At 49.1% G+C, this 144,179-nt stretch overlaps 2 protein-coding genes across 2 annotated transcripts in view; both read right to left on the minus strand.

Moving 5' to 3' along the window:
* The window catches only part of LOC138303496 (zinc finger protein 84-like), a 21,701-nt gene extending 5,975 nt beyond the window's left edge, over window positions 1-15,726 (minus strand). Inside the window, exons 1-2 of the mRNA XM_069242675.1 lie at window positions 15,616-15,726; window positions 1-225 (exon numbers count right to left, since the gene is read on the minus strand). The exon at window positions 1-225 is cut by the window's left edge and continues 5,975 nt beyond it. The gene's annotated coding sequence lies outside the window, so the exon portion shown is untranslated. The remainder of the gene's footprint in view (window positions 226-15,615) is intronic.
* Window positions 15,727-49,440: 33,714 nt separating this feature from the next.
* On the minus strand, window positions 49,441-90,840 carry LOC138303495 (zinc finger protein 398-like). The gene is made up of 8 exons (XM_069242674.1): window positions 90,705-90,840; window positions 88,923-89,049; window positions 72,972-73,082; window positions 71,556-71,672; window positions 71,268-71,378; window positions 62,874-62,987; window positions 61,574-61,684; window positions 49,441-50,736 (listed from the first exon to the last, which is right to left on the minus strand). Exons 1-8 carry the CDS (start codon window positions 90,726-90,728, stop codon window positions 50,051-50,053), a joined length of 1,401 nt encoding a protein of 466 aa, XP_069098775.1. The 5' UTR covers window positions 90,729-90,840; the 3' UTR covers window positions 49,441-50,050.
* Between the last annotated feature and the right edge of the window lie 53,339 nt (window positions 90,841-144,179).

Here is a 144,179-nt window from a genome sequence, read left to right on the forward strand (position 1 = left end):
CTACACACTCACTCGGGGGTTGAACTGTTATAACACGGAATGTGCTGCAATACAAACTTCTTTTACATTCGGTAAGGGTATCCCACTTGTATTTCACAGTCAAATACTCCTCAGAGATTTGGTGACTCAGAGTTCCGGTGGCACTTTGCATTGTCTTACAAATGCAAAAATGTAAATTTAACAGACTCCTTTTAGGGACAATTCTGCTCCTGCAACAATCACCTACTGGATTAAAAGGAGAGAAACACCGTTAGAACTTTACTCAGTACACAAAAGGTACAGAAGACACATTTTCTCTGAGCGAGTGCAGCGCGAGACAGAAGGCTCTGTCACTGAAGTACTATTGAGATTGGTTTCCTTTCCAGTAGCTCTTATTTGTGGACCCTAAACCCAAACATTTACCACAGCACCCTCCTTTCGATCAATCAGTGGGATCGTAATCCTGTAGTAAGCACAATAATAAAATCAAAGGAAATCTAGCAACATATTTATATAATTTCAATATCAGTTATAATATTGCACTGACCTACACTCCAAAAATTTGAACCAAACAAAACAATGAACATTGTTGGAACCCAAACCAAAAATAAATGTTAAATTTTGCACTGCTGAACTCATAGCTCATTAACATTTGGAGACAAGAAACAGTGCGGTGTGCAAGAACTGAGAAACCCATGGCGCTGCCACAAGAAGATGTACGTGGTTCAAATATGATGGGCTTTAGGACTTCACTGTGAATATGAAGATTCAAAGTACATTGTGGGCACCTCTACACGTTTGGAGGAGAAAAACAAAATAACAATCAGTTAATTAGTACAAAACAAAACAGAAAACTATTAATTTAGAATCTTCACCCAGCTGGTGCCTCAGCGTATTAAATAAAGAAAGTTTATCCATTGAAGGAAAGCAGATACATTTACTAGCCCTGCGAGCATTTGAAAACATGTTTATGTGAACAGATCAAAGTAAAGATGTGGTACTCACTTGTTTGTGATCCCAACTCTCAGTGATGAACCCACAGCCGAACCAATGGATACTCAATAACTTTTTCAAAATTATTTTTATTGAGTTTTATCAAACATTTAAACAAATGCAACCATGTATCTGGAATAAAACAATTCATCCACAGTTATCAAAGTCAATGCAACGTCAATTTAACAATCTCCCAACACCTGCGATTGGTTCATCATTTCATTAGTAAACCTTTCTAGTTAGCAGAACTTTTAAACTCATTTTTTCATTATTCCTTATACTTTGAAATCTGGGTTTTCTCCCTATTCACTGTTTCATCCTCTTCATACATATTCACGTGTTCAAGTCTTTATAGTGGTCTATTGACCAGTAGACTGGTCAGTCATACCAAAGTTTCTGCCCACGGTGTTAGGTCTCCTCTTAGTTTGTCATCTTCCATACGAGCGCCATATATTCTTTACTGGCCAGGACCCACTTTAACAAGTTCACTTTCCATTTATCATACTTGGGCGCTGATGGTATGACCAAGAGGAAGGAGATTTTTTTATTTTTGCTAGAATGGAACCTAGAGCAGCATGCTGGTTTTTCACACGCACTGTTCCTTATAGCCATTAATTTATACCTTTATCCGGTATTGATCCCATTGCTGTTTAAGTTCCTCTACAATGGTGCCCCAGAACACCAAGCTAAATGGACACATCCGTACCATGGGTAGAAAGTCAGCCACCAATGTTCCACATCAACTACATCCCAGGGATCTTCCTGGGTATGAACTTGCCAAAGTTTGTGGCATGATACAAGTTGGTAAAACGGAATTCTATCTAAACTTGCAGTGGCTGAAAGCTTTTTGACATGCTTTCTTCCAGTCTGTGTGCATCAATGGGTCGGAGCAGTCCAGTGACCAGCTCTTGTGTCCTGCCATCCTATCTCCCCTGAATCTTGTAGGAGTGCTGTATATAAATGTGTTACCAATTTTCTGTCAGATTTAGTATTATTGGGATTGTGGTATTCGTGGTAGGTGTATCTGAAAATTATGTCCTTATTTCTCTAGTTGTGTGTGCTTATTTTACGTATTGGAAGAATCATCCCAGGCCCACCTGAACACTTCTTGTGCCTCCGCCAAGGTAAGGTATCTGCTGTTCTGGTCTAAAACCTCCTATCACATATCCTGCCTCCTAACAGTGTAGTACTGACAAATCCTGCTTTCTATTTTTGAGTGGTCTTATGGACCACAGTGGAATGTCAGCAGCCAAGGCTGGTCACTTCAGTACCCTCTAAACTGCTTTTTCCTGGACAGTATCCCGACTTACCACATTTGGGTTTAGTATTTGCTATGCTTTGTCCCATCATAAATGCTGCTGGAAATGTTCTCAATCGGTATGTTACAATTCACAGGTTTTTTATGGCTTCTGTCAAACCAGCCCACTGAGGGTTGTAATTGTGTCAGTACATAATATAAAAAAAATAAGTTAGGAAGTCCCAGACAACCATGTTTAATCTACTACGAGCTTCAGTGTGGCCACTTAACCTAACTGCATTTGCCCGACCACACTAAAGTACTTGAGGCCATTGATTTCCTTAAAGACTCTAAATGACATCAGGCACAAACAATTCTATAGCATACAGAGGCAGCTAAATAGAAAAAACATTTTGGCCACTTCTATTCCCACACATGATTCATAAGGACAGAGTTTTCCAAAACTCAACCATGTGCCTGAGCCCTGTCAAGGTTTCCCATATTTAGAGTGTGTTGGATCTGTCATGTGTGACCTGCTTGTCAAGGTTCTGAAGACTTCTCGTCTCCCGTTCTGTACCTAAATTTGGTAATTCATGCTCCTCCATTTCCTGTAGGGAATAGTCTGGAGAAGGTGAGAAACCAAGCGCGCAAGTCTTGCAGATATGCTAATGCATCATCTGCGTATGGTGGCACAAAATATGTTCTACTGGCCGCTGCTCTGCCCCACTGCGCCACGCCTGTGAATAATCTACCTGTGAGTGGCCTCCCTATCCTACCTATCCAGGTAGACACTAGGCAACTTTGCTAGGAACCCCCTTTCTAGTTTTAAACATGCAAGATCCAGTATCTGTTTTAAAACGTTTATACCGCCCGGTATAAAAACTGAACCCGCATTAAAAAGTGTCCAAAACCCAGCCAGTCCTTCACTGTCCATGTGTAACCCCAACCCACTGCAACAATGCATGTTTAATGCACAGCTGTCCATGTATAACCCCAATCCACTGCCACAATGCATGTTTAATGCACAGCTGTCCATGTGTAACCCCAATCCACTGCCACAATGCATGTTTAATGCACAGCTGTCCATGTGTAACCCCAATCCACTGCCACAATGTATGTTTAATGCACAGCTGTCCATGTGTAACCCCAATCCACTGCCACAATGCATGTTTAATGCACAGCCGTCCATGTGTAACCCCAACCCATTGCCACAATGCATGTTTAACCCCTTCCCCGCCACGGACGTAATGGTTACGTCCATGGCAGCGCCCGTGTGGCGCCATGGACGTAACCATTACGTCCTGAATGCTTCCCTCGGGAGAAGCGCTAGCGCTCCTCCGGAGGGCCGCCCCCCCACCCCCCTAGGTCAGGGCTGACCGGGGAATCCCTTCCCCTTCCACCCCCGACCCCCCCCACCCCCCCCTGTGACGTCAGCACGCGAGCGCGCGCTGATTTGTCACAGGGGCCTCCCTAGTCGCGCTGGAAGCTCTGCTTCCAGCGCGATTGAAAAAGAAATGCAAAAGCATTTCTTTTTCAATCACTTGGGAGGCCCGGAGGGGCTTCAAAGGGAAGGAAAAGTATTTCCTTCCCTTTGAAGTCCCTCCGAGGGTTTCAAAAGCCGGATTGCTTGCAATCCGGCTTTTGAAACCCCACTAGACACCAGGTATTTTTTTTTTTTTCATTGAAATTGACCAAAGGGAGCGACCCCTTGGGCAAGGGTCGCTCCCAGGGGGGGCATTTTTTTGAAAAGGCCTTTTCTGCCCCCCCTGGGGGCAGATCGGCCTTACTAGGCCGATCTGCCCCCAGGGGGGGCAGAAACCTCTAGGCACCAGGGATCATTTTTTTTTTTTTGTTTCATTTTTTTTTTATTGAGGTGGGGAGCGACTCCTTAGGCAAGGGTCGCTCCCCTTGGGGGAAAATTATATTTTGGCCATTTCTGCCCCCCTTGGGGGCAGATTGGCCTATTTTGATGAGGCCAATCTGCCCCCAAGGGGGGTAGAAACCACTAGACACCAGGGAGTTTTTTCTTTGCGTGAATTTCACGCAAAGGGAGCGACCCCTTAGGCAAGGGTCGCTCCCTGGGGGGGAGGGCAATTTATTTTAGGCCATTTCTGCCCCCCCTGGGGGCAGATCGGCCTATTATTAGGCCGATCTGCCCCCAGGGGGGGAAGAAACCTCTAGGCGCCAGGGCAAATTTTTTTTTTGTGTTTTTTTTTTTTGTTCTTTCTTTTTTTTTAGAGATGGTGAGCGACCCATCAGGCAAGGGTCGCTCCCCTGGGGGGCAAATTGTATTTAGACCATTTCTGCCCCCCTGGGGGCAGATTGGCCGATTTTAGGTCAATCTGCCCCCAAGGGGGCAGAAACCACTAGGCACCGGGGATTTGTTTTTTGGCGCCAATGTCACGCAGGGGGAGCGACCCTGTAGGCAAGGGTCGCTCCCGGGGGGCGGGGGGTGGGGGTTGGGGGGGCAAATTTATTTTAGGCCATTTCTGCCCCCCCGGGGGACAGATCGGCCTATTATTAGGCCGAACTGCCCCCGGGGGGGGGGGGGCAGAACACTCTAGGCGCCAGGGCAATTTTTTTTTTGTGTGTTTTTTTTTTGTTGTTTCTTTTTTTAGAGATGGGGAGCGACCCATCAGGCAAGGGTCGCTCCCCTGGGGGGGCAAATTGTATTTAGACCACTAGGCACCGGGGATTTGTTTTTTGGCGCCAATGTCACGCAGGGGGAGCGACCCCGTAGGCAAGGGTCGCTCCCGGGGGGGGCAATTTTTTTTTAGGCCATTTCTGCCCCCCCGGGGGACAGATCGGCCTATTATTAGGCCGATCTGCCCCCGGGGGGGGGGGGCAGAAACCTCTAGGCGCCAGGGGAATTTTTCTTTTTTTTCTTTGTTTTTTTTTTTTAGAGATGGGGAGCGACCCATCAGGCAAAAGTCGCTCCCCTGGGGGACAAATTGTATTTAGGCCATTTCTGCCCCCCTTGGGGGCAGATTGGCTGAGTTTAGGTCAACCTGCCCCCAAGGGGGCAGAAACCACTAGGCACCGGGGATTTGTTTTTTGGTGCCAATGTCACGCAGGGGGAGCGACCCCGTAGGCAAGGGTCGCTCCCGGCGGGGGAGGGTGGGGGTTGGGGGGGCAAATTTATTTTAGGGCATTTCTGCCCCCCCCCCCCCCCCCTGGGGCCGGCTGAGCTACAGGCCAAACACCACAGGTAGGCACCTTGCAAAAAACACCTCTGTTTTCTGTGAAAAAATATGTTGTGTCCACGTTGTGTTTTGGGCCATTTCCTTTTGTGGGCGCTAGGCCTACCCACAGAAGTGATGTACCATTTTTATCGAGAGACTTAGGGGAACGCTGGGTGGAAGGAAATTTGTGGCTCCTCTCAGATTCCAGAACTTTCTGTCACCGAAATGAGAGGAAAAAGTGTTTTTTGGGCCAAATTTTGATGTTTGCAAAGGATTCTGGGTAACATAACCTGGTCAGAGCCCCGCAAGTCACCCCATCTTGGATTCCCCTGGGTTTCTAGTTTTCAAAAATGCACTGGTTTGCTAGGTTTCCTCAGGTGTCGGCTGAGCTACAGGCCAAAATCCACAGGTAGGCACTGCTTTTTATAAAAAAATGTGATGTGTCCACGTTGTGTTTTGGGTCCTTTCCTTTCGTGGGCGCTAGCCCTACCCACACAAGTGATGTATCATTTTTATCGGGAGACTTGGGGGAACGCTGGGTAGAAGGAAATTTGTGGCTCCTCTCAGATTCCAGAACTTTCTGCCACAGAAATGTGAGTAACATGTGTATTTTTAGCCAAATTTTGAGGTTTGCAAAGGATTCTGGGTAACAGAACCTGGTCCGAGCCCCGCAAGTCACCCCTCCTTGGATTCCCCTAGGTCTCTAGTTTTCAGAAATGCACAGGTTTGGTAGGTTTCCCTAGGTGCCGGCTGAGCTAGAGGCCAAAATCTACAGGTAGGCACTTCGCAAAAAACACCTCTGTTTTTTTCCAAAATGTAGGATGTGTCCACGTTGCGCTTTGGGGTGTTTCCTGTCGCCGGCGCTAGGCCTACCCACGCAAGTGAGGTATCATTTTTATCGGGAGACTTGGGGGAACGCTGGGTGGAAGGAAATATGTAGCTCCTCTCAGATTCCAGAACTTTCTGCCACAGAAATGTGAGGGACATGTGTTTTTTTAGCCAAATTTTGAGGTTTGCAAAGGATTCTGGGTAACAGAACCTGGTCCGAGCCACACAAGTCACCCCTCCTTGGATTCCCCTAGGTCTCTAGTTTTCAGAAATGCATAGGTTTGGTAGGTTTCCCTAGGTGGCGGCTGAGCTAGAGGCCAAAATCTACAGGTAGTCACTTTGCTAAAAACAGCTCTGTTTTCTGTGATATGTCCACGTTGTGTTTTGGGGCATATCCTGTCGCGGGCGCTAGGCCTACCCACACAAGTGAGGTATCATTTTTATCGGGAGACGTGGGGGAACGCTGGGTGGAAGGAAATTTGTGGCTCCTCTCAGATTCCAGAACTTTCTGCCACAGAAATGTGAGGAACATGTGTTTTTTTAGCCAAATTTTGAGGTTTGCAAAGGATTCTGGGTAACAGAACCTGGTCCGAGCCACACAAGTCACCCCTCCTTGGATTCCCCTAGGTCTCTAGTTTTCAGAAATGCATAGGTTTGGTAGGTTTCCCTAGGTGGCGGCTGAGCTAGAGGCCAAAATCTACAGGTAGTCACTTTGCTAAAAACAGCTCTGTTTTCTGTGATATGTCCACGTTGTGTTTTGGGGCATATCCTGTCGCGGGCGCTAGGCCTACCCACACAAGTGAGGTATCATTTTTATCGGGAGACGTGGGGGAACGCTGGGTGGAAGGAAATTTGTGGCTCCTCTCAGATTCCAGAACTTTCTGCCACAGAAATGTGAGGAACATGTGTTTTTTTAGCCAAATTTTGAGGTTTGCAAAGGATTCTGGGTAACCGAACCTGGTCCGAGCCACACAAGTCACCCCTCCTTGGATTCCCCTAGGTCTCTAGTTTTCAGAAATGCACAGGTTTGGTAGGTTTCCCTAGGTGGCGGCTGAGCTACAGGCCAAAATCTACAGGTAGTCACTTTGCTAAAAACAGCTCTGTTTTCTGTGATGTGTCCAGGTTGTGTTTTGGGGCATATCCTGTCGCGGGCGCTAGGCCTACCCACACAAGTGAGGTATCATTTTTATCGGGAGACGTGGGGGAACGCTGGGTGGAAGGAAATTTGTCGCTCCTCTCAGATTCCAGAACTTTCTGCCACAGAAATGTGAGGAACATGTGTTTTTTTAGCCAAATTTTGAGGTTTGCAAAGGATTCTGGGTAACAGAACCTGGTCCGAGCCACACAAGTCACCCCTCCTTGGATTCCCCTAGGTCTCTAGTTTTCAGAAATGCACAGGTTTGGTAGGTTTCCCTAGGTGGCGGCTGAGCTAGAGGCCAAAATCTACAGGTAGTCACTTTGCTAAAAACAGCTCTGTTTTCTGTGATGTGTCCACGTTGTGTTTTGGGGCATATCCTGTCGCGGGCGCTAGGCCTACCCAAACAAGTGAGGTATCATTTTTATCGGGAGACTTGGGGGAACATAGAATAGCAAAACAAGTGTTATTGCCCCTTGTCTTTCTCTACATTTATTCCTTCCAAATATAGGGGTGTGTGTAAAAAAGATATCTATTTGAGAAATTCCATGTAATTCACGTGCTACTATGGTCACCCCGGAATTCAGAGATGTGCAAATAACCACTGCTCCTCAACACCTTATCTTGTGCCCTTTTTGGAAATGCAAAGGTTTTCTTGATAGCTATTTTTTACTCCTTATATTTCAGCAAATGAATTACTGTATACCCGGTATAGAATGAAAACGCACTGCAGGGTGCAGCTCATTTATTGGCTCTGGGTTCCTCGGGTTCTTGATGAACCTACAAACCCTATATATCCCCGCAACCAGAGGAGTCCAGCAGACGTAACGGTATATTGCTTTCGATAATCTGACATTGCAGGGAAAAGTTACAGAGTAAAAAGTAGAGAAAAATTTATGTTTTTTTCACCTCAATTTCAATATTTTTCTTTTTCAGCTGTTATTTTCTGTAGGAAACCCTTGTAGGATCTACACAAATGACCCCTTGCTGAATTCAGAATGTTGTCTACTTTTCAGAAATGTTTAGGTTTCTGGGATCCAGCATTGGTTTCATGACCATTCCTGTCACTGACTGGAAGGAGGCTGAAAGCACAAAAAATTGCACAAATGGGGTATGCCCCAGTAAAATGCCAAAATTGTGTTGAAAAATTGGGTTTTCGGATTCAAGTCTGCCTGTTCCTGAAAGCTGGGAAGCTGCTGAGTTTAGCACCGCAAACCCTTTGTTGATGCCATTTTCAGGGGAAAAACCACAAGCCTTCTTCTGCAGCCACTTTTTCCAATTTTTTTGAAAAAAACAAAATTTTCCCTGTATTTTGGCCAATTGATTGGCCTCTTTCAGGGGAACCCACAAAGTCTGGGTACCTCCAGAATCCCTAGGATGTTGGAAAAAAAGGACGCAAATTTGGCTTGGTTAGCTCATGTGGACAAAAAGTTATGCGGGCCTAAGCGCGAACTGCCCCAAATAGGCAAAAAAAGGCCTGGCACAGGAGGGGGAAAAGGCCTGGCAGCGAAGTGGTTAATGCACAGATGTCCATGTGTAACCCCAATCCACTGCAACAATGCATGTTTAATGCACAGCCGTCCATGTGTAACCCTAACTCATTGCCACAATGCATGTTTAATGCACAGATGTCCATGTGTATCCCCAACCCACTGCCACAATGCATGTTTAATGCACAGCCGTCCACGTGTAACCCCAACCCACTGCCACAATGCATGTTTAATGCACAGCTGTCCACGTGGAACCCCAACCCACTGCCACAATGCATGTTTAATGCACAGCTGTCCACGTGGAACCCCAACCCACTGCCACAATGCATGTTTAATGCACAGCTGTCCACGTGGAACCCCAACCCACTGCAACAATACATGTTTAATGCACAGCTGTCCACGTGAAACATGCATGTTTAATGCACAGCTGTCCACGTGGAACCCCAACCCACTGCCACAATGCATGTTTAATGCACAGCTGTCCACGTGGAACCCCAACCCACTGCACAATGCATGTTTAATGCACAGCTGTCCATGTGTAACCCCAATCCACTGCCACAATGCATGTTTAATGCACAGCCGTCCATGTGTAACCCCAACCCATTGCCACAATGCATGTTTAATGCACAGATGTCCATGTGTAACCCCAATCCACTGCAACAATGCATGTTTAATGCACAGCCGTCCATGTGTAACCCTAACCCATTGCCACAATGCATGTTTAATGCACAGATGTCCATGTGTATCCCCAACCCACTGCCACAATGCATGTTTAATGCACAGCCGTCCACGTGTAACCCCAACCCACTGCCACAATGCATGTTTAATGCACAGCTGTCCACGTGGAACCCCAACCCACTGCCACAATGCATGTTTAATGCACAGCTGTCCACGTGGAACTCCAACCCACTGCCACAATGCATGTTTAATGCACAGCTGTCCACGTGGAACCCCAACCCACTGCCACAATGCATGTTTAATGCACAGCTGTCCACGTGGAACATGCATGTTTAATGCACAGCTGTCCACGTGGAACCCCAACCCACTGCCACAATGCATGTTTAATGCACAGCTGTCCATGTGTATCCCCAACCCACTGCCACAATGCATGTTTAATGCACAGCTGTCCACGTGGAACCCCAACCCACTGCCACAATGCATGTTTAATGCACACCTGTCCACGTGGAACCCCAACCCACTGCCACAATGCATGTTTAATGCACAGCTGTCCACATGGAACCCCAACCCACTGCCACAATGCATGTTTAATGCACAGCTGTCCACGTGGAACCCCAACCCACTGCCACAATGCATGTTTAATGCACAGATGTCCATGTGTAACCCCAATCCACTGCAACAATGCATGTTTAATGCACAGCTGTCCACGTGGAACCCCAACCCACTGCCACAATGCATATTTAATGCACAGCTGTCCATGTGTAACCCCAACCCACTGCAACAGTGCATGTTTAATGCACAGCTGTCCACGTGGAACATGCATGTTTAATGCACAGCTGTCCACGTGTATCCCCAACCCACTGCCACAATGCATGTTTAATGCACAGCTGTCCACGTGGAACCCCAACCCACTGCCACAATGCATGTTTAATGCACAGCTGTCCACGTGGAACCCCAACCCACTGCCACAATGCATGTTTAATGCACATATGTCCACGTGGAACCCCAACCCACTGCCACAATGCATGTTTAATGCACAGATGTCCATGTGTAACCCCAATCCACTGCAACAATGCATGTTTAATGCACAGCTGTCCACGTGGAACCCCAACCCACTGCCACAATGCATGTTTAATGCACAGCCGTCCATGTGTAACCCCAACCCATTGCCACAATGCATGTTTAATGCACAGATGTCCATGTGTAACCCCAATCCACTGCAACAATGCATGTTTAATGCACAGCCGTCCATGTGTAACCCTAACCCATTGCCACAATGCATGTTTAATGCACAGATGTCCATGTGTAACCCCAATCCACTGCAACAATGCATGTTTAATGCACAGCTGTCCACGTGTAACCCCAACCCACTGCATCAATGCATGTTTAATGCACAGCTGTCCACGTGGAATCCCAACCCACTGCAACAGTGCATGTTTAATGCACAGCTGTCCACGTGGAACCCCAACCCACTGCAACAGTGCATGTTTAATGCACAGCTGTCCACGTGGAACCCCAACCCACTGCCACAATGCATGTTTAATGCACACCTGTCCACGTGGAACCCCAACCCACTGCCACAATGCATGTTTAATGCACAGATGTCCACGTGGAACCCCAACCCACTGCCACAATGCATGTTTAATGCACAGATGTCCACGTGTAACCCCAACCCACTGCAACAATGCATGTTTAATGCACAGCTGTCCACGTGGAACCCCAACCCACTGCCACAATGCATGTTTAATGCACAGCTGTCCATGTGTAACCCCAACCCACTGCAACAGTGCATGTTTAATGCACAGCTGTCCACGTGGAACATGCATGTTTAATGCACAGCTGTCCACGTGTATCCCCAACCCACTGCCACAATGCATGTTTAATGCACAGCTGTCCACGTGGAACCCCAACCCACTGCCACAATGCATGTTTAATGCACAGCTGTCCACGTGGAACCCCAACCCACTGCCACAATGCATGTTTAATGCACAGCTGTCCACGTGGAACCCCAACCCACTGCCACAATGCATGTTTAATGCACAGATGTCCATGTGTAACCCCAATCCACTGCAACAATGCATGTTTAATGCACAGCTGTCCACGTGGAACCCCAACCCACTGCCACAATGCATGTTTAATGCACAGCCGTCCATGTGTAACCCCAACCCATTGCCACAATGCATGTTTAATGCACAGATGTCCATGTGTAACCCCAATCCACTGCAACAATGCATGTTTAATGCACAGCCGTCCATGTGTAACCCTAACCCATTGCCACAATGCATGTTTAATGCACAGATGTCCATGTGTAACCCCAATCCACTGCAACAATGCATGTTTAATGCACAGCTGTCCACGTGTAACCCCAACCCACTGCATCAATGCATGTTTAATGCACAGCTGTCCACGTGGAATCCCAACCCACTGCAACAGTGCATGTTTAATGCACAGCTGTCCACGTGGAACCCCAACCCACTGCAACAGTGCATGTTTAATGCACAGCTGTCCACGTGGAACCCCAACCCACTGCCACAATGCATGTTTAATGCACACCTGTCCACGTGGAACTCCAACCCACTGCCACAATGCATGTTTAATGCACACCTGTCCACGTGGAACCCCAACCCACTGCCACAATGCATGTTTAATGCACAGATGTCCACGTGGAACCCCAACCCACTGCCACAATGCATGTTTAATGCACAGATGTCCACGTGTAACCCCAACCCACTGCAACAATGCATGTTTAATGCACAGCTGTCCACGTGGAACCCCAACCCACTGCCACAATGCATGTTTAATGCACAGCTGTCCATGTGTAACCCCAACCCACTGCAACAGTGCATGTTTAATGCACAGCTGTCCACGTGGAACATGCATGTTTAATGCACAGCTGTCCACGTGTATCCCCAACCCACTGCCACAATGCATGTTTAATGCACAGCTGTCCACGTGGAACCCCAACCCACTGCCACAATGCATGTTTAATGCACAGCTGTCCACGTGGAACCCCAACCCACTGCCACAATGCATGTTTAATGCACAGATGTCCACGTGGAACCCCAACCCACTGCCACAATGCATGTTTAATGCACAGATGTCCATGTGTAACCCCAATCCACTGCAACAATGCATGTTTAATGCACAGCTGTCCACGTGGAACCCCAACCCACTGCCACAATGCATGTTTAATGCACAGCCGTCCATGTGTAACCCCAACCCATTGCCACAATGCATGTTTAATGCACAGATGTCCATGTGTAACCCCAATCCACTGCAACAATGCATGTTTAATGCACAGCCGTCCATGTGTAACCCTAACCCATTGCCACAATGCATGTTTAATGCACAGATGTCCATGTGTAACCCCAATCCACTGCAACAATGCATGTTTAATGCACAGCTGTCCACGTGTAACCCCAACCCACTGCATCAATGCATGTTTAATGCACAGCTGTCCACGTGGAACCCCAACCCACTGCAACAGTGCATGTTTAATGCACAGCTGTCCACGTGGAACCCCAACCCACTGCCACAATGCTTGTTTAATGCACAGCTGTCCATGTGTAACCCCAATCCACTGCAACAATGCATGTTTAATGCACAGCCGTCCATGTGTAACCCTAACCCATTGCCACAATGCATGTTTAATGCACAGATGTCCATGTGTAACCCCAATCCACTGCAACAATGCATGTTTAATGCACAGCCGTCCATGTGTAACCCTAACCCATTGCCACAATGCATGTTTAATGCACAGATGTCCATGTGTAACCCCAATCCACTGCAACAATGCATGTTTAATGCACAGCTGTCCACGTGTAACCCCAACCCACTGCAACAATGCATGTTTAATGCACAGCTGTCCACGTGTAACCCCAACCCACTGCCACAATGCATGTTTAATGCACAGATGTCCACGTGGAACCCCAACCCACTGCCACAATGCATGTTTAATGCACAGATGTCCACGTGGAACCCCAACCCACTGCCACAATGCATGTTTAATGCACAGATGTCCACGTGGAACCCCAACCCACTGCCACAATGCATGTTTAATGCACAGATGTCCACGTGGAACCCCAACCCACTGCCACAATGCATGTTTAATGCACAGATGTCCACGTGGAACCCCAACCCACTGCCACAATGCATGTTTAATGCACAGATGTCCACGTGGAACCCCAACCCACTGCCACAATGCATGTTTAATGCACAGATGTCCACGTGTAACCCCAACCCACTGCCACAATGCATGTTTAATGCACAGATGTCCACGTGTAACCCTAACCCACTGCCACAATGCATGTTTAATGCACAGATGTCCACGTGTAACCCCAACCCACTGCCACAATGCATGTTTAATGCACAGATGTCCACGTGTAACCCTAACCCATTGCCACAATGCATGCTTAATGCACAGCTGTCCACGTGGAACATGCATGTTTAATGCACAGCTGTCCACGTGGAACCCCAACCCACTGCCACAATGCATGTTTAATGCACAGCTGTCCACGTGGAACCCCAACCCACTGCCACAATGCATGTTTAATGCACACCTGTCCACGTGGAACCCCAACCCACTGCCACAATGCATGTTTAATGCACAGCTGTCCACGTGGAACCCCAACCCACTGCCACAATGCATGTTTAATGCACAGATGTCCACGTGGAACCCCAACCCACTGCCACAATGCATGTTTAATGCACAGATGTCCACGTGGAACCCCAACCCACTGCCACAATGCATGTTTAATGCACAGCTGTCCACGTGGAACATGCATGTTTAATGCACAGCTGTCCACGTGTAACCCCAACCCACTGCAACAATGCATGTTTAATGCACAGCTGTCCACGTGTATCCCCAACCCACTGCAACAGTGCATGTTTAATGCACAGCTGTCCACGTGGAACCCCAACCCACTGCAACAGTGCATGTTTAATGCACAGCTGTCCACGTGTATCCCCAACCCACTGCAACAGTGCATGTTTAATGCACAGCTGTCCACGTGGAACCCCAACCCACTGCAACAGTGCATGTTTAATGCACAGCTGTCCACGTGTAACCCCAATCCACTGCAACAATGCATGTTTAATGCACAGATGTCCACGTGTAACCCTAACCCACTGCCATAATGCATGTTTAATGCACAGCTGTCCACGTGTAACCCCAACCCACTGCCACAATGCATGTTTAATGCACAGATGTCCACGTGGAACCCCAACCCACTGCCACAATGCATGTTTAATGCACAGATGTCCACGTGTAACCCCAACCCACTGCCACAATGCATGTTTAATGCACAGATGTCCATGTGTAACCCTAACCCATTGCCACAATGCATGTTTAATGCACAGATGTCCACGTGGAACCCCAACTCACTGCCACAATGCATGTTTAATGCACAGATGTCCACGTGTAACCCCAACCCACTGCCACAATGCATGTTTAATGCACAGATGTCCACGTGTAACCCAAACCCACTGCAACAATGCATGTTTAATGCACAGATGTCCACGTGTAACCCAAACCCACTGCAACAATGCATGTTTAATGCACAGATGTCCACGTGTAACCCAAACCCACTGCAACAATGCATGTTTAATGCACAGATGTCCACGTGTAACCCAAACCCACTGCAACAATGCATGTTTAATGCACAGATGTCCACGTGTAACCCTAACCCACTGCCACAATGCATGTTTAATGCAAGCTTCTCTGATGCAATCTTTAATGAATGATGCTCCAAGTGCTTGCACCGTTCTTCTTAGCTTGGTTTTTATTATTGTGTCCAAATTCTCCAGGTGTTGCCCATTACCTACCCGAGACTGTTCGTATTCTGTTAATCTTACTCCCGAAACAATTCCGTTCCCGCTAGCGCGCCCGGCACGGGCAGGCACCGGTGCAGCACCTGGGGGTCTGGGGCTACATGAACACTACAGCGGGGCGGCCAAGAAACGGCCCCATGTGCCGACGCCTCCAGCGGAGAGAGGCCTCGTGAAACGATCGCACCGCTCGGCAGCGCACCCGCAGCCCCGCACACGACCCCGCCGGGAGGGGACAACCCACCAGTGTCAGCGGGCGGGACCTACCGGCAGCGCTCGGGGCTCCGGGGAGCGTCGGGCCTCCAGGCGCTCAGCAGCGGGGAGAACGAGAACTGAAATACCGGGCACCGGCGCGTGGGCGGGGCCTCGGCAACCCGGCTGCGCATGCCCAGTCCCTGCGACACTGTCTGACGTGCCCTAGCGCGCTCGTGCTGCGCATGCCCAGTCCCTGCGGCACTGTCTGACGTGCGCTAGCGCGCTCGTGCTGCGCATGCCCAGTCCCTGCGGCACTGTCTGACGTGCCCTAGCGCGCTCGTGCTGCGCATGCCCAGTCCCTGCGACACTGTCTGACGTGCCCTAGCGCGCTCGTGCTGCGCATGCCCAGTCCCTGCGACACTGTCTGACGTGCCCTAGCGCGCTCGTGCTGCGCATGCCCAGTCCCTGCGACACTGTCTGACGTGCCCTAGCGCGCTCGTGCTGCGCATGCCCAGTCCCTGCGGCACTGTCTGACGTGCGCTTGCGCGCTCGTGCTGCGCATGCCCAGTCCCTGCGGCACTGTCTGACGTGCGCTTGCGCGCTCGTGCTGCGCATGCCCAGTCCCTGCGACACTGTCTGACGTGCCCTAGCGCGCTCGTGCTGCGCATGCCCAGTCCCTGCGACACTGTCTGACGTGCCCTAGCGCGCTCGTGCTGCGCATGCCCAGTCCCTGCGACACTGTCTGACGTGCCCTAGCGCGCTCGTGCTGCGCATGCCCAGTCCCTGCGACACTGTCTGACGTGCCCTAGCGCGCTCGTGCTGCGCATGCCCACTCCCTAAGACACTGTCTGACGTGCCCTAGCACGCTCGTGCTGCGCATGCCCACTCCCTAAGACACGGGCGTGCCCTAGCGCGATCGTGCTGCGCATGCGCTGCTGCTCTCTCCGGTACACGGCACTCTCTGACATGCGCAGACACCACTGTGGCGTCCACAACCACGCGCTGCGCAAGCGCTCTTGCGAGATACACTGCACTGCCTAACGCGCGCAGAGGCAGTTCAACGCGGACAGCTGAAAAACACATCCCGGGTCTTACTAAATGTAGCCCGGCTGACCCTGCCCCGACCCTCCAGTGACTCCCTCCCGGACTGCTGCAGGAGAGCTCCTTCTAACGAACCTTCACCAGCCGCGCTCTGGCACAGCTTTTGCACCGCCACCTGAGCTCACTGCACTGCACCCCCTTCTCTCTCAGCAGAAAACACCACTTCTAATATTTTATTTCCTCTTCTGCCCTCAGTTCCTTCTTATTTTCACACAGCGTGGAATAAAACCTTGTACGGTTCTCTTCTTTCTCGCTGCATTTTCTTTTTCTTAGTTGTTACAAATGGAGTCTTTGGTTGACAGTCAGGTTACCCCCTGTCCAAGCAAGGACCCTCACTCTAGTCAGGGTAAAAGAGAATCACCCTCAGCTAACCCCTGCTTGTCCCCTTGGTAGCTTGGCAGAGCAGTAGGCTTAACTTCAGAGTGCTAGGTGTAAAGTATTTGTACCAACACACACAGTAACTTAATGAAAACACTACAAAATGACACAACACCAGTTTAGAACAATAGGAAATATTTATCTAAACAAAACAAGACCAAAACGACAAAAATCCACCATACACAACTCAAGTGATCAATAAAAATACAAAAAGAGTCTTTAAGTAGTTTTAAACACACACTAGCGCTGCTAGAGTGAAAATGTACCTGGTGTGCGTCAAAAACAACCCCATATGGGCGGGTGTGCATCAAAAATAACCCTGCACGGCAGTACTTGAGTCAAAAATCAAGCCACACGATGATCCGAAAATCCCGCAGAGCAGGTTGTGATCTCCCAGCCTCCATCAGCGATGCTGTGCGTCGTTTCTCCTGCTCCGTGCGTCAATTCTTTGGTCGCGTTTCCTGCGAGCGTCGTTTCTCAGCTGCGGAGCTGGCAGCGCGTCGTTTTTCTCAGCCGCAGATCGGATTTGCATCAATCTTTTCCCCGCAAGGCACTCTGTGCGTGGTTTTTCTTGTCTTTAGGCTGCCAGCTTCTCCTTTCAGGGTCCCATGAACTGGATGGGCACCACAGCGCAGAGTAGGAGTCTCTCCAGAGACTCCAGGTGCAGGCAGAGAGAAGTCTTTGCTGTCCCTGACACTTCAAACAATAGGAGGCAAGCTCTAGATCAAGCCCTTGGAGATTTCTTCTCAAGATGGAAGGCACACAAAGTCCAATCTTTGCCCTCTTACTCTGGCAGAAGCAGCAACTGTAGGATAGCTCCACAAAGCACAGTCACAGACAGGGCAGCTCTTCTTCCTCAGCTATTCAGCTCTTCTCCAGGCAGAGGTTCCTCTTGGTTACAGAAGTGTTTCTCAAGTCTGTGGTTTTGGGTGTCCTTTTTATAACTTCTCTGTAGGCCGACTTCAAAGTAAAGTCTCTTTGGAATGTGAAATCCTGCCTTGCCCAGGCCAGGCCCCAGACACTCACCGGGGGTTGGAGACTGCATTGTGTGAGGGCAGGCACAGCCCTTTCAGGTGAGTGACCACTCCTCTCCTCCCTCCTAGCACAGATGGCTCATCAGGATATGCAGGCAATACCCCAGCTCCCTTTGTGTCACTGTCTAGTGTGAGGTGCAACCAGCCCAACTGTCAAACTGACCCAGACAGGGAATCCACAAACAGGCAGAGTCACAGAAATGGTATAAGCAAGAAAATGCTCACTTTCTAAAAGTGGCATTTTCAAACACACAATCTTAAAATCAACTTTACTAAAAGATGTATTTTTAAATTGTGAGCTCAGAGACCCCAAACTCCACATGTCCATCCGCTCCCAAAGGGAATCTACACTTTAATCAGATTTAAAGGGAGTCTCCATGTTAACCTATTAGAGGGACAGGCCTTGCAACAGTGAAAAACAAATTTAGCAATATTTCACTGTCAGGACATATAAAACACATTACTATATGTCCCACCTTAAACATACACTGCACCCTGCCCTTGGGGCTACCTAGGGCCTACCTTAGGGGGTGCCTTACATGTAAGAAAAGGGAAGGTTTAGGCCTGGCAAGTGGGTACACTTGCCAAGTCGAATTTACAGTTAAAACTGCACACACAGACATTGCAGTGGCAGGTCTGAGACATGATTACAGAGCTACTTATGTAGGTGGCACAACCAGTGCTGCAGGCCCACTAGTAGCATTTGATTTATAGGCCCTGGCACCTCTAGTGCACCTTACTAGGGACTTACTAGCAAATCAAATATGCCAATCATGGATAAACCAATCAACCATACAATTTACACAGAGAGCATATGCACTTTTAGCACTGGTTAGCAGTGGTAAAGTGCTCAGAGTTCAAAAACCAACAGCAACAGGTCAGAAAAAATAGGAGGCAGGAGGCAAAAAGATTGGGGATGACCCTGCATAAGCAAAAAAGTCCAACAATAGTTTAGTGCAGGATTACCCGTACTCCTCCTGTGTTGTCTCCTCCACGTCACATTCTCTTCTTTGCCCCTGTTCCTTGTAGCAGACGTGTGGCTGTGACCCTGCTGGGAGCTTCCTCGGACGTGACATGAGTCTCCCAAGTCATATCATAACATCATAGCTAACAACTCATCCTATCACGACATCATACTTGCCAAGTCATTATATCACATCAGCATAGCTGCCAAGTCATCTAAGCACCACATCATAGATGCCACGTCATTATATCATGACATCATAGCTACCAAGTAATACTATCACATCATAGCTCCTAAGTCATCATATCACCACACCATACCTGCCAAGTCAACTTATCAATACATTAGGGCTGCCAAGTCATCATATCACTACACACGAACTGCCAAGTCATCATATCACTACACAGAAGCTGCCAAGTCATCATATCAGCACATCATATCTGCCAAGTCATCTCATCATGATATCACAGCTGCCAAGTCATGTAATCACAACGTCATAGCTGCCAAGTCAATGTATCACGACATTATAGCTGCCAAGTCATCTTATCATATCATAGCTGCCAAGTTTTCTGTTTCCTTATGTGTGACGTTTCCATGGTTTCAATACACTTATAAGTGACACTCAACTGCCAAATGTGTGACACTTAGTGTGACATTTTCTCGCAAGTAAAATTAAGCAATGAAGTGCACGGGAAGAGATAAATATTAGAAATTACACACTTTTGATCAACTAGAAGCCATATAATATCTTGAAGCTGCTTCTAACCTCTTGAAATGGAAGGTTTAGATACCGATAGAAAACAATGCATGTGTCCAGAAGACATAAAAGTGAATACATCATCATAATGCGCCTCACCCGCGATGCCATCACACTCTGCACATGCTGCAGAGATCAAATGAACACATGGCACGTGTTTTTGTTCCAGCAGCTACAAAAACAAGCAAATCACCTAAAGTTGGCTAATATGTTTCGCCTTTATCTGTACATACTTCAAAGAACAAATATAAACAGAAATCATTTTTAAATGTGGTTCGGAGTTGATCCATGACTTATACTTAAACAAATAAAGTAAACAGATACAAACATGCCATTTTACAAATGAATAAATACATCAGTTCTATTTGGTATCATGTCCAGGCATTGGCAGACTCTTGAACCAACAAATAAACTTCTCTTGGAAAGGTGTCAACCCTGGCATGCTTAGAGCACACAGAGAGTGCCTTGCCAATTAGCTGCCACGTGGACCAGAAACCTCATACTCTCCCTCTCTCTGTGGCATGTGCCCTTACAAGTAAAAAGAAAGTTTCATTTATTCACTGTCGCCACTCACTGATGGGCCATAATCCCAACAAAGCAGACAGTGCAAGGATGGCACCTCTTTCCGGAAAACCAGTATAGTATAACGCCTGATGCGTGGTACTTGGCAAGGCTGATACATTGTGGGCTCCACACCCACATACTAACAGATAACATCACCAGTGGTATACCAGTGACACTAGTGGTATATGTATGAAACTGACCTCACTCTGGGGTACAGGGGCCTTTTTATTAACACACTCACATGACTGGTGACACTTGTGATGGGTGGGTGTGAGATAGGTGTATCTGTAGCCCCCACTGAGGGGCTCCCTCGTGATGTGTCCAGCAAGACACCACATTCCTGCCAAAGAAAAGACAAACACGTTCAAATGGTGGAAAACAAAGCAAAAGACGAGACACCACTCAGTCTATAGGTCTCTAGAGTCACTCAGTTGGATAGCGGGGGACACACTGACAAAATGCAGCCGGCTGCCGCAGGACCTCATCGCTTAGGTTCATATTTTCATATGAGATGGGTCGGGGCACAAACAAAGAAGCAAAAGAAGGCCGGGGTCTTCTGATAGCACACCGGCTGGGGTCGAGCACAAAGAGCACAGAGTTTGTCCTTTGTGCTGATGCTCGGGATGGTTGGCGGTCGGTGTCAACAGTTAAAGGGGAGCATCAGGAGCGTTGCTTGAGTCCGTTGCAAAGCTTACACCTGATGTAGTGCTTGTCTCTGAAGACAGTCTTTTGACTGGGACGTCATCAATGACCTTCTGAGGTCTTCCTCTCAGGTTCCTCTACTTGGAATCCGTTAGTAAAGCAGCGTCAAGTCCATATCTTGTTTGGGGGGGGCCGGGTCGCCTCAAGACCGCATGTGGTCTGCACCGGAGCTGACGTGTGCTGCTTCTGGGCTGCTGCACGACTGCAATGGAGCTGCTGGGCCATCGCTGGTGTAACACTTTGGGTGGATGGTCATGGTTAAGACGTGCAACAGACAACCGATGAGGACGCAGATCAGAAGCAGCTAGTCGCTGGCTCATTGGTGCTTCAAAGTGTCCAGAGCTCTTGACTTATGGTGTAAGTATGGCGTCAGACTCTGCTCTAGTTGTAAGATGCTTCACAGACAGTAGCGGTGAGGCACTTAAGAGGGACTGGCATGAAGATGTGTCCAGTAGAGCCAACCGGTACTACACGTGCCAATGATTTGCCTTCATGGTTGCGGGATGCGTCCTTCGTTCATCAACAGTTGCAGTGATGGTGACCCGATGGTCTTCATAGCCGAGTGACTCCGTGAGACAGTGTTGTTCTTCATCTTCTACTTGTGCGAGGCACCTGTATCTCTTGGTCTGCATGCCATGGCATGTCACGCAGCCAGTGACTGGGTAGATGTTTGCGCTGGGAAGTCTGGCGTGGAGACTTGGTTCACATGTACATGTGGCTTACACTTGGTTCTCCTCTTTGGCTGTTGCCACATCATCGTTGCTTCACATCGGTGGCTTGCTTGTGCAAAGAGATGCAGTCTGTCAGAGGCACGAGCCTTTTTGAGCATGTGCTTCAGGCCAGGTCACTTGGTCTTCTCTCCTTTTGCCCATAAGCTGTCATAAGGTTCACCTATATAAACCGGCTGGTCAAATCCCTTTCCCTTCTATCTTCTTGGTTTCCGGCATGCACCTTCTTGACTACACTGGTGGGACTCTCTTTCTTCTGTGTGCATTGGTGTGCACCATCTTCTGGACTGACCAACAGGGCCTCTCTGTGGTCGACATTGTTTTTAGTTAGGCCAACATGCCTTGGGGTACTTGGCTCAGGATTTGTGGTGAACAGGGCAGGTGCTGTTCCACTCACCTTCACTTCTCTAGTGCTGTATGGCGCCAGGCCATGTGTCACCTGTTACATACCCACAGACCTTTTGAGGCTCCAGTCCTGAGGGTAGGAATGTGCAGCTGGCCCTCTGCTTTGAGGGTCTTCCCACTGTCTGGCTCTCTTCTTCTCTGGGTAGGTGTGGCACCAGGCCACGTCGCATGTTCCCTCATCAGGCAACTTCTCGGCGCTTGTGCTCCATGAATAGAAATGTGCAGCTGTGGGGAGCTGTGGTTAGGCCTCACCTTCTCATGATGGCCCATGCTTGCACCGTAAGACAAGAGATCCCTATGTTACCAGCGCTCTGACGTATGCTTGGCTCTTCAGGAACCCTGAAAGGCATTCACTCAGACCAAGAGACAGTTCATGACACCATGGCATGGGCCATGCTTGATACCACCAGACAGATTACTTATATATGGAAAACGTGTATCTCATTACAAATCACAAAGTAGACATGGAGATTCTGCGATTCGTCCTTGGGTTGTACAGAACCCACCCAGACACTCGGAACACAAACAGAACGATGACACAAACCCTTCAGTTGAAGTCTCTTCAGCAATAGATTTCTAAAACTGTTATCTGGTTGGTTTCGCATTTATTCCCCTCACCAATTTGACCTCAGCTGGCATGTTCTCTTCTTGACGGGCAGTAGTTGGGTACTTGCCGCATATATGGAAACCACCGCTCTTGTTTTCTTTCTCAGATGTTATCTGCCTGATGTGGGTCCTTGGGTGGGTGAAGACTCGCACCATTGTTGGAGTCGTGGGTGGAGAGAAGCCGTAAAACTATCTCAGGACAAGATATTACACACAGTTGTTCTGGCTTGCAGACAGCTCTTCATTAATCACAGTGATGTGACCAATACCGCTGTGAGTCCACTCTGCTGGCTGGTTGCACGGGCTATGGAGCTGCCTCCTTGCAATGCGAGCGAACATGTTTCCTAATAATACTAGGAATATTAATCCTTGTTTCTACCAAATGTCTATAGTTCTGATGCAATGAATACATCTTACACGTGCTGGAGCCCAGCTGTGCTGTGGCCTGGTGGCCTCAGCGTCACGTGTCCTCTTGTTTCTCGTACTCCTGTGGTCTGGTGATCTTCATGCGCACATCTGTAGAGCTGGCGTAGTTTGGATGGAAGGTACTTTGTAATAGTTGTCTGTGGACCAGCTCAGCATTGTGGTTCATGTTATCCTATCATCGAAACCCCTGCTTTTCACACGCAAGATTCAACTGATGTCGTGAATATAGAAACACGTGAATACCTCAGGGGTGAGAGAAAACTCTGCATACCTTCTCTTTCCTGACACTAAATTGTGAAATGGAACACTCTTGATGTGCTTGCTGGGTAATCCTACATGGCCACAGATTACACGTGTGTAAACTTCTGTATGCAAGTCTCTCTGGTCCTCTGCAGCGTAGACGCGGAGCCCTGGGGTCTCCTTCCATCCAACACATACTTCAAGACACCATGGTCAAAGGACACGTAAAGAGCGGCCTCTATCTCTGAGGAGGGAGAGGTCGCCCACCTGGGTTCGCGTCTGTGCGGTAGTAATGCCCCCACCATCACAACACCACTGTACCCGGATAACTGGATTCTATAACTCCACCGGGGAAGAAAACAGGAAGAGAAATATGAAAAGGGCCTTTCCATGGAGGGATAATGACCTTAAGGAACACAAAAGTGGATGTGCAAATTAGAAACTGGAGGCACACGAGAGCATGAAGGTAATAAACTGATGAAATGAGTCTTGGCCTGAAATTACTCCAAAACTGGGGGCAGAGAAATCTACCAAGAGTAAAATTGATTACGTACATGTAGAACAGTCTGGATTCTCTCTGGGGGTGTCTTGCAGAGTTACACGTGATGCCTACACTGATTACGAGAGTAACCTAAGGAGTGATCATGTTACACATCCTTTAAGTACATAGGTGATCACGCCACTGTACCCGTGTTTAGATTGTCAGAAGATTTCCAAAGGGCCCAGGATCTATTAGACACCAGAGGATCCACTCAGGAGAGCATCTGTACCACTGCGTGGATTGTGCACAGAGCCTCAGTCGCCGACACCATCTTAAGGACACCAGAGAACTCACCCAGGAGAGAGACCACTCCACTGCCCCGACCGTGAGAAAAGCTCCAGTTAGAACCACCTCCGGAAGCAGCAGCGGAGCCCTGACACCCGGCCATGGTCGCTGTGAGGAAAAGAGCTTTCAGATGCACTCATTAGTGTTTCTTGTCAGAAAGAGTCAGAGTCTCTGGTTCTGCAAGATTTTACTGTCATACACAAACATAACCCGATCCGGAGATAATAAAGTCGAGAGAAACACGTTCAACTATGTGACATCTGAGGAACTCCATGAGAAGCATTACCGTGAAGGATGGCACTGCTTGACAGGACACAAACAAGCAATGCCCCTCCAAGGCAGTGACCCTGGGCTGAGACTCTGATGCAAGGAGAACGCAGGATGGGCCCATCCGACGGGGGTCAGACTGTCCTTGCCTGAACATGTGCTGAGAGCAGGTGGGCGCCCCCAGAAGATACCCCACTCTTAAGCGCTGTGGGCATTTCTGTGCTGAAATCTTGTCTCTAGTGGAGATTCTACCATGAGGGTTACCGCCACCCTAGGGATAGTTTACAGAGGTAATTCTGCGGTGGAGTCTCACATTCTTGAAACGGGCCATAGTACTTTATAAGGCATAAAACGGTGCCTTCTGGATTTACCTGTTTCAAAATACGCCAGAATAAACATGGGATTTCCACTTCTCTTCTGCCAGACCCCTCTGGTGTCCCACCGATTTACTTTTCATTTCTCCTGGATCTCCCTTGCTGTCTTTGGCCCTGCAGTAGTCCCAGGCTGGTGGCCCTGGGGCGAGAGGCGAGTGTGGGACAGCCACTGCTTGCCCTGGATTGAAGCAGTGATATGAAGGCTCCTCAGATGTGACTACGCTGCTCCTCAGACGCGACTGTGCTGCTCGTGAGACGCGACTGCGCTGCTCCTGAGACGCAAGCAGCCGGATGATAACCCATCTGTGCAGCGCTGACCAATGGGTTGAGGGGCACCATAGCAGGTTCTTGGCCTGAGATCACACGGTAGGGAACCCAGTTTTTACATTAGCTTCTGGTGCATGTTACTCTTGGTATCTCTACTCCCGAGTCGTAAATCAGAGCAGTGCATTAAAAAGATTCCCTCCATTAGGCGATACTTGAGTACTGTTACTGCTTGGTCAACCATCAACACATTGCTTTAGCCTGTAAATTGCGCTTTCAAAGGATTAATAGAGTACACTATACCGCTTCCGCAGTCCTTGCGCAAGTGTGTCTGTGTTTGTGCAATCTGACCTGAGGACCTCCCGATCACAGCAGGAACTGGGCCCTCATTAAACACTAATGATGTAAAAAGACCACACCTTCCTTCTCATTAATGAACTGGGGACCACTGATAAGGGGTCTCACCCCGACCTACAACCTACTGATCAACCTTTGGCCCCATAATTCAAATGCATTAAGGGCACAAAAGAGAAAAACAGATTTGTTCGTAGATGCATCAATAAAATGGACTTTTTACAAAGGAGGGCGAATGATCACTGGAGACAAACCGCAAACTTTGGCGAGGTGGATCGGCTCCACCATGAAAGCGCACAAGAGATTGTGAACATGCTTGGCGTCATGATAAAGACATGGACGGGATCAGTGGGATGGTGGGGCTGAACGTCTTGGAGGTCTCTATCAGAGGTTAGAATGTTAGAAGTGCACAGGTGATGAATGGTGCTTCAAAGTGTCCCATGATCAGAAATTCTTCTTTGGGCTAGGGGAACCCTAAGGCAATTTTAAATTGCAAGATCCCTAACCATGAAGATCCCGCTCCGCTGTAAATCAGATGTCGTAGCACACCCAAATGCATTAGGCGTCTCGGGTGGGAGCCCGATGATGAAGCATGCCACTAACTGAAGTTAGTGGGTGAGGGATCTTCAAAAAACACAAAACAGGAGTTCCCCTGTCACCAGACTAATGGTGGTTGCAGGATAGAGGTAGCAGGCTTGCGTTCGGTGATTGTTTGCTTATCTAGGGGAGGTGAAGTGAGCTCCCTTTCCTCTCACCCTCTTGATGTTGATAGTTGACTATTCTTTACGACCATGGCCTCTCAGTCCACACCTTCTGGTTCCCCCCACATCTCGTTCTATTTGGGCCTCTCTTGTAAATGTCCTTCTTGTTTCCTAATCTGTACTCTCTTGATTTATTAACTTCTATTTTTCTAGTTGTGGCCCGTGGCACTGGCCGCCTTAATATGCTGGGTCACCTTCGTGGAGGTGCTGCAAACTCAAGCATACATAAAAATGAAATGTACAATAATCTCAGTATCATTTGGTAAATGAAGAGTGGCCCGCCATGAACATCTGAAACTCAAGTGGATTTTGATACCAAGCTCCCATGTCAGAACCAAATGTAAAGCATATCTTAGGCGTACGACTAATGTCGAAATGTGTGAACTCTGACATGAACACGACTTTCTCTAAAACATCTGAATGAAAACAACGGCAGAGGTCTGAATGTACAGGCGGAAGTTTCAATGTACACAATTAATGAAGGGAACTCAATATGTCTGACTGAACAGAACTGAGGCGCTTATGTACAAAACCATTTTACAGTTTGTAAGGCTCCGAATCAGAAAATCAGAGCCTTTGCGACCACTAATTGGCCCTTTTATATCCATGAAACCCAAATAGTGCTTCAGTAACATGTTATTGAACCATACCAAATCGCTAATTGGGTTTGGAAATAAATACAGATTCGGTATTTACAAGGGGTGTGCTAAGGCTGTTTACAAGGGGTGAGCTAAGGGTGTTTACAAGGGGCGTGCTAAGGGTGTTTACAAGGGGCGTGCTAAGGGTGTTTACAAGAGGTGTGCTAAGGGTGTTTACAAGGGGCGTGCTAAGGGTGTTTACAAGGGGCGTGCTAAGGGTGTTTACAAGAGGTGTGCTAAGGGTGTTTACAAGGGGCGTGCTAAGGGTGTTTACAAGAGGCGAGCTAAGGGTGTTTACAAGGGGCGTGCTAAGGGTGTTTACAAGAGGTGTGCTAAGGGTGTTTACAAGGGGCGTGCTAAGGGTATTTACAAGGGGTGTGCTAAGGGTGTTTACAAGGTGCGTTCTAAGGGTATTTAGGGTATTTACAAGGGGCGTGCGAAGGGTGTCCCTTCCAGAAACAGAATCTTTAAGCTATGTATTAATGTTTTAAAACATTGATGTTTTACCACCTCAAAAGAGGTGGTAAGCCGTTCACAAAGGGAAAGGGGTCTCCTTCCCCTTTGTGAATGTTCACAAAAACATTTTTTATGAGCAAGCAGTGGTCTACGAGACCACTACCTGCTCAGAAGATAAAGGTTTGTGCCATTTCCTATTTCCAAATGCGTCCCAGTTTCCTTTAAAGAAAATGGGATGCATTTAAAGAAAATGATTTATTTAAAAGCCATCACAGACATGATGCTTTGTGGACCCCAGCAGGCCACCGTGCCTGTCACTGTAGCCAATCCTAGTGGGTGTCAATTTACGTCTTACCTCATGCATATTGATGAAGTAGTTTGAATTACTACCCACGCCAAATCTGTATTTTGAGAATCAAATTAATACAGATGCAGGTTCTCAAAAAACAATGGGTTTGTTAGAAGTCGGTGCGCAAACTGCACCCACTTCTAACAAAGTTGTTTTGGTACATTCCATTTAAGGAACTGTAAATTGTGAATTACTTGTCACACTTTACGATTCCTGAAATGGAATCTTTGTACATGAGGGCCTGAATCTCTTGATGTACGATACTAAATATGTCTGAATGCAGAGACCTGAAGAAATCTGAACGTACAGACCTGAAAGAAGAGGACTGAAGAAGTCTGAATGTATAGAACTGAATGTCAACGTAGAATACTAAGTGTGCCTCAATTTAGAGTCTGAATGCAGATAACTGAGAACGTCTGAATGTACAGAACTGAATATAGCTGAATGTAGAAAACTAAATATGTCTGAATGTAAAGCTCTGAAGGCCAGAGGCATAGCTTTAGGGCGGTGTTTGGGGTGTTACACCCCCGTAATAAATGTATTTTCTTATACATAGTTGGGTACAGGAGCTTTCAGTCGGGTATTGTGACTGCAGTCGGATTTTAGCAGGGATATTTACACGACAGGCAGACAAAAACACACTCACACACTCTCTCTCCATTTTAAACGTCCTTAGAAATATTGGTTATTTTACAAAATATTTTTCTCTTAGTCCTGCTACCAGCACGCTTTCACTCCTTTCCCACTGTCCCTTGGCCCCTCTTATGCGCCCTGCTTGCCGTTTAATGCATTTAAACATTACATGCCAGCCTGACTGTCAGAAAATCTGAAGCTCACCACCATCCGATCTTACTGACCAAGCTATGCCCCTGCCGAAGGCATAGAAAAAAAGTTTGAATGTACAGAAGTGAATATGTCTGACTGGAGAGAAGAGGACTGGAGAAGTCTGAATGTATAGAAGTGAAAGTAGAGAACTGAAGAAGTCTGAATGTACAGAACTGAATGTCTAAATGTAAAGAACTCAATATGTCTGAATGTAAAGATCTGAAAGCAGAGAACTGAAAAGGTTTGCATGTACAGAAGTGAATCTGTCTGAGTGTAGAGTACTGAAGAAGTCGGAATGCAGATAACAGAATGCGGAGCTGAAAAAGGCTGAATGCGCAGAAGTGAAAGTAGAGGGCCAGGGAAATCTGAATGTATAGAACTGAATATGGGCCTCATGTAGAGTTTGGCAGATGGAGTTACTCCGTCACAAACATGGCCGATATCCCATACACAAAACTCTAAATCAGGCCCTATGTCTAAATGTACAGAATTACATATATCTGAATTTAAAGATCTGAGGGCAGAGAACTGAAAATGTTTGAATGTACAGAACTGAATATGTCTGAATGTAGTGGACTGAATACGTCGGAATATAAAGAAAATGAATATGTCTGAATGCAGAGAACTGAAGAAGTCTTAACATAGAGAACTGAAGACATGAATATAAAAAACTGAAAGTAGAGAAATTAAGATGTCTGATTATATAGACTTGAATGCATAGAACTGAAGAAGTCTGAATGTAGAGAACTGGAAATACAGAACTGAAGAAATCTGAATGTATAGAACTGAAGAAGTATGAATGTATAGAACTGAAGAAGTCCGCATGTACAGAACTGGACGTACAGAACTGAAGATGGGTGAATGTACAGAACTGAAAGCAGAGAACAGAAGAAGTCTGAATGTATAGAACTGAATGTATAGAACTGAAGAAGTCTGAATGTATAGAATGTATAGAACTGAAGAAGTCTGCATGTACAGAACTGAATGTACAGAACTGAAGAAGTCTGAATGTACAGAACTGAAAGTAGAGAACTGAAGAAGTGTGAATGTATGGGCTAGAATGTATAGAACTGAAGACGTCTGAATGTACAGAACTGGAAGCAGAGAAATTAAGACGTCTGAATGTTTAGAATTAAAGTAGACTGAATGTACAGAACTGGAAATAGAGAACTGAAGAAGTACGAATGTATAGAATTGAATGTATAAAACTGAAGAAGTCTGCATGTACAGAACTGAAGATGTGTGAAGGTATTAAACCGAAAGTAGAGACGAGGAGAAGTGTGAATGTATAGGCTAAAATGTATAGAACTGAAGATGTCTGAATGTACAGAACTGGAAGTAGAGAACCGAAGACGTCTGAATGTATAGAACTGAATTTATAGAACTGAAGATGTGCGAATGTATAGAGCTGAATGTATAGAACTGAAGAAGTCTGAATTTATAGAACTGAATGTTTAGAACTGAAGAAGACTGAATGTATAGATCTGAAGAAGTATGAATGTAGTGAACTGAAGACATCTGAATGTATAGAATTGAATGTAAAGAACTGAAGAAGTCTGAATGTACAGACCTGGAAGTAGAGAATTGAAGAAGTCTGAATGTATAGAATTGAATGTATAGAACTGAAGAAGTCTGCATGTACAGAACTGAATGGACAGAAGTGAAGACGTATGAATGTACAGAACTGAAAGTAGAGAACAGAAGAAGTGTGAATGTATGGGCTAGAATGAATAGAACTGAAGACGTCTGAATGTACAGAACTGGAAGTAGAGAACTGAAGACGTATGAATGTATAGAATTGAAGTAGACTGGATGTACAGAACTGGAAGTAGAGAACTGAAGAAGTCCGAATGTATAGAACTGAAGAAGTCTGCATGTACAGAACTGAAGACTTGTGAATGAACAGTACTGAAAGTAGAGAAGAGAAGTGTGAATGTATAGGCTAGAATGTATAGAACTGAAGTCGTCTGAATGTACAGAACTGGAAGTAGAGAAATGAAGACGACTGAATGTATAGAATTGAATGGATAGAACTGAAAAAGTCTGAACGTAAAGAACTAGAAGTAGAGAACTGAAGAAATCTGAATGTATAGAATTGAATGTACAGAACTGAAGATGTGTGAATGTGTAGAACTGAATGTATAAACCTGAAGACGTCTGAATTTATAGAATTGAATGTATAGAACTGAAGAAGTCTGAATGTACAGACCTGGAAGTAGAGAAATGAAGAAGTCTGGATTTATAGAATTTAATGTATAGCACTGAAGGAGTCTGAATGTATAGAATTCAATGTACAGAACTGAATAATTCTGAATGTACAGACCTGGAAATAGAGAACTGAAGAAGTCTGAATGTATATAATTGAATGTATAGAACTGAAGATGTCTGAATATATAGAATTCAATGTATAGAAGTAAAGAAGTCTGAATGTACAGACCTGGAAGTAGAGAACAGAAGAAGTCTGAAGTTATAGAATCAAATGTATAGAACTGAAGAAATCTGAATGTACAGAACTGGAAGTAGAGAACTGAAGAAGTCTGAATGTATAGAATTGAATGTATAGAACAGAAGAAGTCTGAATTTATAGAACTGAATGTATAGAAATGAAGATGTGTGAATGTGCAGAACTGAAAGTAGAGAACAGAAGAAGTCTGAATGTACAGAACTAAGTACGCCTGAAGATAAAGATCTGAATGGACCAAACTGAATATAGAAAGTGAGCCCACATGACGTGTAAGTGAAGATTCAGATAGACAATGACAAGAGCACAACTGTACCTACCCCATGCGACACAAGTGCACCAACTTCACACATACAGTAACTGTGGGGAGGAAGGAACCCACACGCCTAAATGACTTATGTCACATAGTATGTACTATAAGGACAAACTATATACAGGAAGGGTGAGTTACAAAATGACAGCTTCCTTGCATCGCTAGCCGCTATCACCACCTCCAACCGAACACACAGCTCAAGAGGGTACAAAAATGGACACCAATGAGATATTGAGACAGAAATGCAAATGCAGGGGAGGATAAGATGAGAGATTGTGCCTGTGTTTTTCCGCTGCTTGCCCTTGTCTTTTGAGTCCTTGTTGGTTCCGCAGTACCCCATCCTACGTGACACATACACATATACAGCTAGTGACAGGCTCTGACCCACAGTCCTCACCAGCGCCTCTCCCGCCCAGCATACACTGCAACAAAGCGCGCAGAGCGACATCCAGGGTCTGTAGCTCATACCCAGGTGGTCGCTAATGGGGTCTGTGATGTGCCAGTTACTGTGAGTGAAAAGGGTAGCAGGATGGCGGGGCAATGTGATGGGGCACATTGTAGCGCATCGCCATCTAGGCCACAGAAGCAGCTCCTCACTGCTGTGAAGCTGCCTGGCCAGATACTGCTAATGAAGGGGAAGGAGTCTGTTCGAGAAGTCCATGGGAGGGACGTGCCTCCGGTACCAACCATTCTTCAAGAATTACCCGTGTACCCAGCGGTAGGGTAGAGATATGTACATGTACATAGTGGTGTCAACCCTTAGGGACACAAAAATGCACACATGCCATCATTCAATGCACCTTGTTCTGTCGGGACTACCCCTCACCAACACACACGTGGAATCATCCAGTGTACCCTGTTCTATAAGGCTCACACACACCACCATACCATGCACCCTGTCCTATCTCTGTCCACCCACACGTGTGTGCCATTGTGTGATACATCTTGTCTTGCTGATAACACACACAATCATGCCATGTACCTTGAGCTACCAGTACTGCACCACATACACATGTACGTTGTCCTATCATGACCACACACACACATGCTATCATGTCTTACATGTTGTCTTACTGGTACCCTAAGCCCACACTCACGCAACGCAGTGTGTAGCACAGAAGCATGGCGTGTGCAGCAAGTGTGCTATTAATGTCTTAAAGAGGAATCGATGGGGTACTGCAACAGTTCCACATTGTAGTCCTGCTGGTGGCCGTCTTCTTTCAGTTGGACCTTCCTTAGCCACAGTCAGATGGAGACGCTGCTTCTCTCCAACGTCAAATTCTAATGATCACAGAATCTACAACACCCACAGATCCACCAACCTAGTGTTTTTGTGTAAAACTGTACCAAGGTGGTATACTTATAGCCAAGCATAAATCACAGAGTGCTCTTGTAGTGCCCATGGGAGTTAGGTCATCACGTGGCACACACTCAGCTCTCACTAGCTGCTGCTGGTGGGTCCACGCTGAGGGTGATGTGCACTTGGTGGGTTCTGAAGAGACCATTGTCCACCAGCGCACTTGGTCACGTTGCTGTAGAGCAATACAATGGGGAATGGGACCTTGTGTTTTTATCATGAGAGATAAGATGGGCATTTGTGTCCCCAGAAGGTCCCCGCAGGCTCAGAGATCCCCTCTGCTTATTGCCACAGGGTGTCATCAGGCCAGGGGTCTTATAAGCTCAACAGGGAGAGTTGGGGCTGTTTGTGGTTGGCATTCCTGCGGGCAGCGATAGTTGTATGGTTGGGGCGTGATCAAGAGGTGAGGTTATGGTCTAGCACGAACAACCAATCACTGCTTTAAAGGGGGATGAGGGGGCTGTGGTTCAGCAGGGTAGGGTCACTCGTAAACAGACGGGAGGGAGCAGAGATGGAGAGAGGGCCACTGGCCTCCTCGAGATGAGCCGGGTGCATCTTCCTCTTCGCTTGTCGTGATCAGAAACAAAGGTCCTAAAGACCCTGTTTTTTCAAATGTCTTTATAGGATTTTCATTAGAGAAAAACACCATTAAATTGCAGCCGTGGGCAATAGTACAGCAGCATTACAAGGAAACTCCATATTTACTTGGAAAAAGCACTTGCTATGCAAGTATTTGGTACCAGTGCGTCTACGCATCTGTCCCTACCGTATCATCAGACAGTCCCTTTCAAAGACACTAAACCTTGTTCTTAGTCCCATGCCCACCCTGTGTGAAGAAAGCGAGATGAACATGTTTAACAACTGTATGACACTGGAGGAAATAACATAGTGCTTCGTGAGGTGGGGGTCCTGTGTTCGCATTCCATTTTTGTAGTATATGGTTTGTGCTCCCCCTAGGGTCACTATTATCTATTTGCATTTGCACTGTTTTCTATCACTTTTTATGCCTATTTCTGATAACTAGTGTACATATTTAGTATATTTACTTACCTCCTATTGGTGGGTTGCCTATATAGTACTTTGGTATTGTATTACTGTAATAAGGACCCCTTTATTTTTGTACAACTGAGTGTCTTCTTTCATGTGTGTAAGTGCTGTAGGACTACAGTGGTATTGCGTGAGCTTTGCATGTCTCCTAGTTAGGCCTTGGCTGCTCATCCACAGCTACCTCTAGAGAGCCTGGCTTCTAGACGCTGCCTACACTTCAATGAGAGGGGATACCTGGACCTCGTATACAGTGTAAGTACCTCAGGTACCCACCACACACCAGGCCAGCTCCCTATACCCATCACCAATCTTTTTCTCTAGCTGCCTTTTACACAAGCTAAGGAGGCATAGCTCCGCTGTATAGCATTGCTGTTGATCAAAGGTGCACTCATGGTCTGTTACTATCTGCGCCGAAAAACATTCTATCACTGGGCAGTCCCATACCATAAGTAAAAAGCTTGCATCCACACCGATGGCAGCTCCTGTCAGTACCTTGTACATAATGTTCAGTCTATGTGGCGTTAGGTACGTACAACGCAGGTAACTGCATTCGGTACATTTAAACCTTGTGCTGTGGGTGAACAAATATGAGAGCTCTAGAGTCCGGTCCCATTGCTTCTTCACAAAGGCCCTACGAAGCAGGTTCTCTCATTTATCCCTCAGAGACGGTAAATCATCTACCCACATGGTAACTACCATTTTATACAGCCAGGAGAGCAGGTGACGTCCCCTGCCAACCGTCAGCAAAGTCTGCAGCAACTCCTGGGTCGGAGCTTCAGGGTCCAGAGCCGGGTGCAATCGCTGCACCGGGGCAGCCAGTGCGCCATATGACAGATACTGAGAGCCTGGGAGGCCGCCCTCAGCCTCTAGTTATTACAGAGTTTAAAATAAGCTTTCAGAGTGACAGTCCGCAAGAGTCTGCACACGGACCACAGTCCACCCCCCAGCCCACAATCGCCGGGCTGTAAAGTATCCTCCTCTGGCCTCCGGGAACCCCGCCGGAGGTATCACCAGTGCATAGAGAGGAGCCGAACCAACTTGTCGACAAACCTCTCTCCAGCATCTAAGCACAAACCTAGAGACAGAGCTGAGTGCTGTGGGTCAATCTGGTCCCCAGCAGCATTCCCAGCAGCTCCTTTCCAGCAGCTCCCCTTCATTGAGGAGCTGCTCCAAAATCTCCCAGCTCAGCTGTATTAAGCCCTGCTATCCAGCAACAACCCACTGTAGCTGCGACGCATAGTCATAAAGTTTGGGTCCCCCAGCTCCCCTCTAGTAGCAGGCCTCTGAAGCATGCAGGGGGACACCCGGTTACACTGTCCGTTCCAGATCAGTTCCAGAAGTAAGCCATCAATGGCTTTGAACCATGCCCTAGGCAACCAAATGGGTGGATTCGTAAAGTAATAGAGAGCTCTGGGTAACATGAGCATTCTGGTTGGGGCCACTGAGCCATGATGGGACGTTTCAGCCTCCTCCAGAATGCTACAGTACCTCAGAGAGCACAGAGGGCTCTCCCACGGTTGCTATCTTCATGTGGTAAATCCGCACCCCCAGACAGCTTTGAGTTTGCAGCTCCCACTTGAACCCAACATTTAACACTGCCTTAAGGGGCTCCATCAACCCAGGGGCCACAGGCAATTTTGTTCAGTTTGGTTGAAGACCAGAGATGCTACCAAACTCCTCCAATAGTCACACCCCACAGAACACCCATGTGTGCGTCCCTCAAGCAGAGGAGCATATCGCCCCCATGAAGAGACACCACATGTGCCCCATCATGTAATGGGGCCCCCATCTCCCACACCAAGCAGTCAAACAGCTCAAAGGTGTGACACAGAGAAATGTGTGTTCAGGATGCAGGCATGGTGTGACACGTGCAGAACATACCCAAGCTCCGTGAGAGGACAGGACTTGAATGCTAGCCTCAGAAGGACGTCATCTCTCAGGTCCATGCCTACCTCTACCAACGGGTGCTGACCCTGTGGTATCTGAAGGCAGTAGATCAAAGGGCAGGAAGTAACATGTCCTTGTTTTTAACTCTGATCAGTAGGACCACTTAGTTTGAAGATATAGGGTCCCTTCGAGCGAGTATGACTGTGCAGTTATTTTCAGTTTATCTTCCTTCAGCTCCTTCCCATGGTCTCTGAAATAGGTACATGATGTTTTTGACTGTTTTCTGTACAGTACATGTTTTCCTTACAGCGGTCTTGTATAATGGTTACCTTCTGCTCATGACGGCTCATGCTGTGTGTGGGTGTGTCGAGGTTGCCTTGCTGGCGCATCGTACCTCCAAGCTTATGGAATTCATTCAAGGACACGGTTCTCCTTTGATGTTTGTTACATGCGGCTGAGGTAAAGAGGGTGAAACCTCAGTTTGTACTAGACTATTTGGTAAAGGAGAAGTTCGATGACGCTGAGCTGATGATGCAACCACATGTCATTCCTTGGTTCATGAAGTCATCTTTTGCAACCTCTGTTTGTCTCCCCTCCCCGCTCGGATCTCATCGAGGACTAGTGTTTTGTTCTTCGATGGTGATTAAAATCACTTTTATATCTAAAACTGCGCTGACACTCCAGACATGCGTACGGTCGTTCTCCAGTATGTATTCGCATATGAACAGTCAGGTGGTTCTTTACACTGTATCTTTTGCAACAGACAGAGCACGCATGTGGTTTATCACCCGTATGTGTTCTGTAATGATCGACAAGTTTTGTCTTAGAGGCAAAGCTTTTGTCACAGTCGGTACAGGCGTAAGGCTTTGCTGGTGGAGGTTTCTCCAATGGATTCACAGACTCACTCTGTGGACGGCTGCTCTCATTACGTTGATTACGTTTCTGTGATGCTTGAGTGTTTTGCAATCTCAGCAGACTATTGATGAACTCTGAATTCTCCAGATCAGTCTTTGGTTCATTAACCTTCCATGACATCTTCAGTTTGCCACCTTCTCGATATGCTCGTAAATATTCAATGTGGCTTCGAACACTTTCACACTGAGTAACTTTCTCTCCACTTGTTGCCAGACAACTTCCTGACCAGAGCGTTGTTCTGGAGCTTGGATTCTCAAAGGATCTCTGGAGCAAATCCGGGAGCTTCTTGTCTATGGGGTCTTCTGTTCTGCTGCACGCCATGGCCTCACCAACATTCTTCAGGCTCTTCATTCTTCTATCACCTGTTAAGTTTAAAAGTGTGTTATTTCTAAAAAAAACAGCAACAACACTTTCTAGAATGCGGATCTTCTGAGGGATTCACAACTGGTATACGCGAAACATTTATTTGACAGCATTTTAGCACTTTTGTAAATTTCTCACTTTGTGAAAATAGAAATAACATACATGAGCAATAGAAGCTACTAATTTCTTAAATCTAGAAAACCGTTCTAATTTAGGTTGAGGTCCGTGGTCCACAGGCCGTATCCAGAGTCTTTAACTCATTTTGTGTCGTATAATGAGAATCCTTTTTTTGTTTTGGAGAAAAATACAAAATAACTATTTTTATCAGTGAACACAATAAACATGTTTTAGAAAATAAGACAGATTATAGGTTTAGCTGCGGCGACACATCCGAGAGACTCCTGCACCATTGGTTCTTAACCCCCTTGTCGCCTGACCCACAGGATATACATACTTCATGTAGGAGAACAAGCAACACTTTTGTCCTCATAAAATGAGTAAAGTGTTGAGGCTCTGTCTAAGCACAGGCTTCTTACAGTGCATGCCCACCTGGGCCCTCCATGTGCCTTCCTCAGACTTGTGGAATACAGAGAAAGGCAAGAGGGGTGGAAGGTAGCCTGTGTAGTGGAGGGTGGAGTGAGAGCATGTATAATTATCACTACGGTGAGTGACAGCCCGCATAATCAACTTACGGATCAGAAACAAGCACAGAGCTTTTGGAGCAGTAGGGGGCGCTATTAAACAGTACATACCAATGAAGGTAAAAATCAATATGCTGCAAATCTGTGGGCTAAAAACGTATTCACAAGTCTCAGCGTCGGCTCAACATCCTGTGATTCTGGGCAAATCACTTAATCTCCCTGTGCTTGATCAACGCCTTGAAACCCTCAAGGGTGGTGTGCAGTGCTTTACAAATTCTGGATTTATTAATATTCTAGATTTAGCTCTAGGCACGTAGCCTGTGCCATCTTCAACATATTCACATTTTATTTGTTTATTCGTTTTATTATATTTTAGCCTGCTTGCTTTTCAGCTTGGTTGTTTATATATTCGATTCGGCTGTCTTTCTGAGACAGCATTGTTATTTGTGTTTTACATTCATCGGTCCTTGGCATGACATCTCACTCTGTGCCCTGCGCAAGGCCATCATGTTTGTACACAATAGTTTTACCCAGTATTGCCGTCCAAGAGTTAGGGAGTCAAATCTCAAATCCCTAGACATATCATCATGTCAGGCATGTTCGAAGAACATGACATGTTTTGTTATATAAACACCGCACTGGCCGAAAGAGGGTAGATGGCATTTCGGTCATGGTTGTTTGGGAACGTACATCTTTCCATCGACAGCTCCGATGATCCTGGCCTTCTCTTTCCAGCCAACCAAGAGGACTGCCAGCAGAACAACAGGCAGACCCTTGCCCACCTTTCAAGTACGGGTTCGGGGCTCCTTCCATGGACTGGGATGGGCAGAAGGGCTAACACTACTATGCTTTCAGGTTTAGACATTATTGTGTAGGTAGAAATCACAAGGGGGGTCATTACAACATTGGCGGTAAAAGCCGCTTACCGCCGTGCAGAAGACCGCCAACATACCGCCGCGGAATTCGGCCACGGTCATTATGACCAAAAGCTCGGAATCTGCCAAAATCTAGACACCCACACAAGTCCGCCACACCAAAGGTCAGTGATAAACTGGCGATAACAAAACCTCCACCATCACGCCAACAGGAATACGCCCACACTATCACGACCCACAAATCCACGCGTTGGTCTTTCAAAAGCGGTATTCCATTGGCGGTACACACCGCTGCGCTCAAAATACACACACATTTACAAAACACTACCACATTGGACAATTCGAAATACACACACCTGATACACATACACACACCACTTCCACACACCCAATACAATATAAAACACACACCCACAAACCCCTATGACCAAAATCCCGAAAGAAGGCCAGAGAGAGACACTACAATCTACAAACAAGCATCCACAGGCACACAACACCATCACCCACATAACATCCACGCACCCCACACAACACAGCACTAAATATCACTCCACATATCACAACACACTTTCCCCACACATCACCCACACCACCCCATGGCACGACAAAGACACCCCAGGTTCTCTGAGGAGGAGCTCAGGGTCATGGTGGAGGAAATCGTCCGGGTAGAGCCACAGCTATTCGGATCACAGGTGCAGCACACCTCCATTGCAAGGAAGATGGAGCTATGGCGCAGAATAGTGGACAGGGTCAACGCAGTGGGACAGCACCCAAGGACACGGGATGACATCAGGAAGAGGTGGAACGACCTACGGGGGAAGGTGCGTTCCGTGGTCTCAAGACACCACCTAGCGGTTCAGCAGACTGGCGGCGGACCCCCACCTCCTCCCCCACAACTAACAACATGGGAGGAGCAGGTCTTGGCAATTCTGCATCCTGAGGGCCTCGCAGGAGTAGCTGGAGGAATGGACTCTGGTAAGTCAAACCTTAACTACCTTATCCCCCCACCCTACCTGCATGCTAGCACATACCCCTCACCCTCACCCCCAGCACTCCAACTCCTCACACATGTCCCACTATCACAAACCACACATCCCAACACCAAGCCCTGCATCCAACACCAAAGCATAAACACCCATCACCAATGCATGCCCACTGCACATACCCATACACCCCCCTAAACCATCATCACACAAGGTCCCACACAGGAATGCAAGCACTGGGGTACACGGTCACCCACCCATTGCACACCATGGTAAACACAGATGCAATAATCATGCTTTTACACCCCTGCAGGACCCCTACCCAACGTCACTGGACAGGAGGGTCCACACATGTCCACACCACCAACAGAAGAGGCCCACAGTGATGACAGCAGCTCTGTCCAACTGGATCTAGATGACCAGCCCGGCCCATCTGGGACCTCGGGACAGTCGGTTCCCCTCACACAGTCACAGGCCACCACAGAGCTTCCCCCCTCTGGAAACACCAGCACAACACCCACCCAGCTGGCCCATACCTCTGTCCCCAGGACACATCAATCAGCAGTGTGTCCACCACTACAGGGCACCCAGGCAAACCCACCACCCCAAGAAAATCAGGGACCTGGGGGCAGAGGCAGTGGGCACACGGTTCAGGGGACAGAGGCACAGGAAAACAGGGGAACTGGGAGGACTGCTGTGCGACAGGGGGAGGACAGACCCAGGGAACCCACTCTCCACAAGGCCCTCTCCAACATCATGGGAGCATACCATCATTTCCAGGAGACGATGGCAACGGTACTGGTCAAGTTTCAGGAGACCCAGCGGCTGCAGGAGGAACAGTATTTGAGCTTCAGGGAGGAACTCAGATCCATCAATTCCACCCTGGGCACCATCATAGGGGTGCTGAAGGAAGTCCTCAACACCAGGAGGGACACTGTGGCACAACAATGGGCCCCTCCTGACACTAGCCTGGACGATGAACTGCCCACCACCTCTGCCGGCGCTAGTGGACAGGAGGCACCGCCACAGGACCACCACACCAGCACCCCACCCCCTGCAGGTGGAGAACCATCCCGCAAATGGTCTCTGAGATCCAGGACAAAGACAGAGAACAATGCCAAGACCCCCGCCAAGAAATGAGACCGCCCTGAATGTCATCCTTTTGTCCCACCTTGTCACCCTGTCCATTCTCAAACTGCCCCAGCTCCACTTCCTATGACCCTTTGGACAATGCACCTGTGAAACAAATAGACTGGACTCTGCCATGGACATTCCTCCACCATCACCCCTCACCATTTTACAGCATTCTCCAATATTGAGCACCAAAATAAACACCCTTAAAGCACAAAGTAATCTGGAGTCTGTCTGTGATTTCGAAATAGTGTATTAGCAATTACAGTGACAAAATGCTCTTTCAATTGTAATGTCAACATACCTATGTCACACAGCTCTAGTTCATGAGGAAACAAAGCAGATGTCACACAGTGGGACCTACATCTGTGAAATCGTAAGGGAAAGTGATAACTCAGTGACCATACACTGGGTGAAAAGGACAGACAGAAAAGAGGTAGTAGTGTTAAATTACATGTAGTAGGCAGGTTTGTCTTCTTACCTGTGTCTCACTGGAAGTAATGCAGGATAACCGAGTTCCTGTTGTCGATGTCCTCTTCTGCTTCCTCGTCTTCACTGTCCACAGGCCCCATAGCTGCCACAACACCTCCATCTGGACCATCCTTCTGCAGAAAAGGCACCTATTGTCGCAAAGCTAAGTTGTGAAGCATACAGCAGGCCACAATGATCTGGCATACCTTCTTTGGTGAGTAGAATAGGGAACCACCTGTCATATGGAGGCACCTGAACCTGGCCTTCAGGAGGCCGAAGGTCCTCTCTATAATCCTCCTAGTTCGCCCATGGGCCTCATTGTAGCGTTCCTCTGCCCTTGTCCTGGGATTCCTCACTGGGGTCAGTAGCCATGACAGGTTGGGGTACCAAGAGTCACCTGCAAATGTCGAGGGACAACTGTTAGACACACACTAACCTGTAGGGATATCCCCAGACCCAGACAACTATTCCCACTGATTTTGTTTCAGGTGCTCACCTAATAGCCACACGCGGTGCCTCTGGAGTTGCCCCATCACATAAGGGATGCTGCTATTCCGCAGGATGTAAGCGTCATGCACTGAGCCAGGGAATTTGGCATTAACATGGGAGATGTACTGGTCTGCAAAACACACCATCTGCACATTAATTGAATGGTAACTCTTCCGGTTTCTGTACACCTGTTCACTCCTGCAGGGGGGGGACCAAGGCCACATGTGTCCCATCAATGGCACGTATGATGTTGGGGATATGTCCCAGGGCATAGAAATTCACCTTTCACTGTAGGCAAATCCTCCACCTGAGGGAAAACGATGTAGCTGCGCATGTGTTTCAGCAGGGCAGACAACACTCTGGACAACACGTTGGAAAACATAGGCTGGGACATCCCTGATGCTATGGCCACTGTAGTTTGTAAAGACCCACTTGCTAGGAAATGGAATACCGACAGCACCTGCACTTGAGGGGGGATTCCTGTGGGATGGCGGATGGCTGACATCAGGTCTGGCTCCAACTGGGCACACAGTTCCAGGATTGTGGCACGATCAAGCCTGTAGGTGATGATTACATGTCTTTTCTCCATTGTCGACAAGTCCACCAGCGGTCTGTACACCGGAGGATGCCGCCATCTCCTCACATGTCCCAGTGGACGGTGCCTATGAAGGACAACAGCGAGCACAACAGTCAACCAACTCAGAGGTACGTACACACAGCTTACACAGAACACGATACATAATCCGAAATTAGCATGTATGAGTGTTGAGGCAAGGCCTAGGTATGTGTGATGCAGTTAAAAATAGAACCATGTGGGCCCCTGAAATGGCAGCTGCTTGACCTGTAAAGTGGGACAATGGAATATGAGGTAACTGCGCTGGCGTTGTACACCGTCGCGGTAGGCGGTCGAAGACCGCAGTGCAATTCTGCATTGGTTAACATTGGACCCTATGGGTCCCAGGAGCCAATGACGATGTACGCCGGTGGTGACGGTACGCACCGCCGCGGACGTGACCGCCATTTTCTATCTGTTCAATCACTCGATACCTGATCTTCGACAGGAGAGGACCTACACTGCAAGTGCTGCTGTGACCTCAGTCTGGAAGCGACAATGGCTCGTGCGTCTGGGGAAAGGGCCCCTGCCTTCACATCGGAGGAGTTGGAGAAACTCGTAGATGGGGTCCTCCCCCAGTACACGCTACTCTACGGTCCTCCAGACAAACAGGTAAGTACACTGGGAGCATGCTGTATAGGCTATGCCTGTGTGGAGTGTGGTGGATGAAAGATAGGGGGGGAGAATGAGGTGTGCATGAAACGACGGTGAGTGCATGTGCCACATGGCAAGGGTAGGGATGCGGGCCAATCACTGTGACGGTGCAGTTGGTAATAACTTCTCTTTTTCCCCTGTACAATTCCTGTAGGTCAGCGCCCACCAGAAGAAGGATATTTGGCCTGCCATCGCCAAGGACGTCCGGACCCTGGGGGTCTATCACAGACGGAGCACCCACTGCCGTAAGAGATGGGAGGACATTCGCCGCTGAAGCAAGAAGACAGTGGAGGCCCAGCTGGGGATGGCCTCCCAACTTGGGAGGGGTGCCCGTCGCACCATGACCCCCCTGATGTTCAGGATCCTGGCGAGGGCGTACTCGGAGTTGGATGGGCGCTTGAGGGCATCATAGTAGCAACAAGGGGGTGAGTACACTCTCATTCTGCTGATTCAGCACGCAGTGGAGGTGTCTGGGTGGGGGAGGTGGGCTGTGGGTTCCCCTAGGCCAGGGCGAGTGTGCTAGTTAGGTCCCTTTTTCAGGCAGGCCCTGTGGCACCCCACCCCACCTGGGTACAGTGCCACCTACACCTAGTCAGGCTCCTGTGACATCCATGTGTGCAGATGTCAGCCATAGCCTTGTAGTCCATGTCCCAGGGATTGCATAGTGAACCCCAAGTGCGCGGCGTAGTGCAGGGGGCTTCTGTGTCTGTCGTGTCCGCCAACAGTTGCATGCACTCAACATGTCTTTCTTCTGTCGTCCACCCCCTTTTTGTGGTCTTCCTGTTCTTGTGTGCATTAGCATCATCAGGCTGAGGAGCAGTGGCACCGGAGCAGGAGGGAGCTGCATCCCACATGGCCCTGGAGGGCGACACTACGGAGTTGGATTTCACCAGTGGGACGGAGGGAAAGGGGAGCTCCACGGCGGGGACAGGGGCTGACACCAGTGATACGGATTCATCCTCTGATGGGTGATCCCTTGTGGTGGCGGGCCCATCTGTGCCCCCCCCCCCATCTACAGGTACAGCCGCCACCCCCCCTTCCAGCACCGCCCTCCCAGCAGCCCCTCAGCCTTTGCCCCGTACCCAGGAGGGTGGGCATCTCCTTCACCCCAGGCACCTCAGGCCCTGCCCCAGTCACCCCTGCTGCCCTCAGTGAGGAGGCCATTGACCTCCTCAGGTCCCTCACTGTTGGGCAGTCTACCATTCTGAATGCCATCCAGGGTGTAGAGAGGCAGTTGCAACAAACCAATGCATTTCTGGAGGGCATTCATTCTGGTCAGGCAGCCCTTCAGACTCTGGCCTCAGCACTGATGGCAGCCATTGTCCCTGTCTCTAGCCTCCCCCCTCCAACTTCCTCCACCCAGACCCACACCCCTGTACCTCAGCCTAAACCAAGCACACCATCAGACCAGCATGCACACACCCCAACACATAAAGGAAGCTCAGGCAAACATAAGCACCACACATCCCACAGGCACTCACGCAAACATCACACGCATGCAGACATAGCAACATCCACTGCCTCCACTGTGTCCTCCTCCTCCTCATCTCCCTCCTACCTCCCAGTCTCGTCTCCACTCACACCTGCATGCACTACATCTACAGCCACTACTTCCATCACCAGCAAACACACCACCACACCCCGCTCACGTACAGTCACCACCCCCACTACCATTCACACATCCCCTGTGTCATCTCCCAGTGTGTCTGTGACGCCACCTCCCAAGGTTCACAAATGCAGGCACACACCCACCCAACAGCCATCCACCTCACGACAGCCTCCAGCGCATGCACCTTCACCCAAAGTCACCAAACGTACACCTCCTACAACCACAACCTCTTCCTCCACTCCCGAACCCCCTCCAGCTACCCGTCCCAGTGATCCCAAAAAACATTTCCTGTCCACCCTTGACCTCTTTCCCTCACCTCCCCCACCCCATCAGTCTCCTAGGGCCTGACTCTTCAGGTCCCAACCTAGCACCTCAGCCACGACATCGGCAGAATCAGTGGTGCCAGTAGTCACTGGATTCTGGAGTGCACCAGGCAGCAGGGCAGCCAGTGTGCAAGGAGCCACAGCACGGACAGTCCCCCACCTGTCAAGCATCAAAAGTTGGCCAGTGCCCGGCGGGAGAGGGGGAAGACACCAGCCACCAAAGCCGCTCCCAGGGGTACAGGTGAGTGTGTGGAGTCAGCTGCGACACCTTCCAAGGTGGGGAAGGGGCACAAGAAACCCGGCAAGTCTGGGAAGATCGGCACGGCGGAGAAGACCGCCATCAGCCCCGCTGCCCAGGAGGCGACCGCCATCAGCCCCGCTGCCCAGAAGGCGACAGCCAGCAGCCCCGCTGCCCAGGAGGCGACAGCCACCAGCCTCGCTGGCACAGACAGGACCACCAGCACCAGCCCTGCTTGCCCAGACAGGACCGCCAGCACCAGTCCCGCTGGCCCAGACAGGACCACCAGCACCAGCCCCGCTGGCCCAGACAGGACCACCAGCCCCGCTGGCCAGGAGGCAACCGCCAGCAGCAGGCCCGCAGGCCCAAACAGGACCGCCAGCACCAGACCCGCAGGCCCAGACAGGACCGCCACCACCAGCCCCGCTGGCCAGTAGGCGACCACCAGAAGCAGGCTCGCAGGCCCAGACAGGACCTCCAGCATCAGCCCCGCAGGCCCAGACAGGACCGCCACCACCAGCCCCGCTGGCCCAGACAGGACCGCCAGCACCAGCCCCACTGGCCAGGAGGCGACCGTCAGCACCAGCCCCGCAGGCCCAGACAGGACCGCCAGCAGCTGAGTCGCTGCCAAGGACACCGCCGCCACAAGCACCGCTGCAAAGGACACCGCCGCCACAAGCACCGCTGCAAAGGACACCGCCGCCACAAGCACTGCTGCCAAGGACACCACCGCCACAAGCACCGCTGAACAGGACACCGCCGCCACAAGCACCGCTGGGCCATGAGCGCCAAGAGCACTGACGCTACTGAGTCCACCACGAGCAGGATGAAGCACTCCTGGCACCAAGTCCCCTCCAGAACCAGTGGAGATTTACATCCACTACCTCAGTCCTTGGCAGGATAAAGCACTCTGGGCACAAAGCCCCCTCTAGAACCAATGGAGAAAGGCATCCACTACCTCAGTCCTTGGCAGGATGAAGCACTCTGGGCACAAAGCCCCCTCCAGAACCAGTGTAGAAAGGCATCCACTACCTCAGTCCTTGGCAGGATGAAGCACTCTGGGCACAAAGCCCCCTCCTGAACCAGTGGAGAAAGGCATCCACAACCTCAGTCCTTGGCAGGATGAAGCACTCTGGGCACAAAGCCCCCTCCAGAACCAGTGGAGAAAGGCATCCACTACCTCAGTCCTTGGCAGGATGAAGCACTCTGGGCACAAAGCCCCCTCCTGAACCAGTGGAGAAAGGCATCCACAACCTCAGTCCTTGGCAGGATGAAGCACTCTGGGCACAAAGCCCCCTCCAGAACCAGTGGAGAAAGGCATCCACTACCTCAGTCCTTGGCAGGATGAAGCACTCTGGGCACAAAGCCCCCTCCAGAACCAGTGGAGAAAGGCATCCACAACCTCAGTCCTTGGCAGGATGAATCACTCTTGGCACAAAGCCCCCTCCAGAACCAGTGGAGAAAGGCATCCACTACCTCAGTCCTTGGAAGGATGAAGCACTCTGGGCACAAAGCCCCCTCCAGAACCAGTGGAGACTGTTATCCACTTTAGAGACTGTGGCTTTGCACTCCCCAGGATTGAACAGTGGGCAAACCACCCACTGTAGAGACTTGAGACTGTGGCTTTGCACTCCCCAGGATTGAACAGTGGGCAAACCACCCACTGTAGAGACTTGAGAGACTGTGGCTTTGCACTCCCCAGGATTGAACAGTGAACATGTGGCCCCCTCGTGGATTTGGCGTCGTGCACTCAACCGGCTGAGGTGCCCCAACTTTCCCTTCCCCCTGAGGTGCCTGTTTTATTTGTATCTGATGCCCCTGCAGTGTTCTCTCCGTCATGTTCGGGTACCTTGTGTGGGCCTCAACCATGCAGTGTGGGCCCAGTGTTCCACTGACTTAAATGGAGCAATACCTGGACTTCTATTCTTGGTGTATATATTTGTTAATAGTGTATATATATTTTTGCATTCTGGATTTTAATAGATTACCATGGTTACACTAATTTCCTTTTGTCTTTGCATTCTTCCGGGGGGTTTAGGGGGTGTAACTGTAATGTATCATGCTGTATTAGTGTGTGTGTTGTAGTGGGTGAGGGTGTTGCGTATTGCGTGTGTGTGTCCCTGTTTTCTCCCTCCCCCCTCCCCTGTGTCGTAGGTGCAGTACTCACCGTGGTCTTCGCTGCCGGCGTTCGTGCTCCTGGTAGAGGAGCAAGAAGATAAAGGCTGGGAAAATGTGAAGCTCTGGTTCCATGGCGTCCTGGTTCCTCGTGGGGTGTGTGTTCCATGGCGTCCTGGTTCCTCGTGGGGTGTGTAGAGGTGAGCGTTTTCCCTTCGAAGTCCAGTTTCCGCCGTGTTTTTGTTTGCAGTAAATCTGCCCCGGAAAAGGTGGCGGATTGGTATGTTGTGATACTGTGGGCGGTACATTGTCCTCCGCCTGTCTGTTGGTGGTGACCGCCGCGCTGTTTGTACCGCCGTGGCAGTTGGAGTGTTAAAATGGCTGTCTTTGTTGTCGGTTTCTGCCACGGTCGTAATTCCAATTTTTTTACTGCCGGCCTGTTGACGGTTTTAGCGCCACTTTAACACCGACCGCCAGGGTTGTAATGACCACCTAGGTCTTATGATTAGATCAGGATGGTGGGACTATTTATATCTTTTACTTTAATGATCACAATCATCACTGTGTTATGTTTCATCTGTGTAACAATCGAAGCTCATGCTTTTTACCATCTAATGCAATTGCTTCTCTATTGAACCTTACTATGCATCTCTTTGCCTGCCTCAGCATAGGCGAGACTTTGTGTAACTGAGAGAAAGGGGTATGACCTGTTCCACCACGACTTCCCTGAGGAGTCAGAGTGTCATGCTTCTAGGCTGCTACAAATCACCTATACTTTCTAGGTTTGGGTGAGGTGCTGCTAGCTAGTGGAGTGAGTCAAGCTGGCAGCTTCCAGTCAATGTGGGACTGACTCACTCACCTACACTCAGTAGTGCTGCTGTCTTAAACTTAGCAGTCTTGCTCCCATGGTAAGGGTCATACAACACTGATGGGTGGTGCCATGCGAGTCTACACTGATGCTGGTCCGCCCCAGAAATGACGAGCGGGGTCTATAAAGTTGCCACTCATGCGTGCTGACATCAGTTTCATTCAAGGCTGTCGGCGCCCCAAAAGCAAATTGGCTTTGGTCCATGTTCAGATTTCTAGATTTGGGATCACAATAATAGGTGCAGCCCAGTTCATAGAAAGGGCAGGATGGAAGGGTCAGTGAGGACTCTGCAGTTAGATAGAGTCTCTATTAGAAAGATGGCAAGTAACTTCATTTTCTGATAAAGACTTCTAACTGCAGATTCCTCAGGTTTTGAATAGGTACCAGAAGAGTACCTAGTACGATTTCAGGTGCAGAATGGTGTCAGTGTGGAGCTAGATGGCGCCACCCAGAGGTGTGCACAGGTACTGCTGAAAAAGTTTCCTCATCCAGTCTAATGCCTGGGGAAAATTCAAGTCTCTTATCAAAATGAGGGATGCATATCTAATGTTCAAGTCTTTCTAGAAGCGTTGGGTGGCCAAGCCTAAGACATCTGCTAGTATGTCAGCAATGCTAACACACATTTCAGTAATTTCTAATATTTCAGATAATTCAGTTCCTCAATGACTGACAGTGCATCCTTGAGGTGCGTGTATTGTGTGCATCCTTGAGGTGTGTGTATTGTGTGCATCCTTGAGGTGCGTGTATGGTGTGCATCCTTGAGGTGCGTGTATTGGGTGCATCCTTGAGGTGCGTGTATTGTGTGCATCTGTGAGGTGCGTGTATTGTGTGCATCCGTGAGGTGCATGTATTGTGTGCATCCTTGAGCTGTGTGTATTGTGTGCATCCTTGAGGTGCGTGTATTGTGTGCATCCTTGAGGTGCGTGTATTGTGTACATCCTTGAGGTGCGTGTACTGCGTCCATATACTGCATGTGTGTTTGTTTGATCGCCACTATGGGGACCAGGTTAACATGGTGAATTTAGTCAAAAAAAAGTTCTGTGAAGACCCTCCTCACTGGGCTTTTGCAGATTTCCCCAATTAAAAGTCTGCTTTTTTTTACAATGCTTTAGTGCAAGAATGTTCACTTTGTTTTAATTGTATTTCTTTGTGATCGAAGAAGACTTGGAGTTAGAAGAGCAAATGAACCCTTCATGGGAGTCACGCATCACTGTGTACATAGATTGGTAGAGGGCTGGGGCATCTGTCTGTGTGCATTTATATACATTTTCGTGTGTCTGTGTGTGGAGACAGAGGAACAGGTGAAAAGGGGTCATTATCAGCTGGCTCTTTCACTGTATGTGCTGTTTGATAAACTTTCTGGAAGATTTCTCAGTGTTTCTGTGACTTCAATACAACATGTCAGTTTATCAGGAATAGGATCAAACTACAGAGTGTAAATGATGATTAATTAACACACTACATTCAAAACCCTGAAAAACACAACTTTCAAAATGTAATAACAGTTTAAATAATAACAAAAAACACAACTTCCAAATTTTAATATCAGTTTAAATAACAGCAAACCGGATATGCACAACTAAATTCTTTACCAAAGAGTACAGGGTCTAAAATGTATTTATTAAAAGCTGATGTTATATGTTATTTTTTGTTGAGTTTCTCTTCAAGTTGCTTCATAGCTGTTTCTGTGCCTTGCGTGATTTACTGTAGCGATGCATTAAGACGGGAGGTTACCGCTATGCGTCAGGGTGCAGGCGCTGCAGTACTCACTGAGATGCACAGCAGCACAAGACGCAACATGAATGCGGAGGAGAGAGAACGGAGCAAAGAGTGCTTCTGTTTAAACTATACATGCACACTGAGTATTAGGTAATATTCTAAAGAGGATACACTAGTTGGTGCTGAGAAGGCAGAAAGGGGGTCCTTTGTTCAATAGCAGCCAGATGTTTTAGGTTTCTGTTTCCTGCTTCCATCCATACAGCTTTCTCTGGTGCACCAGGCGTGGCTTCCCCCTTGCTTTCAATCAGGTGCAGTTGTGGTACATAATGTGATACCTACGCTAGTAATGGGCTAGTTAAAGGGTACCACTGCATCCTGTTTGTGGAATTATCACCAATGCTTGTCTTCTCCTCTCCTCAGTTAGCATCCCAGAGATAGTGTTTCTTCTTTCTTCGATGGGAATTAAAATGACTTTTATATGTGAAGGTTTGCTGACACACCAGGCACATGTGGGGTCTCTCTCCGGTATGTGTTCGTATATGATCTTTCAGATGATAGCTCCTGTTGTATGTTTTGTCACAGAAGGAACATGCATATGGTCTTTCACCTGTATGCGTCCTATAATGTTGGACAAGTTGTGGCATTTTAAAGAAACTTTTCTCACAGTCCGAACAGGGAAAAGCTCTCACTGGTGGGAGTTTTGCTAAATTACTTGCACACTTACTCTGGGGACTGTTGTTTTGATTATATTCAGACGGGTTGTGTAATGCTTTTTTTTTTGTCAGGTACAACAGGCCATTGATGATCTTTGAATTCCACCGATCACACTCATTTTCATTTTCTTTAGGTGACATCAGCACTTTCGCAATTTCTTGATCTTCTCCAATGTACTCTGTGTGACTTGTATCCCTTTCAAATTGTGCAACTTGGCCTCCTCTATTTTCAAGGCAATTGTCTGACCACAGTGGACTTCTGGAGCCCTCGTAGGAGCTCTGAAACATATTGGGATGCTCCCTCTTTAAAAAAGCTTTTTCACTTGCTTCTGTTTTGCAGCAGGTCAAGGGCTCGCCAACTTTCTTGAGGCTGTTCACGCGTTCCCCACCTATTGGGTTTGAAAGTTTGTTATTTCTGAACAGCAGCACCACATTATTACATTTCTAGAATGTCGATCTTCTGAGCTTTTCAAATCTGGCATAGCGAAAACATGTTTTTTACAAGTATTTTTTCATTTTTGTTACATTTCTCTTTTGTTGACATTTTGTATATACTTGCATTTAGTGGAATAGTAGAAACATATACAAGAACATAAAGAGACATACATTTCTAAGATATGGTTCTAAAATAGGCGTGGTTACAGGTTTTTGTTTACTAACATGGCTTACACAGAGTCTGCATTTCAAGCAGGTATCTCACTCATTTTGCACTATATAACGACCAGCCTTTATTAGGTTTGGGAAAGAAACTTAATGTGACCTAGGGAAAGAATATATTTTAAATTTAGAATATAAATGTCGACATAGGCCACTTGTATACCCGTTAAAAGAGACATTGGCCCTCATTCGGACCTTGGCGGGCGGCGGCGGCCGCCCGCCAAAGTCCCGCCGTCAGGTTACCGTTCCGCGGTCGAAAGACCGCGGCGGTAATTCTGACTTTCCCGCTGGGCTGGCGGGCGGCCGCCTTCAGGCCGCCCGCCAGCCCAGCGGGAAAGAGGCTTCCACGATGAAGCCGGCTCGATTCCGAGCCGGCGGAGTGGAAGCTGTGCGACGGGTGCAGTTGCACCCGTCGCGTATTTCACTGTCTGTGAAGCAGACTGTGAAATACTTGTAGGGGCCCTCTTACGGGGGCCCCTGCAGTGCCCATGCCAGTGGCATGGGCACTGCAGGGGCCCCCAGGGGCCCCGCGACCCCCCTTACCGCCATCTGGTTCCCGGCGGGCGTACCGCCGGGAACTGGATGGCGGTAGGGGGGGTCGGAATCCCCTCGGCGCCACCTTGGAGGATTCAAAAGGGCGGCGGTACACTGGCGGGAAACCGCCAGTGTTGCCGGTCCGACCGCGGCTTTACCGCCGCGGTCGGAATGCCCTTGGGAGCACCGCCGGCCTGTCGGCGGTGCTCCCGCGGTCCTCCAACCCGGCGGTCATTGACTGCCAGGGTTGGAATGACCGCCATATTGTTTACTGGAGCCCCCACTTTACTGGAAACTCTAGACTCCCTTCTCTACACCCAGAGCAGGTCCATACCAGTTCTAAAAGAACATGCTGTATTTTTGTCCAACATAAAACAGGTTAACGTTTGTGTGAGAAAACAGGGCTGATTGCAAAGGCCCCCTGACATTTTTGCCCCCATTTTCCACTTTTTGCTGGTGTTTTCCTGACTCTGATGGTGCACTGGGTACTGCTAAGCAGTCCAGGGCCTGTGCTCTGTATAAAATCAGTATGCAAATTAGGCTAATTATAATTGGCTAAGTCAACCTACGTGTAAGTCCCTAGAATATAGTAGGGCATGTAGGTTTAGGGACCCCAACACAGGTGGTGCCCCCATAGGTGCACTGCTGAGGTGCCCAGTGTCATTTTAAAGGCAGGCCTGTCCTGCTGGCTGCTTTTAACCTAAAGTTACATGCAAATTTGACTTTGGAATTAAAAGGAGTTCTGCAGTCTTAAACTAACTTATTTTTACATATAAGTCACCCAAAGGGTGTGCCCTATGTTCCCCTAGGGCCGACTGCCATGTAACTACAAGCAGGGACCTTATAAAAATAATTTTATAAGCCCTGGTGTGGTAAAACAGCCAAATATGTTTTTCCCTCATTGTGTGAATAGCCTCCATAGGCTATAATGGGGATACTTTATCTTAATTTCTAAAGTCCCCTTAAGTAGAATATACCTTAAGTTTGGTATCAAATTAATTGTTATAATAAATCCCACAACTTAAAATTGTTGGATTTAATATAACTTGTTCAGGTTATGAGTTTTAAACTTCACCTGAAAAGTTGCCAACTTCAGCCCTGCAGTGTTTTGCTGCTTTGCTCTGATTGGCCAGCGTCTGGCAGCCTGGCCAGGCTGCATTAATGAGGTGTGAAGTGGCCTGGCACCACACAAAGAGATGTGCTTGGGGGAGGAGATCTTCCCTCAGCAGATGGGGAAGCAGTAAGGGGGAGGGCTGCCAAACTGCTCTTCAAAGGCAGGGAAGGACATTTGGAGCAACACTGCACGTCCCTCACAGCCTGCAAACCCAGACAATTAGGTGCCCTCTTGATTAGATTAGGAGAGGGCAGGAGAAGGGTGTGTTTGAGATTTTTAGCCACACCAGTGGGTGAGCTCAGCCAGATGTAACCTCCAAAAATCACTTTCAGCCATGATGGATTTTTGAGGAATGTTGCTCCCTGGGATTGATTTTTGCCACACTTCCCAGAAAGTGGTCATCACGGGGGGAAGGACCCTGCACCTGATTGGGGAACCAGGACCCCCGTTTTTCACCCATGAGCAAGGATAAAACTGGCAGACCTGCACTCACACCTCAGATCCCTACCAGATTCCAACAAGGAAGAACTACAGAACAAAATGGATTGCCCTGCTGGACCCCTGACATGCACCTGGGCACTGCCCTCTGGAGGACTGCACCAGCTGCACACTTGGGCTTCATCACAAGAAGGTCTTTGCCTGGCTTCAACTGGTTCAAGGAGGGGCTCCCTGTTTGCTACAGGTGAAAAATTGTAAACCAGAGATCCCTGCACAAACTCATGAAGAAACTGACCAGCTGACCACTTTCCAGTGGCTGTTTCGGAGTTTGCGCCAGGTGCATTCTGGGAGTTGTAGTCTGCATCCTCAAGGAGCATCTCAGAGATCTGGAAACTTGGGGTGACCTGTGGACACCAAAATAACCTTAAAAGAACATCTGGAAGAAGATCCAGAAGTTTTGAGAAGTTTGGAGAACTTTTGGAAAAAAGCTCCATTAAAGGGACTGACCTGCCGCAGCAACTCTAGCTGGCTTGCCTCAACTGCAACACATCCTTACTTGCAGGTTCTTCCCGGTGAAGAAAATCTCAGAAAAATTGATTAAGTCCGAACGTAGGAAGTAGACAGGGACCTCCCAGGCAGTGTATCCGAAGGATAAAGATTCAGGTTTGCCCTGGTTGAAGGATTTTCATCTTGAAAAAACTACTAAGTCCGAAGGTAAAAATCTCCACAGAGGGCTACCGCAACGCGTATCTGAGGAAGAGTTCCAGGAGGTCTTAATGGACTGCCGACTTGGTCCCGCTGAAGAAAATCTTCAAGAAAACAACTAAGTCCAAAGGTAAACTTTTGACTGAGGCCTCCTGCGAGCTATAGCCAAGCAGGGCTCCATTGCGGTCAGCCTTAAACTTTGACTTTGCACCGGTCGAGGTGCGACCAGATGACCAGATTGACGCTATTCGTTTCTAAGCGCTAAAAAGCATTCATTCTTTAGAAATTCAGATCGCCGATTCCCCTGATACGATTTTAATCGTTGTGGTGTCATTTCAAAGATAAAATTATAATCTATTTTTATAAATTGGTGTCAGATATTTATAGCATTTTGTGTTTTACATATTTACTGTTTTGTGATTTTTAAATGTTTTACACATGTCTTCTAAGTTAAGCCTTGTCGCTCTTTGCCAAGCTACCTAGGGTTGAGCTGGATTTAATTTATTGAGACCTAACTGGACCTAAGTGAAGGTTAGTGGCCTATTGCTAAGTGTAGGTACTTACCTGCCCTTGCCAATAACCCATTTTTCAACAGATTGAGCCCAGATACAAGCCCAGTTAATCACCCCGTAGGCCTTTCTCTCTTGGGTGGTAACCAACTTCCAACACCAGCCGCTTTTCTACGAATACGACAGTACAGGAAATAAATGTAAGGGATGCTGAACTGCTACTCAGCATCTCTTTTCTGCACTTCCTGAATCCTCTATCCGCTGATTTCTGGAGGAAACAAATACACATTCCTTTTGAAGTTGCTGACAACAGCTATTGTAAGCCACAAACCTATGCGTCACATGAAGCTGTAAGCCACACAGGTCTATGCACTACAAACCTAGTCGCTGCAAACCTGTGCAACACAAAGCTTTGGGCACAAACCTATGCACCAAAGGTTTATGGACGGAAGCAAATTTGTGCACCACGGATCTTTCCACTGAAAATCAATGCTCCACAAATCTCCTAAGTAAACAAAACGGCAACACAATATCTGGATCTTAAGAAGCAATAATATGTATTCAGGAATATGAAAGAGATTGAATGTGTACAGTCTGATCTTCTGAGTTCCGATCTCCATATAAGATCAGAAGACGACAGGCGTGGTAAATAAGAAAAACAGGGACATGGGAACTGCCATAAGATCTACATGATCCTCACTTCCCGGTCAGAGGAGGGGATTCAGGGAACGCAGCAGAACTGCAATGTAAGACTAACAAACGGACTTGGAGGTGTCTGGCAACACATCACAGGTGCTATGGCTTGCTCCACTAAGGATTAGTTTGGTTTGCAATCTTGTCTCTCTGCACTTTATTATTTTTTCCCTTATCGGTCTCCTGTTTCTCCTGATGCCCATTCTTTCCAGGTATCCTTGCCTCCCCCTCCTTTGTATATGCCTTATTGACATTACACATCGGCTATACTCGTCTTCTCTCCTTGGAGCTTTCGGTACCGAGTCTGTATCCTATTAGGACCGGGACTAGTCACGACATTTCTCAGCCAAGTGAGAGGTATGAATATAATGCATGGACTCTTTTTTCACTTGTGAAATACTTCTTTACGCACAAGAGTCTAACAGCTATCGTTTGTCTCTGTGCACTGGCAACACCACAGAGTGGTGGTTCTGGGATAACCCAGGGCTGCTGTGGGCACAATCCTGAAGCAGGGCCTCCAATGCATTATCCCTCCCCCCATTTCTCCCCTGGTTCCTAACTGCTGTGTTATTCTACACTTCAGATGAAACAGGACGACGCTTGGCATGGCCAGCTCTATTCTTTGGGAAGCCCATGCAAGCCCGAAGCTGCCACACATACGACTCTTGAAATGGTAACGTTATGGCTGCATTTTGAGTTTGAAGATATAATAGCTTACTATAAATGTTAAATAAATTAAATAATAGCAAATGAAAGGATGTCTGAGCTGAGTTCATAGTAATGAAAACAAATGGAATCTATCATGTAGATGGGTTAAATGTAAGACCTTTCTCTATGGAGCGAGCAGAGAAAAATGCTCGATGATAATAATAACAACAACAATAATATTAATAAGTCTATCTAAGGCACGAGCTCCCCCTACACAAGTGAAATGTGTAAACAAAAGGGGTGACGAGAGGAAGACAGAGAGACCGAGTGAGGCGGACAGACAGAGAGATGGAGACACAAAGAGAGGAGGGAGTGAGAGAAATGAGAGAGAGGAGTGAGGGTGGAGAGATGGAGAAAAAGAAAGAGGGAGAGAGAATGAAGGGGGGACAAATAAAAAGACAGCAAGTGAGAAAGAGAGAGAAAGATGAGGAGAAAAGGGGAGATATAGGAGAGGGCGAGGGAGAGAGAAACATAGAAAGTGAAAATGAGACAGAGAGAGGGATATGGAGATAGACAAAAAAGAAGGTGAAGGGGGAGCGCCATGAAACGGAACTGAATGCTGGGCCTAAATGCTGAGGGGTAGCAAGGACACTTCCCAAATTCAATTGAAAAAGAAAACTGGCAGGCAGTGAGTGCATCACACATTCTTAAAGCATTAGGAAGCTTAAAACAGCCCAGAACGTGACACCTGCATTGACAAAGCCCTTAGCGTGATCTTGACAAATGCAATGACAGGCCTAAAGGAACTGGTCCGCCAGCTTTGAGGGACTCAGACTCGAAACTATGTAAAAAGTTACAAAGTAAATAGAAGCTAGCGTGCAGGGTCTTCACAGGTACAAATCTCAGATGAAATCCACAAAAGCTGACTATCTTAGCCAATCTATTTTCAATTTAAAAAAATACCGCTTGAGGGCTTTTTTCTACTGTGGATAAGCTACATATTCCTGAATCAGCGGAAAGTGCATCTCCTGTCCCACAAACCCTCTGCACTTGCTTCTATCCCCAGAACAAAGAGAATGATCAGAACGCGACACTGGCAATTCCATCACAAACAATAAGGCGGCTGTGAGGGAATTCTCTGCCATAACTAAATCTCAAGTGGAGACGTTTCTTATTGAAACAAAATCAGGTCCCCTCTAGATTCTTATCCACCAGCTATAGGCAGAAAAGGCATGTAGGAAAGTAGCCTCTTTCTAGCATGGTTTCCACCACTTTGTGGCCTGTTTGTCAGTATGTCTGACTAACTAACCAGGACCCCAGTCGTTTTTGCTCTCTCCTCTAAAGTGTACCTTTTTCTTTCCACAATTGGCATACTGGTCCCCCCATGTAAGTCCCTCATATATGGTACATAGGTACCCAGGGCATTGGGTTTCCAGGGGATCCCTATGAGCTGCAGCCATTATTCTGCCACCCATAGGGAGCCCATGCAAAGGGTTCTGCAGGTCTGCCATTGCAGTCTGCGTGAAACAGGTGCATGGAAGGCCCTCTCAGCACAGAGGGCAGGGTGCAGATACCTGTGTGAGGCACCCCTGCACTAGCAAAGGTGCCCCCACAAACTCCAGATCAATTTTCCTGGGCTTTGTGAGTGCAGGGACGCCATTTTATGCGTGCACTGAAAATAGGTCACTACCTACGTCTAACTACATAATGGTAACTCCGAACTTGGGCATGTTTGGTAGCAAACATGTCAGAATCATACCCCAATTCTACTGCAAGTATTGGAAGTATGATTCCATGCACTCTGAGGGCTCCTTAGAGGACCCCCAGCATTGCTACCACCAGTCTTACTGGGTTGTTTAGTCATCCCAAGCTGCTGCCACCCCTCAGACAGGTTTCTGCCCTCCTGCTGCTTGATCTTATTACGCCTGGGAAGGTAGAACAAAGGATTTCCTTTGGAAGAGGGAAGTAAAACCCTCTCCCTTTAGAAACAGGTGTGACTGGCTTTAGAGGAGTAGCCTCCCCAAGCCTCTGAAGGGCACATTTGGTGCCCTCCGTGCATAAATCAGTCCACACTGGTTCAGGGACCTCCTAGTCCCTGCTCTGTCGGGAAAGTGGACAATGGAAAGGGGAGTGACCACTCCCCTGTCCATCACCACCTCAGGGGTGGTGCTCAGAGCCCCTCCATAAGGTCGCTGGGTTCTGCCATCTTGTTTCCAAGGTTTGCAGGGAACTCTGGGAGCATTTGAGTGGCCAGGCAGGTGACGTCAGAGCCCCCTCCTGATAGGTGCTTACCTGTGTAGCTGACCAAACCCCCTTTCAGGGCTATTTGGCGTCTCTCTTGGGTAGGTCCTCAGATTTGGCTTGCAAGATTCCAACAGGATTACTCTGCAACCTCCACTTCGACTTCTGGCGACTGGAACAGACAACGCTGCTACAACGAAGAAGACTCTTCTGCAACTTTGTTTCTACAGCTCCTTCCAGCTTTGCAACATTTCCCCGGCCGTGCATCCTCAAAAGACTGCAACTCTTCAGCCTGCACAAGAAGAAGACAGACGCTCCCTTGGTGAGGAGTCACTCCACTGCAACCGCAGGCACCTACAGCAAGCAGCAACTGGCTGCGTGGATCTCCCCTCATCTTGAGCTGCGTAGATCCTGCATCACGGGTGGTGGTCCGGAGTAGTCCTCTTGGTCCTCTCTGCCAGCCGTCTAACTTTGGTGGAGGTAAGCCTTTGCTTTCCCATGCAGAATAGTACCCCCGTGCACTGCTTGTTGGCACCTCCTCCAAGGGATCTTTAGGCGACGTGCAGCTCCAGCCCCCAGCACTCCTTCCTGCATGGCTCTTCGGCGGCGTGGAATCCTCCTTAGTAGTGCTACATGGGCTTCTTCTGCGACTTCTGTGTGCCCGTCCTGAGGTTGCTGCCTCTGCTCCGGTGGGCTCTCTGTGACACTGAGGGTCCCCTGTGACTCCCCCTCCTGGGCCTTGCTGGTCCCCAGCAGCACCACTTTTCCACCGACCGCGTGTTTGCCTTTGCCAAGGTTTGTTGGTGGAATTCCTGCACTGACACCTGTCTGCAATCTTCACTCTAGCGTGGGACATCAGCTCCATTCATCAGCAACTCTTCTACGGCTCCAGGGCTGCAGTACTGACCTGTTCTTCTTCATCGTCGCCCAACTCCTCAAGTACAGCTCGGTGGGTAGTAGCTCCTACTCCTCCTGGACTCCACTGTGACTTTAGGACTGGGTCCCCACTCTCCACAGGTCTTCCTCTCAAGGAATCCACCGCTGGTTTTCTTGCTGTCTTCTCTGGGTGTTCTGTTGTGTTACTTACCTCTGTGGGTTCCTGGTGCCCCTGGCTCTTGTGTTCTCATTCCATTTTTTAGTAGACGGTTTGGGCTCTCCCTAGGGTCATTATTGGTTATTGCTATTTGCCCTGTTTTCTAACCTTTTCTATGCCTATTTATGATTACTAGTGTATATATTTAGTGCATTACTTACCTCCTATTAGAGGGTTGCCTCTCTAGTAATTTGTGGTATTGTGTTCCAAAAATAAAGTACCTTTATCTTTATATAGAGCACCTGAGTGTTCTCTTTCATGGGTGTAAGTGCTGTGTGACTACAGTGGTATTGCATGAGCTTTGTATGTCTCCTAGTTAGGCCTTGGTGGCTCTGCCTACAGCTACCCCTAGACAGCCTGGCTTCTAGACACTGCCTACACTTCACTAATAAGGGATAACTAGACCTGGTATAAGGTGTAAGTACCTTAGGTACCCATCACACACTAGGCCAGTTTTCTACACTAACGCTGCTTGAAAGTGAATGGGAAAAAGACTAGTTAAGACAAATGTAATCTAAAAACAGTTTTATGGGTAGTACTTGCCTGAATCTATTTTTAATTATAAATAAATAATATCCATTTACTTGTGTACAGAACTATATGAATTGTGAAGTGAAGAAGAGGTGAATCAGTGTTACAAGTCGTGAAAGATGTTTTGGCAACCTTTTATGTTCCTTGATTTAAAACAATATTTAAAAGTTGATTTGAGTACTCAATCAAGTACTGAAAATAAAAGCGCTGAAAATTACAACATGGACCTCAACCTGTCGCTTGTGGGAAAAAAGGCAGGTAAAGAGGGACCAAATCTCAGCCAGAAGATATGGTGACCTAGTAATTGGAAGGTGATCTTCTCGAAGCCTCCTGAAGCGGGTGCTGTGTATGTAAACATGATCACCGAGAACAAAGAGCCTTAAGGCGAGCCGTTATAAGAGTGATCTCCCATGAAGGCCTTGCAGGAGTGTGATGAAATGTGGAGCTTGGAAGGTATCTTGCAAAATCTAAGGGAACAAACTACCAACAGAAAATGGAAAAGGACCTCTAGTAAGCAGAACAGGGACCAGCTGAAATAGCTGTCAAAATAGTGCTCTCTAACCCGTGCGTTAAGCACATCCGGTGGAAGGAAAAAGGTCAACTACGGAACACAAGGTGATTGTTAAATGGCTCATCACCTAGAAAATGTTTCATAGTTTACTGTAAGGGGTCTTGATGGACAGGTCTCTGCTATCTTCTGAAGGTGTCTGACATACTGCGAGCATTCCTCACATCCCATTTTGTGTATTCGATGTGGTGCCCTATGTGGCATGGGTAAGCCCAGAAGTGGGACCCCTGCTCCCTGTGCCACTATACCCAAGCTGCACCCAACTGTAGAGCCCCAATCAGGGTGGAACCGGTCCTGGGTTGCTTGTGTTCTGGTTCAGGGAGGACCTCACTTAGCAGTTCAGGCTGGTCTGTGCCTGTAAAGCAGGGCTAAAACTAATTTGCATATGGGTGAGTTCAAACTGAGGTGGCACAGTGGGCAAAACAACGATGGGTTGAAATGCTACCCGAGTGATTGCCAGTGGTTAGACAAATTACAAGCATTCCTCTCTTCACCTTTTGTGTGTCTGATGTAGCACAGAGTGGAAAGGGTATGCCCGGCGCAGGTTCCTTGCACACTGTGCCACTCAAATAAGCTGCATCTCACTGAAGACCCCCTATCGCAGTGCGATCGGTCTTGTGTTCCTTGTATTCTGGTTCAGAGAGGGCCTGGACTGGCAGTTCGGGATGGACTGTTCCTATAGGACCAGGTTCAAGGCGGATTTGCATATGGCTGGGTCCAAACAGGTGTGACACTGTGGGCAAAAATTACATGGGTTGAAATGCTACCCGGACTGGCTGCCAATGGTTAGACTTATTGCAAGCACCTTCACCTTCTGCGTGCTCTTGTTTGATGGTGAAGAACACGGCCACAAGAGGGCTCTTGAAAGTACTGCCTTACACCTGAAGCAGCCCTTACAGAGCAGCCGTTGGTTTCTTAACTGCTTGGGTCTTTGCTTCCTTCCCCAAATAATTAATTGTGAACGGATTAAATATAGATCAGAAAATTAGCAAATTAACCCTCAACCACACCATTAAAAGATTAAGGGCCAGATGTAGCAAAGGGTTTTACCCATTTTGTGTCTATGGGAAATTGTGTTCGTACATATGGCCCTAAGTCTGGTTAAATCACAGAGGTGTTCTTGTCTTAAAGTCTTGATATAAAGGTTGGGTTGACCCTATTCGATAACTTCCGTCGGAATTCCGTTTGACCCTTGCTAAAATGTTCTTCTGTTCCTGGGAATGGTACTGGCCAATCAGAAAGCTCAGACATCTACCCTGGGGTAAGAGTGTGGGGCTGCACGCGGTTGTATCTCAGGTTCATGTCGCGCCTGCGCGGTGGTGCTGAACCTGGGAGTCTGCATCAAGGCACTTCAGTGAAAGGGAAGCGTGGGGTGCTCTCTCCCTAACGCACAGTGATGCACGAGGAGTTATCAGGCAACTGGAGTTACTGCTGCTCAAGAGATCCCCGACCCAGAGGCTCTCCGGTTTTAAAGAGGTTCACGACATTAACTTACCTTCTGCACCACTGACATCGATAACCCTGCAGTCCTGCTGCTGAGAGAAAGAGACCTCCTTCTCCTCTTCTTTAATGTCTGCTGCAACAACCTCAGGGACAGCCTTGCGTCCTGGTTATGAAAAGAACAAGTCAAGTATCACAGTATGAAATATACTAAAGCAGAATATAGACAACAGGAAGCGGGTTCAGTCACCAAACAAAATTCTCTCAAAAACATTCAGCAGTATCTGGTGTAAGTTCAAATATCTGCATTTGGGTGTCGGTGAGCCCTTAAAGGACCAGGAGTGTGGTGACACTAAACATTGAATACATGTGTCAGGCACAGACCAAGAAAGGTGGACAGAGTCTGACAGAATAATATAAATCTGTGTATAAAAGCGCGTATCGAGGGGGGGTGGGGCATCTGACCCATGTTTACAAGCACACATTAGGGTGGGGTACATGGGTCTGTCAGATTATTAAATATCTTAGCTGTGAGGACAAGCACATATCACGGACCTGCTAATGTGATGTTAGAAGATTAAAACTCTAACCCTGGTATACAAGCAGGTATCAGGAACTTGGGGTCCGGTGTTTACACATCTAACCACTGCGGACAAGTACATTTCAGGGTGGGGTACATGGGTCTGGCAGATTATTAAATATCTTAGCTGCGAGTACAAGCACACATCATGGAGGTGGTAAAGGGTCTGGCATGACATTAAAAATCTAAAGCATTACACACATCAGGGGGGTCACAAGATCTGGCAGAACATTACAGAGCAACTAACTATGCACGGGCACAGATCGGGAAGCTGGGACATGGTCAGATACGTGTTCTCATATCTGCACTCTATGTAGATGCCACCTCAGGAATTGATATGGGGCCTGCACAGCTTTACAAATTTAGTACAAGCACAGATGTGTGCCAGGTACCCGTCAGTAAGTGGGTACGGAGCTGCCAGGGGTACAGAGCCACAGGCCTATGAGGGAGGACTGATGGAGTTTTGTAGGACAGAAATACTGATTATTATGCACAGGCCAATGATTTGTGTTCTCAGATTTAATAACGCTTCAGTGGCTTGGATTTGCAGACACAGATGTCAGGATGGGTTTAGAGCCCCTTTCTGCAGAAGCTGCAAGGCGGCTACAAACACACATCCTTGTGAGTTTGTTTCCACCGGGATCTGCCCCCATGAAGAGGCCAAATGACACATTCTCTCTATGACTAAACGACCAACAGACTGAAGCACATAAAGAGGCGCTTGTTGCCAACTGCTTACACTTTAAACTCTGTCGTAACAATCGCTTTCACTCACCTGCCCTGGTCTCAGCGTGGCCCTCCTCGCCTGCACCAGGAAAACCCTTTAAAAACCGAGCTGACTTGTCCTCGTTTTCCAAAGAAACTGCACTTTCCCAAACAGGAAATCCAGCTGGATAAGACAAAAGTACAGTTTTAGACCCCAAAGATGTGAGGTGCAAAAAAACGGAGGTTACAACAGAGATCAGTGATGCCAACACCCTTAATGCTTGAACTTTCCGCTGCCTGGTCTCAAATGCTCAGCCTTTTTCATGAAGGGTGTGAGTGGATGTTACTTTCCCCTCAATCCTACATGTCATAGCCTCTCAAACTTACAGACCCGCTCAGGTCTCGTCACAGGATGTCTCCAGTCCAGGCACTCAGATGAGTCATCTGAGATTCTTTATTCAACATGCACACGGCTCCATGAATGGTTTATAGAGTCAGTGACCTCCCATGGGACTTCAGGGGGGAGCCTGTGCTGGCCGGGCATCTGGCACAATACTAGCAGACAATATGAAAATGTCACTTACCCAGTGTACATCTGTTCGTGGCATTAGTCGCTGCAGATCCACATGCTTTGTATAGTCCGCCTTCTGGTGTTGGGTCGGAGTGTTACAAGTTGTTTTTCTTCGAAGAAGTCTTTTCGAGTCACGAGACCGAGGGACTCCTCCCACTTCGGTTCCATTGCGCATGGGCGTCGACTCCATCTTAGATTGTTTTCCCCGCAGAGGGTGAGGTAGGAGTTGTGTATCTTAGTAATAGTGCCCATGCAATGGAATAAATAAGTATGTACTAAATGTTAAGTAATGTATTTACAAGTTTACAAATATTGAGGACTACTTCCAAACGGCTACAGGCTCCCGGGGAGGCGGGTGGGCGCATGTGGATCTGCAGCGACTAATGCCACGAACAGATGTACACTGGGTAAGTGACATTTTCAGTTCGGTGGCATGTGTAGCTGCAGATACACATGCTGTGCACAGACTAGTAAGCAGTTATCTCCCCAAAAGCGGTGGTTCAGCCTGTAGGAGTTGAAGTTGTTTGAAATAAAGTTCTTAGTACAGCTTGACCTACTGTGGCTTGTTGTGTAGATAACACGTCTACACAGTAGTGCTTAGTAAATGTGTGAGGCGTAGACCATGTTGCTGCCTTACATATTTCGTTCATTGGAATATTTCCCAGAAAGGCCATGGTAGCACCTTTCTTTCTGGTTGAGTGTGCCTTTGGACTAATAGGCAGTTCTCTTTTTGCTTTAAGGTAGCAGGTTTGGATGCATTTTACTATCCATCTAGCAATACCTTTCCTGTGTGAGGTTTTTGGAAAGCAATAAATAGTTGTTTTGTCTTTCTAATTTCTTTTGTCCTGTCGATGTAGTACATGAGTGCTCTTTTAATGTCTAACGTATGTAGTGCCCTTTCAGCTACTGAATCTGGCTGTGGGAAGAACACTGGTAATTCCACTGTTTGGTTTAAGTGGAACGGTGAGATAACCTTAGGTAGGAATTTTGGATTTGTTCTTAGAACCACTTTATTTTTATGAATTTGAATAAATGGTTCTTGTATGGTAAACGCCTGTATTTCACTTACTCTCCTTAGAGATGTGATGGCAATGAGAAATGCAACTTTCCATGTTAAGTATTGAATTTCACAAGAATGCATGGGTTCGAAAGGTGGACCCATGAGTCTTGTTAAAACAATGTTGAGGTTCCATGAAGGAACAGGCGGTGTCCTTGGTGGTATGATTCTTTTTAAGCCTTCCATAAACGCTTTAATGACCGGTATCCTAAATAGGGATGTTGAATGAGTACACTGCAGGTAAGCAGATATTGCTGCGAGGTGTACTTTTATGGAAGAGAAAGCTAGATTTGATTTATGTAAATGTAGTAAATATGCTACTACGTGTTTTGGAGATGCATGCAATGGTTGAATTTGATTATTATGACAGTAACAAACAAATCTTTTCCATTTACTTGCATAACAATGCCTAGTGGATGGTCTCCTGGCTTGTTTTATGACTTCCATACACTCTTGAGTGAGGTTTAAGTGTCCAAATTCTAGGATTTCAGGAGCCAAATTGCAAGATTTAGCGATGCAGGATTTGGATGCCTGATCTGTTGGTTGTGTTGTGTTAATAGATCTGGCCTGTTGGGTAGTTTGACATGAGGTACTATTGAAAGGTCTAATAGTGTTGTATACCATGGTTGTCTTGCCCATGTTGGTGCTATTAGTATGAGTTTGAGTTTGTTTTGACTCAATCTGTTTACTAGATACGGAAGGAGAGGGAGAGGGGGAAAAGCGTATGCAAATATCCCTGACCAATTCACCCATAGAGCATTGCCCTGGGACTGTTGGTGTGGGTACCTGGATGCGAAGTTTTGGCATTTTGCGTTTTCTTTTGTTGCGAATAGATCTATTTGAGATGTTCCCCATATTTGAAAGTAGTTGTTCAGAATTTGGGGGTGAATTTCCCACTCGTGGACCTGTTGGTGATCCCGAGAGAGATTGTCTGCTAGTTGGTTCTGGATCCCTGGAATAAATTGTGCTATTAGGCGAATGTGGTTGCGAATTGCCCAATGCCATATTTATTGTGGCACTGGGTCTTGGAAAGGCCACCCTTTGTTTAAGTTTGTACTGTTCCACCACAGAAGCGAGAGGTATGTTTGGCGGTCTATCAACACCAGATCTTGCATTTGACCCTGTGCATGTGACCATTGTGATGCTAGGCACTGTTGTAAGGGCCGCATGTGCAATCTTGCGTTTGGGACAATGGCTATGCATGATGACATTATGCCTAGGAGTTTTAATACCATCTTTGCATGTATGTATTGATTTGGATGCATGGCTTGTATCACCTTTTGGAAATTTTGAACTCTTTGTGGACTTGGGGTGGCTATCCCTTTTGATGTATTGATTGTCGCCCCTAAGTATTGCTGTGTCTGACACGGCAAGAGCTTTGACTTTGCATAGTTGATGGAGAAACCAAGTTTGTAAAGGGTTTGTATAACAAATTTTGTGTGATGTGAACACTTTTGTTGCGAGTTGGTTTTGATTAGCCAATCGTCTAGGTACGGGAACACATGTATTTGCTGCCTTCGGATGTGTACAGCTACTACTGCTAAACACTTTGTGAATACTCTTGGCGCTGTTGTTATTCCGAATGGCAACACTTTGAATTGGTAATGTATTCCTTTGAATACGAACCTTAGATATTTTCTGTGCGATGGATGTATTGGTATATGGAAATACGCATCTTTTAGATCTAATGTTGTCATGTAGTCCTGCTGTTTGAGTAGTGGGATAATGTCTTGTAATGTGACCATGTGAAAATGGTCTGATTTGATGTAGGTGTTTAGTGTTCTGAGATCTAGTATTGGTCTGAGAGTTTTGTCCTTTTTTGGTATTAGGAAGTACAGTGAGTAAACTCCTGTGTTCTTTTGTGCGATTGGTACTAATTCTATTGCATCTTTTTGAAGTAATGATTGGACTTCTAATCCTAGAAGGTCCATATGCTGTTTGGACATTTTGCGTATTTTGGGTGGGACGTTTGGAGGGAGTTGGAGAAATTCTATGCAATAACCATGTTGGATAATTGCTAAAACCCATGTGTCTGTTGTTATCTCCTCCCAATGTTTGTAGAATTGACTTGACCCACTGGTGTTGTGTGGAGGGGTTGAGTGACCTGTGAGTCACTGCTTGTTTTGAGGGGCTTTTGAACTTTGAAATTTCCCCCGGTTTCTTGGGAACTGGCCTCCTCTGTATTGGCCCCTAAAGCCTCCCCTTTGGTACTGACCCTGGTAGGTAGGCGGTGTTGTTTGTGAGGTGCTGGCTTGTGTAGCTTGCCCTCGAAACCCTCCTCTAAAAGTGTTTTTTCGAAATGTGCCAAATGTGCCTCTACCGTGCGGGGAATAGAGCGCGCCCATGGCTTTAGCTGTGTCCGTGTCCTTTTTTAATTTTTCTATTGCAGTGTCAACCTCTGGGCCAAAGAGTTGTTGTTCGTTGAATGGCATGTTGAGCACCGCCTGTTGTATCTCCGGTTTGAAGCCGGATGTGCGCAGCCATGCATGCCGTCTTATTGTCACAGCAGTATTTATTGTTCTTGCTGCTGTATCTGCAGCATCCATGGAAGACCTGATTTGATTATTCGAAATGTTCTGTCCCTCTTCTACCACTTGTTTTGCCCGTTTGTGGAACTCTTTAGGGAGGTGCTCGATGAGATGTTGCATTTCGTCCCAATGGGCTCGGTCATACCTCGCTAGGAGCGCTTGGGAGTTTGCGATGCGCCATTGGTTTGCAGCTTGCACTGCAACTCGTTTCCCCGCCGCATCAAACTTGCGGCTCTCCTTGTCAGGAGGTGGAGCGTCGCCCGTTGTTTGTGAGTTAGCTCTTTTACGAGCTGCTCCTACTACAACTGAATCTGGTGTCAGTTGTGCTGTGATAAAAGCAGGTTCTTTGGGTGGTGCCTTGTATTTTTTCTCCACCCTTGGAGTTATTGCCCTGCTTTTGACTGGCTCCTTAAAGATCTGTTTTGCATGCCTTAGCATCCCAGGGAGCATCGGAAGGCTTTGGTAACTGCTATGGGTAGAGGACAGGGTGTTAAAAAGGAAGTCGTCCTCGATGGGCTCTGCATGTAGCAACACATTGTGGAATTCTGCTGCCCTAGCTACCACCTGTGCGTATGCAGTGCTGTCCTCAGGTGGTGAGGGCTTGGTGGGGTACGTGTCGGGGCTATTGTCTGATATTGGAGCGTCATAGAGATCCCATGCGTCCTGATCATCTTGGCTCATAGTGGTATGAGCTGGTGATTGTGGCGGAGTTTGTACCGGCGATATCTGAGTTGCCGGTGGTGGAGAGGGTGGTGGAGTCACCTTCTTTGCCATTTTTGGTGGAGGTGTTGTTTCCTTGTGTTGGAAAATCAGTTTTCTCTTTCTTTTAATTAGGGGAAGTGTACTGATCTTCCCTGTGCCACTCTGTATATAGATTCGTTTTTGTGTATGATCTATATCAGTGGTTTGCAGTTCCTCCTCAAACCTGTGTTTTTGCAGTTGTGAGGATAATGATTGCTCCTCTGTGTAGGAGCTGCATTTAGGTTCGCTTGCAGGTCGTTTTGGCACTGAAATTGTCTCTTTTGTTATTTTCGGCTCCGACGAGACTTTTCTCTTTTTTGGGGTAGTACCCTCTCGGCGTCGACCTTCTTCGGTGCCGGTATCTTTGTGCCGAGCAGCTTCGGTACCGCTGTCTCGGTGCCGTGCAGCTTCGGTGCCACCATCTCGGTGCCGTGCAGCTTCGGTGCCACTATCTCGGTGCCGTGCAGCCTCGGTGCCACTGTCTCGGCGTCGGCCCTTTTCCACAGCACTTTCTCGATCCCGTGATTGCTGCGTGCCTGTGTCTCGGCCTGAGTCGGACGATTTAGTCCCAGACTCGCCCTTTTTCGGTGCCGACGTCCGGTCACCTACTTTATGGGTTGAGCCATGGCCTGTCGGCAGTGGCGTCCCCTGGGCTTTATGTGTTGTTTGTTTCGACGTCTTACTCACTGTTTCCTCGACGTCGAGTTCTTCTGAATCCGATTCGTGGATGGAGAATGTTTCTTCCTCTTCTCCCTCTTCTTCGAATCGGCGCTGTCCTGTCGGCGTGGACGCCATCTGTAACCTTCTGGCTCTTCGGTCCCGGAGTGTTTTCCTTGACCGAAACGCTCGACAGGCCTCGCACGTTTCTTCTTTGTGCTCGGGTGACAGGCACAAATTACAAACCAAATGTTGGTCTGTATACGGATATTTACCGTGGCATTTAGGACAAAATCGGAACGGGGTCCGTTCCATTAGTCTCGGTGTTGCACGCGGTCGGGCCGACCAGGCCCCGACGGGGGATCGAAATAACCCCGAAGGGCTACCGGAGATCTTCAAGATTCGGTGTCGATTCTAATCTACCCCGATACCGAATGAAACAATACCGACGAATTTTCCGTTGATTCTCACTATCTTTCCGACCCGAAACTCGGAGCGAAAAGGAACACGTCCGAACCCGATGGCGGAAAAAAAACAATCTAACATGGAGTCGACGCCCATGCGCAATGGAACCAAAGAAGGAGGAGTCCTTCGGTCTCGTGACTAGAAAAAAGACTTCTTCGAAGAAAAACAACTTGTAACACTCCGACCCAACACCAGAAGGCAGACTATACAAAGCATGTGCATCTGCAGCTACAGATGCCACCGAACCTATATTTTCTAGGACATTTCTAGGAGTGTATTTTTTTACAGAGAAATATTCACAAGTTACAAACCCAACCCAGAGAGTGAAAGATTGCACAGTAGCGAGTCCTCTCGGCGACTAGTACAACTGCTGGCGAACAGCGGAGACATGCTGCGGTGTGAGTTGGTGGTACACAGGCCCTCGTGCCTGGGGATACGTCTAGACTGCATTGCACAGATGTTGCACTGATGTCATGGTGGTACAGGGCACACCTGGGCCCTCACACTGAAGGAAACAGTCACTCGCAGATGCTCCTGGGTGTAATGATCTGTGCAGATGCCTGCAGCACAGACACGGTGATTGCGTGCAGACCATTTTATCACAAAAGCAAGTATGGAGGCACAAGAGGCTCACGGTTGTACGCAGACGCTCTCGGAAGAACCATGGGTCGAGTGGTGTACAAACACTCACTGACCCACATTAGCATTGCAGCCAGTCACAAATTTGTCAGGGTTGTCACTGGTGCATCAATGTGCGATGGGGCACAGCTGCAGGTTTGTTGGGTTCTGACAACCCTGCGGCTCTAGCTAGATGGTCTTGGAGCTCAGGCTCTTCTTGCAGGAAAGCGCTGACTTTTTAGTTCCCAGGCAGTCTGTCATCTTTTCCTAGGGTTGCTGCAGTTCAGCCTTGGCCTCAGTTAACTGGTATAAATTCTACTCCTCCAGGGATGTCAGGCAATGATTGAGAACCTGGTTCCAGCTTCCTGCACACATGTCCTCCTCGACATTCTTCCAGCAGGAGAACTATCACTCAGGCTGCGCAATGGAACCCAGAATCCGTCCAATCAGATACTGGTGGTGGATCTCGGCTTCTCTAAAAGAAGACAGGATACGAGTGGGCAGGAAGGCCGCTGCTTTGACTACAATGTGTGGTTCTGGCGAAACACTGTCCTACGGCATCCGTTCAAGTGTTGCCACTTTCAGGCCACTTGCTGACCCGCTGGGAAAGGCCTGTTGTCTAGAGCAGGTGACTGTAAAGGACCCTTCCTGTTACCTTCAATGCAGGTGAATTTAAATGAGACACAAACCGAGCTTAGCTCTTCGGTGGCTTCTGGACAGAAAAGGGAACGGAAAACAGCAGAGCCGGGGTGGTAATCAGGGAAGGGGGAGACATCATCAGTGACAGCCGCTGGACTTATGAAGCATCCTACAATATCAGTGCAAATACGTGTACACAGAGGACACCCCCTCTGTGAATCCCCCACCTCTCATGCACCCATGATTTACTCAGTTAGTTGCACAAACCACATGACAGCAGTCACTGGTTTCCACAGTGCGAGGACAGCAAAGGTGACAGGACTACGCAAGCCCACAGTTCGAGTGGCCTCATAATTCAGATGAGGCTGATAACAAGATTCACTGCACATCGGAAGGATGTGCTTTGTGGGGTTACCGCAGGCCCATGATGTTTCACCCGGAGATTTGTCCTGCTGCTAACATACAAAGTCTCAGGGTAAAATACCCGGACACACATGTGAAAACCAGCAGAACGCCTTGCAGCCCCACACATCCAACAAATACTTGTCATTCTTGTGACGTCACTTGTCCCAGGAACACTGGAACTTCCGTTAACAGTGCTCCTAGGGAAGGCATGTAGCAGGATTATTCTGGGCCACTTGCAGAGACAGCTGTTGAGATACTGGAAGAAAAGACTTCTTCACTCCATCATCAACCTACAGTGCTACTTGCATCCTCTTGGGGTGCAACAGTCAATGCCACCTAAGCCTCCCTGCACTTTTCAGAAAGAAGAACACAGGCAGAACAAGATCCAGAGATCTACAGGGGATAACAGCATTTGGGCCATGTGACGTCAGCCAGACAAAGGATGGTTGCCACTGCTGGAGACCCATCAAGAGAGTTCCATTTATTCTTTAGGGATTATGGGGAAGGGCTGGGATGGGGCAGAGGGTGCAGTGTCAGAGAAGGTTCCCAACAAGTCAACACTAAATGGAAATATTCTGATTGCACTGCGCAGCTTAAACTTCACAAGCAGGTGAAAGTAAAAAGGATTAGTGCCGCAGGATAACAGAATAAACATGTTTGCTCTTTCTATTGCCTCCGCAGGTGAAGACTCGATTTATCAGTTTGTCAATCCTCGGATTCTAGTCCACAGGCACTATGAAGAGTTCTTACATACACTTTGCATGCCCACCACCGTTCACTCACTCGAGGGATGATCACTCTTCTCTCTTCGCTGGAGGTTCTGCTGGAGCGCGGGATACAACTGTAACTCTTGTTCCTTTGTTAGGGAGAAAGCAGCCGTCACAACTGGAAAACCTGTCGATAAAGCAGACATATGAACTATTAAAGATGGTACGGTCGACCAAAGTGTACAGCGAGAGCACAGGCCCTAACATAGCGCCTACTGGTAATGCCAAGCGCTGCTACCAACCTAATAGGATCACTGCGATGCCTGGAAGGGTCTATGCTTTCTTGTAAGAAGATTAAACTCACATGAACTGGCACTGTTGCAGCTTCCTGCTTCATCTGAGTGTTGCCGCTCTCCACAATCTGACTCCTCCTTGTGAGAGATCCTGAATAGGACATCAGGAATGACTTCCGGGAGAGACGCTGCACAGATAAACAGACAGGGTTACACACAAGAGCTCGAACCAGTCTGAACCGGGCAGCAGGGTTCAAACTCTTCATCTTCATCCACTGGCTTTTGTGAACGTTCAGACGGATTGGTTGGTGCAAATGTCTTTGACTGTGGCAGACGCCTGCAGCAGCACAGCTTGTTCTGGAGATCCTGGACATCACCCGACACAGCCCCATCTCCTCCCACCTCGGAGACCTACACTGGCTCCCAGTCAACAAGCGCATCACTTACAAACTCATGATCCACACTTACAAGGCGCTGCACAATATTGGACCAGCATACCTCAACCTCCGCCTCGCCTTCTACGTACCCAACAGATGTCTCCGTTCCTCCCAGCTCGCCCTTGCAGCTGTCCCAGAGATCCGGAGTAGCTCAGTAGGAGGAAGATCCTTCTACCTAGCAGCCTGGACATGGAACGCGCTACCCCTCAAGCTCAGGCAGGCCAGATCAATGATGCAGTTCAGAAAGGACCTCGAGACTTGGCTCTTCGACTGAGCAGCACGCCCACAAACAGCGCCTTGAGACCCTATGGGTGATTAGCCGCGCTTTACAAATCCATGATTGATTGATTGAAATCAGCTGCCGGTGCTCCTCAGGGTGTAGAAAACGAACACTCACCAAACCCACCAAAACATGCATTCTGCACCTGGGGCATTCCACCTTTAAAAGGAAAGAACCCCACAATGAGGTACCACTAAGCACACAGAATATTCTCTTTCCACGAGGACACCCAATGGTCTCTCAGGAGCACAAAACTGTTCAAGTAACAATCTGGTGTCTTTCAGAAAATCTTACTGAATCAGGGGTCAGGATGACTAGTCACATGCAAGCCAATCAAACTGCTGGAACATCCAGCTCTTTCAGCCAATCAGACAGGTCGCTGGCACTCACTCAGAAGTGGCCCCCAAATTCTGGCCAATCGGACTGTCTGAAGTACCCAATCTCTTCCTGGAACACATTTGCTGGAATACTGCACACTTCTCAGTGCAGATAAGAATAACAGTTTCCTGTGGTTGTGAAATCAAGTTCCCTCACACTCACCATTCTTAAAAGACAAATCCAAAGAAAGCTAGAGGCGAATCATAAACTAAACCATGACATGATGGGGGCCAATCTTAGAACTGTTCTTCCCATCATGTTAACTCAGTAGATGCTTAGTCCCAATCAGTTTACCTGAGCAAGTTAAAATTCACCGCAAGAGAAACAGCTACGTGTGACCACGCAGGCCTTGCCATCTCCGCCACATACATGTTGTACACAGACCTACTTACACGAACCAGGCTCCTGCAGCTCGGTGTGCTCTCCAGCGCGGGACACTGGCACGTACGAATCCTTTCCTCTATAAACCTGGAGTAAATTATCCGGGTGGACAATCTGGTAGCCTGTAATGAAAGACGGGAAAGATAAGCACTCTATTTTTAATTTTCTTTTTATCTAGTCTGCTCGGATTTATTTGCATAAGATTCAATTCAGCAAATTATCGCAATGTTAGCCAAGTGACTTTAAAATCTTTACAACTGAAATTCACACAGTTTCAATAGCATTCAAAAGAAGTATACATATATAATTAGACAATGGAACATTGCTCTAGAATTATGTTTACATTTGTGACATCTAGTCGTATTGTTAGAGTGACCAATCAATATCCGGGTATCCAGCTCCCTCCCCTCCCTGACTAATCAATATCCGGGTATCCAGCTCCCTCCCCTCCCTGACCAATTAGTATCTGGGTATCCAGCTCCCTTACCTCCCGTAACAATCAATATCCGGGTATCAAGCTCCCTCCCCTCCCTCACCAATCAATACCCGGGTATCCAGCTCCCTCCCCTCCCTCACCAATCAATACCCGGGTATGCAGCTCCATCCCCCCAACACCAATCAATACCCTGTATCCAGCTCCCTTCCCTCCCTCACTAATCAATACCCAGTATCCAGCTCCCTTCCCTCCCTCACGAAACAATACCCTGGTATCCAGCTCCCTCCCCTCCCTCACTAATCAATACCCAGTATCCAGCTCCCTTCCCTTCCTCACCAATCAATACCCGGGTACCCAGCTCCCTCCCCTTCCCTCCCCTCCCTCACCAATCAATACCCAGAATCCAGCTCCCTTCCCTCCCTCACCAAACAATACCCGGGTATCCAGCTCCCTCCCATCCCTCACCAATCAATACCCAGGTATCCAGCTCCCTTCCCATCCCTCCCTCACCAATGAATACCCAGTATCCAGCTCCCTTCCCTCCCTCACCAATGAATACCCGGGTATGCAGCTCCCTTCCCTCCCTCCCCAATCAGTATCTAGGTATCCAGCTCCCTTCCCTCCCTCACCAATCAATACCCAGTATCCAGCTCCCTTCCCTCCCTCCCCAATCAGTATCTGGGTATCCAGCTCCCTTCTCTCCCTCACCAATCAATACCCAGTATCCAGCTCCCTTCCCTCCCTCACCAATCAGTATCGGGTATCCAGCTCCCTTCCCTCCCTCCCCAATCAGTATCTGGGTATCCAGCTCCCTTCTCTCCCTCACCAATCAATACCCAGTATCCAGCTCCCTTCCCTCCCTCACCATTCAGTATAGGGTATCCAGCTCCCTTCCCTCCTGTAACAATCAAACCTGGGTTTCCAGCTCCCTTCCCTCCCTCAACAATCAATACCCGGGTATCCAGGTCCCTTCTATCCCTGACCAATCAGTATCTAGGTATCCAGCTCCCTTCCCTCCCTCACTAATCAATAACCAGTATCCAGCTCCCTTCCCGCCCTCACCAATCAATACCCGGGTATCCAGCTCCCTTCCCTCCCTCACCAATCAGTATCTAGGTATCCAGCTCGCTTCCCTCCCTCACCAATCAATACCCAGTATCCAGCTCCCTTCCTCACCAATCAGTATCTCCGTATCCAGCCCCCTTCCCTCCCTCACCAATCAATACCCAGTATCCAGCTCCCTTCCCTCCCTCACCAATCAGTATCTAAGTATCCAGCTCCCTTCCCTCCCCCACAAATCAATACCCAGTATCCAGCTCCCTTCGTTCCCTCACCAATCATTATCTGGGTATCCAGCTCCCTTCCCTCCCATAACAATGAATACCCAGTATCCAGCTCCGTTCGTTCCCTCACCAATCAGTATCTCGGTATCCAGCTCCCTTCCCTCCCATAACAATCAATACCCTGGTATCCAGCTCCCTTCCCTCCCTCACCAATCAATAACCGGGTATACAGATCCCTTCCCTCCCTCACCAATCAATATCCTGGTATCCAGCTCCCTTCCCTCCCTGACCAATCAATACTCAGGTATCCAGCGCCCTTCCCTCCCTGACCAATCAATATCCGGGTATCCAGCTCCCTTCCCTCCCTCACCAATTAGTAGCTGGGTATCCAGTTCCCTTCCCTCCCTGACCAATCAATACCCGGGTATCCAGCTCCCTTCCCTCCCATAACAATGAATACCCAGTATCCAGCTCCGTTCGTTCCCTCACCAATCAGTATCTCGGTATCCAGCTCCCTTCCCTCCCATAACAATCAATACCCTGGTATCCAGCTCCCTTCCCTCCCTCACCAATCAATAACCGGGTATACAGATCCCTTCCCTCCCTCACCAATCAATATCCTGGTATCCAGCTCCCTTCCCTCCCTGACCAATCAATACTCAGGTATCCAGCGCCCTTCCCTCCCTGACCAATCAATATCCGGGTATCCAGCTCCCTTCCCTCCCTCACCAATTAGTAGCTGGGTATCCAGTTCCCTTCCCTCCCTGACCAATCAATACCCGGGTATCCAGCTCCCTTCCCTCCCTCACCAATCAGTATCTAGGTATCTAGTTCCCTTCCCTCCCTGACCAATCAATATCCGGGTATCCAGCTCCCTTCCCTCCCTCACCGATCAATACCAGGGTATCCAGCTCCCTTCCCTCCCTCACCAATCAGTATCTAGGTATCCAGCTCCCTTCCCTCCCTCACCAATTAGTAGCTGGGTATCCAGCTCCCTTACCTCCCTCACCAATTAGTAGCTGGGTATCAAGCTGCCTTCCCTCCCTCACCAATCAGTATCTAGGTATCCAGCCCCCTTCCCTCCCTGACCAATCAATACCCGGATATCCAGCTCCCTTCCCTCCCTCACCAATCGTTATCCGGGTATCCAGCTCCCTTCCCACCCTCACCAATCAATACCCAGGTACGTAGCTCCCTTCCCTCCCTGACCAATCAATACCTGGGTATCCAGCTACCTTCCCTCCTTCACCAATCAGTATCTAAGTATCCAGCCCCCTTCCATCCCTGACCAATCAATACCAGGGTATCCAGCTCCTTTCCCTCCCTCACCAATCAATATCCAGGTATCCAGCTCCCTTCCCACCCTGACCAATCAATACCTGGGTATCCAGCTCCCTTCCCTCCCTGACCAATCAATATCCTGGTATCCAGCTCCCTCACCACTCAGTACCTGGATATCCAGCTCCCTTCCCTCCCTGACCAATCAATATCCGGGTATCCAGCTCCCTTCCCTCCCTCACCAATCAATATCCGGGTATCCAGCTGCCTTCCCTCCCTCACCAATCAGTATCTAGGTATTTAGCCCCCTTCCCTCCCTCACCAATCAATACCAGATATCCAGCTCCCTTCCCTCCCTCACCAATCAATATACGGGTATCCAGCTCCCTTCCCTCCCTCACCAATCAATACCCGGGTATCCAGCTGCCTTCCCTCCCTCACCAATCAGTATCTAGGTATCCATCCCCCTTCCTCCCTGACCAATCAATACCCAGGTATCCAGCTCCCCTCCCTCCCTGACCAATCAATATCTGGGTATCCAGCTCCCTTCCCTCCCTGACCAATCAATACCCGGGTAGGCAGCTTCCTTGCCTCCCTGACCAATCAATACCCGGGTATCCAGCTCCCTCACCTCCCTCACCAATCAGTATCTAGGTATCCAGCTCCCTTCCCTCCCTCACCAATCAGTATCTAGGTATCCAGCCCCCTTCCCTCCCTCGCCAATCAATATCCAGGTATCCAGCTCCCTTCCCTCCCTCACCAATCAGCATCTAGCTATCCAGCTCCCTTCCCTCCCCGACCAATACCCGGGTATCCAGCTCCCTTCCCTCCCTCACCAATCAGTATCTAGGTATCCAGCCCCCTTCCCTCCCTGACCAATCAATACCTGGGTATCCAGCTTCCCTCCCTCACCAATCAATATCCGGGTATCCAGCTCCCTTCCCTCCCTCACCAATCAATACCTGGGTAGGTAGCTCCCTTCGCTCCCTGACAAATCAATACCCGGGTATCTAGTTCCCTTCCCACCCTCACCAATCAGTATCTAGGTATCCAGCCCCCTTCCCTCCATGACCAATCAATACCCGGATATCCAGCTCCCTTCCCTCCCTCACAAATCAATACCCGGGTACGCAGCTCCCTTCCCTCCCTGACCAATCAATACCTGGGTATCCAGCTCCCTTCCCTCCGTCACCAATCAGTATCTAGGTATCCAGCCGCCTTCCCTCCCTGACCAATCAATACCAGGGTATCCAGCTCCCTTCCCTCTCTCACCAATCAATATCCAGGTATCCAATTCCCTTCCCTCCCTCACCAATCAATACCCGGGTATCCAGCTCCCGTCCCTTCCTCACCAATCAATACCCAGTATCCAGCTCCCATCCCTCTCTCACCAATCAATACCCAGTATTCAGCTCCCTTCCCTCTCTGCCATTTCCCTGGTCTGTTGCAATACTTCTACTTTTCCCCCTATTAGATACTTGCTTTATTTCCACCAAGGAGCCCATAAGTGGCACGTCGCTAAACTAAGAGGGCACGTTCTAGCACTGAAGTCCTCGGTGCTGAAATCAATCTCTGTATCATTCACTGACTGGGAGAGCTCCTTCGTCTTTATCAAATTCCACAGATTCTGATAGGAGTTGTTGTAGGACTGCACCTGCGCACTCCCCTGTCCCGCTGGCTGGAACTGTTTATATCCTTACATGTTGCAAGTCCGATTCCTTCAGTTCAGTGAATACACCGGGTACCCTGTGGCACCTGTGAGACCAAGGGGAATGTGGCTTGGAGTTCCAGACAGCTTGTCCTCCATCACTGCTTCCGTCTTGGAGAGAACTGTTTCTTAGAACGAAGCTGCTGTGTATCATCCCCACAGCCTGCGGTTTATATCACCGCTACCTCCACCACCAATCCTCCAATGAGGGTCTGGGTAACCTCACTCATCATCATGAGTCTGAGGGGTGTGTTGCTCCATCAGCCTAGTGGAAAAGCCGTAATGGGCCCAGCGGGGGTAGCCAGTATGGCGGCAACCTCCCCGTCGGGGGTTCAGCGGACAGCTCATCCCATCCGCAAACTCATAATCAGGCCCTAAGTCTGTATGAGGTGCAGAGTAGCTTCTAGCCTATTCACACTATAAGCTCCAGGTCCTTTGATGTAAGTATTAGCAGGCTAGATCACCACAACTCTCTCTTTGTGGGATTTCTACTTAGACCGCAGTTAGTACAGAATGAGCCTGAACGCCTTCCTGTGCAAAAAACACTCTATCAAAGCTGTATGTGCCAATTGTACATAAATCAGATTTGCTAAAAGTGGCTACAATTTGCTCAATGACTTTTAGCGAAACCAATGTTACTTTGTAAACCAACCTATGTACTAAAGGTCGGTTTTCAAAACACCAAATCGTAATGGGTCGCAATTCAGCCTACCTCATGCATATTAGCGAGGCAGGTCACAAATTGCGACCCACTACAGTGCACTGCCATCAAAAGCATAGTGACCTGTTGTGGGCAGCTGACCACGTTTCTAACTGCATTTAAATAATCAATCTTTTTTTCCAATGCAACCAGTGTTCTTTAACCGCTTCACTGATAGGCCTCCCCAACCCCGTGCTAAGACTTTTTTGGGGCTATTTGAGGTAGTTTGAGCTTAGGCCCCCATAACTTTTTGTCCACATAAGCTATTCACTCCAAATGTGTGTCCTTTTTCCCCCCAACACCGTGGGTATTCTAAAGGTACCCAGGGTTTGTGAATTCCCATGGAAGGGACCAAGATACAAGCCAAAATACAGCTAAATTTGGGGAGGGGGCTGGAAAAATGGGGGAGAAGTGCTGCAGAAGAAAGTGTCTGTTCCCAGCAAATGGCATCAGCGAAGGTTTGCGGTGCTAAAATCACCATCTTATCAGCTTCCAGGAACACGCAGACTTGAATCAGAAAACCACATTTTCCAACAGTTTTGGCATTTCACTGGGACATAGCCCATTTTTTCTATTTTTTGTGCCTTCAACCTCCTTCCACTTTTTGGTGGAAACAGGTGTGAAACCAATGGTGGATCGCAGAAAGTTATACATTTCTGAAAAGTAGACAAAATTGTGAATTCCACAATGGGTCGTTTGTGCAGATCCTTCAAGGTTTTCCTATTAAAAGAAACACTTGAAAAAAAAATATATATTAAAATTGAATTGGAAAAAAAACAGCCATTTATATAAGCTTTCATCTGTAACTTTTTCTAACTATGGGAGATTTTCAAAAGCAATACACTTACGTCCGCTGGACCCCTCTGGTTTTGAGGATATATAGGGCTTGTAGGTGTCTGGAGCCAATAACTGAGCTGCACCTTGCAATGGTTTTTCATTGTGTACAGGGTATACAGCAATTCATTTGCTAAAATAAAAGAGGCATCAAAGAAACCTATGTATTTCCAAAATGGGCACAAGATACAGGGTTTAGAAGCAGTGGTTATTTCCACATCCCTGAATTTGTGGTTGCTTGTGAGAAAAGGCCTCTTTTGTCAAGGTTAGCCCCCCAATTTTTGACTGGTATTTGATGTGGTCTCAAAGTTGTTAGTGTCCAGGGCCCCTCCTAACCAGGTTCCCTGGGTCAGATCTCTTTCCCAAAACTGTTGTGAAGCACTGGCACAATTGGCAACACCTTTTGCTCCCACCATAAGTCCCTAGTAAATGGTACTTAGGTACCCAGGGCATAGGGGACTAGGGGTAGGCCCATGCAGGCAGCAGCACAGATTGTGCCACCCTCTAGGGCCATGCATCCATAATGGAGCTGGCGGCAATGTGGTGGTGCGGCGGTGCAGCAGCACCCGTCGTGCTTTTCACTGTCTGCCAGGCAGACAGTGAAAATCGCGACGGGCTGTGCCTGGGGGCCCCGGCACTGCCCATGCCAAGTGCATGGGCAGTGCAGGGGCCCCACGACTCCCCTTACCACCAGCCTTTCCATGGCGGTGTCTACCGCCATGGACAGGTTCGCAGGAAGGGGAGTCAGAATCCCCAGGGCAGCGCTGCCCCTGCGGATTCTGACCGCCGGGACAACCATGGCGGTAAACCGCTGGTCCCGGCGGTGTGCCACGGTCAAAATATGGCGATTTGTACCGCCAGTCTGCTGGCGGTACGATTGCCACTTCAACCCTGGCGGTCATTGACCGCCAGGGTTGTAATGAGGCCCTGAGTGTCCTGATGCAATCTTACAAAGCAAATTCGATATGGCACACAGACTATGTGCCCTGTCCACTATAGACTGCATGCAATATAGTTTTCACCCCTCTGGCAGACCTTTCAGCCCTAAGACATGGTCCACTATTCTGTATATGTGGGCATAGATGCATGAGCAATATGCTCCTAGTGTGTCCTTGCCAAACCGGGACATAATAAGTGAACAGAGCAGTCATTTTACACGCATGTGCTGGACATTGGTCGAGTTTCACAGCTACAAAATGGCTACTCTGAATCCTGGGTTGTTTGGTATCAAAAAACTCAGAATGATAAATCCAAACTAGTACCAGTATTGGACTTATTCCAAAATGTACCCAGGGGCACCTTCGAGATGCTCCCTGCAAAATCTAACTATCCTTGCATGGTTGCTGACCGGTCACAACCAGCCTGCCACCACCAGACAATTCTAGAACCCTGGGTGAGAGCTCCTGGTCTCTGTGTCCCAGAACAAAGCCCTTCCTGGGTGGAGGTGTCACACCTGGCTCCTCATGAATGTGCACTGCCCTGCTAGAGAGCTTCAAAGGGCTTAACGCCTTTGAAACCCGACCACCAAGACTGCTGCTAGCAGATGGCCAATCCTGCTGCAAACCCCCACTTTTGGCAGGAGCAATGGCCGGAAAATACACAAAGGACAGGAGGAGTGGTCAGTCCCATCTTGCACCACCCCTACGGTGTTGCATGCGAGGCAACCCCCTCCCCATTTCATTTCCCTCCATCTTGCAAGGAAGGTTAATAGCCAATCAGGTTGACGGAAGTGACCTCTGCCCACAGGAAGTGGTCACTTAGTGAGTGTAGCCACCTTAAAGTAGATGACCCATTGGTTACTAATAGATACTCCCCTAAAATGCCCACTAAATACAGTATTTAGTGGACACCCCTAGACCACAGATTCAGATTCCAATGACAAAAGAAGAACAGCAACAAAGAAGACCCAAGGCTCAAGAACTGAAGTCCTGCTGCACCAAGAGGGTGGCGCCAAACAATGCCTGCTGCACAGAGGACTCTACAATTGCTGCTGAGGGTTGGCCAAAGATCTCCCTTCGGAGTGAAGGCATCACTCCCCTGTAACAAAGACCATGAAGTACAGTTCACTAAATGGATGCTGACCAAAAGGACAACGCCTACCAAGAAACAGACCCAGGTACTGCTCATGCCATGTCGGACACCCAGAAGTACAGTCCACTCTGGACTGAAAAAGGACCAGGAGGAAGCCCCAGTCGAAAACACCAGGACCTCCAACCAGAGTGCCCTGCTGACCTGCAAGCGACCCTCAAAGTGACCTACCTCTAGCTTCCCAGGGCACCGTCATAGGGTCGCTGTGACGATTCCTGCTGTGGACCATGCCCCAGGATGAACAAGTGACACCATCCCGTGCCCAAAGGTGGAGCGACCCGAGGAGGACGGAATCTGTTGCTGGAATGACATGGGAGCACAGCAGAAGACACAAGAGTTCGAAAAGAAAGAGAAAGAAGATGCAGAACCAGTGGAGGTCGGGTGCCGTCGGAAAGAAGACGCGGGACCCGTGGAGGTCGGGAGCCGTCAGAAAGAAGACGCGGGACCCGTGGAGGTCAGGAGCCGTCGGAAAGAAGATGCGGGATCCATGGACGTCGCAAGCAGTGAGAATGAAGCCGTGGGACCCGAGGGTGTAGGGAACTGGGAGAGAGAAGCCGCTGGACCCGAGTGACGGACCTAGGAGGAGCAACGGACCTGAGAGCAGACAGAGTATACCCAAGGGCCACCCATGCCAGCCACATCCCAGTTGGGACATGCCGTCACAAGGTACAGTATTTAAGATGGACAGGGCTGCAAAAGGAGGTGGGGGGTACGGGAGTGTGAGCAAGGTTTGGGGTGGGATTGACAGGCACGAGGAAACTGTCAGGCACTGGAAATCACTTCTATGCACTGTATGAGCACTTGCTGACAACCCCCTTCACCTGCCCTCAAGAGCACTTTCCCCAATCCACCCCAATACCCAAACCAATCTAATGCACTTACCTGACTTTGGATCCTCTTGATATTACTCAGAGGTTGACTGGCTGGGCGAAGCGAGAGACGGGAAGAGCCTTCCCACCTACAAGAAACAGAACAAGGAAGATCATTAGAGGTGTTGAGAAGAGAACTCAGTTAAAGCCTATATAAAGAGGAGTCCGAGAGGCAATAGAGGACCAATATATGTAAAAGTGCCAATAAAGTAACGGCTTTAACTGCAATAAGCCTAATTCCTAGTTTTTCCAGGACGTTATCCATGACAGGCACCTTTGCGCACAGCTTCTGGCTCACTGATTCACTCTGCTCCTGGCCGCCCTGTGCTCTGCACCGAAGATCCACTTGTGGTGTAAGGGTCCCCCACCCCTTGCGACCGCGACACTCCAAGGGGACCCACTGGACTCACCTTGAAGTCCACCTATGCAGTGCTTTTCCAAATGGTCCCCCGCAGTGGCCTTACACCACCTCCAATGACTTTCTGCCGCTACTCTCTTCGAAACCGGGAGCTGCCCGAACTTCTCCAGCTGGCCCACAGGGCACACCGACGACCTCGACCATTCTGCAAAAGGAGACATTGGTACATGCACTGCCTGATTTTGTATGCATTTTAAAATTATTTCTCCATTGATTCCTATGGTGCGTAACGACACACTGAACGGAGACATTTTCTAAACTTTATAAATTCATAACTTAAAAAGTACTTACCTGATTTTCATGATCTTGAAGTATTTTTTTAATTGGTCTTGAGTTATTCTTTTGAGCATGTGTCTTGCTGTATTGATACTGAGTACAACAAATGCTTTGCACTTCTCCAAGATCAGCCTAACTGCTAGGCCAAGTTACTATAAAAAGTAGAGCATTAGGTGGTCTATTTTTTTTTACCTCTGTGAACCAATGTGTGGTTGCCCGGCCCCTTTACACAGTGCCTGGTTTTGCACACTACATAGAGGGCCAGCCTCCTACAAAGCCCATACTACATGTGAATCAGAGCGCATTTCTCAAAATGACTACTTTCTTACATAGGTGGTCATTACAACCTCAGCGGTCTTTTTGCAAGGCCGCCGAGGGACCGCCGTGCTGAAGACCGCCAGTGCAGGCGGTTTTCCGCTCTGCGAATTATGACTGCTGGCAGCCCTCCGTCCTTTTCCGGACAGAGAGCCGCCAGCAGCCATACTGGCGGTCGGCAGAGAAGTGGAGGTTGCGCCACCTCCACCGCCCCATCGACAGAACACCGCCCACCGAATCGTGTTCCGTGATTCGGTGTGGCAGTGTTCTGTTGATGGGGTGCTGGCAGCGGAGCAGCCCCCATGGATCCCGTCCCCTCCCGGAGGATCAACAGACCAGGTAAGTTGATCGTCCGTTAGGGGAGGGGGGTGGGGGGTGTTGTGTGTTGTGTGCGTGAATGGAGGTGTGCGTGTGAATATGTAGAGGGGGTGTGTGACGGCGTGTATGCATGCGGGGGGTGTGGTGTTTGGAAATGTGTGCATGTCTGTCTGTCTGTATGTGGGTGTGCGTGTATGAGGCTGTTGGCATGTTTGGTGATATATCTGCAGGTATGTGTGTTGGTGTATGCATGCGTGTACGGTGTGTGTCTGGGTTGCGATGTTGGGGGTAGGGGTGGGAAGGGAGGTCCTGCCACCTTTGGAGGGTGGCAGGGGGCTGGGGGGAGGAAGCGGGGTGGGGGAGACCCCTATCAGTGCCAGGGTAGGAATTCCCTGGCACTGATAGTGCTTACTGCCATGGATTGCATGGCGGTTCCCAACCCCATGAAATCCATGGCGGTCAGCTGGGTTGTGATACCGCCGGCGGTCTTGTGACGGCCAACAGGCTGGAGACCCAAGTCTCCAGGCCAGCGGTCGGATCGGAGAAGTGACGGATGACCATGGCGGTAACCGCCATGGTCATAATTCCAATTTTGTTCCCGCCAGCCTGTTGGCGGTAAGACCGCCACTTCTCCACCAACCGCCAGGGTCGTAATGAGGGCCATAATGTCTTACATTGGAAAGGCACAAATGCAGAGAAAGACAATTGGTAATAACACTTGTTCTGCTAATTCTTGTTGCCCCAAGTCTCCCGATAAAAATGGTACCACACTTGTGTGGGTAGGCCTAGTGCCTGCAACAGGAAACGGCTCAGAATGTAACGTGGACACATCACATTTTTCCACTGAAAACTGACTGTTTTTTTGCAATGTGCCTAGCTGTGGATTTTGGGCCCTAGCTAAGCTGGCATCTGGGGAAACATACATTCATGAAAACTAGACACATAGGGGAATCCAGGATGGGGGTTACTTGTGTGACTCTCACCCCATCTTTTTACCCAGAATCCCTTGTAAACCTCAAAATGTGTCTAAAAAAAACACATTTTCCTCACCTCACATTTCTGTGATGGAAAGTTCTGGAATCTGACTTGAGCCGCAAACGTCATTCAACCCAGCATTCCTCCAAGTCTCCTGATAAAAATGCCCCACATGTGCCAATAAAAACGCTGCCCCACTTGTGTGGCTGGGCCTAATGCAGAAATAAGTACAGATAAAACCAAGTACAATGGAAGCCCATGCGTAGAACTCCTATTGACCACGGCTGGATTTGTTCCTGTCGCTAGCACTAGGCTGAGCCACACAAGTGGGGAAGTTTTTTAACCAGTACAGATGGAGCAATGCTAGGTAGTAGGAATTTTGTGGATTCCTGCAGAATCCTGAAGTTTCCATCATAGAAATCCATGGAAAATACATGACTTCAGGAAAAGTTGGCAGTTTTCTGATCTGTTTTTGTTGGTTTATTGTCTCTGCGCACTTTACCACTGCTGATCAGTGCTAAAGTGCAAGTGCTCCCTAAGTAAATTGTACTGGTGATTGGTTTATCCATGATTGGCATATTTGATTTACTGGTTTGTCCCTAGTAAAGTGCACCAGAGGTGCCAGGGCCTGTAAATCAAATGCTACTAGTGGGCGTGCAGCAATTATTGTGCCACCCACATGAGTAGCCCTGTAAACATGTCTCACACATGCCACTGTAGTGTCTGTGTGTGCAGTTTTAAACTGCCAGTTCGACCTGAAAACCTTCCCTTTTTCTACATGTAAGGCACCCCTAAGGTAGGCCCTACATAGCCCAATGGGCAGGGTGCAGTGTATTTAGAAGGCAGGACATGTACTGGTGTGCTTTACACGTCCTGATAGTGAAATACTGCCAAGTTAGTTTTACGCTATTGCACGGCCTATCTCTCTCATAGGTTAACATGGGGACTGCCTTTAAATATATCTTTAAGTGCAGTTTCCCTCTGAGAAAAGATAGAAATATGGAGTTTGGAGTCTCTGAACTCACAATTTAAAAAAACACCTTTTGGTAAAGTTGGTTTTTAAACTGTGTTTGAAAATGCTACTTTTAGAAAGTGGGTATTTTTTTGCTCAAATCATTTTGTGCCTCTGCCTGCTTGTGTATTCCACGTCTGGGTCAGACTGACAGTTGGGCTGTTGTGAATTCCCTCTAGACAGTGACACAAGGGGAGCTGGGGTGTAGCCTGCATATCCTGATGGGCCATCTGGGCTAGGGTAGAGGGAGGAGTGGTCACTTACACCTGAAAGGACTGTGCCTGCCTTCACACAGTGCAGTCTCCGACACCCAGGTGTGTGTCTGAGGCCTGATCTTGGCAAGGCATGATCTTGTCAACAGCAGAGACTTTCCTTTGAATTAGGCCTACTTCAAAGGCAAAAAGGGGTATAAGTAGTGGACCCAAAACCCCAGACTTTTAGAATCTTTCTGGATCAAGGAGAACCTCTGCCAAAGAGAAGAGCTGAAGAGCTGGAGGAGAAGTATTGCCCCTTTGCTGTGTGTGTTTTTCTGGGTTGGCCTGCGGTTTCTGCTTCTGCCTTAAAAGAGGACAAAGGGTCAAATTTGCTGTGTATTCTGCTTGAGAGAGTTCTCCAAGGGGTTGGAGTAGAGCTTGCCTCCTGTTGGAAGTCTCAGAGATACCAAAGACTTCAGTTTCATCTGCCTGCAGCACTGGGAACTGTGTGTTCTGTGCTGTTCAAAAAGAAAATCCACTGTGACCTGCCGATGCCGCACAGGGCCAAACTGCCCTGCATTCACATCGCAACGTGGTCTTACCGACGCCCCCACCAACCTGCTGCTTGCACTGTGACCTGTGGGCACTGCACTCTGCCATTGCTTTTCTCACACCGCAGCCTGGTCATGCCCGACGCCGCTACTCCTGCTGACACCGGCGCCACTGCCTGCACCGTGGCTTGTGGACACCGTTCATGAGCTATACAAAGCACCGTCCCACCCCGCACCGCAACCCCGGTCCACCGACGCCAGTGCCATCGACTCCAGTGTCGTCACCAGGTGTCCCTATCTGGACCGTGACCCATGGACGCCGAACGGAGCCCATCCCGCACCGCACCACAACTTGGGCCTACCGACGACCACGCTTCAGCAACAATGACGCCGCTGCCTGCACCGTGACCTGCTGACACCGCACCACCCCGCTTCACACCACAGCCCTGGTCTCACCACCGCCGCTGGACGATGTCACCGAGCCGCTGCCTGCACTGTGTCCTGTGGGCACCGCACATCACATTGTCCCGCTTTGCACCGCATCCCCAATGCCTTCCACGCCAGCGCTCCTCGCTTCATTAGCCCGGAGTCCGATCTGCAACACGTGCGACTTCAAGGGCCCGAAGTCCCCGCACCAACCTTCAGAATAGACATTGCGACGCCAGCAAAGCTATTCTCCGGACCTCGTTGGGAGAATCACAATGCCGTGCATTTCCAAGGTACTGTTTGCGGGTCTTCCCGACACCACAGCTGGCCCATGCCGCTGCAGCCAGCCTCAACTGTTGGATTTGTTGTTTTCGAGGCCGTGATAGCGCCAAACTGAGCTATCGACTTCAAGGAACTACATTTTTAAGTAATTCTTGCTAAATTCATATCTTTATTACTGTATGTTGGATTTTTCTCATTTTGGTCTTGTTTTACACAGATACATATTGCCTGTTTTTCTAAAACTGGTGTGGTGTCCTTTTGTAGTGTTTCCATTACTATGTGTTATGTGCAGATGCTTTACACATTGCTTCTGAGAGAAGCCTAACTGCTTGTGCCAAGCTACCAAGGGGGTGAGCAGGGGTTATCTGAGCAGGTATCTCCCTTATCCTGAATACAGTGAGGGTTCCTACTTGGACAGGGTGCAAACCGACTGCCAACTAGAGACCTCATTTCTAACAGGATATAATTAAAAAATAAAAAGATGTAATTAAAAAAAGGAGAAAGAAAAGTTTTACAAACTCTTAAGATTAGCCACTGGTTTGATTCAACTGCCTACTCTTAAAAATTGTTTTGTCAACATTTGCAAAGCAGGAGGGGTCCAATGGGGCAGCAAGATCCCTCTGTACATTTGGCCCTATGGTTTTACTGTAAAACTGTGCATGACTCTGTCCTGCTACCTATATGACATCCTTCTTTTCTCCTTATATGCCTGCCAGATCTCTCTGTTCCAGATTGTCACACCGGGTGAACATCGGAAAATTAAGGAGGTCCTGTACAGCTGGTCAGACCTTTTCTTTGTTAACGGCTTAGGCTTGGTACAGACTCTTTTTCTGGTTGCATAACTGACTAAACCCTGCTGCATAATTTGGGCTTCTGATGTCGACTAATTCCCTTGGCCCCACCCATGTACCACACATATGCCACTGTTAAAATAAATATAAGAAATTACTTTGTGCCACTTGATACATAATTATGTTAAACAGTTTTAAACAGGTTGTGTTTTACAACCTCCCATTTTTATCCCATTTTACAGGAATGTATTATACAATCATAGAATGTAGTAATTGTTACGCAAAGCTCACAGCTCTTCATCAAACTGGAGTTTGTGCTTTAAAACACACACACACACACACACACAGTATGAGTAAACCTTGCTATACTAAGCACAGACTCCTCTGGTAGCTGGAGTTACGCAGAATCAGAATGGCAGGAAAGGGGAGGCTGAAGTGCTGGCTTTCCCTTTACTCAAACTGAGAGAGGACAGGTGCCTTGTGGGCTGGCAGGGGGAAGAATATGAACAGAGGTGGTATTGGATATTGGCTGCATGCCAAGTAGATTTGATTTTCTGTATTTGAGAAGAGGGTGAGGTATTGCCAGGAGTGGACTGTGCGGGTGACATGGCACCAGCTATATGTTTTTGGACTTGGTGAAAAAGAGAAGGGTTTGTCTGTGGGTGGTGTTGTACATGGCAGGACATTAGGTACTTTTAGAGGGGCTGATCGAGAAGATATGATGTACAGCCTGGCTGTCTGTGATTCCTCTAACCCTCTGCTGCTGATCTGCATAGGGAAAAAGGATTTTGGGATAGAGATAAGATAAATTTCGAGACTGATAGCTGTGCATACGGTGGGGTTTCCTTAAAGTAAGTAACAGTTTCTATTTAGTAAAAAGTGAAAATTAGCAGAACACTTACAAAAACCAGAATAAAGGCCTTGATGTCAAGGGGACTTTTGATGTTTTTCTGATAGCTTTGCACCATTCCTGGTATGTTTCCTTATTCATGGTAAGCAAATGTTTCCAGTGTCTACAGTTTGGCTTCAGAGTGTGGTGCATTTTAAGACAATTTTTATTTTATAGTCTCTTCCCGGATACTCACACAGAGTCCTGATCAATGTGACAGATTTTGCAAAAATAAATCAAAACATATTTTAAGAAACAGGACATTTGACACAATGACTGTAAAACCATTTGCAATAAAATGCAGTCATTACATATTTACCCATCAAGAACAAGGCCTGGTGAATTTCCTTAATCACATTCTGGTAAAAATCCTTCTGCCATTGATATAAAGTCTTCCATTCCTCTTCAGAGAAACAGACTGAGACATCCCGGAATTTTACCTGTCCCTAAAACGATAGGTTTTATATCAAAGGTTAACAACTTCATGTAAGAAAATACAGTGTGATGGTGAAACTGCATGGGTGAGGAAAAGGTCTTCCTAGAACTTCCCCATCTGCCTATCTCTCCATCGCAAGGCTGTGATAGCTGCTGAGACACCAGCAGACCTGTCCATTAATAAATGTCTTGAGTACATAAATGTGAGAAATTGGGCCACCCGGACAAGTAAAGTGCAATATAAGAAAGACAAGACACCATGCTAAAGGTTTGTGAAATGTCCATGAATTAAAATACAGACAAATGAAAAGTAAATTGTTTCCAAATTTTACTTCAAGCCAGTCTCAAACTCAAATCCATGTAGCCACTTTCCGGGGTCTATGCTAGAATCTTTGGGGACACTTGTGGTGAGTTTTTGGGGCTATGTGAGGGTCCTTTTAGGTCTGTGGGGCTACGCGAGGGTCTTTGGAAGGTCTGCGGGCTATGAGGGTCTTTGGTAAGTCTGTGGTGCTATATGAGGTTCTTTGGTAGGTCTGTGGGGCTTCTCGAGGGTTCTCTGGTAGGTCTGTGGGGCTTCTCGAGGGTTCTCTGATAGGTCTGTGGGGCTACGCGAAGGTCTTTGGTAGGTCTGTGGGGCTACAGGAGGGTCTTTGGTAGGTGTGTGGGGCTACGCAAGGGTCTTTGTTAGGTCTGTGGGGCTACGCAAGGGTCTTTGTTAGGTCTGTGGGGCTACGCAAGGGTCTTTGTTAGGTCTGTGGGGCTACAGGAGGGTCTTTAGTAGGTCTGCGGGGCTACGCAAGGGTCTTTGTTAGGTCTGTGGGGCTACGCGAGGGTCTTTGGAAGGTCTGCGGGCTATGAGGGTCTTTGGTAAGTCTGTGGTGCTATATGAGGTTCTTTGGTAGGTCTGTGGGGCTTCTCGAGGGTTCTCTGGTAGGTCTGTGGGGCTTCTTGAGGGTTCTCTGGTAGGTCTGTGGGGCTACGCGAGGGTCTTTGGTAGGTCTGTGGGGCTATGTGAGGGTCTTTGAAAGGTCTGCGGGGCAATGAGGGTCTTTGGTAGGTCTTTGGTGCTATATGAGGGTCTTTGGTAGGTCTGTGTGGCTATGTGAGGGTCTGTGGGAGTCCTACGTACCTGGTCTGTGGAGCATGTGTCAGAAGTGGTCTGTCGGGGTATCTGAGGGTCTTTTGGTGTAGAGTGTGATGTGATCAGTGGGGGGGGGCACTGCCAGTTGTGTATGTGGGGGGGGGGGGCAGGCTATGGAAGTCTCTTTGGGGGGGGTCTGTGATGAGTCCATGTTGGGGATACTCTGGGGGGGGCTTGGTGACTATGTTTGGGGTTTCAGAGGGGGACATGTAGGGGGTCTGTGGGGAGAGTGGCAGGGCCTGCAGGGGGGTGAGGGGGCCAGAAGGGCTCGGGGGGGGGGGCACAGTGGCTCGGGCGGGAGAAGGCTTTGGACGTTGGGACAAGGACCGAATGGCTCTGGGGGAGACAAGGCCTTGGAGCTCGTTGGGGGGGGGCAATGCAGAAGGGAAGGGCTGGGGGGGGGCAAAAGTAGGGGGGGGGGAGGCAAGGGTAGGGGGTTGGGGCAATGCCAGAATGACTCGTGGGGGGGGGGCTCCGCCCTGAAGGACGGGCCGCGCCTGCTGGAACCTTGTCCTGGGGGGTCACCTCTTCTGAAGGCCGCTCCGACATGTCTCTTGTCCGCCCTCTCGGGGGTTCCAGGTAACGGAGCCGCGGACACCGTGCGCGGGCGAAGCGCCTCCGAGGATGGGACACCGATCACCTGCGCGTGCGCAGACGAAGCGTCCTCCGAGGACGAGACACTACTCACCCGCGCAGATGGAGCGCCTCCGAGGACAAGACACCGATCACCTGCGCGCGCGCAGACGAAGCGCCTCCGAGGACGAGGCACTACTCACCCGCGCAGATGGAGCGCCTCCGAGCACGAGACACAGATCACTTGCGTAATCTCAGAAGGAGCGTCCTCTGAGGACGAGACACTAATCACCTGCGCAGCCGGAGACGGAGCATCAGCATGCTCTGTAGTGATACTAATCACCTGAGCAGGCGAGACACTCATCAGCTGCGCAGGCGCAGACGAGTACCTTCAGAAGGCGCGATGCAGCTTCGAGTTTTTATTGCCGTGAATACGAAATTTCCTAGCTATCGTGAAGGAAAGTTTCAATTCTATTAAGGACACGGAGGCGAGGATTATGCAGATCTTTCTTCACTTTTTATTAATTAGCAAGTTCAAAGTTAAACACAAAATGAACAGAAAAACTACAAGTTCCATGAAGCCGCCGCCATGGTAACCAGCATCCAATGAGGACCCTTCAATCACGTCCATATAAATGTTCCCAGGTGCGTCAACCGTCCTCGACTTCACTGCGGAAGGAATCCTGGTAGAATCAATTTGGTTGTAGCCCCGGAACCTACAAAAGATGATGATATTAGGACTATACTGATAAAAAAACGTCACAATGTGTGGTTAAGAAAAGAATGGAAACAATACACTTTCTGAAACTGTAATGCAAAGTACAAGCATAATAGTTATCAATTCCCCTTAATGAAACTAAACATAAGAGCAAATATAAGAGAAATTATTGCAAAGATATATACCACCTCAGTAAGAAGACCAGATCGGGTGGGAACAGACTCGTGAGTAGTATGTGGGTGGGATAATCCTCGCCTCCGTGTCCTTAATAGAATTGAAACTTTCCTTCACGATAGCTAGGAAATTTCGTATTCTATATCAGGACCGGAGGCGAGGATTATGCAGGTTCAAAGCTTACTCACCACCAGAGAGGCTGCCTCATGAATTGGTTTAAAGTAAAAACGTTTAAAAGTAGATTCAGAAGACCAATCAGCCGCATGCATAATGTCTTCTAATCTACCACCCACCTGTACAGCCTTTGAAGCCATGGCTCCACGAGCCGAATGGGCGCCAAACACCTGAATATTAATACCTGCCTCAGACAGAATCCATCTGACCCATCTGGCAATGGAAGGAGAAGAAACCGCCTTAAATGGGTTCTTTAAGGAAATCAATAATTGATTTTCGCCTGCAGGCCTAAGACCCATGGTCACTTCTTCATACACTTTAAGACATCTAACGACACATAGTTTTGGTGAATCAGGGAAAGCTGGATAGGATACTGACCTGGTAAGATTTTTCGTTCTCCGAGAGATAGTAAAAGTGACTCCCTCTGGAGTAAAGATTCGAGATGAAACATCCAGAGCTCTGATATCTGATACCCGTTTACATGAGATGAGGCACAAAAGTATGGCTAATTTGGCGGACAATTCCTTTCTCGACAAAAGGTGAGTATCCTGCCAAGAGGTTAACAGATTAAGAACTGTATTGACATCCCATAGCTCTGTGTATCTGGGTTGTGGAGGCCTAGAGAGTCTAATACCCTTGAGAAGTTTACAAATCCAGGAGTGTTCCCCAATAGGGTGATTGTTCAGAGGGGGGGGGGCCCGCGGAGATGGCTGAACGAAAAGAGTTGATCGTAGAATAAGCTAGACCAGACTCCGCTAATTCTGCGAGGAAATTCATTATATCTGTAACACTGGCCCCCACGGGATCACAGTGTTTGCCCACACACCAACGGGCCCATCTGTTCCATGCAGATCTATATCGCATGCATGTCCCAGGGGCCCATGCCTGTGCAATGAAGTTTTTAGCTTCTTGCGAAAGTCGGTTGTCTTGCCAACGATGCCTGAAATCTTCCAGGCCATGAGGAAAAGATGACCCTGAAGGACCAGGGGGTGATAAAGCCCCGACGGATCCCGGAGGATCGATGGAAAAACCGGGAGACGAAGAGGGCACTCGCAAGAGAGTTCCAGTAGAGTCAGGAACCACGCCTGAGATCTCCACCAGGGGGTTATTAGAATCACTGTCGCCTCCTGACGACGCACCTGAGCTGCGACCCGCGGGATAAGAAGAAAAGGTGGGAAGCATAACCCTGAAGTGTCCCCCAGTGCTGGAGAAACGCATCTACTGCCGCTGCTCCTGGATCCGGGCGCCAGCTGAAGTATAGGGGAAGATGAGCATTCCATCTGGATGCAAAGAGATCTACCGAACAAGGACCCCAACGGGCCATGATCGCCTGAAAAATTGAAAGATGTAGTTGCCAATCGCTGGAGTCCGTGAGAAACCGGGAATTCCAGTCCGCCCGAACATTCTGGGCTCCTGGAAGATATTCCGCTGTTACCGAGACTTGGTGTTGAAGGCAAAAAATGCCAAAAATCCATTGCCAATTCCGCTAAGGCTCTCGATCGTGTCCCCCCTAAGCGATTTATGTATTGTACCGCCGATATATTGTCCATCCGTAGTAGCACTACACATGAGACCCTGTCCCTCGTCAGAGACCTGATCGCAAACGATCCCGCAAGGAGCTCCAGACAATTGATATGCATGGTCAGTTCCTGCGGGGTCCAGCGTCCCCCAAACGAGATGTCCCCGCATCGAGCTCCCCATACCTGGCGACTGGCGTCCGACTCTATTACCAGGTCTGGGGCAGCTCCGAAAATGGCTCTGCCATTCCATGCCTCCATGTGATCCAGCCACCAACGAAGTTCCGTGCTTGCCTCCTGAGACAGGGAGATGAGCTCGGAATACATTACCCCTCGACGAAGGTGAAAGGCCTTCAGGCGTTGTAGAGCCCGGTAATGAAGGGGACCTGGAAAAATGGCCTGAATAGAGAAAGAAAGCAGACCGACCACTCTGGCTAATTGCCGTAGCGAGATCCTGTCGCGACGAAGGACTTTCCTGATTTCCTTTTTTATTTTGGATATCTTGGTCGTCGGAAGACTGAGGGACGCCGACCGAGAATCGATGCGAAAACCGAGGAAGATCAATGACTGGGTCGGAGTGAGCTCCGACATTTTGCTGATTGATGACGAAACCCAGATCCTGGAAAAGAGCAATAGTTGTGTTCAGGTTGAATAGCAGTTGAGACCTGGATTGGTCCATTAAGAGGATGTCGTCCAGGTAAATGATGAGACGTATGCCTTGCGATCTCAGGGTTTCCACGACCGGTTTGAGGAGTTTGGTAAAGCACCACGGTGCTGAGGATAGCCCGAAAGGGAGAGTGGTGAATTCGAAGACCTGATCGTTCCAGAAAAATTGCAGGAACCTGCGATGAGGGGGAAATATATAGGGACTGTGAGGTATGCGTCCTTGAGGTCTAGACGCACCATCCAGTCCCCTTGCAGGAGGAGGTCTCGGAGCATATGAATACCCTCCATTTTGAAATGCCTGTAAATGACCCAATCGTTGAAGGCCCGAAGATTGATAACAGGCCGAAACCCCTTGTCTTTCTTTTCTACCAAGAAGATGTTGCTTACGAAACCTGTGGGGTGAAGGGACGCTAAGGATATGGCACCCTTGTGCAGAAGATCTTGAATTTCCAAGTCTATAAGCCTGGAGTTTTCTGCTGAGAACACTATCGGTGTTGGCAGAGAATCCTGACACGGGGAACCCCAGAATTTTATCTGGAACCCTGATACTGTCTGTAGAATCCATGCATCTGATGTAATGCGCCTCCAATTGTTCTTGAAAAAACGCAATCTCCCTCCGAAATCTCGAGGGGATCTTCAGTGTACTTGGCAAAAGTTACACATTTTTGGGTCTATTTCTGGAGTAAAAGCAACCTTATCGGAAAGAAAAGGGCGTGGGCATTCCGCCCGTAAACGGGGACGCACTTCCTTGTCCAAAGGTTGCCTAATCTTGCTGGCCACATAGTCGGCCACCCTGTGGTCAAGACGCCACTCTGATGAACGCGGATGATAGATACCCTCCGGTTCAAACATGTCCGAGTCCGAATCCCCCAGCCCCAAAGGATCTGGTAGCGAAGCGCCAGGACGCCAAGGACGGCCTGAGTCATCGTCTCCAGAGGACCCGTCGTCTGAACCTTCCAAGATGCCTCTAGGTGACCCGCTATCAGGGTTCCATAGGTGGTGACTGAAATCACCCATTGCTCCGGGCAAACGGCCCTCCCGGGAGGGTAAACGCTTATGCGCGCGCGCACTCTTGGAGTGAGATAGAAATTCACTATCCTCCAGGTGCCCCGCGTCGCGCTTGCGCTGTTTCTTGGGAGCCGGAAGGGTAGAGGTAGTACCCTCCACTCCCGTCATACCAAACATGCCCGTCCCCTTGGAGACTTGTTCCGTCAGTTTAGCGACGGTGTCCCTAAGGGGGGCCAACGCGTGTGAAATTGCCTGTGAAAACAAAGCGTCCATCCCAGGGGGAAGGGTACTGTGCGAGGGACCCTCCCCTGGGGACATGTTGGTGAAAGGTTCATGTTCCTGAGAGGAGTGCATACTGAGGTTCAGACGAATACAAAAAATAATGACAGAGAAAACACCCTATAGATATTATAAAGGGTAATTCCCTACCCCCTCTGTCGTATTAGAAATTATTTTGTGAAGAAAAAACAAAAGTACTTCCCTTCGGGGTAATATCCTACCAATGAGGTGTCACAGGGCAGGGAAAACCAAGCAATAGCAACTTAGTTACAAACAACTTCAAAAAATATTGCAAAAAATATTGCAAAAAACCCCTGAAGTTTCGAGCGTCGAGCTTAGAATCACTCGAATCCCGAAAACGCTGCAAAAATACACCTCGGGCGCCCTCTAGTGGGCCCGACGTGTATTTATAAATAATAATAATAGAAACGTCCGAGCGGAACGCTTCTGAAAGCAGAGGTTCGCGTAGCAACGTTGCTACAACAACCATAAACGAAGGAAAAAATAACGCGCGAAGCCCTGAAAGCAAAAAGGCTAACGCGCCAGCAAACAAACATTAAACTTCAAACAAACTCTACTCGGAGGCAGAAAAACGGCACTTATCTGACTTCGTAGCAGTGAAGAAAGAGGACGGTTGACACACCTGGGAACATTTATATGGACGTGATTGAAGGGTCCTCATTGGATGCTGGTTACCATGGCGGCGGCTTCATGGAACTTGTAGTTTTTCTGTTCATTTTGTGTTTAACTTTGAACTTGCTAATTAATAAAAAGTGAAGAAAGATCTGCATAATCCTCGCCTCCGGTCCTGATATAGAATAGCTCTCTCAGGGCAGCGCAGGCTCCCATTGGCTGACAGCCCGCTGCCTCTCATTGGTTGCTGCTAAAATCCCCAGCAGCCCATCTCTTCTGTCATTGGGTCTCGAGCACAGCCTCAGCCGTGCCGAGTACTTTCACTTTCTATTTACCTGCTGAAGGTGCACCCGAGCCCCGGAAACAACGGCTCGCGTAACCGCTGGAGGCCGATTAAAGGGTGAGAGAAATACTGAAAATGCAATGAAAAATAACCGAGGGAAGGAAGCTCCCGTCACTGTGAAAGGAAGTGGAGGGAATGGAACACAGCTGGAAGCAAATGAAGTGAAATGGAAGAGGAAGAGACGGCAGAGGGGAAGGCAAGGGAGCCCAGAGGGCTAAGAAGATAAGCAGTAGGAAGAGAAAACCGAGGGCGAACATCATCTCAGGAGAAATAAATGTTTTGCCAGTTGCTTTTGAGTCATGCAGCGATGTATACATCTCCATTAACATGCCCTGCACTGAGATGCAGGAGTTGCAAGAGTCCAAGCTTCTCTTAATACCGCCTAATAAATACAGTAACTGCGACGTGCAGCCCATTCACATGTGAGCCCTTCATCCTGGGTTTCGTTTTGAACCTGCAATAAGTTGCACACTTGGACTTGTAGTTTTTCTTTCAGCATTTAAGGTACAGCTCAGAAACTGCAGCAAGCAGAGCTTGGTCCCCTGAAGCACCAGGTTGGGGGGGTCTTCCTCGTCACGTGGAGCCTCTTGGAAGATATGGGTCCAGTATAAACATTAGCCGTGCAAGGTTCCCTCACACTGGGCATAGCCACCACACATCAGGCCCTTCATGTGCACAATTTAAGTGTGTTTATGTGAGACACCTGAGTGCCTTGATACTTTATCAAACATTTATAACAATTTAATGTGTGCATGACCCTTCTGCAGTCAGGTTCCCACTTAATGCACAATGAGTTTATCTGAGAGTACAGCAGATATGAGCTGCAGCGTATTAGTTGAAATTCACAAGGCTGCTTTTGGAACAAGTTTATCCTTATCTTTAGACACATGCAACAGACCTTTTCCACCCCAAGGAGTTGAAACGCGTGATTGCTGCCTGTGCATCAACATTGTGTTATGACATGTGATGACTATGGTGAACTGCTGTACTGCCAGAGATCTTTCCTGTAACATGCTAATACTTGCACAGCACAAGTCAGAGTACACACGAGTAGAGGGCGTCCACCCAATATTTTCACAGCGTGGGCATCGTCCTCACTGCCAGGAGTTTGGGCCCCAATTAAATATGCTGAACTTGTCCTGGTGTAATTTTCTGGCACCGGGAAACATTCAGCAGCACCTGTCTGTTGTCTACTTTCTGTTCCCAGGAGCAACTTGCAGGCAGGGCGAGGGCTTTCTCATTTTCACCTCCAGCCGAACCCATGCAAAAAAATCTGAATTTAAAGAGTTCTTCCCCTTTCTTTAGTCTAATCCTGACTGGGAGCTGAGTCTCACAACCAGATACCAACGCAATAAAGGGGAACCAAAGGCAGACATCATTTACCTTACAAGTACTTAAGAGAAACTACGATTTGGAGGCAAACGTTTGACTTTATTTAATTTCTACATAAAAGATATATGCGTGCACTGTAAGAATGTATGTACACGAATAGCAATTTAAAAAACACAAATTGTTTATTTCTTGTATAATGCTATTCATCCCAATGTAAGGTGTCAGAGCGCTTTACTTCATAAGCACACATTATACATTGACAAAATATCATACACATGTGTAGCTCAAAGTACACAACGTATTACATCAGACAATGTGGTATAGAAGGTATAGGAGTTACATATCTTCCTTCATAGCTCATCGTGTTATTTCAGATGGATTGCAATTTATGAACAGCAAGTAGCAGAAGGATCTGTGTTAAAAGCAGTAACCCACTTACCTATTTACATAAAAAGATCAGTCATCTGCATGCTTTGCAGGAGACACATTAACTTTCTATGCTACTTTGAGTCAAACCTGTGATTATACAAACACAAATATATCCAGATAATGCATTACCCAGAGTTATCCTACCTTTATTAGTATTCCCTGAGTATTACTGGACACACAAAGCTCTCTGCAGCAAATGCCATAACCACAAAACATTTTAAAATGCAGCCTTTGTGACCAATTAAGCCGGGAGAAAATTGCTGTCACATTTCTTGTTATTGCCAATTTCTTTGTGGCAGAGTTTTAAAAAATAAGGGGCATATTGATGAGATTTTGGCGCAGGACACTGCTTCCCTGCGTCAAAGGAAAGGGCAGGAATGTACAGTATTTAAGTAATATGGTGCATTCCGGTTCTTTCCCCCTGCGCTAGTGACGTTTCTGCAGCCTAGCGCCAATGCAGGCAACCTTGCACCGTGATGCAAGTGTGCTTGGGTTGCATGCAGGATTGTGTGTGTGCAGGAAGGGACACCTTTCTGCAAAGAAACAATCATGGGAGATGTTTTCCTCTTTCTATGTGTCCTGCAGAATGGAGCACACATAGAAAGAGGAAACAACAAGGAGAAATTATAAAAAGTTTAAGGCTTGGCAAGTGCTTTTAAATGCCAAGTCGAAGTGTCAGTGAAACTGCACACAAAGGCCTTGCAGTGGGAGGCCTGAGGCATGGTTAAGGGGCTACTTATGTGGGTGGCACAACCAGTGCTGCAGGCCCACTATTAACATTTAATTTACAGGCCCTGGGCACCTCTAGTGCCCTGTACTAGGGACTTACAAGTAAATTAAATATGCCAATTGGGTATCAGCCAATGTTACCATGATTTTAGGGAGAGAGCGCATGCACTTTAGCACTGTTAGCAGTGGGAAAGTGTCCAGAGTCCTAAAGCCAGCAAAAATTAGGTCAGAAAAAGGAGAGGAGGAAGGCAAAAAGTGTGGGGGTGACCCTGCAGAGATGCCATTTCCAACAGTCAGGCTCCAGCTTCTACCCCAGCGGGGGTCTATCAGTAGCTAGAAGTCGGTGTGAAGCCCCCGGGGAGATGCTGGGGCAGATGGACTGATTTATGACACGAGGCGCAACAAGAAATAGGGGTGCAGCCCCAAGTTAAGGGGTTTTGGTGCCACAAGAAGCAGGAAATCAAACAGCATTTGGGGGGGGGGTCTCTGTCCCATTATTGACCTGGAGGGGGGTTTACACCAGGCGCAGGTCTGCCTTTAGCCCAACACAGAAGTAGGGGTACAGCCCCCCAGTGAAGGTGTCATTGTAGGTGTAGAGATGCTCCCAGGTGACTTTGTTGTAAAAGGACAGCCGCCCCCCCTCATAGTCCAGGTACACCCCCAGATACAGGGGGAGATGATGGGGATGCAGGCTGGTGGGAGGAAAGGTGAAAGCCCAGTCCTGACCATCATCACTCCACCGCTCCACACTCCAGAGCCTCTTCTCAGGGGAAACACTGATAGACCCCTTCCTTCTCACAGACTCTTGTGCGACCCCCACTGCCCACGCCTCCCCCTCATGCAGCAGCTGCACCTCCCAGTAATGCCCACCCGACGCGAACCCCTCCCTGCCCAGCACACAACCATAGGGACTGTATACCCTGACATGGTACAGTAGGAGCTGCCACGGCCATGTCACGCGTCTCCCGTCCTCTGACAGGGTCAGCTCTTCAGGAACCTTCTCTGAATCCAGAGCCACCAGCGCTGCAGAGAGAGGAGAGAGAGGTAATGACACACTGTGTGACTTCAGGCATATCACTGACCAAAGACCCGAGCACTGGACAGAGGAGAGAAAGTTAATGACACACTTTGTGACCTCAGGCGTATTACTGACCAGCCCAGAGACCCCAAAACTGCAGAGATAAGAGCAAGAGTTGGTGAAACATTGTGTGACTTCTGACGTATCATTGCCCAGGCCAGAGACTCCAGCACTGCAGAGGGAGGAGAGAGAGTTAATCACACACTCTGTGACCTCAGATGTGTCACCGCCCAGAGACCCCAGCGCTGCAAAGAATGGAGAGAGAGTTAATGGCACACTGTGTGACCTCAGACGTATCACTGCCCAGTCCAGAGGCCCCAACACTACAGACCGAGGAGAGAGAGGTAATGACACACTCTGCAACCTCAAACGTATCACTGACCAGCCCATAGACCCCAGCACTGCAGAGAGAGGTGAGAGATAAAGACACGCTGTGTGACCTCTGATGTATCACTGTCCAGCCCAGAGACCCCAGCACTAAAGAGAGAGGAGAGAGAGGTAATGACACTCTTTGTGACCTCAGGTGTATCACTTCCCAGAAACCCCAGCACTGCAGACAGAGGAAAAAGAAGTAATGACACACTGTGTGACCTCAGGCATATATCACTACCCGGTCCAGAGAACCCAGCACTAAGGAGAGAGGAGAGAGAGTTAATGACACTCTGTGTGACCTCAGACATATCACTACCCAGCCCAGAGACCGCAGCACTGCAGAGATAGAAGAGAGAGATTACAACATACTGTGTGACCTCAGGCATATCACTACAAAGTCCACAGACTCAAACACTACAGAGAGAGGAGAGAGAGGTAATGTCACACTGTGTGACCTCAAACGTATCACTGTCCAGAGACCCCAGCGCTGCAGAAGGAGGAGAGAGAGTTAATGACATTGTGTGACCTCAGGCGTATTACTGCCCAGAGACCCCAGCGCTGCAATGGGAGGAGAGAGAGGTTATGACACACTGTGTGACCTCAAGCGTATCACTGTCCAGAGACCCCAGCACTGCAGAGAGAGGAGAGAGGTAATGACGCACTGTGTGACCTCAGGTATATCACTGCCCAGAGACGCCAATGCTGCAGAGAGAGGAGAGTGAGGTAGTGACACATTGTGTGACCTATATCACTGTCCAGCTCAGAGACCCCAGCACTGTAGAGAGACAACAGAGATTCAATGACACACTGTGTGACCTGAGACATATCATTGCCCACAGACCTCAGCACTGAATAGAGGAGAGAGGTAATAACACCCTTTGTGACCTCAGGCTTATCACTTTCCAGAGACCCCAGCACTGCAGAGAGAGGTGAGAGAAGTAATGACACATAGGGGGTCAAAGACCGCCAGGGCCAGGGACCACGGAAGCACCGCCAACAGGCTGGCGGTGCTTCCCAGCCCATTCTGACCGCGGCGGTAAAGCCGCAGTCAGAAAAGGGGATCCGGCGGTTTCCCGCCGGATTTCCCCTGCATGGGCTGAATCTCCATGGCGGCGCTGCAAGCAGCGCCGCCATGGAGATTCCAACCCCCTTCCCGCCATCCTGTTTCTGGCGGTTTTTACCGCCAGGAACAGGATGGCGGGAACGGGTGTCATGGGGCCCCTGGGGGCCCCTGCACTGCCCATGCCACTGGCATGGGCAGTGCAGGGGCCCTCTAACAGGGCCCCAGAAAGATTTTCACTGCCTGCTTAGCAGACAGTGAAAATCGCGACGGGTGCAACCTCACCCGTCGCACCCCTGCAACTCCGCCGGCTCCATTCGGAGCCGGCTTCCTTGTTGCAGGGCCTTTCCCGCTGGGCCGGCGGGCGATCTTTTGGCGGTCGCCCGCCGGCCCAGCGGGAAAGCCAGAATGGCATCCGCGGTCTTCTGACCGCGGAGCGGCCATTTGGCGGTTCCCGCCGCCCGCCAGGGTCAGAATGACCCTCATAGTGTGACCTCAGGCTTATCACTGCCCAAAGACCCCAGCACTGCAGAGAGAGAGACAGTTAATGACACACTGTGTGATCTCAGGTGTATCACTGCCCAGAGACCCCAGCGCTGCAGAGAGAGAAGAGACAGAGGTAATGACCCACTGTGTGACCTCAGATGTATCACTATCCAGTCACCCCGACGCTGCAGAGAGTGAACGAGAGTTAATGACCCACTGTGTGACCTTAGGCGTATCACTATCCAGTGAATCCCGACGCTGCAAAGAGTGAAGAGAGAATTAATGACTCACTGTGTGACCTCAAGCATATCACTGCCCAGAGACCCAAGCACTGCAGAGAGAGGAGAGGGTTACTGACACACTGTGTGACCTCAGGCGTATCACTGCCCAGAGACCCCAGCACTGCAGAGAGAGAAGAGAGAGTTAATGACAAACTGTGTGATCTCAGGCGTATCACTGCCCAGAGACCCCAGCACTGCAGAGAGAGGAGAGAGAGGTAATGACGCACTGTGTGACCTCAGGTATATCACTACCCAGAGACCCCAGCACTACAGAGAAAGGAGAGAGAGTTAATGACACACTGTGGTATCTCAGGTGTATCACTGACCAGAGACACCTGCCCTACAGGGAGGGGAGAGAGAGGTAATGACACACTGTGTGACCTCAGGTGTATCACTGCCCAGAGACCCCACCACTGCAGAAAGGAGAGAGTGTTAATGACACACTGTGTGACCTCAGGTGTATCACTGCCCAGAGACCCCACCACTGCAGAAAGGAGAGAGTGTTAATGGCACACTGTGTGACCTCAGACGTGTCAGTGTCCAGAGACCTCAGCACTTCAGAGAGAGAAGAGAGAGTTAATGGCACACTGTGTGATCTCAGGCGTATCACTTCCTGGAGACCCCAGCACTGCAGAGAGAAAAGGGAGAAGTAATGACACTCTGTGTGACCTCAGATGTATCACTAACCAGCCCAGAGACCCCAGGACTGCAGAGAGAGGAGAGAGAGGTAGTGGCACAATGTGTGATCTCAGGCGTATCACTAACAAGAGACCCCAGTGCTACAGGGAAGGGGGAGAGAGTGTTAATGACTCACTGTGTGACCTCAGGCGTATCACTGCCCAGAGACCTCAGTGCTGCACAGAGAGGAGAGAGAATTTTTGACACACTGTTTGACTTCAAAAGTATCACTTCCCACAGATCCTGGTGCTGAAGAGAGAGGAGAGAGAGTTAATGACACACTGTATGGCCTCAAGCGTATCACTGCCCAGAGACGCCAGCGCTGCAGAGAAAGGAGAGAGTTAATGACACACTTTGTGACCTCAGGCATATCACAACCCAGAGACCTCAGCACTGCAGACAGAGGAGAGAGGTAATAACACACTGTGTGACCTCAGGTGTATCACTGACCAGAGACTGCAGCACTGCAGAGAGAGGAGAGAGGTAATGACGCACTGTGTGACCTCAGGTATATCACTGCCCAGAGACCCCAGCGCTGCAGAGAGAGGAGAGAGGTAATGACGCACTGTGTGACCTCAGGTATATCACTGCCCAGAAACCCCCAGTGCTCCGGAGAGAGGAGAGACCGAGGTAATGACACTGTGTGACCTCATGTCTATCACTGCCCAGAGACCCCAGCACTGCAGAGAGAGGAGAGAGGTAATGACGCACTGTGTGACCTCAGGTATATCACTGCCCAGAGACCCCAGCACTGCAGAGAGAGGAGAGAGAGGTAATGACGCACTGTGTGACCTCATGTCTATCACTGCCCAGAGACCCCAGCGCTGCAGAGAGAGGAGAGAGGTAATGAAGCACTGTGTGACCTCAGGTATATCACTGCCCAGAGACCCCAGCACTGCAGAGAGAGGAGAGACAGAGGTAATGACGCACTGTGTGACTTCAGGTATATCACTGCCCAGAGACCCCAGAACTGCAGAGAGAGGAGAGTGGTAATGACGCACTGCGTGACCTCAGGTATATCACTGCCCAGAGACCCCAGCACTGCAGAGAGAGGAGACAAAGTTAATGACACACTGTGTGACCTCAGTCGTATCAGTGCCCAGAGATGCCGGCTCTACAGAGAGGGGAGAGAGTTAATGACTCACTGTGTGACCTCAGGCGTATCACTGCTCAGAGACCCCAGGACTGCAGAGAGAGGAGACAAAGTTAATGACACACTTTGTGATTGCAGGCATTTCACTGCCCAGAGACCTCAGTGCTGCAGAGAGAGGAGAGAGTTAATTACACACTTTGTGACCTCAGGCGCATCACTGCCCAGAGACCCCAGATTAACAGAGAGATGAGAGAAAGGTAATTACACAGTGTGTGACCTCAGAAGAATCACTGCCCAGAGGCCCCAGCACTGCAGAGAGAGCAGAGAAAGTTAATGACACACTGTGTGATCTCAGGCGTATCTTTGACCAGAGACCCCAGCCCTACACGGAGGGGAGAGAGAGGTAATGACACATTGTGTGACTTCAGGCATATCACTGCCCAGCGACCCAAGCACTGCAGAGAGAGGAGAGAGAGGTAATGACACACTGTGTGACTTCAGGCATATCACTGCCCAGCGACCCCAGCTCTGCAGAGAGAGGAGAGGGAGTTAATGACACACTGTGTGACCTCAAGCATATCACTGACCAGAGACCCCAGCAGTACAGGGAAGGGAGAGAGAGGTAATGATACACTGTTTGACCTTAGACGTGTAACTGACCAGCCCAGAGACTCTAGCACTACAGAGAGAGTTAATGACTCACTGTGTGACCTCAGGCGTATCACTGCCCAGAGACCCCAGCACTGCACAGAGAGTTAATGACTCACTGTGTGACCTCAGGCGTATCACTGCCCAGAGACCCCAGCACTGCAGAGAGAGGAGAGAGAGTGAATGACACACTGTTTGACCTTAGACGTGTAAGTGACCAGCCCAGAGACCCTAGCAGTACAGAGAGAGTTAATGACTCACTGTGTGACCTCAGGCGTGTCACTGCCCAGAGACCCCAGGACTGCAGAGAGAGGAGAGAGAGTGAATGACGCACTGTGTGACCTCAGACGTGTCACTGCCCTTAGACCCCAGCACTACAGAGAGAGTTATTCACACACTGTGTAACCTCAGGCGTATCACTGCCCAGAGACCCCAGCACTACAGAGAGAGTTAATGACTCAGTGTGTCACCTCAGGCGTATCACTGCCCAGAGACCCCAGCAGTGCAGAGAGAGGAGAGAGAGTGAATGACACACTGTGTGACCTCAGACGTGTAACTGCCCATCCCAGAGATCCCAGCACTGCAGAGAGAAAGAGAAAGGGATCATGACACACTGTACGACCTCAGACGTATCATACCCCAGGCCTGCAGAGAGTTAATGTACTGCTACATATTTCTTTAATGTGTTACTAAGGCAAAAGTCTGTAGTTGGAGAGATCATTAGGGCATGTTTATGTTCATAGTTGGTATACAGGGGGTACTACGTGACTCAGCAACTGACATTGTGGCAGTTTGATATGTAATACAATTAGTTTCAACATTGTTGATTAGGGTTGTGTGATGACTAATGCTTAAGGTACTTATTTTCTTTGATCTCATAACTTTTATGATTGTCGGGTTATCTATTATGATCATAATCCTAATCCTTAGGAGTTACATTAGATTAGTGTAGGAGGCTGCGCCAATGTGTGTTGGGTGCCCAAGGTACTTACACCTTATACCAGGTCCAGGTATCCCCTCTCAGTGAAGTGTAGTCAGTGTCTAGAAGCCAGGCTGTCTCGAGGTAGCTGTGGATGAGCAGCCAAGGCTTATCTAGGAGACATGCAAAGCTCATACAATACCACTGTACTCACACAGCACCTACACACCTGAAAAAAAACACTGAGTTTTACAAAAATAAAGTTACTTTATTTTTAGAATACAAAACCATAAAGTACTACTGAGGCAACCCTCCAATAGGAGATAAGTAATGCACTAAATATATATATTAATAAACAGTAATAGGCACAGAAATGGTTAGAAAACAGTGCAAGTAGCAATAACCAATAGTGACCATAGGGGGAGCCCAAACCATATACTAAAAAATTGGAATGTGAACACAGGACCCACACCTAGGTAAGTGGAATGTGTAGAAGGAAGCTGGGAGTACCAGAAAACCACAGAGGTAAGTAACACAGTACCCCCCAGCGACCAGAGCTGTCTGATCAAGACTACTCTCACTGCTGATCCCTCCCATGGTCAGAGAGCTCTGGAACCATCCATCAGCAAGAATCAGAAACCTTCCTAATCTCCTGGAGCTCCCAAGAGCTGGCACCGTGCACATCGAACAAGGACCCAGCGGGAAGGGGTAAGGTCTGACAAGTGAAACCTTATCTGCCTTAGAAGAATCTCTGCTGCCAGTTCCCAAGTGCAGCACTGTGAGAGATGTTTACCTTCTCTTCAATTTAAATGCACTAGAAACTGGGTTTACGCTAACATAGCCTACGTTTACACTGCACTCCATCTTGAATATCTTCCGGCAGCTCCCAAGTGCAGCATTATGAGCAACGTTTACCTTCTCCTCGATGTAAATGCACGAGGAACTGGGCTTACGCTAACATAGCCTGCGTTTGCACTGTCCTCCATCTTGGATCTCTGTCACCAGCTCCCAAGTGCAGCACTGTGAGCGCTGTTTACCTTCTCCTCAATTTAAATGCATTAGGAACTGGGCTCACGCTAACATAGCCTGCGTTTACACTGTCCTCCATCTTAGATCTCTGTCACCAGCTCCCAGGTGCAGCACTGTGAGCGCTGTTTACCTTCTCCTCAATTTAAATGCATTAGGAACTGGGCTCACGCTAACAAAGCCTCAGTTTACACTGTCCTCCATCTTGGATCACTGTCATAGCATACCACGTGATGTCTAGTGCTAGTGTGTCTTCTTCTAAATAAAGGAGCGCAAGCTTAGTCTAATGAATAAAGAATGTACCTGAGACTTCTCCCAGAGCTTTGCTGGACCAAGGCTGCTCTAACTGCCCTAGGCCATCGGTGCACTATGCATCAACCAGTATGATTCAACAAACTGCGAGAACATCTAAATCCAATGTGATATACCATGGAGAATCCTCAAATGTATTTTAATATATGTTACTTCTAGCTTGTCCTCCTTAGTGCATACGCTGAGAGACGCACACTTGTGTAGAAATGTACGAAAGTCTTTGTCTAAAGTTTTAGAAAAGGGTGTGCATTTCTCTGTACCCTGGAACCCACTAATGCCCACCTTTAAGATGCGAACCTATGCCGCATTTTATGTAGAACTTTACTGAGTTCCTAATACTTATGAATTATGGACTTGAGCTGCTAACCTATTGGTGGCCTATTCTGTGTATTGTGCCTCTAATCTCCTCATATGAAGTTTCAAACTATAACTGGTTTCTGTCATTCTCATTAGAATGCCTGAGTCCTGATTATTGAACTTGAACTCAAATATACTATTGCCAGATCTAATCGGGCCCCCATAGGCCGTATCAGGAGTACACAGCTCTGGGTCCTAACAATTGAAGTGCTCTTAGCATCATCCCTTAACTTAGGGTAGCACACTGGCAGATCTGGTAGCAGAGGATGGTTCCTGGGACCCGGACAGTAATTAATAAACTATTTGACTATAGAACCAAGTGCTGCTTCTTCATGGAATCAAACAGAGTTCCTGAAGATTTAAATTGATCTAGTCCCAACCCAAACCTGGTTCGGGGAGATGACGTGGCTGAAGAAGGATGATGTGCGTGTCAATAAGGATTTGCACGCATGCAAGAATAAATGAGTTGTGGAGTAGTGCATGTTGAGAGTTGTAGTAAGTGTGCTGTGGTGGAATGCAGTGGACGGATTTTGAAAGCAATTATTATGAGACTTTAATCTTTGGATTTCTAGGAGCGATGGTTATTGCATTCTGGGTAATATTCTTAGATTTTTTTTAAAATTGACAAATATGTGAGTCGTTATACAGATGGTGCAGAGCTGAAGAGAAGTACCACTAGTTAGAGTATTAAACTGTTGAACTTGCCTGCTAAGGTGAGGTTTACTGTGAGGCACCATCAATTAACTGAAGATATGGACGTAATCTTTTCTCGCATGGCTGTACAAATTGACCTCGGTGGCGGTTCGACCTTAGTGCACAGGAGTGGATGCACCATGTACAATGACTTTCGTAGATCGAGGGTTTATTGTTGGTGAAAGTAGGTCGTATTCTTGCTATTGTAGACATTTCTGTCTAGTTGGAGCGGGCAACTGGGGAAAATTTGTGGAAAGTGAAAATCTGGCTGTACTCGGGTGTTGCGTCAGGGATGAAGAGACGGACTCTACATCCACGCTGTGATAGGATGACCTCTGACAGAGGCGTGCTGGTATTGGTGGACAGATTGTGAGCCCATTAGTGTGGAGTAAGTGACAAACGGAGAGTGACTGAGAGCTTGTCAGGATGGGAAATCCCTTATGAAAGAAGGGAAAAAAAGTAAATAAGGAGAAGTTTACTCATGTGTCATAGCCAAAGGCATATACATCTAAAGATGGGGAATTGTGAATTCCACTAACTGGGACCCTCAATAGTCCTCAAATAGAGACTTTGAGGAGAAGATTGTACGATTTCAAACCTCATCCAAGATCCACCCATTAAAAGCCTCAAATCTCTGGGAGTATATGACAAGCGCAAAGAAAAGAAAGAAATTTGCATTAAAAACCACAATTTGGCTCAGGCATGGAGAAGCGCGCAGGATGAGGAGAGGCAGAGAAAGTGGTGGGAGGAAGTAATTGAGACTGTTGGGGCCGTTCATAGAAAACTAACAGTGGGAGGAGAACCAAAAAAACGAGAAAGCGACAGAAATTGAGGCGAAAGTTGCCTTCATAGACGAGCTCCTCAGCATCGACCACCTCCATACAGTGGCCAGCCGCTGCACCAAGGCTGTAACCGAGGCCGGGGCAGTCGCACAATCCCCTACAGAAGATCTCGCACCTTATACCCACCCAGGCCTCCTGCGCGGCCTCTCACTGGGTATTATTTATATACCCACCCAGGCCTCCTGCGTGGCCTCTCACTGGGTATTATTTATATACCCACCCAGGCCTCCTGCGCGGCCTCTCACTGGGTATTATTTATATACCCACCCAGGCCTCCTGCGTGGCCTCTCACTGGGTATTATTTATATACCCACCCAGGCCTCCTGCGCGGCCTCTCACTGGGTATTATTTATATACCCACCCATGCCTCATACATGGCCTCTCAAACCCAGTTTTTGGAGTATGCTTGTTTGTGTTTGTGTATGTGTGTATCTTTGTTTTTGTGTGACTGTATATATGTCTTTGTGTGTGTGAGTGTTTGTATGTGATCTGGTATCAGGGCTAAGGGCAGTGGGTATTTGTTTTCTCTCTCTCTATCTCTATCTCTCTCTCTCTCATACTCTGTCTTGCTTACTATTCCTTTCTCCCTCTCCAAACCCAAATGCAAAACACATACAATGTGGTGAATCCAACCTGCCACCTGGAGTCAAAGCACCAGGCAAATCCACCCACTCTCTCAACTGCCTCTCTCAGTCCCTTCCCAGGCCCATCCTCTATCTTCCACTGCCTCCTTGAACTCATAAATGACTTTTCACAAAAGGTCACTGGAACCAAGCTGTACCCTGCTGATGAGCCCATCCCTACGGTGAAACCAGTCCTGGGTTGTTCGTGTTCCGGTTAAGGGAGGATCTGGCCTCGGGCTGGACTGTACCCATGAGGAGCACGATCAAGGCTGATTTGCAAATAGCTGAGTTCAAACTGAGGTGGCATGGTGTTAGAAATTGAGACTCTAGCTGACGGAGCTACACAACCTGTCCAAGTAAGGACCAAAATCCTAGTCAGGATAGGTGACAACACAACCTAAATTATCCTTTGCTCAAATTGTGGAAGCTGGCACATAGCAAGCAGGCATAATTTAGAAGAAAATGTATAAAGTATTTGTGCAATAACTCATACAGAAACACACGAAAACACCACAAGAATACATCATACCAGTTTAGAAAAATAGATATTATTTATCTGAATAAAATCAAAACAATCAAGAACCAATGTACACAAGTAGAGATATCACTTTTAAAAAGGTGCAAATAGTCTTAATCCACAAAAATCTATCACTGCGTCGGTTTTAGCACAAAGTACCTGGGGATGCATCAAAAATAATGTCGCAGAGACCTGCAGAGGAAAGGTGGTGAAAAGCAAAGCAATGCAGCGATTTTTCCAGTCCGGCAGAAGCTACACATCGCTTCTTTCCACGCAGCAAGGTGATGTGTTGATTTTCGGTCATGCAGCCTTTGTTTCTCACTTCGATGCGGGGATAGTATGACACCCAGGGATGATGCTTTGAAAAATCCAGACACGCTGTGTAGATGTGGCAGGCGTTGCGTTGATAAGGCAGGCAATGTGGCGATTGTCCATCCGCGATACAGGTGGTGCGTGGATTCTGCAGGTGATGAGTCAAATTTGCAGACGCTGTGTCGATTTTCCAGTGCTATGGATTTCCTTGGAGAGTAGAAGTCGTTGTTGGCCCTGAGACTTCAGAAACAGGAATAAAGCTCAATTCATGCCCATGGAGACACTTTAGAAGGAAGGCAGGTTCCTTGTAGCAGACTCAGGAGCAGCAGGTAGCAGGGCAACAAGCAGGAGAGCATTCCTTCAGAAAAGTAGCCCAAATGAGTCCTTTGGGCAACACAGCAAGTCTTCTGACAGAGTCCAGTTTGCAGGTCCAGAACTGTCTATTTGGTGGGGTCACAGACCCAGCTTATATACCTAAATATGCCTTTAAAGTGGGGGAAACTTCAAAAAGTGGTTTTAAAGTGCACAAGGTCCACTTTCAATCCAGCTCTGTCTGTCAGGAGGTCTGTGGAGGGGGTTTCAGTCCTTTGCATGGGGCAGGCCACTGGCCTTTAAAGTGTGAGAGTCTCTCCACCCTCCCTGCCCAGGAAGCCCAATCAGTATGTGTAGGAGGCTGGCCTGGCTTATAGTGGGTACCTTGTGGTACTTACACCCTGTGCCAGGTCCAGTTATCCCTTATTAGTAGAATAGAGGTGTTTTTCGCAGCTTAGGCTGGTAGAAGGTAGCTATGGCAAAGCAGCTTAGGCTGAACTAGGAGACATGCAAAGCTCCTACTATACCACTTATATCATATGCACAATATCACAAGAAAACACAATACTCAGAGTTACTAAAAATAAAGGTACTTTTTTTTTTTTTTTCAAATATATTTTTATTAACTGTTTGCTGTTTTACAAATGTAATTCTACTTACAGTAACGATTTGTCTTTATTGTACAGTTCTGCTAATTGAGCCATTTCTATGTTTTGCGTTCCTTGCAATATGTTACACATTTACTTATTCTTTACCATAATCTTACATTACTTATCTATCATTGATTCCAGCTCTTGGACAGAACGTTTTTGCGGTATCCATTCTTTCAATACCCCATGTTACTTTTCGCATATTGTGACCTGATAACAGACTTAACTCAACTTTGAACTATATGTAAACTTATTGGCTTGTGTGGGTGGAACTGTTTAATTTCTAAAAGGGAAAACTGCCCGGGCACTTCTTGTAATGCTGTGATGGCCTGTGTTTCGCCTTCTACCCTTCCCTATCCTCTTGGTGTACTATTACGCTCGCCCCCTCTCTCTCACATCTCGTTCGGACTGATCGGGTGCTTAGTATTCCTTCTGTCATGGTTACAAGGGTCTTCCCCTATGATCAATTCTGCTGGCCATATCCGCTAGTTCATCCCACTCCCTCGGGCGCCATTGGTCTCTTCGTTAAGTCATCCCAGCTGGTCACTAGGTTTTCCCACTCCGAGGCGATGGGGGTCTGACGAACCCCCCTGGCCTCCTCAGCTTTAAGGACCTCTAGCTCCGCCCTGGACCATTTTGTGACATCGCTTCTCCACTCTATCAGTGATGGGTGAGCAGGAGACTTCCATCCCTTCGTGATCAACCTTTTATATAGAGCTAGAGACAGGTCAAGGAAGCGATTCCCAACCTTGCTCCACTTGACACCAGTTCGAAGACCCAATAGGTACAAGTCAGGGGTGGGCCGAAGCTCCGTGCCGAACAGCTCTGTGAGGGTAGCCAACATCGCGCCCCAACCTGTCCGGAGCCTCGGGCATTCCCACATCATATGATCAAAGTCGGCCCCCCCGCCCTCACATCTGGGGCATGCCCTGGGCGCCCCCCCATAAATGCGGTGCAGCCGATGCGGGGTGAGGTATGTTCTGTGTAAATAGTTGTATTGAATATATCTGAGCCTCGTGTTGCGTGAGATCATCCTGGGATAAGCTAATGCTCTGGCCCACTCCGACTCGGTCAGATCTCGCCCAACTGTCTTCTCCCATTTTTCTCTTAGGGAGTGCAGGGGGTCCACAGCTGACTCTATTTGGGCCCGGTATATTTTTGTGATCAAGTGAGGTTCCTCTCCTGCCGTCAACAGGAGGTGCAGCACCCCTTGGACTGTGGGTTCCGCATTAATCGTGCCCCAGTGCTTTTTCAGGGTGTGCACCAGCCTCCTAAAGAGTAAAAATTGTCCTTGCGGCACCCCCCCTCCTGCTATGTCATCAAAGCTCCTCAGCTTCCCCTCGCTGAATAGTCCCCCCACTGTCTCCAACCCTGCCCTCGTCCATGGTCCTAATCCCAGCCCCCCTCGTTCTCTTCCTCGCGGTTCTAGAGCGACTGCCTCCAGCGGTAAAGCGGGAGGGTACGGCGGCCCAACCCCAGTCCTTTTCACGCACCGTTTCCAACATATCAACGCCACATTGCACATTATGCTGTCTCTAATGGGGGCAACCTTCCTGCCCACCATACTCGCTGCTATGCGAGCTATGTGTGTTACTCCGTGCGCGGTAGCCAGGTCCAGCCGACCCCTGCCCGCCAACCAGCCGGCCACCAAGGTACTTTATTTTTATGACAATATGCCACAAGTATCTCAGTGAGTACCCTCAGTAAGAAGGTAAGTAATATACACAAGTTATATGTACACAAACCCAAAATAGGTAAGTAAGAGTAAGAAAAGTAATGCAAACAGTGTAGAATTACAATAGGATGCAATAGGTGAACATAGGTCTAGGGGCAACACAAACCATATACTCCAAAAGTGGAATGCGAATCACAAATGGACCCCAGACCTATGGGAGCTTGTAGAGGGTCGCTGGGACTGTAAGAAAACAGTCAGGGTGTCCAAGATACCCCACCCCAAGACCCTGAAAAGTAGGAGTAAAGTACACCTACTACCCCAAAAGGACACAATAGTCGTGATAGGGGGATTCTGCAAGAACAACAAACACCAGCAAAGCACTGAAGATGGATTCCTGGACCTGAGGACCTGCAAGGCAAGGGGACCAAGTCCAAGAGTCGCGATAGTGTCCGGGGGGGGCAGGAGCCCTGGAAACCCCGGATGAAGGTGCAAGGAAGCTGCCTCCGGATGGAAGAAGCTTGGAATTCTGCAACAACGAAGAGGACTCAGAACTTCTCCTTTGGATGGAAGATGTCCCACTTTGTGATGAAGGTTGCAGAAGTGTTCCCACGCAGAAATATTGCAAAAAAGCCTTGATAGCTGGAAGGGTTGCCATAGAGGCTTTTGGGTGCTGCTGGGGACCAGGAAGGACCAGGATGTCGCCCCTTGGAGGAGGAGACAGAGGGGGCGCTCAGCAACTCAGAGAACCCCCACAGAAGCAGGCAGCACCCGCAGAAGTACCCAAACAGGCACTTAGAAGATTTGTGAACCAGAGCTGGTTCAGAGTCACAAAGGAGGGTCCCACGATGCCTGAGTTCAACTTAGAGGGTTGAGCACTGCAGGACGGAGTGCTGGGGACCCAGGCTAGGCTGTGCACAAAGGAAATCCTGGAAGAGTGCACAGGAGCCAGAGCAGCTGCAAATCATGCAGTGCACAGGTTTGCAGTCTAGCGTGGGGGGGCAAGGACTTACCTCCACCAAACTTGGACTGAAGGATCACTGGACTGTGGGAGTCACTTGGATAGAGTTCCTGTGTTCCAGGGACCATGCTCGTCAGGATAAGAGGGGACCCAGAGGACTGGTGATGCAGTCTTTTGGTGCCTGCGTTAGCAGGGGAAGATTCCGTCGACCCACAGGGTATTTCTTCTTGGCTTCCAGTGCAGGGTAAAGGCAGATGACCCCCAGAGCTTGCACCACCAGGAAACAGTCGAGAAAGCCGGAAGTATGAGGTGCTACAATGTTGCTGGTAGTCGCCTTGCTACTTTGTTGCGGTTTTGCAGGCGTCCTGGAGCAGTCAGCGGTCGATCCTTGGCAGAAGTTGAAGAGAGAAGTGCAGAGGAACTCTGGTGAGCTCTTGCATTCGTTATCTGAAGAATTCCCCAGAGGAGAGACCCTAAATAGCCAGAAAAGGAGGTTTGGCTACCAAGAATGGAGGATTGGCTACCAAGAGAGGTAAGAGCCTATCAGAGGGGGTCTCTGACGTCACCTGCTGGCACTGGCCACTCAGATCAGTCCAGTGTGCCCCCAACACCTCTATTTCCAAGATGGCAGAGGTCTGGGACACACTGGAGGAACTCTGGGCACCTCCCCTGGGAGGTACTGGTCAGGGGAGTGGTCACCGCCCTTTCCTTTGTCCACTTTCGCGCTAGAGCAGGGCTGGGGGAATCCCTTAACTGGTGTAGACTGGCTTATGCAGAGATGGGCACCATCTGTGCTCATCAAAGCATTTCCAGAGGCTAGGGGAGGCTACTCCTCCCCTGCCTTCACACCTATTTCCAAAGGGAGAGGGTATAACACCCTCTCTCAGAGGAAATCCTTTGTTCTGCCTTCCTGGGCCAGGGCTGCCTGGACCCCAGGAGGTCAGAATCCTGTCTGAGGGGTTGGCGGCAGCAGCAGCTGCAGTGGAAACCCCAGAAAGACAGTTTGGCAGCGCCCGGGTAATGTGCTAGAGACCCGGGGGATCATGGAATTGTCCCCCAATACCAGAATGGTATTGGGGTGACAATTCCATGATCTTAGATATGTTACATTGCCATGTTCGGAGTTACCATTGTGACGCTATACATAGGTAGTGACCTATGTATAGTGCACGCGTGTAATGGTGTCCTTGAACTCACAAAGTCCGGGGAATTTGCCTGAACGATGTGGGGGCACCTTGGCTAGTGCCAGGGTGCCCACACACTAAGTAACTTTGCACCCAACCTTCACCAGGTGAAGGTTAGACATATAGGTGAGTTATAAGTTACTTATGTGCAGTGAAAAATGGCTGAAAAGTGGATGTTATTTCACTCAGGCTGCAGTGGCAGGACTGTGTAAGAATTGCCTAAGCTCCCTATGGGTGGCAAAAGAAATGCTGCAGCCCATAGGGATCTCCTGGAACCCCAATACCCTGGGTACCTCAGTACCATATACTAGGGAATTATATGGGTGTACCAGTGCCAATGAGAATTGGTGAAGGTAGTCAGTAGCCTGTAGTGACAATTGTGACAGCAGAGAGAGCATAACCACTGAGGTTCTGGTTAGCAGAGCCTCGGTGAGACAGTTAGGCATCACACAGGGAACACATACATATAGGCCACAAACGTATGAGCACTGGAGTCCTGGCTAGCAGGGTCCCAGTGACACATAACAAACACACTGACAACATAGGGTCTTCACTCTGAGCACTGGGCCCTGGCTAGCAGGATCCCAGTGAGACAGTGAAAACACCCTGACATATACTCACAAACAGGCCAAAAGTGGGGGTAACACGGCTAGAAAGAGGCGACCTTCCTACAGTATGCAGATGCAGCTGAGTGTCCTGTGTTTGTGGCTGCCTGGGTGGAATCCACAAGAGGAGCTGTCAACCAGCACAGACCAGACGTGGGTTAGAAACAGGTTGTAAGGCACAGAGAGCAATAAGTGCAGAGAAATGTCCACTTTCTAGAAGTGGCATTTCTAAAATAGTAATCTTAAACCCAAATTCACCAGCAAGTAGGATCTCTCACTACTATTCCAATCATACCAAACATGAAAATGTTACTCCTTTCAGGTTAGGGTTTACCACTTAAAAGTATGTAAGGGTATCGCTAATGCTGGCCTATAAGATGAGTAGGCTCACTGTAGAGAAAAAGGACTTTGGGTGTTTTTTACTACCAGGACAGGTAAAACACATATGTACATGTCCTGCCTTTTACTTACATAGCACCTTGCCTTATGGGCTACCTAGGGCAAACCTTAGGGGTGACATATGTAATAAAAGGGGAATTTAAGGCTTGGCAAGTAGTTTTAAATGCAATTCGAAGTGTCAGTGAAACTGCACAGAAAGGTCTTGCAGTGGCAGGCCTGAGACATGGTTAAGGGCTAATGATGTGGGTGGCACAACCAGTGCTGCAGGCCCACTGGTAGCATTTAATGTACAGGCCCTCTGCACATGTAGTGCACTTTCCTAGGGACTTACAGGTAAGTTAAATATGCCAGCTGGGTATGAGCCAATGTCACCATGTTTTTAGGGAGAGAGCACATGCACTTTAGCACTGGTCAGCAGCGGTAAAGTGCGCAGAATCCTAAAACAAGCAAAAGGAGATCAGAAAAACGGAGGGAGGCAGGCAAAAAGTTGGGGGATGACCACCCTAAGGCTGTCAGGTCTAACACATGGTGGGCAGAATTACAATGGGTTGGGATGCGGCCGAGTGGCTGCCAGTGGCTGAGATTAATTCAAGCATTCATCCATCACTGTTTTGTGTATTCACAAAAGGTGTAGGCAGTAGTAAGCCTTACTGTGTTCAGATTTCATGTTTTAGTCTTTCCAAGAGGAAAGGTTGTTTTTAAAAATATATGAAAGGCACTAACCTGCATAAAAGCACATTCAAAATACATATTGCTCTGTGTGAGGTATGTAAATATCTATAACAATATTTGTTTTTTCATAAAGTCAAATGTGTGTTTAAACAGTTAAAAAGTGAGATATTCCCACCTTTGTGCAGACACAGAGTCTCTCTCAGATGAGGCAGTAAATCTCTCCATGAAGAGGAGTCTCGTGTTCCAGGCTCATCTCTCACCCAGGGGCAGCTCTGTCCAGGGAGACCTCCTTGTCTGCCATGAAGGTTGTACTGGGAAACTGGAACAGAGGAGCGAGAGACAGAGAGATGGCGTGAGGAAGAGACTGGATCAGAGAGAAAGAGGGAGAGAAGATAGAGAGACGGGTACAGAGAGACAGAGGGAGGAGGGAGAGACAGGTAGAGGGAGGGAGGGAGAGACAGGTACAGAGAGACAGAGGGAGGAGGGAGAGACAGGTACAGAGAGACAGAGGGAGAGAAGATAGAGAGACGGTTACAGAGAGACAGAGGGAGGAGGGAGGAGGGAGAGACAGGTACAGAGAGGGAGGGAGGGAGAAACAGGTACAGAGAGATAGAGAGAGGAGGGAGAGTCATGTACAGAGAGGGAGGGAGGGAGAGACAGGTACAGAGAGACATAGGGAGGTGGGAGAGACAGGTACAGAGAGATAGAGAGAGGAGGGAGGGAGACACAGGTACAGAGAGACAGAGGGAGAGAAGAGGGAGAGACAGTGTAGGAGGCTGGCCTGGCCTGTAGTGGGTACCAGAGGTACTTACACTCTGTACCAGGTCCAGTTATCCCTTCTTAGTGTAGAAGAGGTGTTTCTAGCAGCTTGGGCTGATAGACGGTAGATATGGAGAGCAGCTTAGGCTCAACTAGGTGACATGTAAAGCTCCTACTATACCACTGGTGTCATATGCACAATATCATAAGAAAACACAATACACAGAAGTACTAAATATAAAGGTACTTTATTTTTATGACAATATGCCAAAAGTATCTCAGTGAGTACCCTCAGTAAGAAGGTAAGTAATATACACAAGTTATATGTACACAAACCAAAATTAGGTAAGTAATAGCAAGAAAAGTAATGAAAGCAGTGTAAAGTTACAATAGATTGCAATAGGAGCACATAGGTATAGGGGCAACACAACCCATGTACTCCAAAAGTGGAATGCGAACCACGAATGGACCCCAAACCTATGTGAGCTTATAGAGGGTCGCTGGGACTGTAAGAAAACAGTGAGGGTTAGAAAAATAGCCCACCCCAAGACCCTGAAAGGTAGGTGTAAAGAGCACCTACTACCCCCAGAGAGCACAGAAGTCGTGATAGGGGGATTCTGCAGGAAGAACAAACACCAGCAATGCAATAACAGTGGATTTCCGGACCTGAGTACCGGGAGACAGAGGGGGCGCCCAGCAACGTAGGGAGCCCTCACAGAAGCAGGCAGCACCCGCAGAAGTACCTGAACAGGCACTTCGAAGAAGAGTTAACCGGAGTCCACACGAAGTCACAAAAGGGAGTCCTGCGATGCCGGAGGACAACTCAAAAGGTTGTGCACTGCAGGTTAGAGTGTCGGGGACCCAGGCTTGGCTGTGCACAAAGGAAATCCTAGAAGAGTGCAGAGGAGCCGGAGCAGCTGCACATCAAGCGGTACCCAGCAATGCAGTCTAGCGTGGGAAGGCAAGGACTTACCTCCACCAAACTTGGACTGAAGAGTCACTGGACTGTGGGAGTCACTTGGACAGAGTTGCTGAGTTCCAGGGACCACACTCGTCGTGCTGAGAGGGGACCCAGAGGACCAGTGATGCAGTCTTTTGGTGCCTGCGGTTGCAGGGGGAAGATTCTGTCGACCCACGGGATATTTCTTCAGAGCTCCTGGTGCAGAGAGGAGGCAGGCTACCCCCAGAGCATGCACCACCTGGAAACAGTCGAGAAATCCGTCAGGATAAGCGATACAAGGTTGCTAGTAGTCATCTTCCTACTTTGTTGCGGTTTTGCAGGCGTCCTGAGCAGTCAGCGGTCGATCCTTTGGCAGAAGGTGAAGAAGGAGATGCAGAGGAACTCTGATGAGCTCTTGCATTCGTTATCTGGTGAGATCCCCAAAACGGAGACCCTAAATAGCCAGAAAAGGAGGTTTGGCTACCTAGGAAGGAGGATTGGCTACCAAGAGAGGTAAGAGACTATCAGAAGGAGCCTCTGATGTCACCTGCTGGCACAGGCCACTCAGAGCAGTCCAGTGTGCCACAGACACCTCTGTTTCCAAGATGGCAGAGGCCTGGGACACACTGGAGTAGCTCTGGGCACCTCCCCTGGGAGGTGCAGGTCAGGGGAGTGGTCACTCCCCTTTCCTTTGTCCAGTTTCGTGTCAGAGCAGGGCTGGGGGATCCCTGAACCGGTGTAGACTGGCTTATGCAGAGATGGGCACCATCTGTGCCCATCAAAGCATTTCCAGAGGCTGGGGGAGGCTACTCCTCCCCAGCCTTCACACCTATTTCCAAAGGAAGAGGGTGTTACACCCTCTCTCAGAGGAAGTTCTTTGTTCTGCCTTCCTGGGCCAGGGCTGCCTGGACCCCAGGAGGGCAGAAACCTGTCTGAGGGATTGGCAGCAGCTGCAGCTGCAGTGGAGACCCCGGAAAGGCAGTTTGGCAGTACCCGGGTTCTGTGCTAGAGACCCGGGGGATCATGGAATTGTCACCCCAATGCCAGAATGGCATTGGGGTGACAATTCCATGATCTTAGACATGTTACATGGCCATGTTCGGAGTTACCATTGTGACGCTGTACATAGGTAGTGACCTATGTACAGTGCACACGTGTAATGGTGTCCCCGCACTCACAAAGTCCGGGGAATTTGCCCTGAACGATGTGGGGGCACCTTGGCTAGTGCCAGGGTGCCCACACACTAAGTAACTTTGCACCCAACCTTCACCAGGTGAAGGTTAGACATATAGGTGACTTATGAGTTACTTAAGTGCAGTGGTAAATGGCTGTGAAATAACGTGGACGTTATTTCACTCAGGCTGCACTGGCAGGCCTGTGTAAGAATTGTCAGAGCTCCCTATGGGTGGCAAAAGAAATTCTGAAGCCCATAGGGATCTCCTGGAACCCCAATACCCTGGGTACCTCAGTACCATATACTAGGGAATTATATGGGTGTACCAGTATGCCAATGTGAATTGGTAAATTTAGTCACTAGCCTGTTAGTGACAAATTTGGAAAGGAGAGAGAGCATAACCACTGAGGTTCGGGTTAGCAGAGCCTCAGTGAGACAGTTAGGCATTACACAGGGAACACATACAGGGCACATACTGGGGCCCTGTGACACATGGACTAAAACAACATATATACAGTGAAATTTGGGGGTAACATGCCAGGCAAGATGGTACTTTCCTACACAACCACCACCCCCAAACGAAGGACAATAAGACTAGCCATGACCTGATGAGTCTTCATTGTCTAAGTGGAAATATCTGGAGAGTCCATCTGCATTGGAGTGGGTACTCCCAGGTCTTTGTTCCACTGTATAGTCCATTCCCTGTAGAGATATGGACCACCTCAACAATTTAGGGTTTTCACCTTTCATTTGTTTTAGCCAAAGTAGAGGTTTGTGGTCTGTCTGAACAATAAAGTGAGTGCCAAACAGGTATGGCCTCAACTTTTTCAGTGCCCAGACCACAGCAAACGCCTCCCTCTCTATGGCAGACCAACGCATTTCTCTAGGGGTCAACCTTCTGCTGATAAAGCAACTGGTTGATCCTGGCCCTCAGAATTCAGTTGTGATAAGACTGCCCCTACCACTAATTCAGATGCATCAGTTTGAACAATGAATTTCTTGGAGTAACATGGGCTTTTTAGGACAGGTGCAGTGCACATGGCCTGTTTGAGCTCCTCAAAAGCTTTCTGACTGCTAGCTGTCCACAATACCTTTTTAGGCATCTTTTTACTGGTGAGATCATTAAGTGGGGCTGCTATGGAGCCATAGTTTTTAATGAATCTCCTGTAATACCCAGTGAGGCCTAGGAAGACTCTCACCTGGGTCTGTGTTGTAGGGGGAACCCAATCCATGATTGTCTAGATTTCACCTGAAGTGGTGCAATCTGTTCTTCACCTACCAGGTGTCCCAGATAAACCACCTTTCCCTGCCCTATCTGGCACTTTGAGGCCTTGATAGTGAGGCCTGCCTTTTGCAGGGCCTCCAAAACTTTCCAAAGGAGGACCAGGTGCTCATCCCAGGTGGAGCTAAAGACAGCTATATCATCTAGATATGCTGCACTAAAAGCCTCCAACCCTTGCAAGACTGTGTTCACCAACCTCTGAAAAGTGGCAGGTGCATTCTTCAAACCAAAGGGCATCACTGTAAATTGGTAGTGCCCTCCTATAGGTGAAAATGCAGTTTTAGGTTTAGCATCCTCAGCCAATTTGATCTGCCAATACCCTGCAGTCAAATCAAAGGTGCTTAGATACTTGGCAGATGCCAGTGTATCTATGAGCTCATCTGCCCTGGGTATAGGATGAGGATCAGTTTTTGTTACCTGATTGAGACCTCTGTAATCAACACAAAACCTCATTTCCCTTTTTCCATCTTTTGAGTGAGGCTTTGGTACAAGCACCACAGGACTCGCCCATGGGCTTTCAGAAGGTTCAACCACTCCTAGATCAAGCATTTTCTGACCCTCTTGTTTTTTGCAGTCCCTGACATGGTCAGGCTGCCTATAGATTTTACTTTTGACAGCTAGGCTGTCTCCAGTATCAATTGTGTGTTCACACCAAGATGTGGTGCCTGGTACAGTTGAAAAGAGTTCAGAAAATTGTCCAAGGAGATTTATGCAGTTGTCGTTCTGTTCTGCAGTCAGACAATCTGCTAAAACTACTCCCTCCACTAAAGCATCCTCTTCAGTGGAGGAGAAGAGATCAGGGAGAGCGTCACTCTCTTCTTCCTGTCCTTCATCTGTTGCCATGAGCAGGGTGAGATCAGCCCTGTCATAGTAGGGTTTTAGGCGGTTGACATGAATCACCCTAAGGGGACTCCTGGCAGTGCCCAGGTCTACCAGATAGGTAACCTCACCCTTTTTCTCAACAATTAGATGGGGTCCACTCCATTTGATTTGGAGTGCTCTTGGGGCCACAGGCTCCAATACCCACACCTTCTGTCCTGGTTGGTACGGAATCAGAACAGCCTTCTGGTCATGCCATTGCTTTTGGAGCTCTTGGCTGGCCTGAAGGTTTTTACTGGCCTTTTTCATGTACTCAGCCATTCTGGATCTTAGGCCAAGTACATAGTCCACTATGTCCTGTTTGGGAGCTTTTAAAGGTTGTTCCCAACCCCCCTTCACAAGTGTTAGTGGACCTCTTACAGGGGGCCCAAAGAGGAGTTCAAAGGGGCTGAAGCCCACTCCTTTCTGAGGTACCTCCCTGTAAGCAAAAAGGAGGCAAGGTAACAGGACATCCCATCTCCTCCTGAGTTTTTGAGGAAGTCCCATTATCATTCCTTTGAGAGTTGTATTAAACCTCTCTACCAGTCCATTAGTCTGTGGATGATAAGGCGTGGTGAATTTGTAGGTTACACCACATTCCTTCCACGTAGCTTTCAAGTATGCAGACATAAAGTTGCTACCCCTGTCTGATACAGTCTCTTTTGGGAAACCCACCCTGGAAAAGATTCCCATGAGGGCTTTTGCCACTGCAGGAGCTGTAGTGGTCCTTAGAGGAATTGCTTCAGGATATCTTGTGGCATGGTCCACAACCACCAAGATAAACCTTTTGCCTGAAGCAGTAGGAGGGTCAAGTGGGCCAACTATGTCAACCCCTACCCTTTCAAATGGGACCCCAACCACAGGTAGTGGAATAAGGGGAGCCTTTGGCGTGCCACCAGTCTTGCCACTAGCTTGGCAGGTCACACAAGACTTGCAAAAATCTTTTGTGTCCTCTGACATCCTAGGCCAGTGAAACAGGGGGACAAGCCTTTCCCATGTTTTGATCTGGCCCAAATGCCCAGCCAAAGGAATGTCATGTGCCAGAGTTAGGAGGAACTCTCTGTACTGCAGGGGAATGACCAATCTCCTGGCTGCTCCAGGTTTTGGGTCCCTTGCCTCTGTGTACAAGAGGTTGTCCTCCCAGTAAACTCTATGTGAGTCACTGACATCCCCATTTTGCTGTTTGACAGCTTGCTGTCTGAGACCCTCTAATGTGGGACAGGATTGCTGTGCCACACTCAGCTCTTCCCTGGCAGGCCCCCCTCCACCCAAAAGCTCAGCAGTGTCTGCTGCCAGCTCATCTGGTGAAGGTTCTGCAAAGGGAGGAAATTCTTCTTCCTCAGAAGGAGAATCACCTGTAGAGGGAGGGATAGTGGGTAGGGATTTACCCTTGCTACCCCTAGCTTTAGGGAGCACTTGGTCATTGTTCCAGGATCCAAGTTACCCTGTCCTTTTTGCTTTTTGGCCTGAGCCCTTGTCAAAGCAAAAATATGCCCAGGAATGCCCAGCATTGCTGCATAAGCTTCAACTCCACTTCTGCCCAAGCTGATGTCTCTAAATCGTTGCCTAGTAGACAGTCTACAGGTAAATCGGAGGCAACCACAACTTTTTTTGGACCAGTAACCCCCCCCCAGTTGAGATTCACAACAGCCATGGGGTGGCTAAGAGTGTTGTAATGAGCGTTTGTCACTTGGTACTGCTGACCAAGTAGGTGTTGTTCAGGGTGCACCAGTTTCTCTATTACCATGGTAACACTGGCACCTGTGTCCCTGTAGGCCTGAACCTCAACACCATTTATTAGGGGAAGTTGCTTGCACTTATCCATATTAGGGGACAAGCAACCAAGGTGGCCAAATCAATGGCACCTTCAGAGAGTAAGACAGCCTCTGTGGTCTCCCTAACAAGACCAACCCCAACTAAATTACCAAAAGTGAGCCCAGCTACTCCCTTGGATTGGCTATTAGTAGGTTTGCTCCCACCACCACTGCTATTACTAGGGGCACTAGAATTTGCAGTAGGGGTTGTGGTAGTGGGAGGTTTGGTGTTTTTCTTTGGACAACTGGCATCAGTTGTCCAGTGGCCTTTGACTTTACACAAATAACACCAAGGCTTTTTAACTTGATTATTTGAAGAGGATTTGGACCCACCACCCCCACCAGAAGATTTTTGTGGGCCTGATGAAGACTCAGTTTTACTTTTGTCCCCACCCTTGTCAGAAGACTTACCATCCTTCTTTTTGCCATCCTTGTCACCCCCTGGATGAACATTTCTGTTCACTCTTGTTCTGACCCATTTGTCTGCCTTCTTTCCCAATTCTTGGGGAGAGGTCAGATCTGAGTCCCCTAGATATTGGTGTAACAAGTCAGACACACAGTTATTCAGAATATGCTCTCTCAGAATAAGATAATATAGGCTTTCATAGTCAGAAACTTTACTGCCATGTAACCACCCCCAAGGCCTTCACTGAACAGTCAACAAAGTCTAACCAGTCTTGTGAGGACTCTTTTCTGGTGTCTCTGAACTTAATCCTGTATTGTTTAGTGGTTAAGCCAAATCCATCCAAGAGTGCATCCTTCAAAACTGCAAAATTGTTAGCATCACTTTCTCTAACAGTAAGGAGCCTATCCCTACCCTTTCCATTGAAAGATAGCCACAATATAGCAGCCCACTGCCTTTGAGGGACCCCCTGTACCATACAGGCCCTCTCAAGTGCAGCAAACCACTTGTTGATGTCATCCCCCTCCTTGTAAGGGGGTACTATATTGTGCAGATTCCTGGAATCATGCCCTCTAACAGGATTATTATCAGGAATACTGCTGCTGCCACCATGGGGTTCAAACCCCAAACTCTGTCTCTCCTTCTCCAGGTCTAGGGATTCCCTATCTAAGGCCAGCTGTTGCTGTTTAAGCTTCAGTCTGGTCTCTTCCACTCTCAACTTTTTAAGTTCCCTTTCTAACATGTTGTCTTCAGGGTGGGTGGGTTGGGAATGCTTGGACACAGAACATACATTGGAAACAACAGAGGGAGATCTGTCCCTAACTGACTGAACGCTAATAACCCGGCCTCCAGGAATAAAGACACCCCTAGTATGATGGGAGTCTCCATTACTACCAGCATTACTAGGTGGCCTGCTAGGGGGCAGATTTGGAACAGAACCCTCCCCACCTCCCTCAAGGAGATCCCCTGAGTCAGAATGGGAGCCTTCTATTAACCTCTCATTTGAAGTGCCTGCTTGGGACTCATCATTCACAATAAGCATGTTATATAGAAACTCTTTTGTAGGGTTCTTTCCTATCACTAAACCTCTATCTAAGCAGAGACTCCTTCGGCTCTTGTAATTCAAATTGTCATAGGTAGTATTGACCATTTTAAGAGCAGACTCTACATCAGACATGATAGAAGAAGGTTTAGAGACAGTGAGAAGAAAAAGAAAACGTTTCAGAACTTTTTAAAGAACAGAGAAAAAAAACTTTTTCTAACTTTTAGAAACTTTTAGAAGTTTAGAGAAACTTTTCAGAACTTTGTAAAAAGTTTGAGAGAAAAAAAGCAAAACTTTTTGGTTAGGTGTATATACACTGAACTTGTTTTGTATATTATTCTCTTATGAAAAGTACACAATGACAAAGTGTTAAGTAGTTACAAGTACTTATCCCACCGCTGCCACCAATGTAGGAGTGCGGCCTGGCTTGTAGTGGGTACCAGAGGTACTTACACCTTGTGCCAGGTCCATTTATCCCTTATTAGTGTAGAAGAGGTGTTTCTAGCAGCTTAGGCTGATAGAAGGTAGCTATGGCAAAGCAGCTTAGGCTGACCTAGGAGACATGTAAAGCTCCTACTATACCACTGGTGTCATATGCACAATATCATAAGAAAACACAATACACAGAAGTACTAAAAATAAAGGTACTTTATTTTTATGACAACATGCGAAAAGTGTCTCAGTGAGTACCCTCAGTATGAGGATAATATATATACACAAGATATATGTACACAAACCAAAATTATGCAGGTAATAGCAAGAAAAGTAATGCAAGCAATGTAAAGTTACAATAGATTGCAATAGGAGCACTTAGGTATAGGGGCAAACAAACCATATACTCCAAAAGTGGAATGCAAACCACAAATGGACCCCAAACCTATGTGAGCTTATAGAGGGTCACTGGGACTGTAAGAAAACAGTGAGGGTTAGAAAAATAGCCCACCCCAAGACCCTGAAAGGTAGGTGTAAATTGCACCTACTACCCCCAGAGAGCACAGAAGTCGTGATAGGGAGATTCTGCAGGAAGAACAAACACCAGCAATGCAACAACAGTGGATTTCCGGACCTGAGTACCTGTAAAACATGCGGACCAAGTCCAATAGTCGCGACAATGTTGAGAGTGGGCTGGAGCCCAGGAAATGCCAGCTGAGGGTGCAAGGAAGCTGCCACCTGTTGGAAGAAGCTTGGAGATCTGCAAGAAAGAAGAGGACTAGGAACTTCTCCTTTGGAAGATGGATGTCCCACGTCGCGATGAAGCTTGCAGAGGTGTTCCCACGCAGAAAGACCGCAAACAAGCCTTGCTAGCTGCAAGGGTCGCGGTAGAGGTTATTGGGTGCTGCTGTGGCCCAGGAGGGACCATGATGTTGCCACTTGGAGGAGGAAACAGAGGGGGCGCCCAGCAACGTAGGGAGCCCTCACAGAAGCAGGCAGCACCCGCAGAAGTACCTGAGCAAGCACTTAGAAGAAGAGTGAACTAGAGTCCTTGCGAAGTCACAAAATGGAGTGCCACGACGACGGAGGACAACTCAGAAGGTTGTGCACTGCAGGTTAGAGTGTTGGGGACCCAGGCTTGGCTGGGCACGAAGGAAATCCTGGAAGAGTGCACAGGAGCCGGAGCAGCTGCAAATCACGCGGTACCCAGCAATGCAGTCTAGCGTGGGGAGGCAAGGACTTACCTCCACCAAATTTGGACTGAAGAGTCACTGGACTGTGGGAGTCACTTGGGCAGAGTTGCTGAGTTCCAGGGCCCACGCTCGTCGTGCTGAGAGGGGACCCAGAGGACCAGTGATGCAGTCTTTTGGTGCCTGCGGTTGCAGGGGGAAGATTCCGTCAACCCACGGGAGATTTCTTCAGAGCTCCTGGTGCAGAGAGGAGGCAGGCTATCCCCAGAGCATGCACCACCTGGAAACAGTTGAGAAAGCCGGCAGGATGAAGCGATACAAGGTTGCTGGTAGTCGTCTTGCTACTTTGTTGTGGTTTTCCAGGCATCCTGGAGCAGTCAGCGGTCGCTCCTTGGTAGAAGGTGAAGAGGGAGATGCAGAGGAACTCTGATGAGCTCTTGCATTTGTTATCTGGTGAGATCCCTAAAGCAGAGACCCTAAATAACCAGAAAAGGAGGTTTGGCTACCTAGGAAGGAGGATTGGCTACCAAGAGAGGTAAGAGCCTATCAGAAGGAGCCTCTGACGTCACCTGCTGGCACTGGCGACTCAGAGCAGTCCAGTGTGCCACAGACACCTCTGTTTCCAAGATGGCAGAGGTCTGGGACACACTGGAGGAGCTCTGGGCACCTCCCCTGGGAGGTGCAGGTCAGGGGAGTGGTCACTCCCCTTTCCTTTGTCCAGTTTCGCACCAGAGCAGGGCTGGGGGATCCCCGAACCGGGGTAGACTGGCTTATGCAGAGATGGGCACCATCTGTGCCCATCAAAGCATTTCCAGAGGCTGGGGGAGGCTACTCCTCCCCAGCCTTCACACCTATTTCCAAAGGGAGAGGGTGGTACACCCTCTCTCAGAGGAAGTTCTTTGTTCTGCCTTCCTGGGCCAGGGCTGCCTGGACCCCAGGAGAGCAGAAACCTGTCTGAGGGGTTGGCAGAAGCAGCAGCTGCAGTGGAGACCCTGGAAAGGCAGTTTGGCAGTACCCGGGTTCTGTGCTAGAGACCCGGGGGATCACGGAATTGTCCTCCCAATGCCAGAATGGCATTGGGGTGACAATTCCATGATCTTAGACATGTTGCATGGCCATGTTCAGAGTTACCATTGTGACACTGTACATAGGTAGTGACCTATGTACAGTGCACGCGTGTAATGGTGTCCCCACACTCACAAAGTCCGGGGAATTTGCCCTGAACGATGTGGGGGCACATTGACTAGTGCCAGGGTGCCCACACACTAAGTAACTTTGCACCCAACCTTCACCAGGTGAAGGTTAGACATATAGGTGACCTATAACTTACTTAAGTGCAGTGGTAAATGGCTGTGAAATAACGTGGACGTTATTTAACTCAGGCTGCACTGGCATGCCTGTGTAAGAATTGTCAGAGCTCCCTATGGGTGGCAAAAGAAATACTGCAGCCCATAGGGATCTCCTGGAACCCCAATACCCTGGGTACCTCAGTACCATATACTAGGGAATTATATGGGTGTACCAGTATGCCAATGTGAATTGGTGAAATTGTTCACTAGCCTGTTAGTGACAAATTTGGAAAGCAGAGAGAGCATAACCACTGAGGTTCTGGTTAGCAGAGCCTCAGTGAGACAGTTAGGCATCACACAGGGAACACATACAGGGCACTTACTTATGAGCACTGGGGCCCTGGCTGGCAGGGACCAGTGACACATGGACTAAAACAACATATATACAGTGAAATATGGGGGTAACATGCCAGGCAAGATGGTACTTTCCTACAGAAAGGTGCAGAGAGATTGAGGGAGGAAGAGACTGGATCAGAGAGACAGAGGGAGGGAAGAGGGAGAGACAGGTACAGAGAGATAGAGAGAGAGGGGGAGACAGGTGCAGAGAGATGGAGGGTGGGAGGAGAGAGGTGCAGAGAGATGGAGGGAGGGAGAGACAGGTAGAGAGCATAGAGGGAGGGAGGAGGAGAGAGAGAGGGTGAGACAGGTAGAGAGCACAGAGAGAGGGAGGAGGAGAGAGAGAGGGTGAGACAGGTAGAGAGCACAGAGAGAGGGAGGAGGAGAGAGAGAGGGAGAGACAGGTAGAGAGCATAGAGGGAGGGAGGAGGGTGAGACGGCGGAAGAGAGAAGAGACAGAGGGGGAGGGAGGGCTCCAGGTTGACCTGATAAAGTGGTTCAGACACCTTAGAGTTGACCTGTCTGATGTGACTCGTGAGTGAGGCCTCTTTGTGCGTCGGAGGCAGAATATTGTGGAATAAATATTGTCACACGCCACACGAGAGCATCAGCAGCGCGGAGGTACCACAGACCAGGTGAGGGAGGACTGTGAGGCAGGGAGTACTTACCAAGAGTGCAGCAGGTGCAGTGGCACCGGGGCACAGGGCTGTGAGACAGGGCGTACCTACCAAGAGTGCAGCAGGTATAGTGGCACCGGGGCCCAGGTCTGTGAGGGCTTTGAAGAAGGGGAGTACCTACCAAGAGTGCACCAGTGCACCTGGGCCCATGGCTTTGAGGGGTGTGAGGCAGGGGCGTACTTAGCAAGAGTGCAGCAGGTGCAGTGGCACCGGGGCCCAGGGCTGTGAGTGGTGTGAGACAGGGGCGTACCTACCAAGAGTATAGCAGGTGCAGTAGCACCGGGGACCCAGAGTTGTGAGGGGTGTGAGGTTGAACAGCCTAGTACAATACAACTTGACATGTTAAGAACATACTTAGATGTGAGAGTGAGAGGTGAAACGGGTGTGAGGCAGGGGCTTACCTGCCACGAGTGCAGCAGGTGCAGTGGCACCGGGGCCCAGGGCTGTCAGGGTGTGAGGCAGTGGCTGCCTACCAAGAGTGCAGCAGGTGCAGTGGCACTGTGGCCCAGGTCTGTGAGGGGTGTGAGCTTGAACAGTCTAGTACACTACAACATGACATGTTAGGAACATACTTAAACATGTCAAAGTGTGAGGTGGAAGGGGTGTGAGGCGGGGCGCATCTATCAAGAGTGCAGCAGGTGCAGTGGTACTGGGGCCCAGGCCTGTGAGGGGCCCCCTCACCTCCAGGTGTAGCTGCCTTAGTGCTCTTGCCATCCTCAATCAATCAATCAGCAGATTTGTAGAGCACGACTAGTCACCCGCTCGGGTCTCAAGGCTCTGGGGGGTCAAGGATCAGTTGGGGGTCAGTCGAAGAGCCAGGTTTTGAGGTCTTTTCTGATTTGCTATAGAGTGGGAGATCTTCTGAGGTGGATGGGGAGGGAGTTCCAGGTCTTGGCGGCGGGATGTGAAAAGGATCTTCCTCCGGCTGTGGTCTTCCGGATGCGTGGGATGGCGGCGAGGGCGAGGTCGGCGGAGTGGAGCTGCCTGGTGGGCGTATAGAAGTGGATTCTGCGGTTGAGGTATTCTGGTCCGATGTCGTGAAGGGCTTTGTAGGCGCGCGTGAGATGCTTGAATGTAATTCTCTTGTCTATTGGGAGCCAGTGCAGGTATCTCAGTAGGGCGGAGGTGTGGCTGTGTCTGGGGGCGTTCTTGATGAGACGGGCAGCGGCGTTCTGGATACATTGCAGTCTTTTCCGTACCTTGGCAGTGGTTCCGGCGTAGAGTGCGTTGCTGTAGTCTAGGCGGCTGCTGACAAGGGCCTCGGTGACTGTTCTTCTGGATTTCGGTTGGGATCCATTTGAAGATCTTCTGGAGCATGCGCATGGTGTGGAAGCAGGCAGAGGAGACTGCGCTGACTTGACGGTTCATTGAGAGTGCTGAGTTCAGGATGAAGCCGAGGTTGCGGGCGTGGTCGGTAAGGGCCGGAGTACTTCCGAGGGCAGTGGGCCACCACAAGTCGTCCCAGGTGGAGGGGTTGCTGCCAATGACAAGGACTTCTGTTTTGTTGGGATTTAGCTTGAGACAGCTATCCTACATCCAGGTGGCGACTGCCTTCATCCCATTGTGGAGGTTGGCTTTGGCTGTGTGCGGGTTGTTGGTGAAGGAGATGATTAGCTGTGTCGTCAGTGTATGAGACGATGTTGAGCGTGTGGTGTCTGGCGATGGCTGGTAGTGGGGCCATGTAGAGGTTGAAGAGAGTGGGGCTCAGAGAGGAGCCTTGCGGGATGCCGCGGTTGATCTTGGTGGCCTCTGAGGAGAAGGGGGGGAGTCGCACCTTTTGGGTTCTGTCGGTGAGGAAGGAGGTGATCCATTCTAGTGCCCTGTCACGGATGCCGGCGTCATGGAGACGAGTCTTTAGAGTATGGTGGGAGATGGTGTCAAAGGCAGTGGACAGGTTGAGGAGGATGAGAGCTGCGGTCTCACCCCTGTCTAGGAGGATGCGAATGTCATCTGTGGCAGCGAGGAGGGTGGTCTCGGTGCTGTGGTTGCTCCGGACTGTGAAGGGTCCAGGGTGTTGTTATCTTTAATGTGTTTGGTGAGTTCTTTGTTGACAGCTTTTTTAATGACTTTTGCTGGGAAGTGGAGCAGAGAGATGGGCCCGAAGTTCTTGCGGCCATCTGGGAATGCAGAGGGCTTCTTCAATAAGGGGTTGATTTCGGCGTGTTTCCAGATTTCTGGGACGGTGGCGGTTTTGAAGGAGCAGTTGATGATGTGCAGGAGTTTGGGAGCGATGGTGCTGCCTGATTTGTTGAAGATGTGGTGGGGGCAGGGGTCGGAGGGTGGGCCAGAGTGGATGGAGTTCATGATGTTGAGGGTTTCTTCGTAGGAGATGTTGGACCAACAGAGTAGGTGGCGGGGGTCTGGAGGGGCTTCGGTGGTGGGTATGACGGTGGCGGGTGTGGGGTGGTCCTGACCCTGGAAGCTGTTGTAGATGTCTGAGGTCTTGCGGTGGAAGTAGGTGGAGAGGTTGTTGCAGAGGGGGGGATGTCCGTGGAATTTGCTCTGGGGTTGGTCAATTCACTGATGACCGCAAATAACTCTTTGCTGTTGTGTGCATTGTTGTTGATGCGTTCCTGGAAGCGTTCCTCTTGGTGGTCCTAATGAGTTGGTGGTGAGTGTTTATGGCTTTTTTGAAAGCTTTGTAGTTGGTGGGGGTCCTGTCAGTGCGCCATTTTCTTTCAAGGCATCTGCAGTTTTGTTTGGATTCCTTGAGGGCGGGGAGGAATCAATTGTCTTTTGTTGCTGTGCATCTGTTGGAAGTTTGTTGATGGGGGCTAAGGTGTTTGGCGCAGTCTAAGATCCAGTTGTTGAGGTCTAGGGCAGCTGTGTTTGCGTCAAGGTCATTGGGGGGGGGGGGGTGAATTATTGATGCTGGTGAATAGCTGGTCCTTGGTGATCTTGTTCCAGTTCCTGTGGGGGGTCGGCAAGTGAGGTGTAGGTCAGGTGATTTGCTGAAGGTAAAGTGGATGCAGTGGTGGTCCGTCCATTGGAGTTCGGTGGTGTGACTGATGGAAATGTGGTTGCTGGCGGTGAAGATGGGGTCTAGGTGTGTGTCAGGCGGAGTGGGTGGGTGAAGTGATGAGTTGCGTGAGTCAAAAGTTGGCGAGGTCTTCGAGCAGCGTCGGGGGGTTGTTGTTGGGGTTCTCCAGGTGGAAGATGAGGTCCCTGAGGAGGATGTAGTCCTTGGAAGCGAGCGTGTGGGTGGTGGCGAGGTCGGCGATGGTGTCGCAGAATGGGTGGGGGCCAGGCGGCCTGTAGATGAGGGTGCCTCGCAGTGTGGTGTTTGGGTTAGTGGAGGAGTTCCATGTTGGTCGTGGTGTCTTCGGTGTTGGTGGAGAGGCGCAGGGACTCTTTGTGGACGATGGCGATGCCTCCCCCTGGTCAGTTTGTGCGGTCTTTGCAGATGGTCTTGTAGCCGTCAGGGATGGCGAAGGCGATGTCCGGTGCCGAGGAGGGGTTTAGCCAGGTTTCCGTGAGGAAGGTGACGTCCGGGGATGTTGTGTCGATGAGGTTCCAGAGCTTGATGGCGTGCCTATGGATGGAGCGCATGTTCATCAGGATGCAGCCGAGGTTGTGTTCTGCTTCGGGGGTCCTCAGGGTGGATTAGAGTTGCAGAGGCTGGTGAATCTGCAGTGGTGACAGGAGAAGGGTCCCTTGGTGTCTCTTGGTGAGTGTGATGAGTGCTGCTGGCGTGTAGAGGTGGCGGGTAAGTGGTCCAGGGGTTCTGGCGCTGGTCGCGGTCGTGTCGCGGACGGGCACAGATGGACTTGCCTTTGGCGTGCCAATGGCACGCCTGCTGCTTGCCAGCCATTAAGTAGGGAGAGGGGGGAGGAAAGGACAGCTGGGAGGTGGGAGCGGGAAAAACGGCGCGAAAAAGGGGGTCAGGCAGCAGCGTGGGGAGGAGGGGAGAGAGAGAGTTGGGAAATGAGAGAGAGACAAAAGAGAGAGAAAGCAAGAAAAAGAAGAATGAGTACAGAGAAGCGCAAAGGCACAGTGAAAGTGCAGAGAAAGAGACAGAGAAACAGAGAAAGAGAGGCCGAGGGCCGGTGGGCCGGTGGGCCGGTGGGCCGGTGGGCCGGTGGGCAGCCAGCAGAAGAGCAAGGCTCTCCCACTAGACACCAGGGATGAGGTGCAGGCAGGAGCCTGTGGGTGGTGGAGGGCCTCGATCTCCTGACCGGGGTCAGGGTTCAGAACGACACGTGCCGCACTTGATGGAGGAGCTGCACGGAGGCAGAGCAGTTCACTGACAAGGCTAGTGGGGTTGCTACACCACGGGTACAAGGCAGACATGTTCAACGAGCCGCACTCCGTAGGAGGAAGAAGTGTACATTTACCACTACTAGCCACGTCTACATCATCCCTGTGTCTTCAACCACCGCCCTCGCTTTCAGCACCTACTCTCACAGTGACCCTCACTAACATGACTGAACCCAAACATACATGAAGGCCATGCCATGCCACAGGAGTACTGTGCACATCTCACATGATGTCATGTACCACAACATGTTAAAGGAAGAGAAAGGCTGTTAGATGGACAGAGACACAGAGACATGACATGTTGACTCAAAGTAAGAGAAGCTTTTTACCTGGACAGACACGGAGACATAACATGTTGACTCAAAGTAAGAGAAGCTTTTTACCTGGACAGAGACAGAGAGGCACAACATGTTGACTCAAAGTAAGAGAAGCTTTTTATCTGGGAGGAGGCACAGAGACATAACATGTTGACTCAAAGTAAGAGAAGCTTTTTACCTGGACAGAGACAGAGAGGCACAACATGTTGACTCAAAGTAAGAGAAGCTTTTTATCTGGGAGGAGGCACAGAGGCATAACATGTTGACTCAAAGTAAGAGAAGCTTTTTACCTGGAGAGACACAGAGACATAACATGTTGACTCAAAGTAAGAGAAGCTTTTTACCTGGGCAGAGACAGAGAGACATAACATGTTGACTCAAAGTAAGAGAAGCTTTTTACCTGGACAGAGACAGAGAGACATAACATGTCGACTCAAAGTAAGAGAAGCTTTTTACCTGGAGAGACACAGAGGCATTACATGTTGACTCAAAGTAAGAGAAGCTTTTTACCTGGGTAGAGACACAGAGACATAACATGTTGACTCAAAGTAAGAGAAGCTTTTACCTGGGTAGAGACACAGAGACATAACATGTTGACTCGAGGTAAGAGAAGCTTTTACCTGGGCGGAGGCACAGAGCGGTTTTCAGAAGCGGAGGATTCTGGGAGGACCCTTGACCATCTCCGGCCTGGTCCTGGAGACCAGCACAGCTCTGCACCCGGGGGCGGTAGAAGACTTCTCTCTCCACTGTGAGGTGGTGCAACCAGAAGAGAGGGGAGGTGGAGCGGAGGGAGAGGAAACACATAAGAGACATGACGTAAGGAAAGAACATGTGAATGTGTTTTCTGTTTCAAACTGCACGGCCCTAATTTACTTCACTCACTACCGGTGAAGGAGCGCTACCAGTGAGGGAGCGCTCCCAGTGAGGGAGCGCTACCAGTGAAGGAGCACTACCAGTGATGGAGCCATAGCAGTGAAGGAGCGCTACTAGTGAAGGAGCCCTACCAGTGAGGGAGAGCTACCAGTGAGGGAGAGCTACCAGTGAGGGAGAGCTACCAGTAAGAGAGCGCTAGTAGTGAAGGAGCGCAACCAGTGAAGGAGCGCTACCAGTGAAGGAGCGCTAGTAGTGAAGGAGCGCAACCAGTGAAGGAGCGCTACCAGTGAAGGAGCGCTAGTAGTGAAGGAGCTCTAGCACTGAAGGAGCGCTAGCAACGAAGAGCGCTAGCAGTGAAGGAGCGCTAGTAGTGAAGGAGCGCTAGCAACGAAGAGCGCTAGCAGTGAAGGAGCGCTAGTAGTGAAGGAGCGCTAGCACTGAAGAAGTGCTAGCACTGAAGGAGCGCTAGCAGCGAAGGAGAGCTAGAAGTGAGGGAGCACTACCAGTGAAGGAGCTCTAGCAACGAAGAGCGCTAGCAGTGAAGGAGCGCTAGTAGTGAAGGAGCGCTAGCACTGAAGGAGCGCTAGCAGCGAAGAGCGCTAGCAGTGAAGGAGCGCTAGCACTGAAGGAGCGCTAGCAGCGAAGGAGCGCTAGCAGTGATGGAGCGCTAGCAGTAAAGGAGCGATAGCAATGAAGGAGTGCGACCAGTAAAGGAGCGCTACCAGTGAAGGAGCGCTACCAGTGAAGAAGCGCTACTAGTGATGGAGTGCTACCAGTGAAGGAGCGCTACCTGTGAAGGAGCGCTAGCAGTGAAGGAGCGCTAGCAGTGAGGGAGAGGTACCAGTGAAGGAGCTCTACCCGTGAAGGAGAGATAATAGTGAAGGAGCGCTAGCAGCGAAGGAGTACCACCAGTGAAGGAGCGCTAGGAGTGAAGGAGCTATAGCAGTGAAGGAGCGCTACCAGTGAAGAAGCGCTACTAGTGATGGAGTGCTACCAGTGAAGGAGCGCTACCAGTGAAGGAGCGCTACCAGTGAAGGAGCACTACCTGTGAAGGAGCGCTAGCAGTGAAGGAGAGCTACTGGAGAGCTACTGGTGAAGGAGCTCTACCCATGAAGGAGCAGTAACAGTGAAGGAGCGCTACCAGTGAAGGAGCGCTACAAGTGAGGGAGCGATAGCAGTGAAGGAGCGCTAGCAGCGAAGGAGCGATACCAGTGAAGGATCGCTACAAGTGAGGCAGCGATAGCAGTAAAGGAGCGCTAGCAGCGAAGGAGTGCTAGCCGTGAAGAAGCGCTAGCAGTGAAGGAGCGCTAACAGTGAAGAAGCACTACCACTGAAGGAGAGATAACAGTGAAAGAGCGCTAGCAGTGAAGGAGCGCTACCAGTGAAGGACCGCTATCAGTGAATGTGTCCTAGCAGTGAAGGAGCGGTAGCAGTGAAGGAGTGCTACTACTGAAGGAGCCCTACCAGTGAGGGAGAGCTACCAGTGAGGGAGAGCTACCAGTAAGAGAGCGCTAGTAGCGAAGAAGCGCTGGCAGTGAAGGACAGCTACCAGTGAGGGAGAGCTACCAGTGAGGGAGCGCTACCAGTGAATGAGTGTAGGAGGCTTGCCTGGCTTGTAGTGGGTACCAGAGGTACTTACACCTTGTGCCAGGTCCAGTTATCCCTTATTAGTGTAGAAGAGGTGTTTCTAGCAGCTTAGGCTGATAGAAGGTAGCTATGGCAAAGCAGCTTAGGCTGACCTAGGAGACATGTAAAGCTCCTACTATACCACTGGTGTCATATGCACAATATCATAAGAAAACACAATACACAGAAGCACTATACATATGACAATATGCCAAAAGTATCTCAGTGAGTACCCTCAGTATGAGGATAAGATATATACACAAGATATATGTACACAAACCAAAATTTGGTAAGTAATAGCAAGAAAAGTAATGCAAACAGTGTAGGATTACAATAGATTGCAATAGGAGCACATAGGTATAGGGGCAACACAAACCATATACTTCAAAAGTGGAATGTGAACCACAAATGGACCCCAAACCTATGTGAGCTTGTAGAGGGTCGCTGGGACTGTAAGAAAACAGTGAGGGTTAGAAAAATAGCCCACCCCAAGACCCTGAAAGGTAGGTGTAAAGTGCACCTACTACCCCCAGAGAGCACAGAAGTCGTGATAGGGGGATTCTGCAGGAAGAACACACACCAGCAGTGCACTGACAACGGATTTCCAGACCTGAGTACCTGTAAGACAAGGGGACCAAGTCCAAGAGTCGCGACAGTGTCGAGAGTGGGCAGGAGCCCAGAAAATGCCAGCTGAGAGTGCAAGGAAGCTGCCACCAGTTGGAAGAACCTTGGAGTTCTGCAAGAAAGAAGAGACCTAGGGACTTCTCCTTTGGAAGACGGATGTCCCACATCACGATGAAGCTTGCAGAGGTATTCGCACGCAGAAAGACCGCAAACAAGCCTTGCTAGCTGCAAGGGTTGTGGTAGAGGTTTTTGGATGCTGCTGTGGCCCAGGAGGGACCAGGATGTCACCACTTGGAGGAGGAAACAGAGGGGGCACCCAGCAACACAGGGAGCCCTCACAGAAGCAGGCAGCACCCACAGAAGTGCCTGAACAGGCACTTGGAATGAAAGTGAACCGAGTCCACGCGAAGTCACAAAAGGGAGTCCCACGACGCCGGACGACAACTCAGAAGGTTGTGCACTACAGGAAGGAGTGTCAGGGACCCAGGCTTGGCTGTGCATGAAGGAAATCCTGGAAGAGTGCACAGGAGCCGGAGCAGCTGCAAATCACGCAGTACCCAGCAATGCAGTCTAGCGTGGGGAGGCAAGGACTTACCTCCACCAAACTTGGACTGAAGAGTCACTGGACTGTGGGAGTCACTTGGACAGAGTTGCTGGGTTCCAGGGACCACGCTCGTTGGGCTGAGAGGGGACCCAGAGGACCAGTGATGCAGTCTTTTGGTGCCTGCGTTAGCAGGGGGAAGATTTCGTCGACCCACTGGAGATTTCTTTGGAGCTTCTGGTGCAAGGTGAAGGCAGGCTACCCCAGGAGCATGCACCACCTGGAAACAGTTGAGAAAGCCGGCAGGGTGAGGCGCTACAATGTTGCTAGTAGTCGTCTTGCTACTTTCTTGCGGTTTTGCAGGCATCCTGAGCAGTCAGCGGTCGATCCTTGGTAGAAGGTGAAGAAGGAGATGCAGAGGAACTCTGATGAGCTCTTGCATTAATTATCTAATGAATTCCACAAAGCAGAGACCCTAAATAGCCAGAAAAGAAGGTTTTGATACCAAGGAAGGAGGATTGGCTACCAAGAGAGGTAAGAGCCTATCAGAAGGAGCCTCTGACGTCACCTGCTGGCACTGGCCACTCAGAGCAGTCCAGTGTGCCACAAACACCTCTGTTTCCAAGATGGCAGAGGTCTGGGACACACTGGAGGAGCTCTGGGCATCTCCCCTGGGAGGTGCAGGTCAGGGGAGTGGTCACTCCCCTTTCCTTTGTCTAGTTTCACGCCAGAGCAGGGCTGGGGGATCCCTAAACCGGTGTAGACTGGCTGATGCAGAGATGGGCACCATCTGTGCCCATCAAAGCATTTCCAGAGGCTGGGGGAGGCTACTCCTCCTGACACCTATTTCCAAAGGGTGAGGGTATAACACCCTCTCTCAGAGGAAATCCTTTGTTCTGCCTTCCTGGGCCAGGGCTGCCTGGACCCCAGGAGGGCAGAAACCTGTCTGAGGGGTTAGCAGCAGCTGCAGTGGAGACCCCGGAAAGGCAGTTTGGCAGTACCCGGGTACTATGCTAGAGACCCGGGGGATCATGGAATTGTCCCCCCAATGCCAGATTGGCATTGGGGTGACAATTCCATGATCTTAGACATGTCACATGGCCATGTTCGGAGTTACCACTGTGACGCTGTACATAGGTGGTGACCTATGTACAGTGCACGCGTGTAATGGTGTCCCCGCACTCACAAAGTCCGGGGAATTTGCCCTGAACGATATGGGGGCACCTTGGCTAGTGCCAGGGTGCCCACACACTAAGTAACTTTCCACCCAACCTTCACCAGGTGAAGGTTAGACATATAGGTGACCTATAAGTTACTTAAGTGCAGTGGTAAATGGCTGTGAAATAACGTGGACGTTATTTCACTCAGGCTGCAGTGGCAGACCTGTGTAAGAATTGTCAGAGCTCCCTATGGGTGGCAAAAGAAATGCTGCAGCCCATAGGGATCTCCTGGAACCCCAATACCCTGGGTACCTCAGTACCATACACTAGGGAATTATATGGGTGTACCAGTGTGCCAATGAGAATTGGTAAATTTAGTCACTAGCCTGTTAGTGACAATTTGGAAAGCAGAGAGAGCATAACCACTGAGGTTCTGGTTAGCAGAGCCTCAGTGAGACAGTTAGGCATCACACAGGGAACACATACAGGGCACACACTTATGAGCACTGGGGCCCTGGCTGGCAGGGTCCCAGTGACACATACACTAAAACAACAAATATACAGTGAAATGTGGGGGTAACATGCCAGGCAAGATGGTACTTTCCTACAATGAGCGCTACCAGTGAATGAGCGCTACCAGTGAAGGAGAGCTACCAGTGAGGGATCGCTACCAGTGAGGGAGAGCTACCAATAAGAGAGCGCTAGCAGTGAAGGAGCACTAGGAGAGAAGGAGAAATACTAGTGAGGGAGCGCTACCAGTGAGGGAGCGCTACCAGTGAATGAGCAGTACCAGTCAAGGAGCGACAGAAGTGAAGGAGCGCTACTGGTGAAGGAGAGCTACCAGTGAGGGAGTGCTACCAGTGAAGGAGCGCTAGCAGTGAAGGAGCAATAGCAGTGAAAGATCACTATCAGTGAAGGAGCGCTACCAGTGAAGGAGCTCTACCTGTGAAGGAGCAATAGCAGTGAAGGATCACTATCAGTGAAGGAGCGCTACCAGTGAAGGAGAAATAGCAGTGAAGGATCACTATCAGTGAAGGAGCGCTACCAGTGAAGGAGCTCTACCAGTGAAGGAGCAATAGCAGTGAAGGATTACTATCACTGAAGGAGCTCTACCAGTGAAGGAGCGCTACCAGTGATTGAGTGCTACCAACAAAGAGCTCTACCAGTGAAGGAGCGCTTGCAGAGATAGAGCGCTACCAGTGAAGGAGCGCTAGCAGTGAGGGAGAGCTACCAGTGAAGGTTCACTACCAGTGAGGGAGCACTAGCAGTGAGGGATTGCTACCAGTGAAGGAACGCTACCAGTAAAGGAGCGCTGGCAGTGAAGGAGCTCTCCCAGTAAAGGAGCTCTACCAGTGAAGGAGAGCTACCAGTGGATGAGCGCTACCAGCGAAGGAGCGCTACCAGTGAAAGAGCGGTACAAGTGAATGAGTGTTACCTGTGAAGGAGCACTACCAGTGAAGGAGTGCTACCAGCGAAGGAGCAGTACAAGTGAATGAGTGCTACCTGTGAAGAAGAGCTACCAGTGAAGGAGCGCTACCAGTGAAGGAGCGGTACCAGTGAAGAAGTGATAGCAGTGAAGGAGCGCTAACAGTGAAGGAGCACTAGCAGTGAGGGAGCGCTAGCAGTGAAGGAGCGATAGCAGTGAAGGAGCGCTACCAGTGAAGGACCGCTAGCAGTGAGGGAGCGCTAGCAGTAAAGGAACGATAGCAGTGAAGGAGTGCGACCAGTAAAGGAGCGCTACCAGTGAAGGAACTATAGCAGTGAAGAAGGTATAGTAGTGAAGGAGCGCTAGAACTGAAGGACCGCTACCAGTGAAGGAGTGATAGACGTGAAGGAGCGCTAGCAGTGAAGGAGCGCTAGCAGTGAAGGAGCCATAGCAGTGAAGGAGCGCTACCAGTGAAGGAGCGCTAGCATTGAAGGAGCGCTTCCAGTGAAGGAGCGCTAGCAGTGAAGGAGAGTTAGCAGTGAGGGAGCGCTACCAGTGAAGTAGCGCTAGCAGTGAAGGAGCGTTAGCAGTGAAGGAGCTCTGCCAGTAAAGGAGCGCTACCAGTGAGGGAGCGATATCAGTGAAGGAGCGCTAGCAGTGAAGGAGCACTAGCCGTGAAGGAGCGCTACCAGTGAAGGAGCGCTGCCAGTGAAGGAGCGCTACCTGTGATGGAGCGCTAGCAGTGAAGGATCGATACCTGTGAAGGAGCGTTAGCAGTGAGGGAGCGCTACCAGTGAAGGAGAAATAGCAGTGAAGGATCACTATCAGTGAAGGAGCGCTACCAGTGAAGGAGCAATAGCAGTGAAGGATCACTATCACTGAAGGAGCTCTACCAGTGAAGGAGCGCTACCAGTGATTGATTGCTACCAACAAAGAGCTCTACCAGTGAAGGAGAGCTTGCAGAGATAGAGCGCTACCAGTGAAGGAGCTCTAGCAGTGAGGGAGAGCTACCAGTGAAAGTTTGCTACCGGTGAGAGAGCGCTAGCAGTGAGGGATCGCTACCAGTGAAGGAGCGCTACCAGTAAAGGAGCACTGGCAGTGAAGGAGAGCTACCAGTGGATGAGCTCTACCAGTGAAGGAGAGCTACCAGTGGATGAGCGCTACCAGCGAAGGAGCGCTACCAGTGAAAGAGCGGTACAAGTGAATGAGTGTTACCTGTGAAGGAGCACTACCAGTGAAGGAGTGCTACCAGCGAAGGAGCAGTACAAGTGAATGAGTGCTACCTGTGAAGAAGAGCTACCAGTGAAGGAGCGCTACCAGTGAAGGAGCGGTACCAGTGAAGAAGTGATAGCAGTGAAGGAGCGCTAACAGTGAAGGAGCACTAGCAGTGAGGGAGCGCTAGCAGTGAAGGAGCGATAGCAGTGAAGGAGCGCTACCAGTGAAGGACCGCTAGCAGTGAGGGAGCGCTAGCAGTAAAGGAACGATAGCAGTGAAGGAGTGCGACCAGTAAAGGAGCGCTACCAGTGAAGGAACTATAGCAGTGAAGAAGGTATAGTAGTGAAGGAGCGCTAGAACTGAAGGACCGCTACCAGTGAAGGAGTGATAGACGTGAAGGAGCGCTAGCAGTGAAGGAGCGCTAGCAGTGAAGGAGCCATAGCAGTGAAGGAGCGCTACCAGTGAAGGAGCGCTAGCATTGAAGGAGCGCTTCCAGTGAAGGAGCGCTAGCAGTGAAGGAGAGTTAGCAGTGAGGGAGCGCTACCAGTGAAGTAGCGCTAGCAGTGAAGGAGCGTTAGCAGTGAAGGAGCTCTGCCAGTAAAGGAGCGCTACCAGTGAGGGAGCGATATCAGTGAAGGAGCGCTAGCAGTGAAGGAGCACTAGCCGTGAAGGAGCGCTACCAGTGAAGGAGCGCTGCCAGTGAAGGAGCGCTACCTGTGATGGAGCGCTAGCAGTGAAGGATCGATACCTGTGAAGGAGCGTTAGCAGTGAGGGAGCGCTACCAGTGAAGGAGAAATAGCAGTGAAGGATCACTATCAGTGAAGGAGCGCTACCAGTGAAGGAGCAATAGCAGTGAAGGATCACTATCACTGAAGGAGCTCTACCAGTGAAGGAGCGCTACCAGTGATTGATTGCTACCAACAAAGAGCTCTACCAGTGAAGGAGAGCTTGCAGAGATAGAGCGCTACCAGTGAAGGAGCTCTAGCAGTGAGGGAGAGCTACCAGTGAAAGTTTGCTACCGGTGAGAGAGCGCTAGCAGTGAGGGATCGCTACCAGTGAAGGAGCGCTACCAGTAAAGGAGCACTGGCAGTGAAGGAGAGCTACCAGTGGATGAGCGCTACCAGTGAAGGAGCGATACCAGTGAAGGAGTGATAGCAGTGAAGGAGCGCCACCAGTGAAGGAGCGCTAGCAGTGAAGGAGCGATAGCAGTGAAGGAGCGCTACCTGTGAAGGAGCGCTACCAGTGAAGGAGCGTTAGCAGTGAGGGAGCGCTACCAGTGACGGAGCGCTACCAGTGAAGGAGCGCTAGCAGTGAAGGATCCATACCTGTGAAGGAGCGCTACCTGTGAAGGAGCGTTAGCAGTGAGGGAGCGCTACCAGTGATGGAGCGTTTCCTGTGAAGGAGCGCTACCAGCGAAGAAGCGCTAGCAGTGAAGGAGCGCTAGCAGTGAAGGAGTGTTAGCAGTGAGGGAGCGCTACCTGAGAGGGAGCGCTACCTGTGAAGGAGTGCTAACAGTAAAGGTGCGCTACCAGTGAAGGAGCGCTAGCAGTGAAGGAGCGCTAGTAGCGAAGGAGCGCTAGTAGTGAAGGAGCTATAGCAGCGAAGGAGCGCTAGCAGCTAAGGTGCGCTAGAGGCGAAGGAGAGCTAGCAGCGAAGGAGAGCTAGCAGTGAAGGAGCGCTAGCCGCGAAGGAGAGCTAGTAGTGTAGGAGCTATAGCAGTGAAGGAGCGCTACGAATAAAGGAGCGACAGAAGTGAAGGAGCGCTACCACTGAAGGAGCGCTAGGGAGCACTACCAGTGAAGGAGCGCTACCACTGAAGGAGCCCTATCAGTGAAGGAGCATTAGCAGTGAGGGAGCACTACCAGTGAATGAGCACTACCAGTGAAGGAGCGCTAGCAGTGAAGGAGTGCTAGCAGTGAAGGAGCGCTAGCAGTGAAGGAGCGTTAGCAGTGAGGGAGCGCTACCAGTGAAGGAGCAATGACAGTGAAAGAGCACTAGCAGCGAAGGAGCGCTGGCAGTGAAGAGGCGCTGGCAGTGAAGGAGTGCTAGCAGCGAACGAGCGCTATCAGTGAAGGAGCGCTACCAGTGAGGGAGCGATAGCAGTGAAGGAGCGCTAGCAGTGAAGGAGCGCCACCAGTGAAGGAGTGATAGTGGTGAAGGAGCGCTACCAGTGAAGGAGCGCTAGCAGTGAAGGAGACATAGCAGTGAAGGAGCGCTATCAATGAAGGAGTGATAGCAGTGAAGGAGCTCTACCAGTGAAGGAGCGATACCAGTGAAGGAGGGCAACCAGTCAAGGAGCGACAGAAGTGAAGGAGAACTACCCGTGAAGGAGCGCTACCAGTGAAGGAGCGCTAGCAGTGAAGGAGCGCTAGCAGCGAAGGAGTCATAGCAGTGAAGGAGCGCTACCAGTGAAGGAGCGCTAGCAGTGAAGGAGCACTTCCAGTGAAGGAGCGCTAGCAGTGAAGGAGCGTTAGCAGTGAGGGAGCGCTACCAGTGAAGGAGCGATAACAGTGAAGGAGCGCTAGCAGTGAAGGAGCGTTAGCAGTGAAGGAGCTCTGCCAGTGAAGGAGCGCTACCAGTGAGGGAGCGCTAGCAGTGAAGGAGCGCTAGCAGTGAAGGAGCGCTAGCAGTGAAGGAGCACTAGCCGTGAAGGAGCGCTACCAGTGAAGGAGCGCTACCAGTGAGAGAGCGCTACCTGTGATGGAGCGCTAGCAGTGAAGGATCGATACCTGTGAAGGAGCGCTACCTGTGAAGAAGCGTTAGCAGTGAGGGAGCGCTACCAGTGACGGAGCGTTTCCTGTGAAGGAGCGCTACCAGGGAAGGAGCGCTAGCAGTGAAGGAGCGCTAGCAGTGAGGGAGCGCTACCAGAGAAGGAGCGATACCTGTGAAGGAGCGCTAGCAGTGAAGGTGCGCTACCAGTGAAGGAGCGCTAGCAGTGAAGGAGCGCTAGCAGCGAAGGAGCGCTGGTAGTGAAGGAGCTATAGCAGCGAAGGTGCGCTAGCAGCGAAGGAGAGCTAGCAGCGAAGGAGAGCTAGCAGTGAAGGAGAGCTAGCAGCGAAGGAGAGCTAGTAGTGTAGGAGCTATAGCAGTGAAGGAGCGCTACGTGTAAAGGAGCGACAGAAGTGAAGGAGCGCTACCAGTGAAGGAGCGCTAGGGAGCACTACCAGTGAAGGAGCGCTACCATTGAAGGAGCGCTATCAGTGAAGGAGCGTTAGCAGTGAGGGAGCACTACCAGTGAATGAGCACTACCAGTGAAGGAGCGCTAGCAGTGAAGGAGTGCTAGCAGTGAAGGAGCGCTAGCAGTGAAGGAGCAATAACAGTGAAGGAGCGCTAGCAGCAAAGGAGCGCTGGCAGTGAAGGAGCGTTAGCAGCGAACGA

The sequence above is a fragment of the Pleurodeles waltl genome, chromosome 7, assembly GCF_031143425.1.
Source record: "Pleurodeles waltl isolate 20211129_DDA chromosome 7, aPleWal1.hap1.20221129, whole genome shotgun sequence".
In the NCBI taxonomy this organism is placed as follows: domain Eukaryota; kingdom Metazoa; phylum Chordata; class Amphibia; order Caudata; family Salamandridae; genus Pleurodeles; species Pleurodeles waltl.

Excerpts from the sequence above, each read along its gene's own strand:
- LOC138303495 (XM_069242674.1), bottom strand. The coding sequence starts at position 90,728 with ATGTCGGAGCGGCCTTCAGAAGAG. Across the intron at positions 89,050-90,704 it reads CGGAGCGGCCTTCAGAAGAG|GGACAGGTAAAATTCCGGGA; the intron begins GTGACCCCCCAG and ends CTATCGTTTTAG. Across the intron at positions 71,673-72,971 it reads GCTGCAGGAGCCTGGTTCGT|CGTCTCTCCCGGAAGTCATT; the intron begins GTAAGTAGGTCT and ends TTATCTGTGCAG.